Below are 139621 nucleotides of genomic sequence, written 5' to 3' on the forward strand. Positions count from 1 at the left end.
GAGAGAGCAATAATTAATAATGTTGGTACGGAGGAGGAACTGGTCAATAATATATATGCTACAAAGTTCTTAGGTTATGGCCCAATTGTAAACCCTATAGACAAACCCTAATGTTTAGGGTTGCATGGAATCAGAAATCAAACTTGTGATCAGAGACACCATTCTTGGCAAACGAAACAGGAAACAGTTCAAGCGCTTTAATGCAACATTGCCTTGCCTATGTGTGAGTGTTGACATTGACATGGTCTTGACTCAGGCTGGAGTTCATGCAGCAAAGCTCTGTCATGGCACTCAAGGGTGCATGTCGATGGAGACATTGTTAGTACAATAATGAATCTCCCTCCCTCCCTCCCTCCCTCTCGCTTTGTAAAACTTAGGAACAACACATCAAATTTAAAGACAGTAAATACCACTCCACACAGTTTCATTTAATGTCAGTCACACAAAGCCGTTTTATTTATACACAAACAAAGCAATTAAAAGGGATCGAAACTGCTTGTCCAAGGAAGTTCCAGTAATCAATCATCCCTGAGGACATGTTCCCAGTCCGAGTATCCAGATGGTTCAGCACCGACGTGCATCTCGTTCTGCGACTCTCTACCTACTTTCATCATCGAGTCTGGCCAGAGGTGATCACAAATTTGCGTCTTGTTTCTTGGCTGATCGTCTTCTGAATCTGAATCTGTGTCCAAGCTCTTCTGAACTTGCTCAGCTTCTCGGCGTTTTAGTATCTGAAATCTATCCATCACATCAGTCACGTGGCTGCGTCTGCCAATTTTAGCCATCTCCGAAGGTTGATGATCTGGATTATCCTCTCTCGTCTCTGTGAAGTTCTGAGAATTGAGTTTGCAATCTGTTTCCTGCGGCCTCAGAATCTGAAGCCTGTTTACAACACCAATATCTGAATCCGGGCAGTTCTGAGATTTGAGTTTGCGCTTTGTTTCCAGAAGCTTCAGAATCTGAAACCGGTCTATAACATCATCACACTTTTCCCCTGCTGTGGGCTTGACGTTCCCATGATTTTCCTGTTCTAAACCACCGGTAAAGCTTCTGGACATAAGTGAAAATACTGCATCCACGGGATTAGAGTTGAATTTAAAGCTTTGTGGTGCGTCATGACTCGTTGTCACTACATTGTTCCCACCATAGCTCCCGTGTTTGATGAGTGATTCAGTCGTCTCCTGTTCTGCAGTATTCATGATGGAAACCGATTTCGTCGGGTTAAGAAAAGGTTCCTGCATAAAGGTTGATGCATCTGCAGAGACCTCTGAGAAATGTAAAAGATGAACTGTTAAAAGTAAAAGATGACTGTAACTTGTATGTATATATAGGTCTGTCTCAGTTTGGTGTTCTGAAAAAAGTAAAAGTAAAACAAATACTTTTGAATAATATTTGCAAGATAATGTCCAGAGTAAGTTATAAAGTTACCAACCTTTATTCTGCAATTTGAGATTATCAATCTCGTTCTTGATACGATGGTAGCGAGCCATGCAAGTCGAGGAACATAAGGCAGCTTCAGTTTCGAGCCAGAGATTCTTGTACAAGAGTGTTTGTGGGTGCTTTTCTTCACCATCAGGAAATTTGGAAGTAAGTATGTTCTTAATACTCTGCAAAGTTAAGATTCCGTATAAAAGAAAGAGTTTACAAATATGGCACAGATATTATGTAAGTAAATACCTGGGTCATCTCAGTCGTATCCTTATCCACCGGTTCTTTGAGTCCAAAGCTGTCTAGTGGCTTGACATTACAGTCTTTAGCAACTACATTTGGGGCCTGAAAAGTGTATTCTTAAGCAACTAATAGCAAACAAGAACAATCAATGTATTTCATCTATCCAAAAAAAAAACGAAAACAAATAGGTCCGGAACATAGCACACAGATCAAGAATTGACCTATTCTCATGTGAAAACTCAAGTGCTGCTCATAAGAAATAAATGATGCGCTCATAGAGCATGCAAATAAGTATCTGCTTAACTTCGACCTACGATATAATTCACAAATGTCAGGGTCGAGCTGCATCACATACCTCATTAAGATCAACCACGTTTGGACATGATACATTCATAGCTGGAGTTGGAACTGATGCTTCCCCTGCTATTGTCTTGTTACTGGTGATTTTCTTTAAGCACTTGGTGAGATTCTCTACTACTTTATCAAGGTTCTCAAGTTGTTCCGGCATCAGCCAGCTCCCATTGTTGAGGCATTCATATACAAGCACTTCTGACAGATTATGCATGGCATTAATCACGGAAGAAACTCTTGGAGAAGAAGGCGGGGATGGGAAATCTCCTTCATCACTTAAATGCTTTTCAGGTGATCGGCCAGTTGAGACATCATCTCCATCAGATCTACTACTCCCTTTGATACAAAGATCTGTCAACAAACTGGTCTTCTTAGCTCTATTCATCGTATCGAACAGTTGTTCCTGGGGCTTACATGTCTCCACACCGGCTTGAACATCTTCATTAGGTTGAATAGCACTACCTTCGGAAGGGGTTTTATAGTTGACAGCTGAATAAGCAGCATAGCCATTATCCGCTTTCATTGCACCACATGGCTCACTTCCCATAGAAAACACAGTAGGAGCTGAAGGCCCCTCAGAAGATACCATGAAGTGGTTCCAGGATCTATGCTCATTGGAATTCAAATCTTCGATCGCATTCTTCAAGGAGCTCTCAGAAATACCATTCTCAATGTCAGCGACCAACGTATTCGGCATCTGATAAAGGGAGGAGACACCACTACCTTCTCGTTTTTCCTTAAACAGAGAACCCGAGGACTCGACATTGAATTGTGGCGGGAGGGAAGAACGGAGACTCCTTGAACTAGGCGAGCCAACAGTCTTCTCGGACAAAGGCTTGACATGACCAGTGGCTTCACCATATCCAAGCAACACGTCGAAATTCACCGGTTCAACAGAAGAACCGTGCAAGCTAGATTGAATATTCTCAGGTGCATCACCAAAGAATGATCTCCCATCTCCTAAACGAAGCCCAGTCTGACTTCCATCAAAGAGAGCTTCAGTTTTCATGCTAGACATTGGTAAAGACGGAACAGGTACGCAAGGCTCCACGGAAAGACCAGGGGGAGCATTCATACTCTCAGGTTTATCATAGCCATGATGATGGTAATATCCTGGACGTTTATCATCAAAAGCATTAACACCAGAAGGCGGCATAGGCTTATAGAACGGTTCCTGAGAGTTTCTGATAAGCATATCTGCTAAAGAAGCTGAGGTGTAAGGCACCCACTCATAGCGTTGCCTCTCTAAGAAATTCTCAGTGGGAAATGGCACAGCATCAGATGATGATCCCCTTGAAGGGTTAAATCCACTCGGTGAGAACAAGTCTTTATGAGAATCTTCAGCCCTGGGACCACGGTTTCCTGCAAGAACACAAATCCGTACAAAGAACTAAAACATTAGAGAGAGAAAAAAAAGATCAATGTGTTTTCACGGAGAAACAATGATCCAATAAACAGTAAACTCATTATCATACATTATTATTAACAGAGCAGGTCATGAGACGAAAAATTAGCATGTACTGAATCAAAACAAACATGGCGGGTGAAAATTCTAAAGCCGATAACATCAAATTAAATCTCTCCCCTCAAAACCCACAGTTCGAACCTATCACAGTACTATTTAAACACTAAACAGTTAAACCCCCAAATATGATTTCAAAAGGGGATTAAGATATATATATATACCAAACGATGAAGAAGGCGTCTGAGAGCGAGAATTATCACCATACGATGGATGATTGGACCAATCAGCCGGCGATCGGTGATAAGAGCCATGAGAAATCATCGGATCAAACCCTCCTTGGGTTGGATCATAGGAGGACTCAAAAGGTTGGATCGGCGGCGCAGAAGTTGGAGGATGAGGAGACGGAGAGGTAAGAAAGATCGGGTACGGTACTCCAGAGAAACCGCCGTAGCCGTAGCCGTAGCCGTAGCCATCTGCCATCGTTTCTCTCTCCCACCCCCAAAAAGTAGAAGCGACTGGTGTGATAGAAGAAAAAAAGGTGTCTCTGCAGCTAAGTTATCACTTATAATAGTTGATAATCATTGGAAGTCTCTTAATGGGCCGTTTAATGGCCCACAGAAACCATGTAATTATCTTTGACTAATTTAATGAAAAATGTTTTTTTAAGTAACAAATTAGTTATCACCACAAATCTGTAACTAAAATTAATAGTAATAAGAATTATGCAAAATTTAGAAAATCTATTTTAAAATAAAATTAATTTTATATATATATTTTGTTGTTATTTGAAAATATCTTTTAATAAAAAGTTTAAAATAAAAAAAAAACAGAAAACACATAGCTAAATATTAATCAAATAAAATTCTTAATTTTATATAATTTAAAGATGAATGATTTCTAAGATTTATTTTTAATAATAAGTTTAGTTTACAAAAAAAAAATATTCAAAAAATAATAATACGTAAAAAAATTTAAATGAAAACATAAATAATAATTTATTATTGTAATTTTTAAATTAGTAAGCATATATTAATAATAAGATGTTTATATTCACATGTGCGGGCGTACAACTAGTTGTTTAAAATATGTAAATAACAAAAAGATACAAGGAGAAATTACATGTTTACCACTTCTATGGTATCACTTTTCATTTTTACCACCACTAAAGAGACATTTTCAAAAATATCATCTTCATTAAGTGACAAAAGACTCTTATGCTCTTGTTATTATATATATAATAAATCTTTATTTAAATAAAAATATTAAAAAAAATAAAAAAAAAAATAAAAAAAATAAAAAAAAATTGTTTTCGAATTATACTTTTTCAAATTCGAAATTTTTTATAAAATTTTTTTTTCGAATTTTTTTATTTTTTCAAATTTATTTTTGAAAACGAAAATTATGTTTGAAACTATTTTTTATATATTTTTTAATTATTTATTTATATATTTATTAGAATCCTAAATTTCACATTCCAAAAACCCTATCCCACCCTTCAACTCTAAACCCTAAGTCTAGATTAGTTAACCCTAAGGGTATAATTGTCTTTTACCCTTCATTAAAGGTGAGGGTAAAAGTGGTTAGTGTAAACATGAAAACTGGTACTATGAATGTGCTATTTGTGGCAATTTCCCAAGATACAAACTAACAATTCAGACAAAAAAAAATATAACATTTAATCTCTTTTAACTTTTTATATATTTCCTGGTTGACAAAATAGATTTCCATTTGAAATTTTTTTATTGATCAACCCAAAACACTAAATGTACAAATAAATGAAAAAAACATACTGTTTAACTAAGGGGGCGACTGATTTTCCCACTACCATCCGCAAACGCATCTTTTGCGGTTGGTAGCGGTTGTCGGCAGTTTGCAACAATCACTCAAATCGCTCTAAATCGCTTCAAAATGCCCCGAATCTCATAAATTCAAAAGCTGGCTCCAGCTATCGTTTGCAGTTGCGGACGGTTGCGGGAGGGTAAAATTTTTTCTTTTTTAAAAACAATATATATACAAAAATAAAAATATTTAATAAAAATTTTAAAATTGAAATTATGAAAATATTAAAATATATCTATTCACATAAATAATAATTTATTATTGTAATTATTAAATTAGTAAGCATGTATTAATAATAAGATGCTTATATTCACATGTGCGGACGTACACCTAGTTGTTTAATAAAAAGATACAAACTAACAATTCAGACAAAAAAATATAATATTTAATCTCTTTTAACTTTTTATATATTTCCTGGTTGACAAAATAGATTTCCATTTGAATATTTTTTATTGATCAACCCAAAACACTAAATGTACAAATAAATGAAAAAAGCATACTGTTTAACTAAGTGCCTCCTTGTGAACAATCACGTCTTCATTTCTTTCGTCTCACATGTAAACCTAGGGGTGGGCATTTCGGTTTAATTATGGGTTCAGTTTGGTTTGGTTTGATTTATTTGGATCTAAAAAATCTTGAACCAAAATTAACCCAAATTAGTATGATTTGGTTTTTGTTCGGTTTGATTTGGTTCTACTTTGGTTTGTGTTTGGTTCGGTTTAATTTGGTTTTAATTGTATTTTTTAGTTCAACCGAATTAACTTTTTAGTTTTGTTCTAGTTCAACTACAAAAATATAAACATAAAAAAAAAAAAACAAATCATCATTTGATGCTAAATTATTATTTCCTTCGTATTTTTTTTTTTTTTTGACATCATTTCCTTCGTATTTAAACGTAAACCAAACATCACAATAAAATATAGAAAATGTAATTCAATAATTTTATATTATTATTTTTAAGCCTAATATAAAAATTATAAAATAACTTTCTGTTTTGATGTTAATGTATGAGATTCATATTCTTTTATTTTATTTTTAGTTGTGCTTATTTATTTATTTAAAAGTAAATGTATAAAATTATGTTTAGTTGTTTAGGCTAAATGGTTAAATATATTAAATTTAATATTATTAGTATATTTAATTAAAAAATACTTCGGGTTTTCCGGTTTGGTTTTGGGTTGATAAAATACCAAATGAAATTAACATATACTTTGGTTCGGTTTGGGTTCTGCGGGTATTCTGCCCACTCCTGGTAAACCAAACGCCAAGCCAATTTCGTATAGAATATCAAAATACAATGAAAGCAAAGCCAAGTAGATAGTAAACGGCAAGAAGTTTGTTTCCCCATCAAAATTTTCAGAAGAACACAAAGCAATTTCCAAACTAGTTATATAATAAATTTTGGAGTATCTGTGAAATTCCACAGATACATGTCAGAATGAAAAAAGAAGAGAACTTATCTATTTAAAAACATTACTGATGCAAAGTCAAGAAGTAGCCACATTATACAGTATACGCAAGTTACCCTCATAAACTGGTCCCGGATAAGGTGAAAACTGAAACCAACAACAACCACATGCAACAACAACAAAAAAGAACCACTATAAAGTATATACAACAACAAGGTTTTACGGTTTTCAGATCATCAGTGAAGCTCTGAAGTCTGCGGTTAGACTGCACACTGATATCAAGAACAGGACCGCAACAACGGCCGCCCTAAGAAGTCCTCCGTATGAACATCTCACGGATATAATCTTCTTAAACAAGAATCCGGTTCTGTTCTTTGATCTCATTAGCTTCCCCTTCTTTATAGCTTTCCCGTCCGTATCCTCAACCTGTGTAGTTACCATTTATTTGTTACCATACTAATCTCACAGAGAGTAATAATTCATGTGAAAATGGTTGTTACTCTCACCTCTCTCTTGATAGTTTGCAGACGCAACCTTCTTGAGGCGTTTCCATGGATTATATAGTCAGTGGAACAACCCTCAGGTTGTTCCCGCCGAGGCTGTAACTTGATACCAGTTCTTGAAACATCATCGCTCATGTCACCTGCCGAGCGCTGTTGCTGATACGCTGGTGCAGTCTGCAACGAATTATATATATATATATATATTAATAAGAGTTAGTTAGAGAAAACAACTGTTTTCTTAATGAAACACACACAAAATGAAGTTATGAGTTTCGAACCTGATCTGGCACAGCACCGTCGAACTCAGACGGGAAAACAAAGTCTTGATCCTCTAAATCGTCTTGGAAATCAAGAACCGAATTGAGAAAGCGGGATACATCTGTATCTTCTTCGTTTGTACCGTACTGAGTCTGAATCTGGAAGGTGTTGTCATGGTCACTAGAGCTAGGCTGAAGAAATGCGTTGAAAGAGGAGGAGGAGGATCCAAGCTCGTGTAATGGAGAGAACACTGTCAGGGACTCCAGCTCTGGAAAAGACAGCCAATCAAGATCTCCAAGCTGTGACACATCAAAATAAAAATGTCGTTTAGTTTACAAAACCACGAAGCAATGAGAATTGAGATAAGAAGAAAACTCACCTTGGAGGTTGTAGCCTCATTCCAAACACCATTACGAGAATCACCAGAGATTACAAGAGAAGACTCAGGCTTCACCCCTTGTGCTTCAACGACCACTTTAGTCTCATCTGGGGAAGATGTGGGAGACGAGACAGCTTCATCCACTAAACTCGGGTCTTGTTTCTTAAACAATTTGCATATAACAAACGGATTCTGCATTTATCAAAACAAACACATCATTAAATAACACTTACATAGTTTATTACTTATTACACCTCTAGATTTTTTAATACCTGGCCAGGGTTGGTGCCACTCAGGTCGTGCTCGGTGGCGCGATACTCGTGCATAACCCAGTTCGTTCGCGTTCCCTTAGGAGCACGACCAGAGTGAAAAACCAGGGTTCTCTTCAATCCGATAACGTTGTTCTTGCCGGATTTGATCTTCCGGTCTTTTCCTGTGGCCTTCCAATGGCCTGCGATCGTTGACCGGTTCTGTCTACTTCCGGTAGGGTACTTCCGGTCCAATGGGGAGAAGAAGAGCCACTCTGAATCTTTTGTTTTGATCGCTGAAAAATCTACAACAACCAAAAAGCTTTGATTTAGTCCACACACTACTAAAGAAGAAGAAGAAGAAGAAGAAGAAAGTTAGGTGTACCAGGTAGATCCCAAGGTTCGCATTTGCAGATATCGATCTCTCGAATGGCTTTGACGTCGTCATCGTGACCGTTTATTTTCCTGCGGAGATAGTAACGGACTAGCTCCTCGTCCGTTGGACGGAATCTTAATCCCACTGGTAAGGAATCTAGCGATAGTTCTTTAATATTCTGATTCATTGTTGCGATTTCTTTTTATTTATCAGAGATGCTATTTCAAATTTTACAGATGTTTTAAAACCTAAGATCGGGTTCTATTTGGTAAAGTGAAGAAGAAGATGTGAAGTTTGATTTTCTTTTTTTCTTTTTCTTTGGGTTTATACTTTATAGAGGTGATGCGAGCAACGCGTGAAGTGCACGCGCTTAACCGAGTACATTACGCGTATGGAAGGAAATAAAAGTACGACTTTACCCTTTACGATAGGTAAATAAGAAGTTTGATGACTCAGTAACAATTACAAGAATTAGGGGTAAAATAGGGAATTAGTATGGGGAATTCGGCCAAAAAAATCACGAACTTTGTACGAATTACCAAAATAAACCTGAACTTTTGGACTGACCAAAAAAATACCAAACTTTTCATTGATTTTAAAATTTATTAACAATGTCTTTATTGACTTGCCAATTTAGCACGCCGTTAGCAAACTTAACAAAACAAAAATTGACGTCGTTTATTGTTTCGTTAACTGAAACGACGTCGTTTTTGTTTTACATGATCTGAAAATAAAAACAAGTAAAACCCTGGATTCGAACTCGGGTTGCTTGGGTGAAATGATAATGTATTTAACCACTGGGCTAAAGGCGTTTTCAATATAGTTCCAAACACATTTAACTTTATTTGGTACTCACTAAATATAAAAAGTTCTCTAAAAACATAAAAGATCTTTAAAATTACAAAATATTGAAAAATAAAGATTTTGTAAAAAACAAATTGAACTTAGAAATATTTTTTTTCTTTAAATAATCAAAACATTTCCAAAAAAATTCATTTTTTAAAATTAAATTAAAAATTGAAAAATAAAGAATTTTTTTATAAAATTAATTTTGAAATTAAAATAATTATTTTTCTTTAAAAAACAAAAATCTTCCAAAATTTTCAATTTTTTAAAATTAAATTAAAAATTGAAAAAATAAACAATTTTTTATAAAATTAATTTTGAAACTAAAATAATTATTTTTCTATTAAAAAAAAATCTTCCAAAATTTTCAACTTTTTTAAAAATTTAATTTTTAGCTGATAATTGTAACTTAATTTTTTGCATTTTCTTTGATTTTTTAAAAATTTTGGATTTTTTTTTAAAGAAAATTTTGGAAGATTTTTGATTTTTTAAAGAAAGAAAAAGTTTATTTTTAATTTCAAAATTAAATTTACAAAAAATAATTATTTTTCAATTTTTTGGAAATTTAAAAAATTTTCAAAAGTTTTTAGAGAATTTTTTGAGTTTATGAGAAATTAGGGTTATGTTTTGTTTTATTTCAATCATCCACGTCTTTTGATCAATAAAAAGAAATTTGTATCTAATCTTTCAAAAAGTCTCACTAGCCCAGTGGCAAAACTCTCCTCTGTTAAGTCTAAGAGTGTGTGGGTTCGAGTCTGACCAGCAACAATTTTAATATTTTGTCTTAAACAAAAGAACTGAATGAAACGACGTCGTTTCACTAAACAGTACTCCCTCCGTTCCTAAAAAATGTATTTTCTAGAAAAAAATTTTGTTTTAAAAAGATACATTTTTTACTTTTTCAATGTATGATTTTATGAAAAATTGTAAGTTTCAAAAAAATTAATGGTGTTTATTGAATTTCTATTGGCTTAAAGTTGTGGAAAATTGTTATTCACAAAAAACAATACATATTTAATGAGTTTTCTTAATATATGTGAAAATTCTAGAATATGCATCTTTTAAAAACAGAGGGAGTAGTATTTAACGGTGGGTTAACACAGTTTTAACTGTCGGTTAACGGTTTGTTATTTTGGTCAGTCAATCGTAAGTTTTTTAATAAACTAAAAAAATCAACGAAAGTTTAGGATTTTATTGGCCAGGCTCGAGTACATGTTTATTTTGGCAATTCGTGTAAAGTTCGTGCTTTTTTTGGCCGAATGACATGTTGGTAAGTGTTATGTCAGATAACAAATGGCATGATGACAGGTGGAAGAGGGATTGAAGTTTCGCTGTCGGTCTCTCAGATGTTGAGTTTCTCGGAAGGTTCGATTTCTTGATCTTGACTTTTTGAGGGAAGTTGTCTTTTTTTTTATTCTCTGAATATTCGAAACTTTCCACGATCTTTATTATGAAGCACGCAGCAGCAACCATTTGAGTATGTTAGGGAGCACTTTCGTCTGGCCTACTGTAGCGAAAACGTTAATTAGTTTTTTATAAACGTTAATTAGTTGTAATAACGTTCTAATTTCCCCAGATTAGAAGAAACTGAAGTTAGTGATATTACCGTTTCTTATATACTACCAAAAAAGGACCTTGACGACAATGAAAGAACAAAAAAATTGTTGCAGACGTGGTCACGTGTCTTGGCTTCACAAACTTTTAAATATGGACTACAACTTGCATGATGAGGAGCAATAAGGTATGAGTTTCCTTATTGCAGGGTGCGAGCAGCTACGCAGATTCAAGTTGCCTGGAGATACAGAAAGAGACGGCTCGGGGAGTTAACTCCTTTTTTTTTTGTCTGCAAGCTCAGGGAGAACTCATTACTCAAAAGAAACAATACTAGTTATTCAAAAGACATTGACAAAGCTTTACACATAAAGAAAAGTAATTACTTTATTTGACTAAACCCGTATTTTATTCTGCCTCTAAAGTTGAACTTGAACCAAACTTGGAAGATAATCAGTATTTTAATTTAGTTAGATACAGTAAACTATAGGAACGACTAAAAACAGGGCGAAAATCTCGTGGTCCACAAAACTTCTTCCATAAGTCTGAGTTTGACCATATCAATTTCAAATACAGAAACCCTAAATTTGCTCATGAGTCTATCTGTTAATCTCTAATATAAGTCTCTAACCTTCTGTAGATAACTAATCTTAGCAATCTCCAAATTAAATTTCTCAGCACAGAAGACTAGATCGAAGGCTTTCCATAAAGTTCGGACCCGTCTTCATCTATTTAACCCGAACCATGTCCTCTTCATCTGTTCAGTCCTCGGGTCAACAATAAAATATTGTGTAATTTTTTCACTTTGCACAGCCTAAACCCAACCAAAACAACAACCAAAAAGAAAACTAAATAATGGGTGGCTGTGCAAGTAGACCCAAGGAATCAGACATGAACAACGAAGAAAGCTCTGTTCCTAACAAGCCTGTTTCTGAAACCGTTGTACAAGAAAACAACACAGAAGAAAGCAGTGAGAAACAGAACCAGACAGAGACTGAAACAACTTCTGTCGAACCTAAAGAAGCATCTGAGGTCGAGCCGACTAAGGAAACATCTCCTGCTGCTGAGCCAGAGGTTGCAGCGGCCGTGGAAGAGTCATCTTCTGCTGGTGAGGCTGCAGCACCGGAGAATGTGGCTGCAACAGAAAACGCTGAAGCAGCGGTGGAGGCGGTTGTCGTTGCCACACCGGAAAAGGTTGAGGTTGACGTGGAAGCCACGAAAACGGCCGAGGCTGAACCGGTTAAAGAAGAGAAAGAAGCGGTTGTCGCTGTTTGATTGATTAAATCTGTGAGAATATTTTGAATGTTGTTGTATACCACTTTGATTCGATTTGCTACTAATTGATTTAATCGGCTTCGTTTGTTCTTTGTATTTCACAATGATTATTCTTTGATTCAGTTAATTATTAATCAGTTTTGCTTTGTGAAAAATTATAATCAGCATTTCTTTAGCCGATTTGGTATTTTAGTGTTTGAATTAAGATGTGGGCTTCTATTCTCGGTAAGTCTTTTTGTAAAACTAATCTACACAGTCACAGACTTCTTGCGAAATTGAGAAGACTTCATCTAACAGTAAATAAGACTTATCGGGAAGTCTTACAAAAAGTTAAATTTCTAACAAATTTCGGTTAATTTCAAAACTAATATGTTTATCCGAGAAGACTTTTCGTTTTTTTTTTAACAAAGAAAAGTTAGAAAAGTTTTCTAGGCAATTCATCTAGAGAAGTCTTATTCGCAAATAAATCTGAAAAAAAAATTTGATTCATGCATTGAACTTGTGAGATAACTTGCTTACCATCATCTCAAAACACACAACTTCACAACGAAAGTGACCCACTCGTGAATGATCAAGAATCATGAAATTCAATGTTTATATGATCCCTTACAAAGTTTAGAATCAAAATCGTGGTTTTTTTGATGAATGTAAAAAGAAAATGAAAGATATGTGAATTATGTGCATAAGAAATGAGATAGTAAGAGTAAAAATCAAATTTTTGGTGCATTAATAGCTTCATATTGGTTGTTCTTGATGAATATGAGGATGATAGAGTAAAACACTCATTTTCAGAAAAACAATGGTGTTTCGTGAATATCTAACTTCTAAGGTGAATAGGGCAAATGAAATTTTCAAAAAAACGTGAATACTTTTGGGGTTGACTCCAAATTTTGAGTAATATTTGAAAAAACCCCAAAATTGTTTTTACATTATTAGTTAATTAATTAATTTATTTACCATTATTGTTAGAAATAAAACCATTTCTTAATTTAAAATAAAAGAGACCAAAATTTTATATCATTTACTAACTCTCTTGGTTGGTATAGCTTATGATAAAGCAGTAACCAGTATGCTATAGAAGAATTATGATATCACTAATATATTTAGTAAAGTTCTTGGTCAAGCAGTAAATTATTCATATATAAGATTATAATAAAAAGTAATATATGATATATAATTTCTTTATTTATAGATAATATAAATATATTTATATCTAATATTATATTTATTAGTTTTATATTTTTGTTATTAAAGTAATGAAAATTATATTTTAAAAGTGAAATATTATTGTTTTAAAAATTTAATATTTTAATATTATAAAAATTAAAATTAATTTTGGATATAAAATAATTTTTTAATGTTTTGATATAAAATAAAATAAAGTACATATAATTATTTTAAAGATATATAAATTCAAAATGCAAATACTCTTCGAAAGATCAATATGAGAATTGAGTAAAAACATTTAGTGAACATTAACATCTTGTAAATACTTTGTAAATGTTTTTGTAAATACTTTTTTAACAAATATTGATGGTATAATAAGAAACATACTAATAAAAAACAACTTTCTATCCAAGCTTCCCTTTGCGATAAAATAAACATAAATGCCACTGAACCTTTGTTTGCTTGCTGGAGTTTCCCTTGAAATGGTCTCAATCCCTACCATAGAATATGGGTTCGTCTTCACAAAGATGGGTTCGTTTTCACAACCTCTGTCTTATAATCGTATATGCGAGAGGTGTATTTTATGGCCTATTTTTCTTTCTCAGTATAGTTTTGATCTAGCTTTTGCACATTGCTCCTCGATGACAATTAAATTGAATTCTCTCTTTATTTCATCAGCCTTTTTTTTTTGTGAACTTCAGGTTTACCTTTAATCTCTTTTCAAATATTGAAGCAATTAATGACATTATAACATCTTTGAGTGGCCCGATCTCAAATATATATGCTCATTGATGTATAGTTTGATCTACATTTTGTGCTTCCTTCTCTCATTAGAGAAATACACTCTCCATAGACACTATGTCTCTTTGTCTGAACATTTAACCAAACTGTTTCGATGAAGACTTGTAAAGCTTAATGTCGTATCTAGTATCTAGTCCGTAAAGAGTACCTTAGCAAAGCAACCTTAAAGGCAGCATCACTGTCAAACGTCTTCTCCAAAACAGTAGCGGAGCTACTCCTGACATGAGAAAGACCACAAGCATTTTTCTAAAACTTGGCCTATTTTGTATATTTTTTTACTAAAATACCATATATATCAATAATTTGTTTTAAAAAGGCTGGGTTTTCCAAGTTTTTTGGATGGGCTGTAAGCTGGTGCTTGGCGTACTTCCCATCAGGGCTGGCATTGCTCCAGAAACAAGAACTCTTCTGTAACGACCCGATCCCGGTTTTGGAGTTTGTTAGCCAGCTAAGTCATATGCATTTACCTGTAAGACAATTATTTGCCTATAAATACCTACCTCTACATTGATTTCTCCTTTTGCAACAAGGAAATAAAACTCAGAAGTTAGAGAGAAGAAGAAATGAGAGAGAGAGAGAGAGAGAGAGAGTGAGAGAAAGAAAGATAAAAACCAATGCATGTTGCCACCAGAGATCGCCGGAACCACCACACGCCAGCACATCGCCAAGCTCGTCATCACCATCAACCGCAGCTTAGAATCGCCGGAAACCGCCGCCTCTTAAGCTTTGTTTTCGTCCGTTCAGTAAATCAGCTATATCTCCATAACCGTTGAGAATCTCTCGCATGCAAGACCATCATCGTGTTCCTCTCGTCGAGACGAAGCCGTAGACACCGACCACGCCGCAATCGGAGTTCAGACGAAGCCGTACGCGCCTCCAAAAGTTACGCCGACTGCGCGCGTTTCTTCCACGCGCCGCCGCCGGATATCGCCTCCGCCGTCTTCCGCCACCGTCCTCCGCCGCATCTCCGCCGCTGCCAGAAGTCGCCTCCGCCGCAGCTCCGCCGCCGCCGGGAATCGCCTCCGCCGTCGCCGCCGACAAACTTTCCGGTAAGACGCCGCCGCCCTCCGCCGTCGCGGCCGGTGACCGACACCGGTGACTCGCCGGTGACTCGGTCAACTCGGCCGAGTCAGCTCAGCGAGTCAAGTCGGTTGACTCGGTAAACCGGTTGGTTGACTGGTTTGACCGGTTTAAATTAATTTCGTTCGGTTAAAGTAAACCGGCCGGTTATGTCAAATCGATTTCTGGTCAAGAGTTGACCGGATTGACCTTTGACCAGCGAGTTGACTTTTTCGCAAACCTTGACCAGTCCCGTTTTTAACCGTTCGAAAGGCGTCTGACTCAGAATTTCGATCTGATTTCAGATATGGAGTCTATTTGAGCAGCTGGAGTTCATAAACACTATTTTTCTATTGCTAAGGTGAGGGTCTATTCCCGAACTCCTCTTACACGGCTTAGGACCTCGAATAAATATAACTTATTTCTAATGTGTTCCGTCTGCTTGAAATCGAGTCTGTCATTGCTTGTTTAGTTATTAGGTTCTTTGCATAAACCGGAACTAGGGGGCTAGAGATTCAACATTGATTGCTTCACTTAATGTAAATCTTAGCTAGGATTGTTTTTGTGTGGAGACGGATACAGAGACGGACTTCTGTATGCCGGATTGTATGAGGTTATGGCCAACTTTAGTCGACCGGTTGAGCTGTAGCCTGGAAGTGTCGATAAATCGTCCACGGGCGGTGTCCGAGCACTATCTCGAGTTGTGTTGTTTGGCCTGTTAGTGGGCGGCGAGTGTGCACCTCGCTAGGACCATTGTTTGTTGCTTGGGTACTTTAGGTACCGTGTTTGACATGCATTAGAATTAATTTATATTTATTCGGAGTGCTATGTCCGGGTCCATGGACTTCGGGGTAGCATCCCCCATACCTCATTGGGCGATTCACCTATCGCTCACCCCCTCACTCTTCCCTTTTTCAGGTGAGACAAATAAGTATGTGATATTTGGACGGACTTGGTGCTACTGGACTTTTCTTTCGGATTTTATTTGGGCTTGGGTGAGCGTTATTGGGTTTATGGGCTTTTATATTATGGGATATTGTTGGTGGCCCGTCGTCCTTAGTGAGAAGGAGACGGATGTCACATTGTTGTATGATGACGCGTCGGTGGTGACACGCTGTCCTCCAGATAGGAGGTGACGGGTGTCGCAATTTTGGTATCAGAGCGGGGTTCCATCCCGGTTCCGTCCGGGATGGCGGTCAGGGGATTCGGTTTTCATCGGTTTTCAACGTTCTTTTTGTTTTTTTTAAAAAAATATTTATTAATATATTTCGAAATTCTTTTAGCACCATTCTGTCCATTAATTACTAACTCAAATGTCTCTTTCTATGACGATGAGTAAAATCATCGTCATTCGTCCTTCGACTAACAGGGTTCTCGCCAGATGTTCAGCAGTTGGGCGATGTTTAAGTTCTTCAGTTTTCTCAAGAGTTATCAGTTTCTTCGGTCATGATTTCGAGGTTATCCAGGAGTGGATATGTGACGTTTCTGCCACCAGCCCACTTCAAGCAATCGTTCCACGAGTTTTGTTACTGGAGATTATGTGATGTGAGGTATGAGCCATTGGTTGGCATGTGTACGAGTATATTATCTATTTTGGAGGTATATTTGTCTTGTGAACTCGTGGAGATCGCTTTTGAATTGGGATGTGCCGGTTCGGATAGCTGACATATGACATTGGGAGCTATTTATATTCATGGTGTCGCACCAGTTATGCTTGGTGGAGTCGAGTTATCTGGAGCCCCTCAGAGAGATGGAGCAGAGTTTTATGATGTTATTGTTTTTTTTTTTTTGGGATGGATTGGTTGTCACGACATCGAGTAGTGTTGGATTGCCTGAAGGCACGAGTTTATATTGCTGGAGCAGATGAAATTTTTATTGCATGCATGCTACATACTGAGGAGTTATGGAATATAAGAACAAAGAAATTTTCGGCAACCATTTCGATGGTTAAGGATGATGGACAGCATGAGCTGCAGGATCTTCCGGTTATTGCAGAGTATGAGGATATATTTGTGACCTTTGGAACGGTCACTACAAGACACATGAGACGCTCTTGCGAATTGTTTGGAGCAAACATCAATGGTTTCACGAGTTTCTTATCATCTATCACGAGCAGGGATGACCGAGTTGAGAAAGCAATTGGAGGAACTCTTTGATAAGGGATTTATCAGATTGCTTACATCACCATGGAGAGCATCATTGTTGTTGTAAAGAAGAAAGGTGGGAGTTTCAGATTTTTGTATCGACTACATAGACTTGAACATGGTAACCATCGTATTGATGAGTAGTTATATGAGATTAATGGAGGTTCATCGTTCTCGAAGTTTGTCTTGGCATCAGGATACCATCAGTTTGCTATAGCTGAGGAGTATGTACGGAATGCAGATTTCTGTTATGGATATTATGAGTTCATAGTGATACCATTTGGGTCGACAAAGGCACCGTTGCATTCATGAAGATATGAATGACGTTTTCGTGAACATTTGGATAGGTGTGCGATTGTATTCATCAACGACATCCTGGTTATTTTGGAGTAGAAAGGAGATTTATAAGCATTTCGCGGATTGCGTTGGATAAGCTTGGAGAGCATCAGTTGTTCGCTACGTTGAGGAATTGTAGCTTCTGGCAGAGGAATGTTGAATTTTTGGGTAACATGGTTTTGGAAGCAAAATTTTGATTGATCCAAAGAAGATTAATACCGTTCCGGGAAGGTCGAAACTTAAGAACACTACAGAGATCTACCGTTCTTTTTGGGTTAACAGTGTACTACTAGAAGTTCATCAAGGGTTTCACCGTTATAGTAATGTTGAAGATACAGTCTACATGTAAAGACGTTAAGTGTGGTTGGATAGATTTTTGTTTGAGGAGTTCACTGAATAGAAGCACAACTAATGAAGACACTAATTTTGGTTCTGCAGAGGCTGAGGCTTACTCTGATGTGTCAGATACTGGCTTGGATTTAAATTGAGGTAAGAAGATTAAGTCATTCATATGCATCACGCCAGAGAGGTTGTAGTGGTAATTACGTTATAGTTTTGGAGATCGTAATTGTACGAGAAGGAAGTCCAGATTCTATGGGATCATTAGAGTCTGACATTTATCTACACATTAAAAATTACAATTTGGCAGTGCAGTCGGAATGAGTTTGTAGCAGGCTGCAGTTTGGATATCGCATGCCATCTGGTAAGGACAACCAGGTGACAAATGTCTTGGGTAGGCATATGAGCGACGTATTTGGAACAAAGGAAGGTCAGGAGTTTACTGGGACAGTTGCTAGTCTCAAATTGTGTGTCGTATTGTCAAGGGAAAGACATATTGCCTTGAGGATTGGAGCATGCAGTTTTGCTATGGAAGATACACCATGCGCAGGTTAGCGTTATGGTTTTCGTTGAATAGATCGAGATTGAGAATATTGGAGATCATACAGCTTTGAGCAGGACGTACCTATATCGAAACCGAGTTTGTGTGTTGGACGATAAGCTGTTAAGAAAAGGGATCTTACAGCAAACACATCACTTATGTTACTCTACCCATCGGAAATAATAAGGAGTTCAAAGATATTAAGCGTTACTATCATTGACCTATTATGAAAAGATTGTAGCCACATTGCGTCGCAAGGATATGTAAGTCAGCTGGTTTTCCATGAGGATTATATACGGTTCAGGTTATTGTTGAGCATGCTTTTGACAAAGTGGAATGAGACATGGTGATTATGAATATCGTTACTGGATTTTTAAATCACCGTATGTGGAAAGGATGCCATATGGGTAGTCATGGATAGACTTACCGAGTGAATCCATCTCCTAAATAATTTAGAAGGCAGAGAGAGCTGATCAGTTGGTGCAGATTTTCATCAACATGATTTTGAGGTTGCATGAAGCTCTTGTCAACATTGTATCGGATTGGGATTCAAAGTTCACCTCTACATTTTGGATTCATTCAGAAGGCGTTTGGGACAAGCGTTCACAAGAATACAACTTATTATCAACATACAAATGGTCAGAGGACTACTCAGAACTTAAAGGATATATTCAGGGATTGCGTCTTCCAATGGGATGGAAGTTCAGAAAGCATCGACCTCTAATAGAGTTTACCTATATCGACAATTATCATTCAAGCATTGAGATGGACAGTACGAGGCTGTTTATGGTAGGCTTTATCGTATACCACTTTGTTGGACCAAAGTGGGGGAGCGACATGAGTTAAAATTACTAATGGTTCAAGAGACGGTAGAGCAAATAGATATGCTCAAAAATTGGCTTTGGGAAGCACATAACGTCAGATAATTTATGCAGCTAAGCGCCATAAAGATTTGGAGTTACATATAGGTTATTTAGTATACCTGAAAATAAGGACATTTCAGGAGGGATCTAAGACTCAGAAGCTAAAGGAACCAAGGTACATGGGATTGTATCCTTCGAAGGAGCGGATTAGAGCAGTTGCTTGCAGCTGTTTTATTAGCAGTGTATCAGATTTTTACAACGTGGTTCATGTGTCAGCATTGAGAAAAGTTGAAAGAAGACCAGAATTATTTTGCAGCAGACGCCAAATCACCGCAAGAAGATTGTACTCGCCTTGTCAGCTAGTGTAGAATTCAGATCATCAAGCGAAAGCAGTTTAGAGAAAATCGACTGTGTTTGTCAGAGTATGTTGAGAGTGAGATGAGACCTGAGAAAGCGAGCATATTGATTATTCAAGTTCGTTTCAATGATGTTGGGGAATTAACGGACGACTCGAATTCGGGGACGAATTCTTTGTAGTGGGGGAGAATTGTAACGACCCGATCCCGGTTTTGGAGTTTGTTAGCCAGCTAAGTCATATGCATTTACCTGTAAGACAATTATTTGCCTATAAATACCTACCTCTACATTGATTTCTCCTTTTGCAACAAGAAAATAAAACTCAGAAGTTAGAGAGAAGAAGAAATGAGAGAGAGAGAGAGAGAGAGAGTGAGAGAAAGAAAGATAAAAACCAATGCATGTTGCCACCAGAGATCGCCGGAACCACCACACGCCAGCACATCGCCAAGCTCGTCATCACCATCAACCGCAGCTTAGAATCGCCGGAAACCGCCGCCTCTTAAGCTTTGTTTTCGTCCGTTCAGTAAATCAGCTATATCTCCATAACCGTTGAGAATCTCTCGCATGCAAGACCATCATCGTGTTCCTCTCGTCGAGACGAAGCCGTAGACACCGACCACGCCGCAATCGGAGTTCAGACGAAGCCGTACGCGCCTCCAAAAGTTACGCCGACTGCGCGCGTTTCTTCCACGCGCCGCCGCCGGATATCGCCTCCGCCGTCTTCCGCCACCGTCCTCCGCCGCATCTCCGCCGCTGCCAGAAGTCGCCTCCGCCGCAGCTCCGCCGCCGCCGGGAATCGCCTCCGCCGTCGCCGCCGACAAACTTTCCGGTAAGACGCCGCCGCCCTCCGCCGTCGCGGCCGGTGACCGACACCGGTGACTCGCCGGTGACTCGGTCAACTCGGCCGAGTCAGCTCAGCGAGTCAAGTCGGTTGACTCGGTAAACCGGTTGGTTGACTGGTTTGACCGGTTTAAATTAATTTCGTTCGGTTAAAGTAAACCGGCCGGTTATGTCAAATCGATTTCTGGTCAAGAGTTGACCGGATTGACCTTTGACCAGCGAGTTGACTTTTTCGCAAACCTTGACCAGTCCCGTTTTTAACCGTTCGAAAGGCGTCTGACTCAGAATTTCGATCTGATTTCAGATATGGAGTCTATTTGAGCAGCTGGAGTTCATAAACACTATTTTTCTATTGCTAAGGTGAGGGTCTATTCCCGAACTCCTCTTACACGGCTTAGGACCTCGAATAAGTATAACTTATTTCTAATGTGTTCCGTCTGCTTGAAATCGAGTCTGTCATTGCTTGTTTAGTTATTAGGTTCTTTGCATAAACCGGAACTAGGGGGCTAGATGATTCAATATTGATTGTTCACTTAATGTAAAATCTTAGCTAGGATTGTTTTTGTGTGGAGACGGATACAGAGACGGACTTCTGTATGCCGGATTGTATGAGGTTATGGCCAACTTAGTCGACCGGTTGAGCTGTAGCCTGGAAGTGTCGATAAATCGTCCACGGGCGGTGTCCGAGCACTATCTCGAGTTGTGTTATGTTTTTGGCCTGTTAGTGGGCGGCGAGTGTGCACCTCGCTAGGACCATTGTTTGTTGCTTGGGTACTTTAGGTACCGTGTTTGACATGCATTAGAATTAATTTATATTTATTCGGAGTGCTATGTCCGGGTCCATGGACTTCGGGGTAGCATCCCCCATACCTCATTGGGCGATTCACCTATCGCTCACCCCCTCACTCTTCCCCTTTTTCAGGTGAGACAAATAAGTATGTGATATTTGGACGGACTTGGTGCTACTGGACTTTTCTTTCGGATTTTATTTGGGCTTGGGTGAGCGTTATTGGGTTTATGGGCTTTTATATTATGGGATATTGTTGGTGGCCCGTCGTCCTTAGTGAGAAGGAGACGGATGTCACATTGTTGTATGATGACGCGTCGGTGGTGACACGCTGTCCTCCAGATAGGAGGTGACGGGTGTCGCATCTTCATTGTCGACTGTGTTGGCACAAATCTCTTTACGCACCACAGCTTCTTCATCGTCATAAGATGATAACGAGTCGTGAATAATATCTTCATCCCATATGTCGTCGCCACTATTCACATCACTTGCTTCTTCTGCTTCTCTAGCAACATCCCCAAAATAAACTTTTAAATATGAACAATCTTTTTCATCAACTCTGATTCCACTGGTCTCGTCTTCCTCTTTTAACTAATCATTATCATCATCCACAATAGCTTCACAATCATCTTCTCCAGTTGCTTCTCCTTCTTCATCTCCTCCCTCTTTTCTTTTTACAGTTGTTTCAACTATAGTCTTTTTGGTTCGAATATCTTCACCTCTGATATTTTTGGTTTGAACTTTTTTGACTCTACTCGACCATTCCTCCTTATCGATAAGGAAGTTATCTCTCTCCTTCAGACCCATCTTTTTCTATAGAGTTTTCAGTTTTGTGAAGAGAGAAAAAGATGTTTGAGATTGTGAAGAAGTGAGAGAATTTGAGATTTGAGGGAGATGAATTGGAGATTTGAAGGTTTAGATTATGGTTATTTTGTTTTGTCAAAACAATGTCGTCTGCTAAATAATAATCTACGGCTGGTTAATAAAAATGTTAAAAGAGCTTAGTTAAGAATAGTCATGGTTTTTCGTGTTTAATTAGGAGTTCATGATTTTTTTTTTTAACAAAAATTTCATGGCTTAAATAGTATGTTTTGGAATCATATATCATCCCTTCATTTACAACAGAAAAAATACCCTCGAATCGGAATCATATATCATTAATATTCAAACTTTTTGCTCGTTGATCGTATCTTTCAAGTTCTTTGGCTTGTTTTTTTTTTTAATTCTGGATTAAGAGTCAAATTTTTCCTATTAAAAGATAAACAAGTAGATCTAAAAATCTAACTAATTAACTATCTGACACGTGAGTCCCATCTTTTCACCGCCAAGGAAATACAAAAATAAACGGAGAAAAGTTAATGAATGAGCGACAAACATGGCGCAGTAGTGCTGGGAATATGAATCATTATCTGCGGGCCCCGCTCCGTTTGATCCGCTGCGGGACGGATACGGATCGAGTGATTTAAAAAATTCGGTTCGCGGATGCGGATTGAGTGATTTTTATGCGGGGCGGGTACGGGTCGGCCAAAATTCAACTGTGGGTATCCGCCAACCCGCAAAAAAAAGATTTTTCTAAAAATATTATTTTTAAACAAAAAAATTTAAAAATGTATTTAATTTTAATTATAAATAGATTAATATTATTATTTTTAATAAAAATATTAAAATATTAAATTTTATTATTATTTTTAATAAAAATATTTAAATTAATATTTTTATTATTAATATTATCCGCGGGTCTAGCGGATCACCCGCGGGTTTAAGCGGGGCGGATGCGGATTTCATATATTTTTTTTACGGGTCAAGCGGATCAAATTTTTTGAATCAAAAAAATCAGTTAATCCGCGGGTTGGCGGGTCAAGCGGGGCGGATCTGACCCGCAATCCAGCTCTATGGCACAGGACTTTAAAATAAAAATAGTAATAAAAAATAAATAATATGAAGTGGAAAAAAGTAGATGAGGTAGGCCCAGTAAGTGGAACCGTTTGTTTGATAACGGAGTTTATATCCGTAAGAAGGCAGTGCGTGTCTGATCTATATATACTTCTCCGTCGTCTTGTTCAATCACTCTGTTCTCCAGCTACCATATAGTTTCAAATCAAAACTAGGGTTACAAATTTTCTCTTAGCTCTGATCAGGTATGCCCCTCTCTCTCTCCCATCTTCTTGTTCAAATCTATATTTGTCTATCTTCAAAAGATATTTCAAACTTTTTATTGTTTTAATATTATTCTAACTGTTTTTGTTTCATGATTTTCATTCAGAATTCCTGCGGTCCTACATTTATTCATATAATGTTTACCTACCGCGATTAGGTCTAATTGATTCATTTTGTGCAATTAACCTCATTCCGATTAGGAATAATAATAATAATGTGTATAGTGAATCGATTTTAGTTGTAGGATATGTACTTTTTCATGGAATGTGATTGTTGAGGCAATCTATGTGTATCATTGTGGATTGAAATTGAATTGATCTGGAAACGATTGGCACTTAACTTTATTATGATACAGACTGTGAAGACGACGTTAGAAGCTTTGACCAAAAATAAATAAATAACAATGGAGATATTTGGAAAATCACCCGTGGTTGGTTCGGCCAATGTTATCTACTTGTCTGCGATACTAGGTCGCGATGGGCCCAACCCATGTCACAAATGTGACTGGAAATGCGAGAACGAAAATGTGTGTGGAAATATGTACCGTTGCAAGCTAACCGGGTTGAACCATGTCTGTGACAAGAACTGCAACCAACGGATCCTGTATGATAACCACAACTCTTTGTGCCGAGCAAGTGGCCGGATTTTCCCACTCTCACCGGCTGAGGAACAGGCGGTTAAAGGAGTCCGGAGGAAGCTCGATGATAAGAGTCAACCCTCTGAAAGCTGTGTCAAGCGTCGCCGACGTGACGCTCAGTTTCATTCTTCTCCTTTCGAGAGGTCTTTTGCTGCCGTGAGCCCAATTTGCAGCCAGGCTGGAGATGGAATGGAGTTGAATTAGAGATCTTTTCTATCTCCGAGGGAATAATAACTTACCTCTTTTCGATTTTGGACAACTATGTAATAAGAGACGTTTGTTTATGTGCTCTTCCAGGGAGACTAGGTGTATGAAGCAGCATTTTATCTTAGTATCGTTGAACTCTATGTAGTAGTTAACGTAGGAGAGCTCATTTTATGATTCTGCTGCTCTGTTGTGGACGTTTCTTGTTTTGATATAACTTGGTGGAAGTGAAGAATAACACACATGTTTCAGCTGTTGCTAGTACTATTTTTGGCTTTTGGACAAAGTGGTTGAGGCAGCCTTTGTTTTGCCGCGTATCTTGGTAGGCCTCAACTGTTACAAGATAGTACCATTTGGTATGTTTATTACTATAGTCTTCAAGGTAATCAATAAGTTTGGTTTGTCAGTCGACCTGTAGAATAATTCTCAGTCTTTCGATGGATTTATATAATTGCAATTTATTAGTGGGAAGAGAAAATGTTGATTTGTGCTTGAGGAAAATGTGAAAAAGTGACGTGTGATTGTTGATGAAGATTCAATAGTTGACATCGTCCTTGTCAAGCTTTTGTTTTTCTTATCCAGCATATAAGTCGGTCTAGGTGCCTTTCAGTTTGTTTATGCCTTCAGTTGTTTTCTTCAACTTGGGGGAAATAGTGCATGTTCTGATTGATCTTTGATCCTTTTTTTTTTCAAATTAAATGTTGTTTCTTCTGTAACAAACCCAGGCTAAAGTAATCTGAGCAGAGCCAAATCTCAGATCCATTTAGTCCAAATCATCATAATCATAATCAAAAACGGCAAGGAGTGGTTGTGGCTAAACAAAATCAGCATCTAAATCCAATCTAGTAGCTCAGAATCTTTATGGTGGTTCACCAATAGTAATCAATCTATGGGAGTTCACTTCACATTTCATGAACGTCTATAAACATAATTCATTTCTTAATCTTTTCAGTAAACCACTAAGCAACATCTAGAAAATGTCAGAAACAATGTATAGCTCGTATCTTATATTTTTGTTATATCCATGCAAATATGTACTTGGCACTTCTCTGAAAATTGTCAAATGAATTTGCGTACTCTTTTGTGAGCCAAGGCTTGCAAGGACAGCCTCTCAATGCAGTCACCACTGCTGCTGGTTTTGCTGTCTTCCAAGGAATACTTTTTCAAGGCGAGTTATCATTCTTTACATGTATATATATTATTATGAATCAGGTGCACAAGCATTTCTTCTTACCTCCATTTTTAACGAAGTTGGGAGAAAGATTCTCTAAGCCGAGCCCCGAAGACCCGTTTTACACACGATCAAGAACTATGCTGTTGAAGCTAGCTAGGTCTAGACAAGTACGAGAAGAACTTCAAGAAAAGAATTTTAACAGATCATACGTTGCCTTTGCTCACTGATAGGTACATTTATATCGTCTCAAAGTTTTGGTTTGTGTAGCAACTAAGACTGATGTGTTGTCGTTTTTCGGAATGTGAATGAAGCGCGCTAAGAGATGTGAGCATTTTAACAGATCATATCATACGTCATCCATTGTGTTATCACTGAAATGTCTTTTTGTTTTCTTTTTCTTTTTTGCTGCTCTTGCTAGTAAGAAGTTCCTGTTAGATTCTTCTGTGCCTCTATATACTAGTAGTGTTTGATTCTCTTTATTTTTTGTTTGAATGAATGTTTGATTCTCTTTAACATCATTCTATATCCCCTATATATTATTTGAGAAGCATTACAACATTTTTTTGTACTCATGTATCATCACTAGAATGATTCTTAGAATGCTTAGAGAAATAGGTTGGTCCATCTAAATGTATAATAAATTTTTTATTAAATCACAATAAATACATTATTAATGTGCTTCATTATTTCCTTAAATAAGATTATGGAAATGCCTAATGTGGCTAAAGTATATATGACAATTAATGATTTTGAATAATAAAGATTTGATAAAAATAAGTGAGTATTATAATTATGTTTGTTTAATTTTAAGCTATTAATATAAATTAAACAATTATAGTAACCATATAATAAAAATTAAAAAAAATTACTTATATATTATATTTTAAATTTTTTAAAAACGAGTATAAATTACTAAAACTGTTAAAAGTTTCACAATCAAATTTTGTGATCAATGATTTAAAACTTTTGTTATGACATGATACAAATAATTAAAAAATAATATAAGTTGAAAGTCTCATTTAATAAGTATCAAAAATAAAAGATATATAAATATATGTATCATTTTAAATTAAACTATATGCCATATAAAAGTACATAAATATCTTAATTTTGAAATTTAATTTGAACATTTTTTTTGAAAAATTTGAAAAAATATTGACAACTTAATTTTTTAAAATATTATAAATTACTTAAACCATTAATCCCACAGTGAAAATTTTGTTATCACTAATTTAGACTTTTTGCTATAACAGATACAAATGATAAAAACAAATATGAGAAAAAACATCATCTAATAAATATTAATATTAAAATATACCATATATATATTACTATCATTTAAATTTAATTATATATCATATCAAATAGAAAAAATATTTTTTCGATTTATAAAATTTATTTATATGTTCGCACCAATTTAATTATATAAGTAGTAGATAATGAATTTTTAATTATTCAATATATATTTATTATTTCATAATATGTTATAAACATATAATATATAAAATAATTTTTATATATAATGTTCATTCTGCGCAAGGCGCGGATCTTAACCTAGTTGAATGTATTTCGTCACAAAGCTAATTAACTAGTAGATTATAAGTTATGAATTAAAAAAAAAAAAGGAATGTGCCACTATACATATATGGACATGGTGGCCTTAATTGTCGATTAACATGTTGGTAAGAGCTTTGCGTGTGATAACACAATGGATGAAATACTAATACGATTAAGTAATTAATTAATGTGTCAATATAATAGCTAGTGAAGAATCTTAATGCCGTGGGTTTACACAAACTCAATATACTATTGTTGTGTGTAAATCTGGTGACTGGTGATTCCTGAGTAATAGTCGTGGGGATAGAAGAAGAAAAACGTGACGTCAGAATCCAGTCGTTAAGCATGTCATCCAATTTGAATCGATATTAACAATGTTCCTAATCCTTCTTATCCCATGTAAATTGCAATTAAGCATTGACTGTCACAGCGCGTAGAATTCACAACCTCTACTAAAAAAAGCGCGTGGAGCCTTCTGTATGTAATTAAAAGGGGAAAAGAAGGATAAAACCGTAAGGAAAGGAAACAAAGCAAGACGTGGCTCTCTATCATTGGTTCGTTGCTTCTGTACTCATCTCGCTATTAATTAAATAAATTTAATTTCCGTAAACCAGTAAATAAATGGTAGTTTGCGAGTAGTGTATGTATATCGATCGTGTTTTCGTCAAGCTCCGAAACTCTTTGGGTCTTCTTCTTCTTCATCGTCTCTCCACGAAATACCTTTACGCTATCGTTGACGTCTCAGATGATCCAATAACCGCCTCTCCCTTCCTTCCTCACAGGTAGCTATCGAACTTACTTTCCTCGATCTGTTTGATCCATCCTCTAGATTGTAGATCTGAGTCGTTTTGAGCCATGGATTTTCCGGAGAATCTACCATCATCATCATCAGACATGGGAAGATTAGAGCAGATCGTATCTCACTTCTTCCCAAAGGCACTGCACATCGTCCTCGACTCCAGAATCCCTTCCTTGCAATCCCGTGGCCGTACTCGCGACCGCAACCTCAAAAAGAGCGACAAATGGTTCAATCTCATAATGGGAGACCGGCCCGCCGCGTTAGACAAGTTACATTCATGGCATAGGAACATCTTGGATTCCATGATCATCGACATCATCCTCATCCATCCCAGTCACCATGATCATGCCGAGACTGTGATGGAGCGTTGGGTTGTTCAATACGAGAATCCGTTGATCATGTCCCCTCAAAGCTCCGATCCTTGCACTCGTTACCAGAAGGTTTACAAGAAAGCTATCATTCTCCTGCGTTCTCTCTACGCTCAGACGCGCCTTCTGCCTGCCTACCGTGTCTCCAGGCAGCTGAGTTCCTCTCTTGCCTCTTCCGGGTTTGAAATGGTCTACAAGGTTTCCTCTTTCTCTCCTCCCGTCACTGAGACCATGACAGAGTTTCGCTTTTCGCCTGTTGAAGTCCCTCCTGGTCGTCTCTGCGCTTCTGTTACTTACCGTTCTGACTTGTCTGGCTTCAATCTCGGTGCCCACATCACATTGCCTCCCAGGATCATTACCGATTACGTTGGGAGTCCCGCCACCGATCCTATGAGGTTCTTCCCTTCTCCAGGGCAGAGCTTTGAAGCTACTTCTTCTTTTCATGGTAGAGCTGGACGGGGGCCTCCTCCCTCACCTTCTGAACGTCCTCATAGCTGGACCAGTGGCTTTCACAGACCTCCTACCCCAAACCAATCTTTCTCCCCTCAGTTTTCACCTGATTTCCACTGCTCACGTACCGAGCACCAGCTTTCCCCTCCTTTTTCGCCATCAGGTTCTCCAAGAGGGAGTAACAGTCCGAGGATTAATCTGAGGCCTGGCACTGCTCCAGTGACCATTCCTTCTTCTGCTACGTTCAATAGATACGTGTCATCTAACTTCTCTGAGCCAACTAGGAATCCACTTCCTCCCTTTTCCCCTAAAAGCACCAGACGCTCCCCTTCATCCCAGGACTCTCTCCCTGGGATTGCTTTGTACAAGAGTTCCAGAAGCGGAGAATCTCCTTCTGGACTAATTAACCACTACCCTGCCCACAAGGTTTTATTTTCTTATGCTTCTTAAATCTTTTTTATTTTCTATCTCCTCCTCACCTGACTCTGAATCAAATCTTTCAGCTGACAAAGGAAAGCAAATACGATTCAGGCCGGTTCTCTGGACTGCTGTCTTCAAGTGGCTCACCAAGATTCGGCTTTTCTAGGAGCCCGAGTAGATTATCTTCGGATTTGGAGGACCCTGATTGTTCATGCCCTTTTGATTTCGATGATGTTGACGAGTCGTCTGCTGGACTCCAGTACAGGTAATAAACCCATTACTTACTTTAAGGGTGTCTCTGTATTAGCTTTCCACGATCTCATCAAGAAAACAATTGTTGACATCTTTAGACCTTTTGCCTTTTTTTTTTTATCTCACTGTCTATCGTTTCTGGCTCTATCAATTTCACCTTTTTTTCGGTGCAGCCAAAGTCTTGACCGGAGGAAAACTTCAAGCTCTATATCACAGTCGCTACCTATAGGGCGGAAGTCACAGGACGCAGCGGTTGGAGTCCTGGTTCAGATGCTAAAGACAGCACCGCCATTACGACAAGACTCGAGCACTTACATGGCGTCATCAATGTCTGGTGTTCAGAGACAAGGTAGTTCAGTGTCAGGTACAGAATCTGAATTTTCGATGGCTCGAACTACATCTGATGCACTAGAGGAGCTCAGAAACTACAAGCAGCTCAAAGACTTGCTTCTCTCCAAATCCAAGAGTGTTGGAGGAGCAACTCGTGTCCACTGACCCAAAACCAAAAGAGCAATCAAGTTATGAGTTAATTCTCTGATGATTGTTTGTAAATATGGATTTGATGACTATTACTTCAGCTCACGTTTTAGTTTCTGTAAACGAAGAGTGTGTAAAATAACTTACCTTTGAAGTTTCAATATGTACATAAGTACTAATAAAGTTTGAAATCTTTTCGTTTCAATATTGCTAAATCTATACAAGGTTGAAGAACATCGATCGATCTTTGTGCACGTTACCAATGAAGAAGTTTGATGTAACAAATGCATACTGATTCTTGTTCACTTTTATGCATATGCTTACAAAAACTATAGTAGCAATTTTAGCTTGTAGTTATTCTGATGATTTGATCTGATCATCGACATTGAAGAGTTTTGCAACACAAATTGGATGATTAAGCACATTTAGATAAACGATACACTAAAACACAAAAAAAACGCCGAGTAGCTTCAAATATCCATCCGCAATATGCCTTAAAACGTCTACGAATTTGCAGCTTTCACCAAATCTTTGCCACAAAGTAAAACTTCAAAAAAAACTGCCATCCATACACCTGCTGCACAACTAACTTAAGAGCTACTAACGGGCTTCAGAAGTGATATCTCCCGTCAAAAGCGTCCCGCGAAACCCTGCTTCGATATCTTGATGCCCCATCTTCTTATCGCATATCTCATCTATTGAGAACATCAGGATGGTTATTTTCTAAATACACAAATCTCACTTAAGCTAAGTAATTTAGCTACACTTAAAAATAATTGAAAGGTCTTTTTTACCAGCAATGTCGCGGTGTTCGTGAATCTCGGTATCTCTCACCCAAAGCTTGTCGCCAGGGAATATATTCATGTCTGCAAGAGTTGCAGATTCCTGATCAATCACTTGTGTGCCTTTGTGAAGTTCTTGGTTCTCTTTCATCACCTGCATATTATTTATTATTAACGCCCACATGTCACTGCGTCCCCCAAGTAATCTTCTGAAACTTACCCCAAGTAATTGCCATATCATCATCTTTAAGTTGTACACAGTCGTTGTTGCAGAAACTTTTAAGCTGGTCTGCTTCCCATAGTTTGTTCTCCGTGACCGCTTTGAGGTACGCCGGTCCACCTCCAAGCCGGAGTCAGATGCCTCTAACATTGACTTTGGAGCTTCCTTTCCGCGCACCAAGCTGACAGATACTTCTCCTTCAGAGTAACTGAGCTTCTGCATCAACTCATAGCTCTCTCTGTCTCCTATGCATTCCTCACAAACCTAGCAAGGGTAAAAGATATTGTTAAAAGCAGCTCATGGACCTCACACGATTAGTCTACATGTGTGGGAACACTATATAATTCAAATACCTCCGGGGATGTCCTAAGAATAAGCTGCTGACTATCAATGTCCATATCCTTCTCAAGGTCAATAACGTCCTGAGATGCACTTCCGTGCCTGTTATTACCAGTCTCAGTAAAAGCAGAGACTCCATTCTCCATGATACCTCCCCACTCCTCACAGAAACATTTCCAATCATCCTCAGGGATGATTGTCAGCTTGTCCGTCTAAAAATGTCCAAGAGAATCAAAGTAAGAATTCCCCATCTCATCGCTAAAAACAGCCAGTACAGATGACTGAGGATGTGAACTAACCGACAACCACAACACCAATTTGTCAAATCAGAAAATGAGAAATGATCCCCTTTATTTCTCTCACTAAAACGGCAATTACACCACGTAATCGCAAAACCAAAGTAACAGAACCAGTGACTAGGGTTTATTCTAGAGATTCTAATCCTTCCAAGCGCTAAAACCACTCCCAATACAGCCAGCCATCTCTCCGCACTTGATTAATCTCTTATAGAGGAACAAGTTAGCCTCTCTTGCGTTTTTTATGAACACTTATCAGTTTGAACACTTGTCAGTTTCCCATTCTGATACTAGCTTCACTATTTCAAACGGTTTCAAAACAGATTAATAAGAATCATACTTACAGATGGATTTTTCTGAAAAAATGAGCCACGTTTGCAGACAAGTTCAGGGAGCCTTTCTAGGAGTCGTTTGTGCTGAAAAAAATATAAGACAAACCATTAGTTTTATACTCAAACTTGGTACTAGGAAGATAAAGTAAGTCCTGCTGATATACGACAGGTTATATTCACCCGCGAGAAAGCAGTGTCGCAAACAGATTTAGAGTTACATATAGCAACCAACTCACTGGAAAGCAAGGATCTTACCTTCTCGCACTTGAGAGTATCAATGACTCCACTAAGAAGTTCAGGGTCTGGTACTGAGGAACTGTTTTTTCCAGTCATGCTAATATAGCTTCTCCACTGCACTAGCCACGGAGAAGGTAACAAGAAATATCGGCTTTGTGGCGTTAATGCTATGCTCTTTCCCGTGGCTAACTTCTCGTGGTTTTGGCGCTGCTTGGCCTTTATTGTTCTGTTGCATCAGACCGAACGTAAGAAAATATTTAATGAGTATCACGAATTCACAACCAACAGAAACACCAACTAAACATGGTTAACCTTAGTGCATCCTCGACGTCAGCAACCTCAGAGAGTTCCGATGTGCAGTGAGAACATTGGCTGGAGTCCAGAGGGAAACAAGGACAGTCCGAAGTATCTTCTGGCGTCACTTTTAAAGCATCTTCAACAAGGAATGACCAGAAGTTCTCTGGAACTAGAATCCTTTTGGCCCCTGGCGCTTGCTCAGGCATCAGCCCCCCATGACTGCACGTGATTGCATTTGTTGGGCCTGCATCTGCTTCACTGGGAGCATCAAGGTTTTTCCTTTTTACCCATTGCTGCAACCTGGAAACATGTTATTACGCTTTAGAAGGAGCTTGATTTTTCTGAAACATGTTAGGTGCGAGTCCCAATGGCGTCCATCATAGAGGCCATCAGCATATGCATCAAGCTATCGAACACGCAAAAATAAGCAAAAAAAAAAGAAGGTATTATTATAAACCTATCAGTTACAGGACAGTTGAATACATACCATGCTTTAGAGACGTAATACTCTCCGTCCTCAAACTTTCCCGAAAGAACATCGGTTGCTATGCTTTTCATGAATGTTCTTCGATCCCTATAGCTGTCAGAAGAGACAACCATGCGAGCACTATCCATAAGGCATTCCCTGCAGTAGTCCCCTTTCCCTAACTTTGGTCCACCATTGAACTAAAAGTAAGAGAATATGACCACATCAGAAAGAAGGTTGAAACAAGAGCGTGGAAAAACCCACAAAGAATTCTACCACGGAAGATACGTGTTCATAGGAATATAGAAACCACGAATTTGTCGGAAAATAATTATGGCAGCTGATGCAAAAATTACAGACAAGAAAACTTTGCCTTGAAGAAAGAAACACAAAGTATATTGCATACCTTTGATTCTAACTTGGTCCATGCAAGTTCAGATATACGCTTCATGCAAGTAATTTTTGAGGCAAGAACTTTCCCGTGGGAACACAGTAAAGGGGTGTTGTCCAAAGCTCTGCCTCGTACAAAAAGAACAAATATAATCAAGAACACTTGAAAGCGTGGATATGATCTAATTTGCTACACAGAAATCGTATTCACCACTAACGGAAAACATAAATCAAATACAAACTTATGAGCAAAAACAATAGCAGGAAAGTTTGGTATGAGGTATAAAATAGCCATCATATAATCATATACTTTGTTGCAGATTTAAATGCATCAAATGTTGAAACCAGTGGGCAGTTAGCATGGGTATATATATATTTAAAGGCATATGTATGAGGAGATTTACTTACGGTGGTGAGATGGTATCAGCCCATAGACGAAGCCAATCTGTGGAGATCCAAAAATATTGATCTTCAAGTGACTGAACAGCAGCTTCTGAAAGTATTGTTCTTACTTCTTGCCTCCTTTCAGTCAAAGTATTCAATTCTCTTTCCTTTCTTAAATCAAATTGCTTGCAACCCTCAAGGAATGTTGCGTTCAGGTCACTGATCCATTCATCGAGATGTGGCGGAAGATAACCACCTTCAGGCTGTTGAACACCATCAACATCTCCTTTAGTTATGTCAATAGGATCCTCTCTTTGTCCTTCCCAACTTTCTAGTTTACTGGACCGAAGACTATAAATCAGCATATAAGCATCACTGGATGAGAAAACCTCTGACTCTGTGGTGTTTTTCCCACTATTAGAGGCAACATTAGTCTCGGACTTTGGAGTTGAAGAAGAGGATTCATTGAATGGATGTGTACCCAGTTCTGACACTTGCTCATCGTCAAATTTCCACCACAAGCCAGTCTTTTCATCTTTGATGTGAGCAACGTAATGTCCACTGTTCACAGCGCTTCCTTTGTGGATTAAGACAGCAGAGAGTTCGTATGTCAACTCACTCTCAGAAGACTCTGCCAATCTCGATCTCATATCCAGCACTTGAGGAAAGGAAAACGAGGATGTAATTTTCTTCTTAGCAGTAGTCTGTTGACATGATCCAGAAGGAAAAAGTTTAATCAACAAGTTTAACAAAGTGTTATCTAAGATTCAGTTATTATGCAAATCACAAGAAATGAGTCGTAAAGAACACCTTTGGGAGGAAAACACATCGCTTGAGCTGAAAAGTGATAACAGGAGGTAGTGTGCGCAGCTTAATGCAGCGTGTGGCGTCAACTCTAGCATCGCAGCTCGCACAAAAATACTGATTGTCCCCATTGAGATGCTCCAAGCTGAGGTAATCACTCAAACTATCATCCAAACTTTTAAGACCCTTGACATTCAGCTCAAGGGCATAGAAATCCTCCACCTTTGAGGAAGCTTCTGAATCCCTCCCACACTTTGAGCACCTAGAAACAAAGAAATGAATTAAAAACACCAGATACGTTCGTTCTTGCTTTGAAAATTAAAAAAAAAAAAAAGAGCTCAAAATCTTACGAGGTGACATGAGAGACACGACCGCGGAAGAGATGTTGCACAATGGTTTGGGCCTTGGAAACAGCAGAATGGCTTAAGCAACGCTCAAGCAAGGACAAAAGCAAAGTCAAGAACTCATGCGTATCCTGCTGAATCTCATTATCCAACTCGAGCGTCTTCACAAAAGCATCAGAGTCAACAAAAGACCTGTTGCTAGCACGCAGCTGCGCAAAGAGCCTCGCAATCTGATCCAAGACAGGATGCTGCTGCAAGACCTCAGCTTCAAGAGAGAAAACACCATCCCGAAAAGCAGAGTTCATGTAGAGGCACTGGAGGATGCTGTTAGCATAGCAAGTAGCTCCCAAGTTGGTCAAACCAGAGGGGGAAGAGAGAGAGGCACGACGGTGGGAGGAGAGATCAGGACCAAGAGCTTGGATGAGCTCGGAAGTCTTCTGCCAGAGACCAGACTTGCGGGTTCCGTTAGGAGGTGGAACGAGGGCGCAGAAGCAGTTGGGGTTGTCGCGGGTGTTGACGCGGCAGCCTTGACAGAGTGGCTTCTTGTGTATCATGAAGAGATGGTTTACTTCTTCCTCTGTTACATCATTAGCTTCGTACATTTTTCTGCAAATGTTTTCTTTTGATTCAAAGTGAAGGAAAAAAAAAAAAAAAAAGAACTAATTTTTTATTGAATACCTGAGAATTTGAGAAGAGGAATCAACAGTTTCGGAAGGTCTTTGCCTTTTGTTCTTGTTTCGAGTGTTAGGTCTCATTGTGTTGTCTGCACCTCCACCTAAACCCTAAGATGATTAAACGAAAGACATTATCACCTCCGGGGAGATGAAATCGCATCGAAACCCAGATCGATCGGAGATAATAGACCCAACCAGAAAGTACCTGAGTTGATGATAGATAGAAAGCAAGTAGAGATACAGACAGAGACAGAGCAAACAGCTTCTTCGTCTTCCCCCGGCGATTTTTTCTCTATCTCTTTTTCTTCTTTTTTTTTTTTTTTTTTTTTTTTCCCTCGTCGTCGTCCCGCGCTCTCTAAAACATCTAAGCAACGTAGATCAATTTTGTTTTTACCCTCACTCAGAGACACATACAATTTCATTCAGAGACCTTTTGTATCCACAACACACTTTGTCATGCTACATTACTAAGATAACCCTTAACTAAAAGACATCTTGAGTTAACTACAAAACCAGTGTTTTGAAACCCAACCCAAACCCGCAGTTGAACCGGTAAACCCGGTGACCCAGAAAAAATCCGGTTTGGGTTTTGTGAAAAACTCAACATTTAAAAACCCGCAAAAACCTGCAAAACCCCACTAAAACCCAGAACCCGATACCGGTTGAACCACCGGTTGAACCAATAAATAATTTTTTTTTAGTTTTTAAATTATGTTTTATATTCTAAGTTTCCAATTAAGAAGTTAGGTGCTGTAAAAAAAGTTAAGTTTTCTTTTTCAGTTTTATATTGTGATTTTTAGATTTTGATGAAGATTTCACCATGCCACTTGAAGAAAATTAAGTGAACGATGATAGAGAGAACACAAATTAGTTTATGTAATTTGGTGTAAGTTTATTTCCGTTATTGATAATTTATTACAATGATCTTTAACTTTTAGTTTATTTTGAATTTGAAGTTTAGTTTATTATTTACATTAGACATTTAAATATTTATAATTTTATATCTTGATTTTTTTCAGATATCATAACTCTTACTTTGTTACATAAATTTTTAAATAGTCTAAACAATTTTTTGATATTTTATATTTCAAATGTAAATAAAAATATAAAAACTAAAGTTAAGTGTTTTCTAAATACTTTCTAAACATAAAATATATACATATCCAAACTATAATTTTATGTTTTAAAAATCATTTAAAAAATATTAAACTTTAGTTTTTATGTATTTATTTTCATAGATAATATATTACTATATAAAAAATTAATTCATTTTTTAATCCGCGGTTCATCCGTGGTCGACCCAGTGACCCAGTGACCCGGTAAGTCGTTCGGTTCAGTGTCCGGATCGGATTTAAAAACATTGTACAAAACTCATCCAACTAACCAATTTCGGTAACCAATCCTTTTAAACAAACCGGTTCCGTATTTTTATCCTTTTACAAAAGCACCTATATTACCTTATTTCTTCCCTTTTTTTTTACTTTTTTCAAAACTAATGAACCCTAATTTCTCTCTCCGGCGACATCTTCTAGATCCAGAAAGCAAAATTTAAACTGGACCCAAATTTAAACTTTCCAAACTCACGTCTCTTAGATTTCTCTCTCCGGCGAACTATGTCTCTCGCCCTCGAACTTTGTCTCTCGCCCTCGAAGTTCTGGACTGTTGCGGCTCTAGTGATTCACAGATAAACACCAAATGGAAGATTAGATACTGCTTCTTTAACTTCTTGATCCCATATTCTCACAGATAAACATCTTGATTCCGTCTTCCTGCTACGAACCCTCATTTTTTGCATTTTGATACTCTTCGGGCTCATTTGCTATCACAAGACTCATGGCTTTCGAGGAACTCGATTCTTGGGGGTCATTTTGTTATGTTTTCACCCCCATTTTGTCCTGCTTTCGCCTCATTCATACTCTCACTCTGCAATTTCGATGTACAAAATGTGTTTATAAAATATTAACCAAATATCCAATTCAAAAGATGAAACAAAATCCATACATAAGCAAATGATCCAAGCACACTAGAAACAAACACACATGTTCCGACATACAAGAAACAAAACACATCATCCCTTATTCCTAGCACTTTTTCTAGTCAATCTCTTCTCTGTGATTTTGGGAGAGGTTTTGGTACTAACCCCAAGTTCGTGCCCACGCTTTTCCAGATTTGAAGTTATCATTTGAAGTTCATTAGATGCAGTCCCTTTTTGGTGTTTCTCACCTTCTTCTCCATAGCTTATATCATATCCCCCAACAACTTGATCTCCCTAAGGCACATCCCAAACTCATCCCTCATGACATCAGCTATGTCCTTGAAGCTTTTTTTAATTTGCTCTTTGGTCATCCCACCAACAGACGTAGAAGCCTCTGAACGAGCCTCTGCATGTGCCTCAGTATAAGGCACTTTACTAGCCTCAACAGAAGCCGCTTTACGAGATTTCTTCAAGGTACTGCACTTTCCTCCTTCACACCACTCTCTGTCTCCGCTGCACTCTCTTCCTTCTTCACTCTCGGTTTAGTACCAGTGACTTCCCAGCAATTCATGGTCCAGTTCCAATTAGCTTTCGCATTAAACATGACTTTGATTATGTTCTTTGCGGCTGGGTCTTATACATCAAAGTCCCATCGTGGAAACATCTCAACAAAGTCCTTCTGGACGAAGTTGATCATGCTAGTCTGCAAAAATAAAAGATATAGTTATCAACTCAGATAACAAAGACTGAAATCATCCAGAAAAGACTTCACATAAAATTTTAAAGTAAGTCGTCTGGTAAGTCATCCAGAGAAGACTTAAAGTTAAGTCGCCTAGACGACATAACTTTAAGTCTTCTATGAGGTCTTCTCTGGATGACTTACTTTAAAGTCTTCTGTGAAATCTTAGGGAGTGAAGTTTAAATACATGTCTGCTACTGGCCTTTTTAAAAAATCTGCATCCTTTGCCACCATTGTAAGCCAGCATCAGCGGATACGGTCTGTTTGGTAGGGGATGCCCATAATTAGCACCAAATTCTGGCAGAGAAAAGTACGCTCACACCTGAAGAACTTGAACAAACCAATCAACAGTGTATGAATTTGATTCCAAATTTACACCCTTCACAGACTCCATCAGCACCTTAAACGCCACTCTCCCCCCAAGAATAATTCTCAAATCTTTCTAAAACCATCACTAGCCTTACAAGACTAGCCCGTGTAGCGGTTGGGTACTTTCTCCCTTCAATGAATCCAGTGAAGATGGCAAGGTATCCGAGCCGCATGCGATCTTTCCGAGACCACTCCTCGCATCTCCCAAATGCTGCTTTTGTATGTTCAGTAGTTCGCCCAACATCGACATCAACACCCATCATCTCCCAGACAGCAGCCATCTCCTTCGTAACCTCAACCCTTGGATTTTCCAGGTCCTCGATGTAATCGCAGTTCAGACCAGTGAGGTGTTCAAACTCGAACAGTGAAAACCTCACCGGTTGTGGACCAACAAGACTCCAGAGCTCATATTTCTTCTTGATGTTAAGCTGGAAACAGAGCATATAATGAACCAGCCTTGAAGCCCAACCAAAATTCATCTCTTTGAACTTGAAGAATACTCCCAACTTCGACTCCTTCAGCTCCTCATATTCGTCATCGTTTAGAGCTCGCCTTAGAGCATTAAATAAATTTGTGTCATCAGTGTGATACGAAATGCTCCTATGTGCAGGGGGCTCTTCCCCTAATGTATATATCCTCTGCGGGAGTGCTGGTAAATCCATTTTCTGGCCTGCAAAACAATCGATGACAAGCATCTCAAACACATAAGACTACTGAAAAGACTTGCATGTAAATTTTAGTGAGAAGACTATTGAGACGACTTACAGGAAGTCTTCTACAAAGTCTTACACTCTGGAAGACTTCCAACGAAGACTTAGGTCGTCAGAAAGACTTCCAAGTAGTCTTCTACGAAGTCTTTGCCTTTCGGAAGGTCTTTGCCTTTTGTTCTTGTTTCGAGTGTTAGGTCTCATTGTGTTGTCTGCACCTCCACCTAAACCCTAAGATGATTAAACGAAAGACATTATCATCTCCGGGGAGGTGAAATCGCATCGAAACCCAGATCGATCGGAGATAATAGACCCAACCAGAAAGTACCTGAGTTGATGATAGACAGAAAGCAAGTAGAGATAGAGACAGAGCAAACAGCTTCTTCGTCTTCCCCCGGCGATTTTTTCTCTATCTCTTTTTTTTTTTTTTTTTTTTTTCCCTAGCCGTCGTCCCGCGTAGGGCTGCTGCTCAATATGGTAAAACCGAACCGTACCGAACCGAACGGAACCGAAATAGACAATATGGTTTGGTTTTGGTATATACCATATAAACCGAATGGATATAATTTTATAAAAACCGTAGGATTTGGATATGGTTTGGTATATAACCGATTAAACCGAATAAACCGAACAAAACCGATTAAAAGTAGAAACATGTAAATATATATCTATTTTATAACAATACATGAAAATATATTTGTTACATAAGTTAAATTTGTGTTAATAACTATTACCATAATTTTATAGTAATAGAAAAACCTTAATTTGTAAAACACTTGAACTATAACTAAATAACAATACATCGCAATTCAGACATCTTATTTTCTAAGTCTTTTTTGATCTTTTTGATTAATTTTAGTCTTCACTAAATTAATATGAAGATTATAAATTTGATGGACAATAATTAATGGAAAATTTTCAATTGAAAAAGCATGACTTTAATGAACACTAAATATGGAAGAGTGGAAAAACTTTTCTTTCATGTTTTTGTTTTGTTTCATATTTTTATTTTCAAAATTTCAAGCTTTGATTTTAGTTATAGATTTGATTATTTTATTTGATGGTAGAAGCATTTTAACTTTTTTGTTCATTTATTTAAACATGTAATGTATTTTTAATAAATGACTGTGTTGACAATATGACTCTAAAATTTATATAATATGATCTCAAGCAAAATAATTATGTTTTTTGGTATAAAACCGAATAAACCAAAAACCGACGGTATATAAACCGAACCGAACCGAAGTAAATATGGATTTAGAATGGTAGTTATATTTTACTAACCGAAATACCGAAAACCGAAAAAAACCGAACCGAAACCGAACCGATATCCGGATTGAACACCCGTATCCGCGAATTAAAGAACATCTATACTATTAAAGCACGATCTTATTGTCATAATTACCTTAGTCTGTCATTTCCTTCACTAACATTACATGTTTCATTAAGGACAATTAAGTAATATTAATAACAAATCTATATTGGGTCATTATTTTTGGATACAGCCCACATCAAATCTCTCTTGGGCCTGTTGGACCTATTAAAAAATCAGATTCAATTCTCACTTTTTTTTCCTTTGGGCCATTGAGTCCAAGTTCAAATAACTTTTTTTCAACTATTCTTAATTATTATTTTTTTCTTTTCTTAATATAATTTAAGCATTCATAAAAATAATTGAATTTTTTTATTGAAAATATAAATCTTTATTAAAAGTATATAATTTTTTAATTAAAATATTAACCCCATGATAAAATTAATTTATCAGAGTTATACCAACTTAATTCATTAAAAAAATAAAGTTTAATTTTTTAAACATAAATAGTCATTTAAAATTAAATACGATAAATAAAGATAAAATTTTTAAGTCTTTTATAAAATAAAACACAAATATATGAAAATGTGACATCCCCTTTCTATTAATTGGGAAGCATTTTTTAAGTTGTAACTTAAAGTACAAAGCTGACGTGTCAGCTTGACAGCCTTCCTCAGAGTACACATTAAATGCTTTTTTTTTACTAGAGATTACATTTTTTGGTCGTATGGACCAACTTATATTTAAACTACCGACAAGTTATTCTATATTAATATACGTATAATGAATGATTACGAAAGTTACGCCCCCATCAATGATTCTGGTTCTTCTTCAAACCAGTTACACTAATAATCAGGTTCTTCATTAAACCAGTTACACTAATAACTCTTATTTCTTTTTAAAATGTTTGACAGGTGGTGTTCGTTACAACTATACGAAAAACTGAATGAACATATGAATTGGGGCAATATCAGTGAACATTATAATTTAGCATCCTTAACTTAAACATGAGCCTGTCATTGAACATTCGAAATTCAATAAAATGTTTATACGAAAAACTGAATGAACATATGAAATGGGGCAAGATCAGTGTAACTGGTAATTTAACATCCTTAACTTAAACATGAGCCTGTCATTGAACATACGAAATTCAAAAACTGTTTATATATGTTTATCAGAAAGTGCAACACATGGATCAAAACTTGATCTTAGTTCAAGTGATGTACGATCAATAAAACCATCGATGCTCAACTAATTTTTGTAGCAAATATTTATTTGTTCATGTATAATTAATAATAAACATCACAAATTTTTTTTTTGTTTTTCTCAAGTTCTACTAAACTTAGGTTATAACGGTCATGTATGATAGTTTAAAGGTCATGTATGATAGTTTTTAATTTTTTAAACTCTCAAAAATCGTTAACCACTGGATAGCTTAACCGAAAAACATTGTTAATATACCTCGAAGAAAAACCACAATTGGATGTGGTTTTGATTTGCTTTGTCGACACGTTTTCCTGTAAAAGTCAGAGGAAATATTTGTTAGGAGCTTATTTCTATAATGTTCCTCTTCAGAGCATTTAATTCAATATATTCACGTTTGTACATTAACTTGATATGCACTCAAAGAACTATACTTCCAATATATCAAATCTTTCTTATACAAGGTAATATTGTCAAACAAATATTACAGTAAATATCGATTTGATTGAACAAAGGAAATTGTGTGGTTGCCAAGCGAAACATTTAATTGTGCTCATAAATTTATAATATATTGAAATAACATATGAACGACCCTAACATTCTCTTATATATAAAGGGGATTCACACTAGGTATTCCATCATCAGTTAACACCATCGACAGTAAACCCTTTCACAAATTTGTTCGGCATCTCGAGATGGCTTTTTTAAACACAGTGTCTGAACTGAAACCGTTTAAGAGTATGTGGAAAATCAAGGTCAAAATCATAAGGCTTTGGAGGCAGTATTCCACGCAAGGAGGTGCCACCATTGAAATGGTTTTAAGTGACTCCAACGTGAGTTTATTTGCTTTATATTAGTGTATTACTTTAAAGTTTCTCAATCCGGAATTTTTTTTAATGATTTTGACCTGTTCTTTAACTCTTTTCAGGGTGATAACATTCACGCTACTGTGAAGAAAGAATTGGTGGATCAATTTGCACCTGTTCTAGGAGAAGGGATGACAAGAATTTTGATTAACTTCACGCTAAATCATTCTTGTGGATCCTACCGGACGACTTCCCATCCATACAAGATTGGTTTCATTGAAACCACACGTGTCAAACGTTGTGATGATTTGCCATATGCTTTAAGTGGGTTCAAATCTGCTAATTTTGAAGATATCCTCAATGGTTCTCTAAACCCGGATTACTTGGTTGGTTAGTATCTACAGATGTCTTACTTATTGCGGTTTATCAAGCTTCCCCTGCTAAAAGAGCCCCCACCTTTTCTTATAGATCTTCTTACAAAAGATGATGCTATTAGTAAGCATTTCAGAGACAATATCAGACCCCTCAATATGATGTTTTCTTTTACATCCCTTGGAGGAAAGATCGATAATTCAATCAATAGAGGTAATGGACCAAAAATTTTCCGCCTTCATGGCGAAAACTATCATTTGATTGGGAGCATGAAGCCAGAGGCAAACGAAACTGCTAAGTTCTCTCAGTTGTATATTCATGACACTGAAAATGAGGTGGAAAATCGGTTATCTGCTTTGAGGTAAATCAATTATCTTTGCACCATCGTTTTCCTAAATGAAGTACAACATTTACTGAATTTTATAGACCAAATCTAATTTCCCTTATTTGTTTATATGTAATGTAACAGTGGAAACGGTGAAAGAACCAAAATAAGAGCTGATTTAGTACAGTCTATAATGGAAATGCTAAGGGAATGTAACGTCCATGTGAAGACTTTCCGTAATGCTATGGATAGATTCAACAGTGAGGACGAATGTGAGGATCTATCCTTGGTTTTAATCAACAGCCGAGAAAAAGACGGGAGAATCTATAACCTGCCCACATCTTCTGAAGTTGCTGCTTTGGTTGTCGGTGATTTTCAAAATAACATGGATAAAAGGGATATAATTTTGGAGAAGAAATCTGGAAAACTTAAAAGGATCAACGAGCTACATCCTTGCTATCTACCACTTCAGTATCCACTGATTTTCCCTTATGGTGAAGATGGATTTCGGTTAGGTATTCAAAACGGTTATACGGGGAGCAAAAAAACTAAGAAACCAAATATTACTATGAGGGAGTTCTTCTCATTTCGTATTCAAGTTCGTAATGTTGGTTCTCCAGTGCTTCTTCTTTCAAGGCGTTTGCTACAACAGTTTCTGGTTGACGCATATACGATGATTGAAACTCATCGCCTTCGTTACATAAGGAAGAATCAGTCCAATCTTAGGTCTTTGAGCTTGAGTAAGTTTGTAGCGGCTGCGAATGATGGGAATTCTAACCTCCCTATTGAAGGTAACCGTATTATTATACCCTCTTCCTTCACTGGTGGGCCTCGGTATATGCATCAGATGTATTTGGATGCAATGTCTATTTGCAAATACTATGGGTTTCCAGATCTGTTTATTACATTCACATGTAACCCGAAATGGCCAGAGCTAAGCAGATATTTTCGAAAATATAATCTTAGATCAGAGGACAGACCTGAATTGTGTTGTAGATTATTCAAAATTAAGCTTGATAGCTTGATGGAAAATCTAACGAAGAAGCATGTGCTTGGAAAAACTGTATCAGGTATGTAGGCATTTATTTGTGCTCGCTATGTTTTGTTTATAGTTACAGTTAAACCCCAATATTCTAAAATACTCTCATACAGCTATATATACTATAGAGTTTCAAAAGAGAGGACTTCCACATGCTCATATTCTGTTATTTATGGATTCAAAAGATAAACTTCCCACTGCTGAAGATATTGATCGGATCATATCTGCTGAAATTCCAAACAGAAAGGAGGAGCCTAGATTGTATGAAGTTGTTAAGGATACAATGATTCATGGGCCGTGTGGTGTAGTTAACAAGGCATCTCCATGTATGGAAGAGGGGCGATGTACGAAGTTCTTTCCAAGAAAGAATGTTGAGAAAACTACAGTTGATTCTCAAGGTTATCCAGTTTACCGGAGAAGAGAAGATGGGAATTTTGTGGAAAAGAAAGGTATTCAATTGGATAATACGTTTGTTGTTCCCTACAACAAGCAACTTCTATTGGAGTATAATGCACATATTAATGTAGAGTGGTGTAATCAGTTTCGTTCTATTAAGTACTTATTTAAGTACATTAACAAAGGACAAGACTGTGTTACAGCAACTGTTACTCAGAAAAAGAGGGGACATGCAAATGAGGCAGGTACAACATCTAATAGACCTCCCATTTCTGAAGAGTTTGGAAATACTGCACCGGTAGTTTCTGAAAGCAATGCAGCAGAAGGTTGCAATCTCTCATCAGAAGATTTGGAGCCTGAGATTGACGAGATTAAAAAATTTTTTGAAGCTAGGTAAGATTAACATATTTATCTTTTATTTTTTTTACATTGACCACTGAAACTTCTGTGTTAACACCAATTTTGTTTGTAGATATATCTCTGCGTGTGAGTCTACATGGAGGATACTCGCTTTCCCAACACATTACCGATCTACACCTGTAGAGAAACTAACATTTCATCTGGAAGGAGATCAACCAGTTATTTACAGGAAAGGTGACACGGTTAAAAGTGTGATGGATCGGGTGAAATACGCAAAGACGATGTTCTTAGCTTGGTTTGATTGTTGTCGAGTATATCCTGAAGCCAGATTACTAACATATCCCGAACTTCCTACTCGGTTCATCTATGATGCCAAAGACACCGAGTGGAAAAAAAGGAAAAAAGGCTTTGCAATTGGAAGGTTGGCCCATGTTTCACCAAGTTCTGGAGAGAAGTATTATCTTAGGATATTGATTAATATCGTAAGAGGGCCGCGATCATATGACGATATCAAGACTGTCAATGGGGTTGTTCAACCGAGTAATGAAGATGCATGTTATAAGCTTGGATTGTTGGAAAATGACGAAGAGTACATTCAAAGAATTAAAGAATGTAGTTTATGGGCGTCAGGTGGTTACGTTCGGAAGTTATTTGCGCAGATGTTGTTATCATTAAGTTTATCTTCGCCAAGGGTAGTATGGGAGTCTACTAAAGACTTATTATCTGAAGATATTCTATTCCTTGAGAGGAAAAAGCGAAGAAATCCAGGTTAGTTATATTGTCTAGAATAATACAAAGCCGTATATCCGCCTCATATGTTCTGAATGCTAAATGTTTACGTTTCATGATATTTATTTATAGGTCTTATTATGAGTGAAGAACAGATTCTGAACGCAACACTGATACTGATTGAAAACATCATGCGCAGTAAAAATAGTACTTTGGAGAAATGGAAGACAATGCCAAAGCCCATTGATAATTCTGATTCTTTGCTAGACAATCAGCTATTACAAGATGAGCTTAACTACTCTCATGATGATTTGCGTGAAAGACATGACGAATGGTTTGGGCAGATGACAGACGAGCAGAGGTCTGTGTATGACGATATAATTGGATGTGTTACGAGCAAAAGAGGACGAGTTTTTTTTGTTTATGGTTTCGGAGGAACAGGAAAAACGTTTTTGTGGAACATCCTTTCAGCTGCTGTTCGATCAAGGGGTGAGGTGGTGCTTAATGTTGCTTCTAGCGGCATAGCTGCATTATTACTGCCTGGTGGAAGAACTGCTCATTCTAGGTTTAGCCTTCCAATAAATCCAGATGAATTTTCTACATGCAAGATTCACCCAGGCAGTGATCAAGCTGAGTTAATCTACAAATCTTCTCTCATTATTTGGGACGAAGCTCCAATGATGAGCAAGCATTGCTTCGAAGCCTTAGATCGAACCATATGCGATATTATGAAGACTACAGATGACACTCCTTTTGGTGGCAAAGTGGTGGTATTTGGTGGTGATTTCAGACAGATTCTACCAGTTATTCCGCGGGGTAACCGGGCTGATATTGTTATGGCTGCTCTAAATTCGTCCTATTTGTGGAAGTATTGCAAGGTTCTGCAGCTAACCAAAAATATGCGACTGCTATCAGAACTTGACGAGAGTGTAGCTGACGATATTAAGACATTCTCGAAGTGGATACTGGATGTAGGAGATGGGAAGATTAATGAACCAAATAATGGAGAAACTATCATTAACATTCCTAAAGATCTTCTTATTACGGAGTGTGGTGATCCAATTGAGGCCATTGTTTCAGAAACCTATGGGAACACTTTCAAAGACTCAAAAGACCCCATTTTTTTCCAAGAACGAGCTATTTTGTGTCCTACCAACGAAGAGGTTGATGTTGTTAACAACTACATGTTAGATCGGCTGACAGGTACGTGATATATTAACAATTTTTAAGATCAAAGCTTTTAATTTAACTACCAACTAAAATTCTAACTGGGATGAATGTAATTTTAATTTTCAGGCGAAGAAAGAACTTATCTTAGTGCTGATAGTACTGATCCAGCTGATACAAACTCTAAGGATGACTCGGTTTTCTGTCCAGAATTTCTAAATAGTATAAAGACCTCTGGTTTACCTAATCATTCTATAAGGCTTAGAATTGGTACGCCAGTTATGCTACTCAGAAATCTAGATCCTACAGAAGGGTTGCGTAATGGAACAAGACTTCAGATAACACAAATGGCTGATCATCTTATTGGAGCAAAATTTATAACAGGTGCTCGAGTTGGAGAGAAGGTCTTTCTTCACCGTATGCTGATAACACCATCAGATACAAAGATTCCTTTCAAAATGAGACGCCGGCAATTCCCTTTAAAAGTTGCATTTGCAATGACCATCAATAAAAGTCAGGGTCAAAGTCTAGCGAAAGTGGGTTTGTTTCTACGTAGACCTGTTTTTTCACATGGACAGTTGTATGTTGCTGTGTCTAGGGTTAAATCAAGGAAATGATTAAAGATTCTTATTACCGACAAGGAGGGAAAGCCACAAGAGTCAACAATGAATGTAGTTTACAAGGAAGTTTTCCAAAACTTACTACAAAATGGCAATGACATGTAGCTTTTCATACGGGCAAAGGTGATTGCAGGTTTTGTTTTGTTTTTATTGTCTAACTACATTTGCATGTCTTCAGTTTTTAATTGAAAATCAATTGTTTTGTGTTACAGCTTTGCGGTTTTCAGTTACCTGATCGAAACAATTAGCTGGAAAAGGTAATACCTTTACATGAAAGCGTGAACTTAAAAGTATAGTAATATTTTAAGTCATGGATTGTTTGCAATTATTTTCTACCTGTTATTATATTTTATACTAATTGCAATACAATGTTTCAGGATATTTGAGGATCGCAACCTTTGTAAGCAACATGGCAAGCAAGAACCTACACATAATATTTATTCAAGCAAGAAACATAGCTCCAACTTTCCAGATGATACATTTCAATTTTTTTCTTCAATAAAGTCATACGATTCTCCTAAACATTTTTCTATGGCCACCAATATTTAAACTATGTTTCTAAACTGATATTATTCCTCTATTTCTTCCTATTCCAGTCAAAGGATGGAGTTTTTGTGTTTACCTTTGGCATTTGGCTATTGTGATGTTCTATTTTATTCATCCTCTTCTTTGTTAGCAAGCAAATGTTTCCAAAATTCTGCATCCACTATGAAGATGATAGAAAAACAATTAAAAAAAAAGTAAGTAACTGAAATGTCTATATCGAGTGCAGTAAATAACTCACCAGATTATAAAGGGATAAAATGTTGATTCGAGAAAGTGCAATGTGAGGCAATGTGGTATGTAAAGTAAGATGGTTTGGTAGTACCTTTTTCTGTTATTGTGATCTTCTGTACAACGGAGAAGCTCTTCATTCAATACGTATTTGGAGAGAACATACCTGAAATGAATGCCAGTTATATACACTTGTGAAGTCCAGAGTGTATATATCTATTTCGATTAATCAAATAGATCAAAATGATATGTATACTAAAGGAAATAACGTATATATATATTTTCTATTTAATAGTTGGTTTTGTAAGCCCTCATATTGATCCTGATTAGGCTTAATATTTTTTTCCCCGGCCTGCTAAGCCCAAAAGAGTTAATTGCATAGGCCTTAACTAAACTTAGCTTGTAGGTTAGTTATTGATGATGTCAAATACGTGGATATGATTTGAGATCCGTCATATTACATTTAATTTGGTTTCCTTGCACCACAATCAATTCCTTTTAAGGTTGATATGTGACATGTATGATTCTTTGGAAATGAAAAATGGAATAATGTTATTGCCTTCCCTTACATCATTTGTTATATATTTACATATGATTTCGAGTTTGTCTAACTTAGTGATTAAAAGAAAGCAATATATCGTTTAACCATAGACGACTTTTTCATATCCAAAATTCATATGTGATAATAATGGATAGTATCAGCCGGTTTTACAAAATATTGTATTTAAAAAAGTTAACTTTTTCTCATTTAATTTGGTCACCTTGCACCACAATTCATTCCTTATAATGCTGATATGTGACATGTATTATTTCCTGAAATGAAAATTATATACTATTATTGCCTTCACTTAAATCATTTGTAGTATATTTGCAGATGATATCGAGTTAGTCTATTAAATTTGATTAAAAGAAAGCAATATATAGTTTTACAATCTACGAATTTTTCATATCATATATTCTTCAATCATTATAAGTTATAGTATTAATTGCTTAGACTTATATATATACTGGAGCACTTTTAGGGTAAGCTCACACCAATAGATCACGCCAATTTCACACAAATTCTAATATTCTAATATGGCGTATATCACTTTTTTTGTCTGAGTTGATTCCATTTGATACAAAAAAGAGTATTCGTGTTAAGGTACTGACCAATTGGAATACGGTCAACGGATCTTTGTGCAATAACAGAGGAATGCTTTTAGCAGATGCGAAAGTAAGTCGTACAATATGTTAAACTATATTCATCTACACATATGAAATTCTTAAACTTATATTTAATTATTATGTTGATACAGGGATTCAAAATAGAAGCAAGTTTTGAAAATCAGATTGATCCAGAAAATCGAGTCAATCTAGAAGTAGGTGCTTGGTTTGAGATATATAATTTCAAACTAATACCTGCTTTTGGACTGATAAGAACAACCAGGAGTTGATACCAAATCAAGCTAACTCCATTCTCTGCTATTTCAAAGATTGAACCAATCAGTGAATCTTACTTCATTTGCCTAGCAAGCTTCCTCAAAATAAAAAAGGGTCTTTCTCATACTAAGTTCTGTGTTGGTATGTTTAGCTGTATGCTTCATGTTTTATTTTCAGGGCGTATAACTAAATCCAAAACAATTTTATTGTTCTGATATATTTTAAAGTTGGCTATATAGTTTTGAATGTGTTTGTATATGTAACGTAGATCTATGTGGAGCATTGGTTTGTGTCGGTGAAATTGAGGATATTGAAGATGATGAAGCTGGAGGTGCACCAATCAGACGAATGCAGTTCTCCTTAATTAACATTGGGTTTGTATTATTTTTTTGTATTTCTTCATATTCTTGAGATTGTGCAATACATGTGTGACATATAATGTCTCTGTTCTTATTACTCAATAACAGATTCACTCATCTTAAGTGTGTGGCTTATGGAAGGCTAGCGGATGAGTTAAATGATTTCTGGTCTTCTACCATTGCCAATACAGTACTTTGTGTACTAAGGTTTTGGAGAATTGAGTGGGGTCCAAGTATGTTACAACTTAGAGTAAAATAAACCGAAGGTTTCATACAATATGTTATAATAGCTTTTATGTTGTGTATATTGTAGGTGGTTTCAAATTCATCACAAACACAGAAGTTTCTCAGATTTTGTTTGATGAAGACATACCAGAAATTCAAGAATTTAAGAAGAGGTAAGCCAAAATCATTCAAACTAAATTATTATTTGTCTAAAAGTTTTACATAGTCTCTAAAGAATAGTTTTAATTTTGGCTTTGTTTTATTATACATAATTGCAGGATTCCCAAGTCCTGTTTTTGAATGGATACTCAATACGCAAGAAGAATCAGCGGAGCTTTTTTTCACATGTTTTTTTGCTTATTATTTGTTTTGAACACTCGAGCTATTTTTTTTGGTTTTTGCTTATTGTTTTTTTTTCCTCAATTGATTTCTATGTGTAAGGTACTGATGTTCTTTTTTAATTACTATTAAGATTAAGATTAAGATTTAAGAAAAATATTTATTTATCTAAACGATCTGTTGCTGTTTTTCCTACAATGATTACTGAATCAATCAACACAACAATTATATTCGGAACTAACCTTCTGCAAATATGAAGTCATCTTCTTGCTATATGAATGCTATTGGTGGGACTGAATTGACTAAGGTGAAGCGGTTGGTTTGCGAGATAAACGAACCCTCGCTGAAGAAAGCGAACCAGTTTAAGCCATCGAATCTGAAAACAAAAAAAACGACAATATTAGATTCGACAAATATTCTGCAATCTTACAACTAGATTTAGGTTACAATTTGATTAAGTTCAACGGAACATCACCTTTTTCGCTGGTTGGGTCCACTCCGAATTGAGGAACCCTTATCCCCTTTCTATTGCGACCATCGAAACACCGTAGAGATTTTTTTTTTCTGTCGTTTCTCTTGAGTAAACAGAGAACAAAACAAAAACATAGCCCATTTGATATTGTAAGCCCAATAAGTTAGATACAATACAGTATGGTGTACAATCTTTTGTGGCCTTATATCTTAATTTTATAATACGGGTCCAATCCGTTTGCGCTATATTTTGAATTGTAATTATTATGCGTAGAGACAAAAATATATTTTTTCATTATTTTAGATGTTCAATAACCATTAATCAACGTAATATAAACTCTATACATTATTCAAATCAAATTTTATTTATAGATTTTACACCCCGCGCACGGCGCGGGTTATCACCTAGTTTACTAAATATTTGTCAATTGAAAAAAAAAACAAAAATAAACCCGCGCTTTGAAAGCGCGGGTCAAAATCTAGTAAGAGTTTACAACTAAAACAGAAGATTCTGGAATCATGCTCGACAGTACAACAAAAGTAGAAAGCATTATGAAACATAGAAAGATAAAGCCTATAAGAAGCGAGTCAAGTTCAGCAAGATGAAGAACCCCATGGAGAAGTTTCACCCTAATCCCTAAGGCGATTGTTCGCGAGAACAATTGATAGTCGAAATCGACGTTGATACACCAATGAGAAGCGACTGGATTGTTACCTGCCAAGAACTTTTGGTGAGAAGCTCTAGGACCTTGGGCAACACCGAGAGGAAGAAGTCCTATATGACTGGATTCGGTACTGAAGTTGACACGATCAATTTTAAACTCAACAAAGCTTCTCAACGAGACTAGGTGAATCTCAAAAGGTAACTTAGCCTTCATAGTGACGCATAGGACAGTGGAGGTGGATGACGGAGTGAACGGTTCAATCGGGTGAAAACCTTGGACCTCAACATTACCGTGTCGAAGCCAATAGTTTATAACCGGAATAGACCTGAGCATATTGTCATCGCACTCGTTCTGGTTGAGCGTGTTTGAGCAAACGTCGGGTAAGAGGCTAAACTTTTCGGGACGGTCGAGTCTCCTTACACAATACTTCAGAGTTTTCCTTCGACTTGTTGGAGTGAGAGCACATGGCAGTGGAGGAGTGAACTGATATTTTTCGGTTTCACTTCCTAGGTGAGGAAGGAGGTTGAGACGGGGTGGACAGGTTCTTGCAGTTGACGGAGATGACAGTAGGTCTACTCGGAATAGCTTATCTCCATAGAGTCCTTGGCGTTGACGCAGTGTTGGCTCGATGACTGCTACATTTACTAAGATAACCCTCAACTAAAAGACATCTTGAGTTAACTACAAAACTCATCCAACTAACTAATTTTGGTAACCAATCCTTTTAAACAAACCGGTTCCTTATTTTTATCCTTTTACAAAAGCACTTATATTACCTTATTTCTTCCCTTTTTTTTTACTTTTTTCAAAACAAATGAACCCTAATTTCTCTCTCTGGCGACATCTTCTAGATCCAGAAAGCAAAATCTAAAATTAGATCCAAATCTAACCTTTCCAAATCCACATCTCTTAGATTTCTCTCTCCGGCGAACTCTGTCTCTCGCCCTCGAACTTTATCTCTCGCCCTCGAAGTTCTGGACTGTTGCGGCTCTAGCGATTCACAGATAAACTCCAAATGGAAGATTAGATGCCGCTTCTTAGGGGGTGTTAGTGGGAATTGGATTTATAATGAGTCTTAGAATAGTGTTATTGGTTTATAGATTTTCATATTCTCTTTAAAATCTAGTGTTATTGGTTTGATGATTCTATAATTCTATACAAAATCATTTGTTATTCTTAAAATTTAGATTTTAATGATTCTACAAATCTATTAAAAGTAAGTGTTATTGGCAATTGAATTATTAACATTTTAACTCACAAAACAAGATTTTGAGAATACTACATGTTTCACTTGAATTCTTAGAATCATTACATTACTTTATTTTCATAGATTTTCGCAATATACAAAATTCTCTACAACTCTCTCCAAATTTAACAAATCTCTCAAATTTTAAAATCAACAAACTCTATAGAAATCTAAGTCCCACTAACATCCCCTTAAACTTCTTGATTCTATATTCTCACTGATAAACATCTTGATTCTATATTCTCACAGATAAACAGCTTGATTCCGTCTTCCTGCTACGAACCCTCATTTTTTGCATTTTGTTTAATACTTTAAAACACCTATGGACAAAAAAACCACGTAAATGTCCAAGTCAGTGAGCACCTTCGACATCTTCTTGCCATAGAGTGCAAAAGGATCATAGCCTTGGCCAACCCTTTTGTTTGGAATGATCACTTTGGCAGTGTTGTTTCCCTGGAAAGGAGTTTGCTGTGAGACAGCAAGTTTCCTTGCTCGCTCACTATTTCCACGGACATGTGCCATAGCAGTATTCCTCTTTCTTTGCCTTCTAGTTTCCCCATTCTGTAAATTTGAATCAGTGGGTACATCTTTGTCCAATACAAGAACACTAAGTTCACCACTCTGTTCTGGAGGTTTCTCCTCGGGCTCATTTGCTATCACAAGACTCATGGCTTTCGAGGAACTCGTTTCTTGGGGGTCATTATGTTATGCTTTCGCCCCATTCTGTCCTGTTTTCGCTCCATTTTGTCCTGCTTTCGCCTCATTCACACTCTCACTCTGCAATTTCGATGTACAAAATGTGTTTATAAAATATTAACCAAATATCCAATTCAAAGGATGAAACAAAATCCATACATAAGCAAATGATCCAAGCACACTAGAAACAAACACACATGTCCCGACATACAAGAAACAAAACATACAAGAAACAAAACACATCATTCCTTATTCCTAGCACTTTTTCGAGTCAATCTCTTCTCTGTGATTTTGGGAGAAGTTTTGGTACTAACCCCAGGTTCGTGCCCACGCTTTTCCGGATTTGAAGTTGTCATTTGAAGTTCATTAGATATAGTCCCTTTTTGGTGATTCCCACCTTCTTCTCCATAGCTTATATCCTATCCCCCAGCAACTTGATCTCCCTAAGGCACATCCCAAACTCATCCCTCATGACATCAGCTATGTCCTTGAAGCTTTTTTCAATTTTCTCTTTGGTCATCCCACCAACAGACGTAGAAGCCTCTGAACGAGCCTCAGCACGTGCCTCAATAGAAGGCACTTTACTAGCCTCAACAGAAGCCGTTTTACGAGATTTCTTCCGAGATACTGCACTTTCCTCCTTCACACCACTCCCTGTCTCCGCTGCACTATTTTCCTTCCTCACTCTCGGTTTAGTATCGGTGACTTTCCAGCAATTCATGGTCCAGTTCCAAATAGCTTTCGCATTAAACATGACTTTAATTATGTTCTCTGCGGCTGGGTCTTATACATCAAAGTCCCATCGTGGAAACATCTCAACAAAGTCCTTCTGGACGAAGTTGATCACGCTAGTCTGCAAAAATAAAAGATAGAATTATCAACTCAGATAACAAAGACTGAAATCATCCAGAAAAGACTTCACAGAAAACTTTAAAGTAAGTCGTCTGGTAAGTCATCCAGACAAGACTTAAAGTTAAGTCGCCTAGACGACATAACTTTAACTCTTCTACGAGGTCTTCTCTGGATGACTTACTTTAAAGTCTTCTTTGAAGTCTTAGGGAGTGAAGTTTAAATACATGTCTGCTACTGGCCTTTTTAAAAAATCTGTGTCCTTTGCCACCATTGTAGGCCAGCATCAGCGGAGACGGTCTGTTTGGTAAGGGGATGCCCATAATTAGCACCAAATCCTGGCAGAGCAAAGTATGCCCACACCTGAAGAACTTGAACAAACCCATCAATAGTGTATGAATTTGATTCCAAATTTACACCCTTCACAGACTCCATCAGCACCTTAAACGCCACTCTCCCCCAAGGATAATTCTCAAATCTTTCTAAATTCATCACTAGTCTTGCAAGACTAGCCCGTGTAGCGGTTGAGTACTTTCTCCCTTCAATGAATCCAGTGAAGATGGCAAGGTATCCGAGCCGCATGCGATCTTCCCGAGACCACTCCTCGCATCTCACAAATGTTGCTTTTATATGTTCAGTAGTTGGCCCAACATCGACATCAACACCCATCATCTCCCAGAAAGCAGCCATCTCCTTCGTAACCTCAACCCTTGGATTTTCCAGGTCCTCGATGTAATCGCAGTTCAGACGAATGAGGTGTTCAAATTCAAACAGTGAAAACCTCGCCGATTGTGGACCAACAAGACTCCAGAGCTCATACTTCTTCTTGATGTTAAGCTGGAAACTGAGCATATAATGAACCAGCCTTGAAGCCCAACCAAAATTCATCTCCTTGAACTTGATGAACAAACTTCGACTCCTTCAGCTCCTCATATTCGTCATCGTTTAGAGCTTGCCTTAGAACATTAAATGAATTTGTGTCATCAGTGTGATACAAAATGCTCTTATGTGCAGGGGGCTCTTCCCCTAATGTATATATCCTCTGCGGGAGTGCTGGTAAATCCAATTTCTGGCCTGCAAAACAATCGAAAACAAGCATCTCAAACACATAAGACTACTGAGAAGGCTTGCATGTAAATTGCATGTAAATTTTAGTGTGAAGACTACTGAGACAACTTCCAGGAAGTCTTCAACAAAGTCTTACACTCTGGAAGACTTCCAACAAAGACTTAAGTCGTCAGAAAGACTTCCAAGTAGTCTTCTACGAAGTCTTACACTCTGGAAGATTTTCAGGAAGTCTTCTACGAAGTCTTAGACTATGGAAGACTTCCAGGAAGTCGTCTGAGCAGTCTTTCTGAATAAATACAAAAACTGTTTCTTTAAAAGATGGATGACTTACAGTCGGAGAAGATATGGTCTCTAACGATTACAGATCTGCAAAAATCGACGGGAAAAGAAGAATTAAGACTACAATTTTTAGGGTTTTACGGCGGCTAAACGCCTTAAGACAAGAGAAATAACTTACCGGCGGTGGTGTTCAAAGAGACGCGGTTTCAAATCTGAAACAAAGGAAGCGGATGGTCAGTTTAAACTAACCTATGACGACTTAATTGTAAGTCGTTTAGTTTTAATAAAATATTGATATTTCAATTTTCACCAGACGACTGAAATGTCAGTCGTCCAGGAAAGTCTTCTGAAATAATCCAGTCAAATGCAAAATTAACTTATGACGACTGAAATGTAGGTCGTCTAGGTTCTTTGGAGATTTTTTTGTAACCAAACAAAATCAGACGACTTAACTTTCAATCGTCTCAGAAAACAAATTTCAAAGTCAATTGCAAAAATAACATATGCGTTGACCAGACGACTTACCTGACGAACAGATCTGGAAAAAAAACTCGATTTTATACCTTAAATTGGTGAGATAACTTCCTTAGCACACATAAGGCTTTTCCAAGAACACAAAATCTCAAACGAAAGCGACCTACCTAGAATCGTTAGCTTCTTTGACTCTATGAACCATAAAAAATATAGAATCAAAATCTTGGGGTTTTTTAGCTTAATGTAGAGAAAAAGTGAGAGAGATGTTATGTTTAGTTCATAAGAATGGAGAAAGAAGAAGGGTAAATCGATTTTGGGAGCTTCAAATTGGTTGTTCATGGTGGTTAGGGTATTGATGACAATGACAATCTTGTAATTACTTGAAGATGATGAGGGTGAGAGAGTAAAAATATCATTTTCGAGAAGAAAAAATGAGTTCTTCACTAATATGTTTAGTAAAATCACTAGCAACCTAATCATATTAGTTTAAGCAATTCAACCATGTGAACAAAGCTTGTATTAGCTTTCTTTTCAATAAATGGGAAACAAAGTAACAAACTAATCGAACAAAACTGATTGAATAAGTGACAGACTGATTGAATAAGTGTGTATTAGTAGATACATTTCCATGCTCTGTTCATAATCTCGTCTTCTACAAACGGACGCAATGACCACATCAGAGTGTAAGTATCTAGTTCATCAAATGAGGTCTTCAAACTAAGCGATCTCACAATCTTTTCCTGCAAAAAAACAGTATCATAATCATCCATTGTTTTTCAGTAAAAATAAAATATGAATTTCAAAGATCCAACATGCAGAATATCTAAAGGTTCAAGATCTCACAAACCTGCATAACATAGTTCTGCTTCACCATACTGTAAACCACTGCAATAATTGTAGCGTACTCTGTAACTTCAGGTTCTTGAGCAAAATGTACAGTTTCGTTCTCCTGAAACCAAACAACATTACTCTCTAAAATCATTCTTTAAAGATATAAATGTGTATTGAAACCTTACTTCACTCGTCACTTGTCGCAAATCATCACTTGATTCTTCATCCAGTTGTGTGGAGAGCTTTGTTGCAGTCTCAATTGCAAGGGCGGCATCATCAGTGAGACGCTCGAGGTCAGATAACAAGCTTTGAGCTGCATTTACAACATCTTAAAGATTAAAAGGGCGTACTTACTTAAGTATGTCGAAGTGAGTTGATGACATGAAACATTACACAAAGAAATATGGCGATGAACAGTAGATTCATTATTACCTTTGATTAGGTGGTCAGAAAGTCCTGATAGAGATGTATGCACTTCTTGTTCCGGTAGTTTTTGCAAACAAAAAAAATGAGAGACGTGTAAGCAGAAACGAATAATTGCTGAAGAGTGTTTTCTAAAACATGAAAGTTTTCGCATAAACTGACAAACGACGAGAGTTAAATCAAAAGAGTTGATGAGGTAAACTTACAAGCCCGTGTGCTTCGTGCAGCATCATCGATGTTAATACAGCCTGCTTCTACGTATGATTTAAGCCGTCTTGTTTCATTGTTCTTGAGAATGTTCTCGATCAACTTGGAGGAAGTGAGTATTGGAGAGCGTTTGAGCAAGCCTGGGGGATAAGAAATTATGTCAGAGAAGGTTGACAGTGAAAACAATAAATACAAAGCAAAACGTACAGAGTCCTTGCTGAAAGCGTAGAAGAAAGATGTTTGTAGCATTATCTAGTTCCTCAAGCTTTGTGATCCTATAAGCATTGCAATAATCCAAGAATCAAGAATTAGAGGGTGTTTTAAAATAGAACATACTAAAGTGAGCACATATATATGGTAAAGAACAAAACATACCCCGTCATAAAGTCTTTGAAAATCTCGTAAATATTCTGCTTTAGCTCGCTTCTCACTTCCATCTCTCTTGTCTTGAATTCTAAAAGACACATGTAAACACATCTGTTCAAGCTAAAGCCAGAAGAAAGTTGAGAGGCAGAAGTTCTATTTAGCTTGTATAGGGTTATTTAGCTTAAGCTCAACCCTAAGTGAACCCTAACCCTTTTAGAACCCATTAAACTATGTAAAATAGCGCTGAACCCTTTTTAACCCTTTTTTTATGTAAACACATTTTCATAACACAGGCTAAATGCGACTGCCCATTATCAATAATAAGACAAAAGATGAAAAGCAATGTAAAGAGTAAGAGATCCAACAGTTTCAAAGCAAAGAGTGAGCATTCTTAACGAAATTGGTTCTTTAACTTTTAACCCACTGAACACAAAAGAAAGACAAAGGACAAGAAGAGTGACACAACACAGCCTTGTACAGTACAGTGACACAAAACAAGCTTGTAAAGTACACAAACTCAAGAACATCTCTCATGAACTAACAACGCATGCTCAAGTCATAACTTTTGCTAGAAAGTTTTTACCTTCATGTGCTAGTACAAAAACAAGACAAGATTAGTTCACAAGCTGAAAGTATTACTGAAGACAAAGACAAGAACCGCATAACAAAAAAACTTAAGCTATCTGAGAATAATAAAAAAATTATTTCCCACAATCACAAGTCAGATTCTAGAGTGAAACTGAAACAGAGAAAAGGCTTGAACACTATGAAACATCCTCTCACACGATGTATATACCAGTGAACACTATAAGAAGCAATCTATGAATTTCAAACACAAACAAGCAATTCTTGAAAAACCCAGAACATAACTTTCCTCTAGTTCGAAATCTAAACTAATCCCAGATTGATTCTAAGGCATAACCTGGGTTTGCTCTAGTTCGAGAGAGAGAAGAAGAGATCGTCGTCAAGTTTGAGGAACTGAATTGGGGGAAGAAGAGATCACACAAAACAACGTCGTTTCAACATAAAACATGGATTTTTTTTTTTAAATAAATCTAATAGGGCTGGGCCAACCCTTAATACCTCATCCTTACACAGAGTTCGGTTTCTGCAGGAAGGAGACTACATGACGTGTGTAATGGTGGCAGACAAAGCTCGGAGGAAGTCAGGGAGAAGGCTGAATCCGGCGGTGGAGAGAAGAGGCTATCCAGATTCGCTTCGTGAATAAAGAACTGGGGATAGTGTTTGGACATTGACCCAAGCAAAGATTTGATTCGTTAAAAATGAGAAAGACTTTCTTGCCCAAAAATGGAAAGTTAATTTCCGTTTTTGTTTTTACTTGTTTCCATATATATATACACACATGATCAATCAATCAAAAATCAGAATTATCCCAATACCGTGCAAATAGCTGTACAAACCAAACCCAAAACGAAAACACAAAACAAGTCATGTTGAGAGTGGAAAGACTGAGTGTGAGGCGTTTCTCTAAAACTGTGCCTCCGAACTAACTTGAAAACTTAAACCACCCAACGTGTCATGTTGTCAATGGTGTTGGCGTTGAGTTTTGTTTCCTTTATTATGAACTTTACTGCCTCCTCCTCCTCTATACAGCTTTGTGTGGCTGTTCTGTCCGTAAGACGCGTTCTTCACACTTTTGGTTCCCGAAAGCGGGCTCGTCCCGTAAACTCTCTGTTGGTTTCTTGCACCATTGGATGCTGACACTGCAGTGGCCACGCGGGGGCTGTTGCATGAACCGTTTCTCACGGCGGCAATGCCTCGAGGGCTTCCATAGAAAGGCTGCCCGGCCGGGGTGGTGGCCCTGTCAGCTCGTGGGCTACCATAAGGACTCGGGGTGTTGACCAGCATTTCCTGGTTAAGAATAATATTTTGCAATCAGAACATAATGAAACGGTTGTTACCTTAATAACTAAGATTCAGATCAAGTAATGTGTTTTTTTACCCTTTGTGGAGTCTGGTAAAAACTGGGACCCATGTGGGAAGAATTGTTTACTGTTTGTGGATAAGAGACTCGGCGATGATTGGCTCCTCCTGTGTCGATCCATGGAGCTGGTCTGCCACCACCACCATGGCTTTTCCTAAGACTGGCAAATGCAGGTGGCTCGTGTCCCATGAAGTAGTAAGAGCTGTGATGTTCCTCTCTGCACAAAGTAGGAGTTGGAGCCCATTGTTGTCCTTTGGAAGCAGCATCTTGATTGTAGCTCTGGAAAGTGCATGAGGATTGAGAATATGAATGGCCCATATAAGGAATGTTTGCTGGTATGATGCTCGGTGCCTGTTTCCTGTAAGGAAGTCCGGGATACGATGCCATACTCCAGTCTTCGATGGTTATTCCTTGTTTTGCAGCGAGGTCGAACACTTGTTTCTCTTCGACTCCTAAACCCATGAGCAGATTCCATAGGTTTCTCTGGGCTTCCCTCTGGTTGTAAATGATTTGGTCCCTCATTGCCATTTCGAACTGTAGTTCGGTATTACCCATCCCCTATATTTATGTGAAAACAGCAGCAGTAAATGTTAGTCAGTAGTGTAGGAATCTCAAGACATTACTTAGTTTACTCTACTCACCAGAAGCTTGTACTGGTTGAGAATGTGCAGATAAGTTTTGTTTCCATTGTTATTTATTGCTTCATTGAGCATATCCTGTAGTTTGCAACGATGCTTTTCATTTTCTTCTATTTCCTGTAAGAACAGAGGCATGAGCATGACTGCAAAGATATATTGCAGAGTTGAATGTAATATATGATTAAAAAGAAGGTTTACTCTCTGGTAGTTAACACCGGCTTCATCATTGTCTCTGATATTATCAAGTATTACTTGACGTCTGCTACTTAGAGCCTCGACAATATCCTTCTCTGTCGCCTATAAAATAAATAAGAAGTTACAGTAATGCAATATAATGACCTCTGGATTAAGAGAAGCTTTAAACGCAACTTGTTTCGCAATGGCATCATCGAGATGCTGAAGTTCAGTACGGTTCCTGAGGTTAGTTTCTTCCAGCTCGAATAATGCCTTCTGTAAGTTTATACGTTCCTGAACATTTTCACTGATCTGGTGACTTAAACCATCCAACCACGAAAGTTCACGTTCAACACCTCTTTCAAAAGGTATGATGCTAAGCTGCGACTCCTTTTCTGCTAGTTGCTTCTTCAGCTGAGAAACCTCACTCTATGAAACCAAAGTTCTGAGTTATGTACTGCTACTACATTCAATCTGTAACAAAAGTAATGAACTTACTTGAAGATTGTCGATCATTCGTTGGTAGTCTGACATATGAGTGTCGATGGTACCAATATTTTTCTACAATGCATTGAAAAGCAGTAAGTACTTTTTGACCAATTAGCAATATTGTGGACTAAGAGGAAACTAACTGTCACCTGAATGTGGGTCTTGATCTCTTTGGCTCGGTCAGCATATTTCAGTGTGTTCACAGTATGATGATACTGAGTATCAGCAGGTGATACAGTTGCAACCATCACCGTCTGGGAGTTCCCACTCAAACCATCTTTAAGAATACGCGTAAGTTTGCTGAAATTACACACGTCTGTCAGCCAAAAAAAAAGATGGCCATTTTAAAATCAGAAAGATCACATATCGACACCATACCTGTTTCTGTATGGGACGTAAGCAAGACCCTTTTTGTGTTGCTTCCCCAAGGCGTTTATGCAATTTGCTAGAGCAAGGAGTGAGCGATTAATATTAGCTCCATCCCTCAGTTTCTGACCTCCATTGTTCGTCTCAGCTGCTCTTTCACTGCCGGCAAGATCTACAAGAGCGAGTTTCCCTCTCACAACTTGATTTTGATTATTTTGCCTTCTTTTTACTGCAATCTCCAGAACTGCATGGGACCTGGTAATTGACAGGCACATTCATATAGGTAATGTTTCCATTACAGTGTGAGATCTAGGGATTCGGAAGAGACAAGCTTCCAACATTAACAGCTTATTCAGGAGATAGCATTGCTCACCTCGATGATGTACTGTTCATCTCAGTGCTCTCAGTTTTTCGTCTACTGTTCCCTAAGTTCAGCAGTTCAAGAATTCGATCGGCAGAATAAACCTATAAAAGAAACACTTTGACTAAGGTCTCATGATCAAGTTTAAAGTGATCTCCCCAAATCTGGTTTTACAGGAAGAATGGTCTTATCGGATATAGAAAGAAAAAAAAGTATAGAGACCTTGATTGATCGCAGGCCAGCAACTACTATTCCCTGCTCCGGATCCTCTCTGAGCTCCAAATGACCGGATGATTTTTCAAGCAGATCGTATATAACCTGAGTTGCAATTGAAACATATTATTATGTGAGAAAGAGTAACTCTCATCACTGAAAGATCACCACATACACACATACACAAAAAAAAGGACGAAGGAGAAGAAGAAAATTTATCAAAGGGAGGCTTACTTCATTGTAGACTTCAAGATAGGAGCAAGTCACTTCGAAGTCATCAGAGCTCTTGTCGCACTTAATCATGTCAAATATGGTATTCAGGCTGAGAACCATCAGTCCAGGGTCACTTCGTGTTCCAACCATTGTGTATGTTTTGCCGCTAAGAGCAAACAAAAAAAACGATGCATCATTGAGTCAGATAGCAAAAAAAAAGTGGAGAGGCCCCATACTGCATTAGTTTTCCTGAGATAGAAGGCCTAATCAAACAAAAATCCAGTTTAAGGTTTAGATTACTTTAGCCAGAATATTTATGGTAAGCTAAAGAGGCACATTCACTTGTAGTCTTTGCTATGCTACATCACTGCATACCTTCCAGTTGAACCATAGGCAAACACTGTAGCGTTGAGTCCATGAACAACCCCAGAGATCACAGAAGAAATACTCCTATACACATTCTGTAAAGAAAAACAAATACATGTTTAAGATTCATAGCTCATGTAATGAAACCACAAGTTTCCAGAGAGAGAGAGAGAGTGGGACCTTGTTGGTGCTCTCAGGGCCAAAGGCATGATCAAAACAATACTTCTTCTCTTTAGTCCGATTCTGAATCCGGTCAAGGTAGTCCTTCGATAAGTCAGGGTCCAACACTATCACCTCCTGAAATTTCAAAACACAAATTACGGAGAGAACAATAATCAATTCGAATCAGAGAGACTGTGGGAGTAATTGAAACAGACCTTAGAGTTATTCACTCGAACGATGTCTCTTCCACGTTCTTTCTCCATTAACGGTCTACATTTCACAGCGACCTAACGAGAATTTCAAACTCAGACTAGGAGCAACGGACAACAAAAAATTAAACGAGGGAGCTAACCGTTAGTGTCGTCGTCTTCTTAGCAACGGGAGCTCTGATGCTCGGCATTTCGTCACTTTGATAACGAAGACCAATCACAATGATGCCAAAGTGAAAATTTCCTCGGAAAACCAACGATCAGAGACGCAAGGAAACTGACCGCTGAGTGAAGAGAATGAACAATTCAGCTGAGGCAAAAAAGGATATTCATTCAAAAGTTTTTGAAGGTTTCAAGATTTTCTCTCTGTATAAATTCACCGTTTCAAAATTTATTAATACAAATAAGAAATCAATAAATGCATCACACAGAGAAAATATTTTTATTTCTTTTTTGTAAATCAGAAGGAGGAGAAAAATAAAGATCGTGCGAGAGGGATACTGTGTTTGGATCACGTGTATGACGGTGCATCTTGTATTAGAGGTGTTAATGTGATCAGAGCCGTTGATTTATGTTTCTGAACGGCGGATATCGACCTGTACATAAAAGTAGAGTATGTGTGGGTCCCCTCCCGGTTTATTGTAAAGATTTATTTACAATCGCATTGGCATTATAATATTTAATCCACAAGATTTTGATTTGGATCTTTGTTGCAAATTGATTTCTTAACTAATTTAATTTGACGAAGTTGCAAAATCTGTACACGACGACGTGCCTTCTAATACCATAGGATATATATACATGATTTTCTGACGTGACATTTGAAAAGAATTCGTATTAATAATGATCAAACTCATAAAATATATATTTCTTTGTTTTGACAAAAGAAATTGTCTTTACTTTTGTAAATAGAACATAATTAAAATTCTTTAAAAGTTGTCACAATGAAAAATTGGCTGACTACAGTTGTGTATATTAGAATAGGGAATCATATATTCATTTCATATACTTTATGTAACCCGTGTAACTGGATTTGTTACCTTCACCTCATGATGAGTTCGATTAAGGCAGAAGAGAAGAAGAGAGATTAATGTGGGGAAAACTATTATATCCAAAAGATATATTTTTTACTTTTTCAATATATGATTTTATGAAAAATTGTAAGTTTCAAAAAAATTAATTGTGTTTATTGAATTTCTATTAGCTAAAAATTATGGAAAATTGTTATTCACAAAAAACAATGCATATTTAATGAATTTTCTTAATATATATGAAAAGTCTAAAATATGCATCTTTTAAAAACAGAGGGAGTACATGAATATTAATTTCCCCCCAGCTAACGAATTAGAATCCTCCAATATTGTAAATAAATATGGTAAAAACCTTGCAGAATCATATAACTCGTGTGTTACTTCCCCATCTTGCACATTATCAACAAATTCAATTTTTATATGAATGCATGACTGCTACCCACATAGAAGTATGGGTACTCACACCTAAGTTTATTTCTAATTTTAATATGTGCATGTGCTATAAACTCAACTTGAAGTTTATATCTCACCGAATGATCGTTCGGTTCATCAATTACAAATATTACAAAACCCCTCCATATTAATTTTTTTCTGTTCTAGAACTGTTAAGATTCATCGGTGGCTACGTCAGATAATCTGTCATAGACTGTGTCAGGATTTGGTGATGAAAATTAAACAAGATTGAGTAACTTAAACTAAGACAATAACGTCGAAAAAGAAATGCCACTTTTATGGATATATAGAAGTCGGCAAGATCCTGGAAATATTACTTTCATGGAGTTATGAAAGTTACAAGTATTTTAGAATATTTCCTAATATGTTTATGGAAAGGGGTGAATGCCATAATCTGACTAAGTTAACTTAATAGACTCCTACTATATAAGAGGAGCTCGTGTGTACTCTTTTTCCTTTGTCCAAGAAAAGACCTAGCTTGGTTTGTGAGCTTTGGTTGTGAGAGAAATAAATGTTCTATATTCTTTGTACTTGAGATTATAGTAGATTGCCTCTTGCCAGGCCACAGTGGACGTAAACCATTCTAGGTGAACCACTGGGTAAACAATTTCTTGTGTCCATCTTCTATCTTTTCCGCATTCTTCTTCCTATCTCGATTATTCTACAAACTCAACTTTCTTAACAGAGAGTGTATCAGCGAGTTTGTGTGTTTGATTCTGGTTACTGAGTCAAACAGTTTTGTCGTTATGGTTCAACAAGAACGTATAACAAACCGTACAATAGTTGGATGAATGTCTGGTATATCAGTTAAGCTACTTTCAACTCTGTTGATTCATTGAGGAAAATCTATGGGTTATCCTGATCTCTTTTTGCATGATTGACTTCTGCCTATTTGAATTTTATGCAAGATTTAGAAATCACGTACGTAACTATCTCCTCTTTTTACCTTCATAAAATGTTAGTGGAGCATAATCGGATACTGTCTGCCCAACGGTTGCACACAATCTATATTTAGGGTATGATTGGTTTCTGCTCTACCACCCGCAAACGCAGCTTTTGCGGTTGGTAGCGGTTGTTGGCGTTTTGCAACAATCACACAAACCGTTCTAAACCGATTCAAATCGTTTTAAACTTCATAAATTCAAAAGCTCGTTTCAGCTAACGTTTGTGGCTGCGAGAGAATAATTTAATATATATATATATATACAAAAACAAAAATTTCACTAAAAAATTTAAATTATAATTATAAAAATACTAAAATATATTTATTATATTTTTATTAATATTACAAAATTTAAAAATAAAAATATTTCAATAATTTTAAAAAATTTAAAACTATAACTTTCTAAATATAATTTTTATATTTATTATAATATAATGGTTTTTGATATTTTTATAATTATATAAAATGTAAATATTGTTAATTTATTATTTAACGCTAATGCATTTGGTAGTTAACCAGTCTTAACTAACCGCAAACGCATCAATTTCTAACTGTTGAACCAGTCGTACAAATCTTTTAAACCCGCTAGAAACCGCAACCATCCGCATCCGCCAATTCCCGCGACCGCAACTGCGACCTCTGCATTTGAACCATCTTTGGATCAACATGAGAATCGTTTTATTCAATCTCTAAGTAAACGTGTTCCGGTTTGGACTAGGCCTCCAGATGGTTTCGCAAAGTGTAACGCACGTCGATGCATCCTTTGATCCTCAAGGAGTTGCTAAAGAGACTCTCAAGGAGTTGCTAAATACTATTGGGATTCTGCACATGGCCGATTAACATTGGGAGACAAACGGTGCGACCGTTTCAAATCCAAATTCGTGTCCCGCTGTATTTTAATAGTTAAAGATTTTAATTTTTTTTATATGTATATATATATACATATTTTTATTTATTAAATTTAGTTAAAAAAGGCCCCAAAAATATTTTTACATTACATAATTTGTTTTCCTCACAAATTTTATAAATATATTGATGATAATTTTTGATATAATTAAATTTTAAATAAACATAAATGCTAAGAGCTTAAACTCTTTTTTGAGCTGGCCCCTTCAATTATTTTCTATTGTTTGCACTGATTTTGTTTTAACAAAATGATGTTTCTGTGTTACATGATGTTTTTATTTACATTTTTAATAAAAACTAGGTGGTAATCCGCACCTTGCGCGGAGTGATTAACTTAAAAATATTTTAACTTTTAAACAATATAAATTTATTTATTAGTGTGATTTTAGTATATTGCATGGAATTAAATCTATAAAAATAAGAAAGACTTACATAAATTTATTATTGATTTAAGATAAAAAAACATAAGAAATAGAAATATTATTTTCATAATATAAATTATGAATATAAAATAAAATTAAGCATAGGCAACATGATAATAAAATGCTAGATGAAATAAGTTATAAAGAAACAAAAAAAAAAACTGATAAAACTTTCTCCTGGTTTTCTTTGAATAAAAAGTCAGAGATGAAATTCATAGCTCTCAAATTTTATATGCTTGTTTTGTAGCAAGTTGATTGTGATTTGTGATACAGTGTGTCAAATTTATGTATGATATATATATATCTTATATATTAAAACAGAAGTCACATCCTTGATTCATATGTGATTTTTTTAAAAATGGACCTAATGGACCTATTCATAGAAATTCATACTATATTTTAATTCAGACTTATAATAAATATAATTTTTAAAATATTGTAATCATAGTATCTTTTGATATCTTTTCATTTTAAATATAAATATATTTATTTTAAAATTTTAAACAAATCTGTTTAAAAAGATTTTTACAAGATCTTCAATTTTGAAATTATATTTAAATATTTTCACTAATTTCGAAATTAGTTTAAAATATTATTATACATTAATATATTCAGTTATATAAAATGAAAAATAAAAAAAATCTATAATATTTTAGTTATTATATAATCATAATCAATCATATTAAATTAAAATTATTATATTGAGCTAAATATAATAAAATTGTATTAAATTTATATATTTATATATTTATATATTTTATTTTCGTAATTATAAAATATTTATGTTCAAAAATAAAATCTAATATGTTGGTAAGATGGGTTAACATTATCAAACTATATATTACATGTATAAAAATTAACATGTATTTCTTTAAAGTTAATAATATAAAATCTTTGTAACTACTTTAATCATAATATATTTTCATTTTAAATATAATATATATTTATATATTATATTTTAAAAATTCTAATAAATCTGTGTAATATTTAAAGTATTTTAAGTTATCGTTTAGAAATAAAAATAAATAAATTATATCCTATTTTATCTACTTTTATAGTCATGATCATGTTAAAATATAATTATTATACTAAAATAAATATGATAAAATTATATTCAATTAATAAATTTATAAATTTTATTTTCATAAATATAAACTATTTATTTAAAATATAATATGATGATAGAACGAGTTAAAATTAACAAACTATATAATACATGTCTAAAAATTAACATATCTTACACTTTTATATATACAATAATAAATTATCTAAAATGAATAAGCATAAAAATATTGATAAAAAAACTCCAGTTTTGAAATACGGATCAGAATTTAGCATAAATTAAATACAAAATATTTTTTAAATATATTTTCTCATGAATATATTAATTTACTTAATAACTAAATGCAAATACAATAAGATAAATATATAATAAGAAGTAGCAAATACATAAGGTTTAAACAATTAATTAATTATAACATGTAAATTATAAAATTATTGTATTTGAAATAGTTATATAAATATTTAAGTATATGATTAGCATTAAAAATATATACCACTTATATTTTAAAACAATAACTTATGTATAGAAAAGTGAAAACAAATCGCACGGGTCAAAATCTAGTATATAGTTATAATTGGTAGGATTAAGTGCATAAGGATTACATCAAGAAATTTATTCCGTGAGTTAATAAAAATTCAAAAATATTAAAAAGATTATTTGTATATTTATTGACTAACCATAATATAAACCGCACCGGACTGCGTCATTACGATTGTGTAAATACGTTATCCATATTTAGTCTATTTTTTCAATTACTTGTTGATACAACAATTACTCTTGCGGAGAATAATCAATCTCCATAAATGTATTAATACTTATTGACTTAATTGACGAAATTAAAATACATGATCAACTCTGAAAATAATTATTCAACAAATCGTTGGTCTGAATTGGTGTTAGACTCTTGAGAATATCTACACTAAACTTATGGGCCTATCTTTTTTCTCTCGAAGTGTCCCCAGCCGCCAAGACCTTCATTCTTAGATCCATAGCTTCCCCGGTGGTTTGGCTTTCTCACCGCTGGGGAGGCTCTTCCTCCTTTTTATATTTTCTCTCATGTGGTTTATTTTCTCCATTCCAATTTCGTCATCTTCTTATATTTTTTGTCCGGCTGTGTTGTTTGACGGTCTCAAATACAACTTTTTGGTGTTCTTGGTTGAGGCTAGAGAAAGGAAGGTGTTTTAGTTCTCTTCACCGGTCCAGTCTCAAGTTGGTGGTTTCATATCCATAGCTCTCGTTCTCACGGAGGTTTTGATAAATGGTTCGTCGGTGGTGGCGTTTGTCCGGCCATATATGTGGCTGGTGTTTCCAGATACGTTTTTGCTATCCCAGTTAGGGATTAGTCCTTGTTACCTGATAGAAGCAATGTAGCGGCTGAAGAGATTGCCAAAAGTGTTACTCGTGACAATAGGCGTACGGGGTCCATCTTGGTTATCTGACCTCATCCTTGCTGAGGTGATTTCAACTATCAACCAGCATCCTACATGAAGCTTGGGTCAAGACAGTCTCCCGGGAGGTCTTCCCTAATCAAGCTTCCTTGGTTAGCTTCATCTGCAGAAGTTTCTGTTTTGTTTACTTTTAAAAAGCACCTACTGGTGTTTGTCTTTTTCATTTTGTTTGCTGTTTGTATTCGTGGCACTTTTTCCGTTAGGTTGAATCAATGACAAAAAAAAAAAAAAAGAATTGGTGTTAGACACTTACAAATTGTTCCAATTTCCATATATATATATATACTGGTCTGAGTCAAACGTTTCCTATAATGCTTCTCTGACTTCTAATTTGTGAATATATAACAGGAAATAATGCCATATATAGTTAAATACATTCATTAATTTTAAATATTCTTCAAGAATTATGATTACTAGGGCCGGCGTCCGCGCTGCGCGCGGATTACATGTTTAATAAAAATCAGGTGAATTAAAATTGTGTGTTTTTTGGTTTCTAAAAGGATAAGTTAAGTTTTGTTTTTTTATACAGGGGAGAAGTTCGAAACGGTGATCATTTTTTTTTAAAAAACAACTGTAAGTATGAATAATAAATAGTTTTGAGGAATTCGATATTTGAATGAGAAAATAATCTTTGTGTGTGACAATTTAATTGATGTAGGAAGTGGTAACGTAAATGTTTTAAAAGTTGACTGGTGGTGTTTGCTATGAGGCTTAAGATAGCAGTTTATTCCTCTTTTGGAAGCGTTGAATGATATCAATTTCGTTGTTAAAGTAGAAGCGCGTTCCAGGTGTTGCTGTAAGTGATAGTTTTTCTGAAAAAGGCAAATATTTGTTAGCATTTAGTTTTTTGTAAAGTTTATGTTTAGTTTATTACCTTCATGTATCCGTGGAATGATACTTGTGATGATTACGACTTGTTTTTTCCTTGTTGATATGCGATTTAACTCCCTGAAATTAGATGCATCCTTGTCCCATAAAGTTAGACGTACCAATTTCGATCTACAAATAATTATTGTATTAGATTTTGTTTAGTTGTAAACCAATTATTACTTAATAAAAAGTTTGTACCTGTCTAAACGTAATCCAATGATGATTTTTGAATCTGTGTAGTGGTTATATAAATCACTTCCTTGGATGAGGCAAATGCGGCCAACAACATCTGTAGGAATAATTTGGTTGTTTGGAAAAAAATTAGGATTTATTTTTGTGTGAGAGAGCTTTTGTTTTTTTTTTACCTGGTAGGAAGTTGGTTTCACTTGCTAAGCTGATCAACTGGGTGTAGCGTTGTGGCCGGAATATGTATGAAGGAATCGGTGCAATGTTTTCTTGAATCAGTGTAATAGTTGTTGTTTCTTTGATATTGATTATGTATGGTTGATCGGTAAGCCTGTAACGTTGGTTATTGGGGAGGAGATTAAAATATCTAATGTGATAAATTTTCCCTTCTTCGAAGCGTTGGTACATTGTGTCAGACGTAGAAATAGGTACCTTCCCTTCCATTTTTTGTTCCTGTTTAGTGGTTAGAAGCAATCATTTGAAATATAGTTGGAATAATTAAAAATATGAATTTTAGACAAACCTGGATGTCAAGACATATGAAAGTTGTCCCTAGGAAAGCATCTTTATTTTTGTGATTTGTGATGGGCCAGACCCTAAGGATCCTAACGATTATTGGATGAGGTTCGAGGGTGTTGTCCTAATTGCTTTGATCTTGTGGTGCATGTGCTACATAGATAAGAATGAGAATTAGTATTTTTTTGGCAATTTTGTTTAAATTTTTTTTTTGAAGTGAACATAGTTAGAGTGTGTTTTTTTTAAGTATTGTCATGGTTTTTTTTAAAGTTTAAGTAGGCCGGGCCATAATTATAGGTGGTAGTAGTAAATTTGTTGGGTGGGTTTGATAGTAGAATTTAGTTTTTTATAGAAATTTACAGGGACTGTGTGTGAAATGAGGGGGTTTTGTTATCTTGGGCGTACTATTTTAAGATCAAAGGGAACTTAGGCGGTTTGCACATTGTTATAGAAAACAGTTGAAATAAAAAATTGTCTGAAATAATAGAAAATGCAAAAGAAAATAGTTTGACAGTTGAAATAAGTAATGGGATGGGCTGGAAAATTTTTTAATCTGGCCCAACAGCAAAGAGACGGAGACAGCAATTTTGTGAGCGAAACCGGTTAACGGACTGGGCTGCAATTACGATTTGTTGGTCTGGGTTACCAGTGACGTGGCAGAATGAATGGCTGAGAATATTTTGCCTATGTGGCATCCTTTATAACATCCAAAATTAGTAGCTTTTATATAGTGGGATGATTCATTGATTAATTTTTATACAAATACTGGCCCCTTAAATAGATTTTTATATTTACGATTTTTATATTTACCGGAATATATGACATTTAAAAAAAAAGATAGATCTTTGCATTGCGGATAACCGGACCGGAAATAAGCTTATAGTCTACGTTATATATATTTAGCAAAATCCATGTTATATATATAGCTTATAGTCCACATTATATAACCGGACCGAAAATTTATGATTATGATTATGATTCTAACATAATAATAAACTACTTCAATATATGGTCCCATTTCATGTGTGATTAAGTAAAATGACCAATGCAATTTTATTGAAGTAGGGTGAGTGAGGAAGATCACGTATTCGTACATGATCACCGTGATCTTCACATATTCGTACATAATATTTTATAATCGATGCATGGATTTTATTTCCCTGAAAAATCAAAACAAACTATAGCATCAGCTGAAACAAATAATAGTTCAGAAAAAAAATATACAGATTAACAACAACTAACTTTTGCATCTAAAGAAAACCATTTCGATGATCTCTCCACCCGTAGCTGAGCATGACTTCCAAAATCTATCGACTTTCGCCTTAATCTTTCACGTTGATTTTTTTAGTTTCAGTTCAGAAATGAAATTCATGACACTCATTTTATTTTGCTAGTTTTAATCCTTATAGGTCGTGAAACCGTAGAGTATAGTTCACGTGATTTATATATAGTACCCCATAGTCACGGTTAATTTCACCCAAATTCGAAACAAACGAATACTCTCTTACATTTAGTAATAATAATCCCTAACTTTTAGGATTTGAATGGTAACTAAGGGAATGAAGAGGAACACTACATTCTTTAACGTTCCTCAAAAATGTTACCATTCATGAGAAATATTTTTTCCTATTCATTTTTTCTCATTCCCTTTTTTGTAGAAAATTATAATGTAAATTTGTTCCTTGTTAATTTTGATAAGGAACCCTCATTCCTTGTGATTCCCAAAATTTTATTCCTATTCATTCTTTTTCTATTCATTCCTAATATTCCTCGATGGTTACCAGTCACACCCTTAGTCTAAAGTTTTTAAAATTGGAAAGTTTTACAATTAAGGAAGAAACAAATATAAAGGAATCTTGACTATAAGATTTGACAATACTAGATCGACAAACTTTTGTTGACTCATAATTGTCAACATTTATGTTGATTGCTTAGTCAAAAAATCATGGTGCTTAAGTTAAGGGATTTAAGAGATCTCGTGAAATATCCCCTATATATTATTTGAGAAGCATTGCAACATTTTTTTGTAGGCACATGTCATCACTAGAATGATTCTTAGAATCCTTAGAGAAATAGGTTGGTCCATCTAAATATAAAATAAGATTTTTATTAAACCACAATAAATACATTATTAATGTGCTTCATTATTTCTTTAAATAACATTACAGAATTACCTAATGTGACTAAAGTATATATGACAATTAATGATTTTGAATAATAAAGATTTGATAAAAATAAGTGTGTATTATAATTATATTTGTTTAATTTTAAGCTATTAAAATAAATTAAACAATCATAGTAACCATATAATAAAAATTAAAAAAATTATTTATATATTATATTTTGAATTTTTTAAAACGAGTATAAATTACTAAAATTGTTAAAAGTTTCACATTCAAATTTTGTGATCTATGATTTAAAAATTTTGTTATGACATGATACAAATAATTAAAAATAATATAAGTTGAAAGTCTCATTTAATAAGTATCAAAAATAAAAGATATATAAATATATGTATCATTTTAAATTAAACTATATGCCATATAAAAATACATAAATATCTTAATTTTGAAATTTACTTTGAACATTTTTTTGATAAAAAATTTGAAATATTTTTGACAACTTAATTTTTTTTAATATTATAAATTATTTAAACCATTAATTTCACAGTGCAAATTATGTTATCACTAATTTAGACTTTTTGCTATAACAGATACAAATGATAAAAAATAAATATGAGCAAAAAGCATCATCTGATAAATATTAATATTAAAATATACCATATATGTTACTATCATTTAAATTTAATTATATATCATATCAAATAGAAAAAATATTTTTTCGATTTATAAAATTTATTTATATGTTCGCACCAATTTAATTATATAAGTAGTAAATAATGACTTTTTTTATTCAATATATATTTATTATTTCATAATATGTTATAAACATATAATATATAAAATAATTTATATATATAATATTTATTCCGCGTAAGGCGCAGATCTTAACCTAGTATTTTCTAATTGAGGTTCTAATATAAAACGTACGAAAAACTTAGTAAGGCATATATATAGTGATTTTTGCTATGTAGCATTTTTTTATTAAAGATATATAAAAAAGTGGATCTATATAACACATTTGTCGGTACTTATGACACTATAAGTTATGAATCAGATTGCCCAAAAAAAAAAGTTATGAATCAGATAAAAGTCATATGCAACTTAATGAAATATAATATATAGTGTTTACTACATATAATTTTTTCTTTGACTTCTGTCATGGACAAAACCAAATGTATTAATCGATTGTTTACAAAAAAACATAACACTGAACAATATATTATGGTTTTCACCAATGAGACTTATGCACAATAAGAAACCAAAAATTAAATATTAAGCTAAATAAATTATCCAATTACTATTGGACCAAAGAGAGAAACCATATGAATAACTAAACATATGCAGTGTTTGGTGCTGAAAAAAATTCTGATAAAAAGATGATTTGATTTAGTATATAACAAAATCAGTCAGAATAAAAGTTGGTTCGAGTAAGGTTTTTCAATCAAAACGAAGTTACAATATGCGATAGCAAAAAGGATTATTAAAAGGTCCGGTTTATATTTAAATTTCATGTTTTCCGCAAACGATAACCAATTATATTTTTTAGTCTACGTGTAACAGTCCATGATGTAACAAATATGTTTAATGACATTCCATTGTAAATATTCTAGTAAATCATGCCTTTTTTAATAAATGGATTGAGAAGGATTATGAAGCTGCCAAATCAGCAATGACAATCTTATCAATCATACATTAAATAAAAGTTAATTAGTAAAAGTGCTTCTCGAATAATAAGAAGGGGATGATTGGATATGTAACATTATTTGCACGATGATAAATGAATCAGTGGATGTGACTAAGAAATAAGAAGCCAAGAACATAGACTATTCATAGAGCATGTTAATAATTAGAAGAAGGTACCGAAGGAAGATCAAGAGAAAAGTAAATCAAGAAAACTTGAACTATTTTTTTAGCGTTCGTTATATATGAGGCTCGCGTATAGTTTTAAATTATGAGAATGGATCGGCCCAAGTTTTTATTGGACATTTGCTTACCTATAGGAGAGATAAATAATGTATGACGTTTTTAGCCTTTCGACTCAATAACTTATACTTTGCAATCCAGATAACTTAACCCAAAGCCGACATCTCCCCGCGACCCAAAGACTTTCCCGCAGGTGCGAAGCTCGGCGGTCCGACTCAGTGGTTTTAATTTTTTTTTTCATCCTGTCGACGAAGGTGAAATGATTTTTTACCTAGGTAAATCCGGGTATTTTTACCACTATTTTTTCGCGCCATTTAACTAGCCGTACAATCCTTGGTGATAAAATTAATAAAATAATTAGTGGATAAGGTTAATTGATAATAGTGAGACATAATATGGTCTGGTGGATAATACAAAGAAACCATAGTAGAAGAGCTGAGATGTATTCTATCTGAGTTCCGTTCGGCGAAATGCATCCATCAGATCTGGAAATGTTGGAAACTAATAGCGGTGTGCGTGGCTTCGGTGGAAGTTTTCGTGGTAAATCTCAGGCGAGCAGTAGCAACACCACCGAAGGTACACTATCTCCCTTCGACATTGCCGAAGCTTTGCGTTTTTGTTCCTATAATTTTATTTGTAATTTTTCGTTGGGGTGTAGAAAACTCACGGTCACACGTTGTTGTTTTGGCTGGTCGGTGGATAATGTATGATAATGGTGGTTGGGATTTCAAGATAGATAATGAGAGAATAGGTAGAGTAGTCGACTTCTCGCAAATCAAGGGCGTTAACGGTTTGAAAGATAGTATTCTTGCCTCTTATGGTTTGTTGGGAAGAGACTTAGAGGTCGAAATGTGTTATTGGCTAATTGATGGAGAGAGTGAAATGGTTGGTAAAGGGGTGGCACCAGTGGAGATAGAAACCGACACTGATTATAAAATATTCAAGGCTCTTCATAGGACAGATAAGTCTTTTAATGTTTTCGTGACATTTAGAGAGATTGTTGGAGAAAAGTTGATATTTTTAAGGTCCGAACGAGATATCTTGTCGCAAATGGATGCATCACTCGGAATGGATGATGATGAGTTTTTAATTAGGCAAGTAGAAGCAGTTGAAGCATCTTTTGGATTGAACTCACAGACGGCTGAAGGGGTGCAAGGTTCGAAGGATAAAGATAGTGGAGCGGCTGTAGATGGGGTTAATCCGGCTTCGGGTAATAAGGTACAAAAAGAGAAGCAAAAGAGCTGTGCACTAGGAACAGTAGTGGAGAATGGAAGTAAAAAGAGATCTCACTTTGAAGCAGCTGAAGATGCCGTTTGTGGGTTAATCCAGATAATATGCATCAACAAAACTGTACGCTACAAGAGAAGGAACAGTTGTGGAGAATGGAAGTAAAAAGCGGGCTAACGTTGAAGCAGTGTTGGAATAAAACAAAAGAGATCACGTTACAAAAGAAGATGAAGATGAAGATGAATATGAAGATGATGATGATGCTGAAGATGAAGATGAAAATGAAAGTGACGGTGGAAATGAAGATAAAGATGACGTTGGAAACGAAGATGAAGATGAAGATGACGAGGACTATGATTATAATGGCTGGGATGAGTTTGTTAGAAATGATTGTGAGAGAGACGAAGATGATGATTTTGATGGATGTCCACCAAAAGGAGGGCGTGGTGGACGGTCTGGTCGTAACGGTTATGAGCGTTCTGTGGTCACCAAAGTTAGAGGTTAAGGGTCTGGAAGAGGCCAACGGTCAAGGGCTACAGGTGGATCTTCGTCAGGCAAACAGTGTTGCAATATGAGAAATTACGAAGACAACACAGACAACCTAAGGGATTTCGTATGTACCTCACGAATCGCTGATGTTGGCAATGTTGTTTTGGTTACACCACCACAACGAAACAAAAAACGCAGCCACGTGATCGAAGATGATGATGAGTATTTTGATCCTACTCTTAACGACGCTACACAAGTTCATGGTGGAGGAGCAACGAAGACAGGAACCCTTTCATGTGCTCACAATGATGAAACACCTTCCGGCGACAGTGATCATATTGTTCTTGTTACACCATAGAAACAATACAACAAACACAACCGAGTAATCGAAGCTGATGATGAATTTGTTAGTCCTCCTTTCACCCAAACTACAGACTTTGAGGATGGCGAAGCATGCATCCCAAGAAAACATTTTCCATCCACCTCTGTAACCGTTAGTTGTACACAGGCGGATGAAACATATACAGGTGCAAGTGTTGATTTTGGTCAGGTTAATCCACCAGAAAAACACAACACACATAGCCGTGTGATCGAAGATGAGGACCTGTTTGTGGATCCTCCTGTAAGAATAAGTTCACAAGTTCAGGGTGGAGATGCTTTCATGAAAGGGATATAAGTTTCGGAAATGTATGGATATAATGATTTAGTTCCTGTGTTTAATGAAATGGAAGGAAACAAGTTTCAGCCGCAGAAAATCGACTTCAGCAAGGAGGAATCTGATATATTTGTTGGAAGGAAGTTTAAGGACAAAGCGCAGTTTAAGTTGACGATGTCGATCTATGCACTCGCGAAAGTGTGCAGGTTCAAGTTTAGGCATTGCAAACGCTACATCACGGCTAAATGCGTTGATAAACAATGTACTTGGAGGGTATGTGCTAAGCAATTGGGTGATACTCCTACGTATTTTGTGAAGAAGGCAAGTTTGGGACATCAATGCACATCTGATGTGCGAGGGCAGTACAAAAATATGGAACATCTAGAGTTCTTGCTGCTCTTCTGCGCTCGAAATATGAAAGACTTCACTGTGGACCTCGTGCTATGGAACTGCCAGAAGTACTGAGAACGGAATTCAACTATACATGCACGTACTGGAAAGCTTGGAAAGCTAAGGAACTAGCAATTGTGTCTGCCCAAGGAATAGAGGAAATGTCTTACAAGATGTTACCACAGTACTTGCACGTACTGAAATTAGCAAATCCTGGAACAATCACGGATATTAAAACCGAACTTGATAGAAAAGGAAAATTGAGGTTCCTGTATGCATTCATGCTACTGAAGGCTTGTATCGATGGGTGGCAGCATTTGCGTAAGGTTCTTGTGGTGGACGGCACCCACATGTTTGAGAAATACAAAGGAGTATTGCTTAGTGCTAGCGGGCAAGACGCAGACTACCGCGTATTCCCTATTTCTTTCGCAGTAGTGGATAGCGAGAACTCAGATTCCTGGAAGTGGTTCTTCGAAAGGTTGTCAACAATTGGAGAAGATAGTTGTGAATTAACAATAATTTCCGATAGATGCGCTGCTATATTTGTAGCTAAAGATAAATGATATCCATCTGCACACCATGGTAATTGTCTTGAACACCTTAAGCGTAACGTGGGCGATAAGTACAAAGGACTGGATCAGAAGCAAATGGTGGCCAGGGCAGCAGAAGCTTTCAAAGTTTCTGAATTTCAAAAGATCTATGACCTTATAAAGCTCACGGATTGGAGAAGTTGGGATTACTTGGAGAAAATCGACAAAAAGTTATGGACACGTTCACATTTCGAAGGAACTAGGTTTAACTTGATGACTTCAAATATAGCGAAATCGTTGAATAAGGCGCTGCTGCCAGCGCGTGATAGCCCTATAATGGCACTGCTAGAGTTTATAAGATGGATGTTGACTTGATGGTTCGAGTGAAGGCGCTATGATATTAGTAAAGTGTGGGGAAATATTCCAAAGATAATTGATGAAATACTGGTCGAACAGTTAGTGTTGTCAAACATGCCTTCTTGTTTTGCCCTGTTCTACTTGGCAGTTTGAAGTTACACACAAGCCAACCAATTACGGCTTTGTTTTTGATTTAGAGAAACGAACTTGCTCCTGCCTTGAATTCCAGATGCTTGGATTGCCATGCCGACACGCTATTGCCGCTGCTTCTTTTCGGAAGATGGAGTACGCCTTGTTTGTTTCACAATACCATGTCAAAGATACTTGGTCTGAAACAGTTAAGGGTATCATACTACCGGTTCCAAATCCAGAGGAAATCAATATTCCCGCAGATATACTAAAGGTCGACCTTTATCCACCAAAGACGAAAAGAACGAAGGGAAGGCCAGGCATTAAAAGAAAACTTAGAGCCTCCGATTATGCGGTAAAACCTTTGTTTATACCTTGCCGTAATACTTATTGAAATCCATTGAACGCTTTCATATCTAACTACTTTTTTCGTTTATAGGAGGGCCCGAGGAAAAAGAAGAAGCCGAACAAGTTTTCCAGGTATTTTAAGGAAGGTCACAAGAAGACTACATGCAAGGAACCAGTGCCTTGATCAATCTAATGAGGAACACGATTCCATGGAACTCGGAGGAACCCTTTTTTGAAATTATGATGCCATTAACTTTCAAGTATAATTGTACACTATATTTGATATTAAGTTCAAACAGTTAAAATTCTCTGATCACTGATACTTGCTGGTCAACCGACAAGATACAGTTGAAATGTACGACCATAAACAGTGTACACCTTATACTTGTACATATATAATCAAGACGACAAAATTGTAGCTTAAATAATATTAAACAACAGTTCAACAAAACACAGATGCATATAATTACCAGTAAATAAAAAATGATCAGTTATTGCCGAGGTAGTACTTCAAACATAATAATCCAGATTTTGTGATAAACATGTTTCATGTAAACTGTCTGTCCTACTCCGTCCGCCATACTATGTTGTGAGGCAGGAGTAAAGGTGCTTGCCAGTAAGGTTGATAATTGAAACCGTGTGATTTTAATTATGAAGTAAATGTTCCACTAATACTTTTAACCTTAACAACCATGTACAGATTTTTTAAATCTCGCGCTGTGAAAAAGGTATCAAAGGTTGGTGGAACATTAACTTTAACATTTAACTCATTGCCTTCTTAGTGGATTTCCTCTATTTAATAGTATCAGTCTTATATCAACTCAATACACCAAAAAAACTTCTCATTCTCTATAATAGTATGGCAGGTGAATTACTCCCAAATCTTCCCGACGAGATTATCATCAAAATCCTACAGTCGATTGGAGAGCAATTATTTTACTACCTGGATTATTTATTGTAGGCTGGGAAACGGGGTTACGCACTTGTTCATGAACCCTCCGTCCTAAAGATTTGCGATGTTACAGAAATGTTCAGCTTTTGTAGCAGTCAAATCAGCAATAGTGGTAGGTTTCGAGTTTTCTTCCGCAAGTGCGTCAATGCGGGCAACATAAGGGCTATTTGCTATGATGGTCTACAAGCAGCAACAATCTTGGGACTTGAGGAGAGTATTAAAATTGTGGAATCAAATGTGCCTAAGCATCCATTATCTACCTTCGCTCAAGCCATTTTCAAAGTATGTCTTGGCAGAGACAAGGAAGCCAGCCAAGTATTTCAGTTGTTCGCAGCCCATCACGCTGACCTTCGGTCGGAAGAGGTTTTAGATTTGGGACGCTCAATGCAGTACCTAATGCCCCACATCTATGCGCCGTGGCTTAACACTTCCGGTGAAATTTTCTTATTTCTGGATGATGATGTAATCATGAAAACATAATGCCTTGATGGTGACAACTGCAGGATCTATTATGTCGGGTTGGACCGTTGCTGCCAAAACTGCAAGCTGTATTGGATTTGTTTAACCGTTTGTAGTATGCTGTAATTGATGCCTTTGTTGTTCATTTACTCTGTAATGGTGAACGTTTAACGTAATTGGGTTCTATCCTTAAATTAACTTTCATTTATTTTCTAAAAGCTGAATACCTCGTATTGCTTTGTTTTAAAACCCTCAAAAAGCTGAATTTAATATTGTTTTAGTAATGGCCCATTTTTAGAAATGAACTTTTTAAATATACTGGCCCAATCTCTTATCTTTAATGAATATTAAGCGGTTGTTTGCGAAAATTGATTGCATCTACTGGAGGAAGATGTGACGGTTGAGACGTGACGGTTGGAAAACAAGAGTTCTATATCACATTTTATTAATTAAAAGAGTGAAAATGACAAGATATGAGTGGGTGTATAACCGAGAGATCATCATCCTCTGGAGTATAAATGTACACTATATCTTAAAGTAAGTTCAACCAGTTCTATATCCCATATGAATAATTAGTAGAGGGCACACGATAAGATACAAAAGCGGTGTACGATCTTAGTTAGAAAACGATAACAGACCCCTTACTGCAAATAAGATTCCCAAAAACCTACATTCACATCATACTTGTAAATAAGATCTTAGTTGTAAATATTAAAGTAATCTTATATTTAGAAATCTTAATTAAAAAAACATAATATCATAACATCCAAAAATATTCTATAGCAATAAAATTTACTAAAATAATATGATAGATGCTACTATGTATAAAATTTACTAAAAAATAATAGGGCTATAATATTTAAACAAGATAGTGTTTTTTACTTATAAATCCCTTAAAATACTAAAATGATATATGTTAAAGTATATTTTTAAAACACAACATGTAAATATAAATAAATAAAATTTTAAAATGTATTATATGCAAATATATAAATTAAAAAATATATATTTTAAAGGAGGTTCTCTATTTGATTATTTCATATTGTTATTTTATTGTTTCTAATTTGAAAATATATTCGAAAGTAATATAAGTTAATAAGTAAAATGAATTAAACAAATCAATATGTATTAATAATGCATAATAAGAAATATAAACAATAATATTATAAAATTACACAATATATAACACTAAGTGAAATATATATTTTTAAAATATTTGTAATAATATCTAATAAAATTTATAAAATGAAAAAAAAGTAACCGCAAGTGCATGTCAAAATCTAGTTACTTGATTAATTTTGCACTTTATTATTATTATTTTCTCAATGTTCTATAGATGATACTTTATTATTTATATAATAATGAGTACAATCATGTATATATAAATTAGATAGACAACGATCCATGCAATTATATTATTTTATACGATCAAAATATATATAAGTTTAAATCTTCAAACCGACTTCAATGCTCGTCACTTTTGTCTTGTATTATATTGGTTCTGTCATGACGCTCGGCCCATATCCATATTCCTTTTTCGTTGCTCTTGAAAACATGTGTTCGGTTCAAGTAGATGATTGTCTTTGATAATGGTCTAAAGTTTTGTGAAAAAAAAACCCTGATATTCAAAAACATGTTATTATTCGTTAATTTATCATGCACAAAAGCGTTGAAGAACAAATTTAAAGTGTGAATTGTTGCATCAGTTTCTTAAGTAGTCATCATCATTGGCGGCTCTGGTTTGTGTTCTGAAGAAGTAGCCTACTAATGTGGAACTGCGGAAAATAAGTGTAAAAAGAATAAATTATGACAATATATTCAATTACACGATATCAAAAGAGTGCAATCCTACAATATAAAATGAACTAAATTCAAGATTTTTGGGACTATCCACCTCAGCCAAAATATTTTCATCCAAAACGAATTAGAAATAAATGTCATTTAGAAGATAATTAACTAATATACGACTTTTGATATTTTTAGAAATTTCAAATTTGTAACTGCTAATTTATTAATAGAATCATATATCTATATTGAATTATGTTCTATTTTTAATCGTTAGACTTCAAGGATAAATAAATTATTAATTTATAAAATATATAGTTTATAACTTTATATTGTAGTTATAAATAAAGAGAAAATAACCAGTGAGGGTGAAGAAGCTCATGTAAAATCTATACTATTAAAGAAGAAACATTCTGAAAAAATCTACTTATAAAAGGTTGTTGGACCCTTTCATTAGATTAACATTTTTTTGGTATTCACTTATTTATCTCTAACAATAAGTAACTCAATATTCAATAATATTGTATACCATATCATTCACCTATTTTTACTCCTTCTATGAGTTAATAATATAATTTACAATATTTTTAAACGAGAATATGCTTGCGAATTCACACTATCATTAAAATTATTGAAAATTTTGTCATTCATAATTGGTAAGCCCCATTCTCATCTACACAAATCTTACGTGTAGGTGACAAATCAAATAGTTTTTTAAGTTTTGCATATTATTATAAAATATATGAGAATTATAATCAATTTTAAAAAAAATATTATCAAAATTTTCTAAGTTTTTATCGGGTCAACCTGTGTCGGTTCACGGGTTAATAGCATGATTTTCGGTTTTATCGGATTTTTAATTAAAAGGTTTTCCTTAAATCTGAATTTTGTGGAAACATATCAGTTGGTATAATCATGATAGAATTTACATGAAGAATATAAGCCAGTCCATATTATATACGGCCACCGGTTTACTGGTCCAATTGCAGGTCCGAATCAAATATGAAAACAATGCTTATATCTTAATTCGTCAATAAACTACAAATGTATTCCTACTAAAAGGAGTTAAATCATTTTCAAAAATAAAATGTTTTTTCGTACCATTTCAATGTTTCACGATTGGTTTCAGTTTTTTTGGTTCTAAAGATATAGGATTTGCTCGATTATTTATGAAAGTTAGTTTAATGTAGGTTTCGTTTTTCTTCTTCAGTTTGCTACAGTTTAGTTCACGGTTTCGGATAAATATACACAAACCTATACACTATATATATTATGTAAAAATTTATTTAAATATATATTTAATTTTGAAAAAAACCCGCGCTTTTAAGCGCGGGTCAAAATCTAGTTATGTAATTAAAATGGTAAAATAGTAAGCATGATGAGGTGAATCTAAGAAAATTTGTTGTACAAATTCTGGTGCTTTCTTTGTCCACTATAATGATTTAAAATAAAAATTTATATTCACATAAATAAATCAATATTTGTTGTTTTTTTTTGGTAAGATGTTAAGATTATCATTTTCTGAAAGGTTACACTGTTGTTTTTAAACAACTTATTACAACAAGGAAACAAAAACAACCAACAACAACTCAAGGTAAAAAAAAGCCTTAAGGAGGTCTTATACAAGAAAGATAAAAAGAAGTAGAGAAGAGGAGAAAGAAGAACTTGCCGGGTAAGAGAGGAGACGGTCACGCATCATACGGTCGAGAGAGGCAAGGATGACTGATGAAGGTGAGGAGACAGCTGTGAACACACGAGCATTACTCTCTTTCCACAACAGGTAGATGGCTGACTGAAAGTAGAGTTGATGACTGGAGTAGCATGCGCATCTGCGTTGACGCGAGGTTGATTGATCCAGGCTGCAACAGAGTGTAGATCAGCCGGAAGAGAAATCCAAACTTCAGCAACAAAAGGCTCCCATATCAAGCGAGAGAAAGAGCACTCAAAGAAGTGATGATGGTGAGTCTCTATTTCCAGATTACAAAGGACGCACGTTCCGGAGACATTTAACCCCCAATGCCTCAAGCGATCCTTGGTTGGCAGTCTTCTCCGCAAAGCCATCAATGATATAAACGCATTACGTGGAATATGTTCCTTGAACCAAATAGTCTTGTGCCAATATTTATTGTTGATAGTGTTTATATTCTTTTCTGACATTAGTATCCACATTTTTTAGTAAACTGATTCAAAGAGATTAGTTTGTGGAGCTAACCAAACGAAGATTATAGTGTTTACTTTGAAAAATGTAATAGGTTGAATGATAGATAGCATGCATGCTTTTTCACATGGAAATCTGCACATATATTAAAATTGTAAGATTTGAATCATAGAGAAAATATAGTGTATATGACTGAAGTTGGTCCATTCCGAAACTAAAGATGGCTAAAATTCTTCTTTGTCAAAATGCATAGATGTGAATCTTATATGAATAGAGTTTTCCATTGCTTATAGCAGTGTAATAAACTCCGTGTGTAAAGGAAAAAAAATGTTATATAAGTGAAAACAAAAATTATGATTTTTTTCTTATGCCTATAGGCTCTTCGCAATTTGAATAAGAAAGAACATATTGTGTGAAAATCTTTCGATCAGTCAAATTTTATCCAGTTGTTTATAAAACTGTTGTTATCTGATTCATGTAATTTTTCAGTGTTGATTTAAAAGCCCAAAAAACTAATCTTTACTGACTTTTTGATATTTTTTTCTGTGATTTGAATTTAAAAAGAGATAAAACTTTCGATAAGTTATGTAAACTCAGAACAAGTATTTAGCTTTAGAAAGCATTTACATTTTTCAAACTTATAATATATACATATATAATGTTTAAAATTATGCATATAAAACATGTGTAAAATGTGCCTGAATATGTTTCTCTTCTTTAATGTGTTAATCGTACTATATATAACATTATTTTAAAATTTTAAAAAGTTTATGTCACATACAACAAAACCATCAATAAAAATTATAATTCTCCATCTACAACAAGAAAATGAAAATTATAAACATATAAATTTAAATTAAGAAAAACTAACATTGGAAAAACAAGAAGTTAATGTAAAAGAAAAAAACCGACAAATAATATTATAAATAAAATAAATTTATAAGACACAATCTGCACGAAGCGCGGAAAAAATCTCTAGTATATATATTTCCTCTCATTTTTTTCTTTATGATGTCACTCCAAAAAAAAAAATACCAGCAACACAGACAATGATTCTTTGCAAATACTACCTTGCACTAGGCAAATCCTTAGTGTCACAGCTCATACTTACTTCAGGGGAACTTTGAGAGTCCATGTCTTGATCTTTACTTTTCATCGAGATTTCAGAAGTAAGACACTCTTTTAACTCGAAAGCAACTTGGGACATGTTTGGTCGTTTTTCTGAAGAAGGGTTTGCACACAACATAGCCAACTCAAGAGCTCTCCAGGCAGAATGAGAGCTGTAATCACCATGAAGGTTAAGATCCATGATTCCAGTAATATCTCCTCTATTAAGCATAAATGCTGTCCATTCTCCTATGTGTGACTTTTCACGAGTGTGGTCAAGCACGCGTTGGTTTGTGATTATCTCCAATAATAAAATTCCAAAACTATAAACATCACTCATTTCCGCTAATCGACCCGTTCTGTAATATCTAGCAAGGCAAAAAAGACAGAGTAAGATACACATGTACATTTATTTAAAGATGAAGATGAACATTCTCACAAAGTTTACATTGGTGTGCATTATTATCTTAAACTTTGTTTTGACACATCAGGGTTATACATATATAAAAAGTTGCACTTTAGGTAGATTAAAAATACTTACTCGGGATCAAGATATCCAGGGGTACCAGCAACAGCAGTCGAAACATGATACTCATCTCCGAGTTGGAAAGATCTGGAAAGTCCAAAATCCGCAAGTTTGGCAGAGAATCTCTCATCCAACAATATATTTGTACTTTTGACATCTCTATGCACCATCGATGGCCGACATCCATTATGTAAGTACTCTAGTCCTACAAACATTGTACATTCTCTTTTATACTTGTGTATGATCTCTAAAAACCATTATTAAGATATATGAATAATTTAGTAAAATATTCAAATATTCGAGATTGAAAGATGTTACCTTCGTCATTGTAACATACTGGGATAGAGTATTTCAATGTAAAAAAAAAAGAGAAATGGTTCATTATATTTAAGTAAAATTAGAACTCTATACTATTTGTATTTGAATATTTATGTCCATTGTCCATTGATGACATGAAATGTTATGTAATTAAAACGACAAGTGAATGACATTATTATGAGGTAGTTCGAACCTAGTGCAGCATCGATGGCTATTTGTAGTCGAGTACTCCACTTCAGAACAGAGCTGCCGTGTTTTCCTATAACAGATTGTGAAATCAGCCATATTGTTATTTTCCCCATAATTTGGCTAAGAAAATGCTTAAGCTATTTATATATTATAATTTTTACCTGACAAATGATGTTTTAGGTCTCCGTTGGACATGTATTCATATATGAGAGCCAAATGATCTCGTTCGTCGCAACATCCGACAAGGCTTACTAAGTTGATGTGGTGAACTCTCAACAAAAGTTCGACCTGTCAACAATGAAAGAATGCATGAAACGCGTTGGTTTAACATTAGAAAATTACGACAGTTTCTTACCTCTGCCTTGAACTCTTTATAGCCTTGTCTTGATGTTTGGGAAAGTAGTTTGACGGCTACCTGTTGTGAGCCATTTATGACACCATGATAAACAATGCCAAACCCTCCTTCACCAAGTGGTCTTTCCAAGTTGTTTGTCATTTCCATCAACTCTGAGTAAGTAAATTTTTTTCTTTTCATATCGATTGATATTTCGGGTATATTAGTAGATGTAACGTTCGCACTCGGCTTAACTGATGATGGTGGTAGAGCTGTAGAAACCAACATTTAGTACAAGAATATTATATAATAACATGAAATGAGTTTTAGCAAATACCTTCTGAATTTGGTGATTTTTTCTTCTTAAGCACAAAAATGAGAACAAGAATCACCATAATAACCAAGGCAGTAGCCAAAGAAACAAATGCAGCAGTTTTTACTGGAAATTTCTTCTCTGTGACACATGAGCCAGATAAACAACGATTCTCTCCATCAACACTACCCAAAAAATGATTTAACCGTTGGAATTCTGAATTCATTTGTTGAAGGATTCAAAAAGAAAGGTGTGTGGGAATTCTTACAATAACGTTAGCCCTTCACTTTCTCTTTCAAGAAGGGCTTGTGGGATGAAACCAATCAGATTGTTCTTGCTCAAGTTTCTGTTAAACCAGAGAATAGTTATACATGTAGGTTACATGATCCCAAGAAACTTACATGAGCACTAAAAAATAACTTACATGAGCATTAAAGACTTCATATCAGCCAGAAATCCAGGAATTTCTCCAGTGAGATTGTTATTTGACAAGTCCCTGAAGTTTGTAAGAATCAAGTTACTGACATGTATGAATTTTATTTTCTATGAAGTACGAAGTGTCATACTTACAACTTTTCAAGATGGGTAAGATTTTGAATTGCAGCTGCTATGAATCCTTTCAACCCGCTGGAAGTCAAATTCCTGTTTACAGAAGAAAAAAGTGTAAAGTATCTAGAAAATGTTTTCTTACAATTCTAAAGATGTTGTGCTATATAAATATCTCACAAATAAGTGATTCTTGGTGGTCTAGATGTATCTGTGCTGCTGCAATTTAGATTGTCCCATAAAAACTTCTGGGGGACGCATGGATCTCCTTGCCATGTGATTCTATTCAATCCATATCTTTCTTTGATTTTTCGGATAGCAACAACTGTCAATAGTAGAACAATATATATATATATATATATATGTTGTATTTAGCAATGTATATATTTGTGGGAATGCACATATGGAACCTTTGCATGAGTAGTAAGCGTACCATCATTTTCATTTGTTTCCAGTTGGTGAAATTTGACGACGGCATAAAGTTCGATGGCATTGAGAAGAGGTGGGAGAGTAGAGTTTGTAGTTCTTATCAGCTCTAAGTTGCATATTCCTCCTTTGCAAGTGACTGGTGTTGTGGACTTAATTGTCGTGGCCTTCAAATATTCAGGGCTTATTGTTTTGTCAAACTGTTGGCCATTCCAAAAAATATCAAACTCTCTAGATTCATTCATGCATCTGTAATGATTGGACCTCAGAGAAATGGATGTACAAGTAAATTTCGTCGCCAGGGAAATCAAGCTCCTCAGTAATATTAAACCGTGCAGTAGCATTGGCAGGTACAGCCGCGGTCTTGAGTACACTCTGTGGTACAGCAAAACCATTGGAGTTGTTTGCTTCCAGAGTGGTGGAAATATGCTTCCACTCTGGAGCAAATTTTGGTTCCCATATTCTGTCGTTGACGTCATTTGGGTACCTAAGATTCATAAAATATTATGTTATTACTTAATAACTAAATAAACTCAAATGAGGAAAACGGTTAAGATCATCTAAAAGCGACTTACGACAGAATGGTATCTGAACTGGTAAGATAGTATCGCTTGAAACCCTTCAGTGCGCCAGATTCAGTGATATAAAGATTATTTGCTAGCGGCCTTAGTTCCAAGGATGAAATTATTGGCGTGGTCGGGCCTGTCTTAACAAGACACAAATCCAAGGAGTTTGATCTTGGGATGTAAATGATCTCCTCGGTTTGACCGCTTATCCTTTTCTCTAGGTCTATCGTTACCCAAAAGTTAGGACCAACGTATAAGTCAAACTTAGGAGTAATATTAAGACCGTCATAATTTCCATATAGAGCTGTAACTCTCATCAGATAATTGGTCCCTTGCTTCACACTAAGATTATAACAGTTGCGTATCCCTTCTGGAAAGTACCTAAGGGTCACGTATGACTTTAGAGTCTTGGGTAGACTTACATCGATCCTCCCAATCTTTCCACTTTGGATGAAGTCCGAGTCCGATGAGAACCATAGTCCAGTATCTGGCTCTATATATGGTGACGCTTCACTCGGGGGTAAACCGCAATCCAAACTGATGAACCCTATTACGATATCCAATAGTGTCTTCAGTTAATGGTCACTTTAATTATTCGAGTGTTTTTTTCTTCTAAATTTTGTTCACCTTAAGAGTTACAATAATCCAAGATAACGATTGCTGTGTTAAAAGTGACAATTCTGTACTCTTTTTTTTTTAAACCACATGCTTTTTGCAGATTTTAGGTCAGGTAACAGTACATTTTCTACAATGAGAATTCCCAAATTATTCTATTAACATATCTCAAAAAAATATAGATACATACCTTCTTGATCTTCAGCTTGAGAAAAGTGAATAACAGCGAAAGTTGCAATAAGTGCGACCAACAAAATCCCACGAGGACTCTCCATATGCTCTTGCTTTCCCAGCAAAATCAAGAATTTCAAGAAAAGTTTAGACCTGTCGATATTTTAAGCAAAAGACGTTACCAAGACAATCCCCTGAAATCGTGCATACATGTCACAGTTTACTCTTTCCACAAAAGGAGGACGGTGTTATATACTCCGTTCTGTAGAGGGCCGGGGGAACCCATGTAAGTTATTGTATTTTCTCGGTCAGAAAATGCTCAACTTGTCTTTATTTTGATTAAGGTCTTCTTTAATAACGAACATGATTAGTGGCGAAATGCACAGATCGATATGGCTTCAAGTCGTCGTTGACTTAAAATTTTCCGATGTTTCAATCTGTTTATAGGGCATCAAAGGTTTCAAGTAGAGGGTGTCCACTCCGGTTTTATTTTGGCTTAAGTTTGACATTTTTTTGTTTAATATTTGAGTTTTTCGTGAATGTTAGGCTTAATGATGAAGTTTGCTGGGGTCAAAATCGATCACGACGGAATCAATGTCCGAAAGTCCGTAAAAATCGGAATGATCGTTTTTACGAAAAGTAATCTTCGTAAAGAAATCTTTACGAAGAATCTCGCGGTAAAATCGTGTTCAAATCTCGATTGAATCAAATACCGGCAGTCCCAAGGCAACGGACACATATCTAAAAATTAGCCACAGACGAGCTCGAGTATGGCAATCGGACCACGGACAAGCCAAGCACGATCGCTACGCAGCGACCAAGCATGCACACTGCTCGGTCGCTACGTAGCGACCGAGCGTCTGTCCCGCCCGGTCGCTACGTAGCGACCGAACTCTTCCGAAATATCGATTCGACACCAGTCCATGCATTCTCGTCTATCCTTCGATGCTATCTCCCGAAGACCGTAGCGAACTCAGTTCATAATTTCCGCTATTCTAAGTCATCAATCAAACTTTGCGGTAAAAACCGCGGAAAGTTCGTTCTTTATCGAAAGAAATCGTAATAAACGTTTCAAGTCGGAAGACGGCCCAAAGGGACCTAAGACACGACTCGAGGCCCAACTTACGATTTCTTAACCAAAAGCCCGTAAACCATGGGACGGTTTACGCTTGGTGCACAAGGAAAAATAAATGTCAAGTTTCCGCGGATAAATACAGAATTTTGAAGATAATTACGAAGATCGGAAAAAAATGGAATATCTCCATTTTATGCTATGACGGCTTAAGGGCAGAAGAGTAAAAGCGTAAACCGACCTAGGAGCGAGTATATAAGGAGCCTAAGCGAGAGGCATGAGGAGAGGGACTTTTTCAGAGCGAACTTAGCACTTAGAGCGATTTAGGCATATTTCCGTTTTTGTTATTTCGAGCTGCGACTCAATTAGGTTTAGCCATCTTAGGGTTGCTAGAACTAGGAATCTCGCCGACAGCTCTCGAGCCCAGGCTTATACCTTGTTGTAACGCTCAAACACAGATTCAGAATAAGTTCTATTTTGCTTTCTTCTTACGATTTTTATACTTTGTCGTTGATATATCGTGTTCTGATTGCTTAGCATGTGGTATTAACAGATCTCCGGGACCTCTGGGGAATTAGAGTTTTCCTAGTTTTCTAATTTAGACGGAAATCGACAGTGCGAATTTTGGTTCCCACAGTTTGACGCTAGAAGGAGGGGGGTGGGGGGGGGAGTACGGATCAATCTAACTCTCAGCCACAAAACGCTTGATCAGAACAATGTCTGGAAATACAAAAGACAAAATCGCAGTTTGCAATAACGCTGGTAAGACAACTCCAGCCGCCACTGCACCTATGGCCAACGCCTACGCAAACGCCACAGTTCTTGAGAAAATCGAAAACTTTGTTGCGACTTTTCGCCACTGGAAGTGCAATGAAAGGAGCTCGCGATTTTCTTTCTGAACATAAAAGGAAACAATAAATCATATCAAACCCCGTAAGTTTGGCTCATTACCGAACAAAAGAAATCTCGATGCGTAAGGGTTTTACCAAAACACGTTTTCCGAAAACATTTCGGAAGGGTAAAACTTGTTCTTCCAAAAACCGCTGAAAAACCCCTAGGTTAATCGCGGAAAAAGGAAACACAACAAAACGATCGCACAGCTCGGTCGCTACGTAGCGACCGAGCACGCACACTGTTCGGTCGCTACGTAGCGACCGAGTACGCACACTACTCGGTCGCTACGTAGCGACCAAGCACGCACACGGCTCGGTTGCTACGTAGCGACCGAGCACGCACACGGCTCGGTTTCTACGTAGCGACCAAGCACGCACACTGCTCGGTCGCTACGTAGCGACACAACACGCACACTGCTCGGTCGCTATGTAGCGACCGAGCACACACACTGCTCGGTCGCTCGTAGCGACCGAGCACACACACTTTTCGGTCGCTACGCAGCGACCGAGCACGCACACTGCTCGATCGCTACGTAGCGACCGAGCTCAAGCCAATTCTCCACTCGCTACATAGCGACCTGTAAGGCCTCAGAAAGGTCCTCCTTTGGGTTCTCTTTTGAATCCTCATCGAAACGCTTTTCGTTTCGTCTCAGTCGGAGTTTCCGTTGAGATTTTACGACGAAAACAAGTAGGACTCTTCTTGGCTCGCTTTCACTCGCTACGTAGCGACCTGTCAGACCTTCACACGCTACGTAGCGACCGGTAAGGGCTCAGAAAGGTCCTCCTTTGGGTTCTCTTTTGAATCCTCATCGAAACGCTTTTCGTTTCGTCTCAATCGGAGTTTCCGTTGAGATTTTACGACGAAAACAAGTAGGACTCTTCTTGGCTCCCTTCCACTCGCTACGTAGCGACCTGCCAGTCCTTCACTCGCTACATAGCGACCTGTCAGTACTCAGAAAGGTCTTCCTTTGGGTTATCTTTTGAATCCTCATAGAAATGCTTTTTGTTTCATCTCAATCGGAGTTTCCGTTGAGATTTTACGACGAAAACAAGTAGGACTCTTTTTGGCTTGCTTCCACTCGCTACGTAGCGAACTGTCAGACCTTCACTCGCTACGTAGCAACCTGTAAGACCTCAGAAAGGTCCTCCTTTGGGTTCTCGTTTGAATCCTCATCGAAACGCTTTTCGTTTCGTCTCAATCGGAGTTTCCGTTGAGATTTTACGACGAAAACAAGTAGGACTCTTCTGGCTTGCTTCCACTCGCTACGTAGCGACCTGTCAGACCTTCACTCGCTACGTAGCGACCTGTAAGGCCTCTGAAAGGTCCTCCTTTGTGTTCTCTTTTGAATCCTCATCGAAACACATTTTGTTTCGTCTCAATCGAAATTTCCGTTGAGATTTTACGACGAAAACAAGTAGGACTCTTCTTGGCTTGCTTCTACTCGGTACGTAGCGACCTGTCAGACCCCCAGCTCGCTACATTGCGTCCTGTCATGCCTCAAAAAGATCCTCCTTTGTGTTCTCTTTTGAATCCCGATCGAAACGCTTTTCGTTTTGTCTCAATCGGAGTTTCCGTCGAGATTTTACGATAAAAACAAGTAAGACTCGTCTAAACTCCTTCGCTTGCTCCTACTCGCCCTTACCTCCAGCATTGTGTTCTCCTTCAAATCTCGATCGAAACGTCTCTTGTTTCGATTACCATTGAAACTTTACAAAAAAAAAAAAAAAAAAAAACTGTAAAGACTTGTTTTCTCGCATGGATTCAGATTAATCGTATAAAACAGCAACGGTTAACATAACACCTTAGCCGCCTTAACTATATGATTACGTTGAATCTTTTTACAAAAATTGACGTCGTATCTAAGGAGAAGATAACAGTCAAGTTCTGAAGATAAATGTCAAGTTTCAAAGGATAAACACCAATATCGGAAATGGCGAACATACACGAGAAGAGGAAAGGAAAATGAGCAAGCAAAACTGAGAAGAGACAAAACTGTATCTTCGAGAGAACTAAGGTATTTCCGACTTGAAATTTTTAAAATCATACTTAGACTTTTCTTAAGAAATTACTAAGAAATAAAAACGTTTTTGAGACTGCCATAGAACTTTATGGAACGTAAAACCTAGGTGGATAGTCTAGCGAACTAAGTCTTAGGCGATTTTTCCTGTCTCGATATATCGTTCCGAAACTGTTCATCTAGATCTTGCAAACCGATCTAAACTCTCCGAAAATCGAGAAACGATCGCCACGCATATCAAGCTCGCTTCCTAAGGAGAGAAAAAAACTAGAGACATCAACGTCGTCTTAAAGCGATTCGTTTATGGCGATTTTCTCGGAACCGACATATTCCAAGTCATCAAAATGGAAACAAACAAATCACAGTCCAAGCATCGTCTTTAAATCGTCCCGGATTATCGATCATTCCAAACCACAGAAGAAGAAACGTACACAACCCTTCAAAGTATCGGTTCAACCGTTTTCTTCCGTTTTTAAAAAAAAAAAGGGAAAGTAGGTACGTATACCCCCAAACTTCAAAAAAACTTTTGAAAATCGTCAAGAAAACGATTTTGTCGAAGCAAATCATCCCAAATAGGCAAACGACAATCTAAAATTCGTCTAAACGCTAGCAACATATCCAGACAATCACAAACATAATCTCAAAGATTATACATCATTTCTTGTCACAATCATGTGTACAGAAAACCCGTATCAATATCAAACTGAAACTCGACAACTAGCCAAAGTATTGAACCCTTGTCCGGCTTTAGAAAGCCATTTTCGTTTAAAATTTTCTACGAGAAATCTTCAATCACCAAAGCATTTCTTTCAGTTTCCGTTGTACCAAGTGAGTCACGGAAAAGCATCGAAAACATTTGCGACGAAGAAAACTCGGGAATAGATGTAGCATCGTGCGCATTAAAAGGAACACTTTCCTCCCGACGGTTAGCTAGATCCCCCTCTGGTTGACCAATTCGTTCCAGAAACGAATGTGTCATGAGAATCCGCTCAAAAAATCTATGAAAAACGTTTTGCGATAGATCGTAATGAAATAAACTTCGGTAACACTCCCTGAGTAACTCCAAGCAACTTTCACCTAGATCGAAATCACAGCAGAAACGTTTCTTGTAAAACCCGCAGAAAGAACGCTACTTGAGTGAACAAATCCTTCTCGCCAAGCCAAACTATTTGAGAAACCATCGCTACATCACTTAACAACTTAACGACAATCTACGATTTGTCTAAAAACGTCGTGTGACTATTAAGAGAACAATTATCGTATAGCCCACTGTCGGAAATCATAAGATAAATTCTTCGTAACGAAACTAAGTCCTAACAACCAAACGGTTAACAGAAAATCTAAACTTTTCGAAAATTGACCAAGTTCAATACGCTCCACAATTCACTTTAAGCCCGCAACGTTTTAACCATAATATGCGGCATGTAAGGAAAAATTCGTAATAAAGCTTCTAGAGCTATACGAAACATCCTAAAAAATGCAGGAAATAGATCTCGGATGGCCAACACTTCACAAAGCACTATGAAGGAAAACGATTGTTCCCATGGACAAATTTACACGACACCTCAGTCATAATTCCTCGATCGCAAATAAAACTATTAGCATCCAAACAGGAACAACAATTTTGGCTGCGAACATTCGTAGTTAAACCAGAATGTTTCTCAAACGCAGGGCTAAGACTAAACCCTTGCAACATTGCGAAATATCTTCAAACCCGCGAACATTTCAAGCACGAAACGTGGCATACGAAAGAATAACAAATCTTCAGCATCACGAGACGTCGCAGACGCCTAAAGATTAGTTCTTCGACGAAATTTCCTTCATCAATAAAAACACCTTCATGGAAGACTAGACAGTCATACGCACTATCATCTTCTCAAAAACTATTCTTCACGAAGACTCAAAATGGTAATTTTTACCATTAAGTTTGTTGCTGATCACAACAAACTCTTAACGTCCTAAACAGACTTAGCCATCTCGTAGAGATGACTCTCGTACATTCGTCACAAGGATAATAGCGCCATAAAAGAAACCCAAAAATTTTGGTCAGCACTTCCAGGAGGCTTAAAAATTATCCTTGGAGAGATGCTCGGTTCCAACCATACAAGTCTTATAAGCCGAGAACCTGTCGCGGACTTTAAATCGGTATGGAATCAGGATGAAACTGAAACAGGATACGTAAGTTGAATTAGTCATCGCACCCTCTAAAACCAGGAGTAAACCTAGGTCTTGCCCTAAACCCAGCGCACTGGTCTTTAACATCTCTAGTCATAGTATCAAACACCCTGATACGAGATCCCAAAATTTGTCTCTTTGCCAATATTTGAGAATCTTCAGAAATCCCGCAAGTTTACACACTGCGCAAAACTCTCGAAACAGATTACGGATAAAGCAGTTCACACAGAGTTAGATTACGAGATGACAACTCGTAGTTTTCCTTCTACACCCATACAAATTGCCATCGGCAGCAACACGCCTTATAACCGCTACATAAAAACTTGACCATAAAATTCTCACTGGAAAACTAGTCATAAGAACCTTAACTCCAAGACGAACTACGAAAGGCTTGATCCCTTCAACAAGGGTACGTAGGCAGCCGTCATAAGGCGCAGCCCCAATCTTATCGCATTCTACTTTTAGAAGAGCAAGAAGACCACTTACCACAGACCTTTTCAACCATTTATTCCGCCTAACTCACCTAACTTGCCTAACTTGCCAAACCACTCGCTAGAACCTCACGCTAGAAGCTCATGGTTCTAACGAACTGGGGGGCTAACTGTTGGGGTCAAAATCGGTCACGACGGAATCAATGTCTGAAAGTCCGTAAAAATCGGAATGAACGGTTTTACGAAAAGTAATCTTCGTAAAGAAATCTTTACGAAGAATCTCGCGGTAAAATCGTATTCAATCACGATTGAATCAAATACCGGTTGCCCCAAGGCAATGGACACGTATCTAAAAACTAGCCACGGACGAGCTCGAGTATGGCAATCGGACCACGGACAAGCCAAGCACGATTGCTACGCAGCGACCAAGCATGCACACTGCTCGGTCGCTACATAGCGACCGAGAGTACGTCACGCCCAGTCGCTACGTAGCAACCGAGCGTCTGTTCCGCTCGGTCGCTACGTAGCGACCGAACTCTTCCGAAACGCCGATTCGACACCAGTCCATGCATTCTCGTCTATCCTTCGATGCTATCTCCCGAAGACCGTAGCGAACTCAGTTCATGTTTTCCGCTATTCTAAGTCATCAATCAAACTTTACGGTAAAAACTGCGGAAATTTCATTCTTTATCGAAAGAAATCGTAATAAACGTTTCGAGTCGGAAGACGGCCGAAAGAGACCTAAGACAATAATCGAGGCCCAACTTACGATTTCTTAACCGAAAGCTCGTAAACCATGGGACGGTTTACGCTTGGTGCACAATAAAAAATAAATGTCAAGTTTCCGCGGATAAATACGGAATTTTGAAGATAATTACGAAGATCGGAAAAAATGGAATGAGACTTTTTCAGAGCGAACTTAGCACCTAGAGCGATTTAGGCATATTTCTGTTTTTGTTATTTCGAGCTGCGACTCAATTAGGTTTAGCCGTCTTAGGGTTGCTAGAACTAGGAATCTCGCCGACAGCTCTCGAGCCCAGGCTTATACCTTGTTGTAACGCTCAAACACAGATTCGGAATAAGATCTATTTTGCTTTCTTCTTACGATTTTTATACTTTGTCGTTGATATATCGTGTTCTGATTGCTTAGCATGTGGTATTAACAGATCTCCGGGACCTCTGGGAAATAAGAGTTTTCCTAGTTTTCTAATTTAGACGGAAATCGACAGTGCGAATTTTGGTTCCCACAGTTTGACGCTAGAAGGAGGGGGGTGGGGGGGGGGGAGTACGGATCAATCTAACTCTCAGCCACAAAACGCTTGATCAGAACAATGTCTGGAAATACAAAAGACAAAATCGCAGTTTGCAATAACGCTGGTAAGACAACTCCAGCCGCCACTGCACCTATGGCCAACGCCTACGCAAACGCCACAGTTCTTGAGAAAATCGAAAACTTTGTTGCGACTTTTCGCCACTGGAAGTGCAATGAAAGGAGCTCGCGATTTTCTTTCTGAACATAAAAGGAAACAATAAATCATATCAAACCCCGTAAGTTTGGCTCATTACCGAACAAAAGAAATCTCGATGCGTAAGGGTTTTACCAAAACACGTTTTCCGAAAACATTTCGGAAGGGTAAAACTTGTTCTTCCAAAAACCGCTGAAAAACCCCTAGGTTAATCGCGGAAAAAGGAAACACAACAAAACGATCGCACAGCTCGGTCGCTACGTAGCGACCGAGCACGCACACTGTTCGGTCGCTACGCACGCACACTGCTCGGTCGCTACGTAGCGACCAAGCACGCACACGGCTCGGTTGCTACGTAGCGACCGAGCACGCACACGGCTCGGTTTCTACGTAGCGACCAAGCACGCACACTGCTCGGTCGCTACGTAGCGACACAACACGCACACTGCTCGGTCGCTATGTAGCGACCGAGCACACACACTGCTCGGTCGCTACGTAGCGACCGAGCACACACACTTTTCGGTCGCTACGCAGCGACCGAGCACGCACACTGCTTGATCGCTACGTAGCGACCGAGCTCAAGCCAATTCTCCACTCGCTACATAGCGACCTGTAAGGCCTCAGAAAGGTCCTCCTTTGCGTTCTCTTTTGAATCCTCATCGAAACGCTTTTCGTTTCGTCTCAGTCGGAGTTTCCGTTGAGATTTTACGACGAAAACAAGTAGTACTCTTCTTGGCTCGCTTTCACTCGCTATGTAGCGACCTGTCAGACCTTCACACGCTACGTAGCGACCGGTAAGGGCTCAGAAAGGTCCTCCTTTGGGTTCTCTTTTGAATCCTCATCGAAACACTTTTCGTTTCGTCTCAATCGGAGTTTCCGTTGAGATTTTACGACGAAAACAAGTAGGACTCTTCTTGGCTCCCTTCCACTCGCTACGTAGCGACCTGTCAGTCCTTCACTCGCTACATAGCGACCTGTCAGTACTCAGAAAGGTCTTCCTTTGGGTTATCTTTTGAATCCTCATAGAAACGCTTTTCGTTTCATCTCAATCGGAGTTTCCGTTGAGATTTTACGACGAAAACAAGTAGGACTCTTTTTGGCTTGCTTCCACTCGCTACGTAGCGAACTGTCAGACCTTCACTCGCTACGTAGCAACCTGTAAGACCTCAGAAAGGTCCTCCTTTGGGTTCTCGCTTGAATCCTCATCGAAACGCTTTTCGTTTCGTCTCAATCGGAGTTTCCGTTGAGATTTTACGACGAAAACAAGTAGGACTCTTCTGGCTTGCTTCCACTCGCTACGTAGCGACCTGTCAGACCTTCACTCGCTACGTAGCGACCTGTAAGGCCTCTGAAAGGTCCTCCTTTGTGTTCTCTTTTGAATCCTCATCGAAACACATTTCGTTTCGTCTCAATCGAAATTTCCGTTGAGATTTTACGACGAAAACAAGTAGGACTCTTCTTGGCTTGCTTCTACTCGGTACGTAGCGACCTGTCAGACCCCCAGCTCGCTACATTGCGTCCTGTCAGGCCTCAAAAAGATCCTCCTTTGTGTTCTCTTTTGAATCCCGATCGAAACGCTTTTCGTTTTGTCTCAATCGGAGTTTCCGTCGAGATTTTACGATAAAAACAAGTAAGACTCGTCTAAACTCCTTCGCTTGCTCCTACTCGCCCTTACCTCCAGCTTTGTGTTCTCCTTCAAATCTCGATCGAAACGTCTCTTGTTTCGATTACCATTGAAACTTTACAAAAAAAAAAAAAAAAAAAAAACTGTAAAGACTTGTTTTCTCGCATGGATTCAGATTAATCGTATAAAACAGCAACGGTTAACATAACACCTTAGCCGCCTTAATTATATGATTACGTTGAATCTTTTTACAAAAATTGACGTCGTATCTAAGGAGAAGATAACAGTCAAGTTCTGAAGATAAATGTCAAGTTTCAAAGGATAAACACCAATATCGGAAATGGCGAACATACACGAGAAGAGGAAAGGAAAATGAGCAAGCAAAACTGAGAAGAGACAAAACTGTATCTTCGAGAGAACTAAGGTATTTCCGACTTGAAATTTTTAAAATCATACTTAGACTTTTCGTAAGAAATTACTAAGAAATAAAAACGTCTTTGAGACTGCCATAGAACTTTATGGAACGTAAAACCTAGGTGGATAGTCTAGCGAACTAAGTCTTAGGCGATTTTTCCTGTCTCGATATATCGTTCCAAAACTGTTCATCCAGATCTTGCAAACCGATCTAAACTCTCCGAAAATCGAGAAACGATTGCCACGCATATCAAGCTCGCTTCCTAAGGAGAGAAAAAAACTAGAGACATCAACGTCGTCTTAAAGCGATTCGTTTATGGCGATTTTCTCGGAACCGACATATTCCAAGTCATCAAAATGGAAACAAACAAATCACAGTCCAAGCATCGTCTTTAAATCGTCCCGGATTATCGATCATTCCAAACCACAGAAGAAGAAACGTACACAACCTTTCAAAGTATCGGTTCAACCGTTTTCTTCCGTTTAAAAAAAAAAAAGGGAAAGTAGGTACGTATACCCCCAAACTTCAAAAAAACTTTTGAAAATCGTCAAGAAAACGATTTTGTCGAAGCAAATCATCCCAAATAGGCAAACGACAATCTAAAATTCGTCTAAACGCTAGCAACATATCCAGACAATCACAAACATAATCTCAAAGATTATACATCATTTCTTGTCACAATCATGTGTACAGAAAACCCGTATCAATATCAAACTGAAACTCGACAACTAGCCAAAGTATTGAACCCTTGTCCGGCTTTAGAAAGCCATTTTCGTTTAAAATTTTCTACGAGAAATCTTCAATCACCAAAGCATTTCTTTCAGTTTCCGTTGTACCAAGTGAGTCACGGAAAAGCATCGAAAACATTTACGACGAAGAAAACTCGGGAATAGATGTAGCATCGTGCGCATTAAAAGGAACACTTTCCTCCCGACGGTTAGCTAGATCCCCCTCTGGTTGACCAATTCGTTCCAGAAACGAATGTGTCATGAGAATCCGCTCAAAAAACCTATGAAAAACGTTCTGCGATAGATCGTAATGAAATAAACTTCGGTAACACTCCCTGAGTAACTCCAAGCAACTTTCACCTAAGATCGAAATCACAGCAGAAACGTTTCTTGTAAAACCCGCAGAAAGAACGCTACTTGAGTGAACAAATCCTTCTCGCCAAGCCAAACTATTTGAGAAACCATCGCTACATCACTTAACAACTTAACGACAATCTACGATTTGTCTAAAAACTTCGTGTGATTATTAAGAGAACAATTATCGTATAGCCCACTGTCGGAAATCATAAGATAAATTCTTCGTAACGAAACTAAGTCCTAACAACCAAACGGTTAACAGAAAATCTAAACTTTTCGAAAATTGACCAAGTTCAATACGCTCCACAATTCACTTTAAGCCCGCAACGTTTTAACCATAATATGCGGCATGTAAGGAAAAATTCGTAATAAAGCTTCTAGAGCTATACGAAACATCCTAAAAAATGCAGGAAATAGATCTCGGATGGCCAACACTTCACAAAGCACTATGAAGGAAAACGATTGTTCCCATGGACAAATTTACACGACACCTCAGTCATAATTCCTCGATCGCAAATAAAACTATTAGCATCCAAACAGGAACAACAATTTTGGCTGCGAACATTCGTAGTTAAACCAGAATGTTTCTCAAACGCAGGGCTAAGACTAAACCCTTGCAACATTGCGAAATATCTTCAAACCCGCGAACATTTCAAGCACGAAACGTGGCATACGAAAGAATAACAAATCTTCAGCATCACGAGACGTCGCAGACGCCTAAAGATTAGTTCTTCGACGAAATTTCCTTCATCAATAAAAACACCTTCATGGAAGACTAGACAGTCATACGCACTATCATCTTCTCAAAAACTATTCTTCACGAAGACTCAAAATGGTAATTTTTACCATTAAGTTTGTTGCTGATCACAACAAACTCTTAACGTCCTAAACAGACTTAGCCATCTCGTAGAGATGACTCTCGTACATTCGTCACAAGGATAATAGCGCCATAAAAGAAACCCAAAATTTTTGGTCAGCACTTCCAGGAGGCTTAAAAATTATCCTTGGAGAGATGCTCGGTTCCAACCATACAAGTCTTATAAGCCGAGAACCTGTCGCGGACTTTAAATCGGTATGGAATCAGGATGAAACTGAAACAGGATACGTAAGTTGAATTAGTCATCGCACCCTCTAAAACCAGGAGTAAACCTAGGTCTTGCCCTAAACCCAGCGCACTGGTCTTTAACATCTCTAGTCATAGTATCAAACACCCTGATACGAGATCCCAAAATTTGTCTCTTTGCCAATATTTGAGAATCTTCAGAAATCCCGCAAGTTTACACACTGCGCAAAACTCTCGAAACAGATTACGGATAAAGCAGTTCACACAGAGTTAGATTACGAGATGACAACTCGTAGTTTTCCTTCTACACCCATACAAATTGCCATCGGCAGCAACACGCCTTATAACCGCTACATAAAAACTTGACCATAAAATTCTCACTGGAAAACTAGTCATAAGAACCTTAACTCCAAGACGAACTACGAAAGGCTTGATCCCTTCAACAAGGGTACGTAGGCAGCCGTCATAAGGCGCAGCCCCAATCTTATCGCATTCTACTTTTAGAAGAGCAAGAAGACCACTTACCACAGACCTTTTCAACCATTTATTCCGCCTAACTCACCTAACTTGCCTAACTTGCCAAACCACTCGCTAGAACCTCACGCTAGAAGCTCATGGTTCTAACGAGCTGGGGGGCTAACTGTTGGGGTCAAAATCGGTCACGACGGAATCAATGTCTGAAAGTCCGTAAAAATCGGAATGAACGGTTTTACGAAAAGTAATCTTCGTAAAGAAATCTTTACGAAGAATCTCGCGGTAAAATCGTATTCAATCACGATTGAATCAAATACCGGTTGTCCCAAGGCAATGGACACGTATCTAAAAACCAGCCACGGACGAGCTCGAGTATGGCAATCGGACCACGGACAAGCCAAGCACGATTGCTACGCAGCGACCAAGCATGCACACTGCTCGGTCGCTACATAGCGACCGAGAGTACGTCACGCCCAGTCGCTACGTAGCAACCGAGCGTCTGTTCCGCTCGGTCGCTACGTAGCGACCGAACTCTTCCGAAACGCCGATTCGACACCAGTCCATGCATTCTCGTCTATCCTTCGATGCTATCTCCCGAAGACCGTAGCGAACTCAGTTCATGTTTTCCGCTATTCTAAGTCATCAATCAAACTTTACGGTAAAAACTGCGGAAATTTCATTCTTTATCGAAAGAAATCGTAATAAACGTTTCGAGTCGGAAGACGGCCCAAAGAGACCTAAGACAATAATCGAGGCCCAACTTACGATTTCTTAACCGAAAGCTCGTAAACCATGGGACGGTTTACGCTTGGTGCACAATAAAAAATAAATGTCAAGTTTCCGCGGATAAATACGGAATTTTGAAGATAATTACGAAGATCGGAAAAAATGGAATGAGACTTTTTCAGAGCGAACTTAGCACCTAGAGCGATTTAGGCATATTTCTGTTTTTGTTATTTCGAGCTGCGACTCAATTAGGTTTAGCCGTCTTAGGGTTGCTAGAACTAGGAATCTCGCCGACAGCTCTCGAGCCTAGGCTTATACCTTGTTGTAACGCTCAAACACATATTCAGAATAAGATCTATTTTGCTCTCTTCTTACGATTTTTATACTTTGTCGTTAATATATCGTGTTCTGATTGCTTAGTATGTGGTATTAACAGATCTCCGGGACCTCTGGGAAATTAGGGTTTTCCTAGTTTCCTAATTTAGACGAAAATTGACAGTACGAATTTCGGTTCCCACAAAGTTCCCTTAAGATAGTTTTGTATCCACTTTACTGTTTTCCAATGCAGTCTTTCGGAGCTTCTTATAAATCTACTAACTATACCTACTGGGTGTGCCAAATCAGGTTTTGAAGCTACCAAGGTGTAAATGAGTGATCCTACTGCACTTGCATTAGAAACTCCACTTATCAAACTCATATTTGTTCTCTATTCTTTATTACTTAAGATCCTAAGTTGAAACTGAGAACCCAAAGGCATACTCCTTGCGTTTGTTTCACTCATGTTGTATGCCTTAGGTACTTGCTCAATGTATTTTCTTGTGATAGTTTAAGATTTTTTCCCCTTTCCCTGGTGATATTCATTACAAGAATCCTATTTTAACCTCCTAAATCTTTCATCTCGAATTCAGCCGTCAAGTCTTGCTATTCTTGATCTCCTTTGAATTCTTTGACGCTACTGACATTTCATCCACATATATCGACTCATGTATATTCAAGCATGAAACACACATATAAAGAACTTATACTCCTTAAGTATCCATGTTCTACCAACGTTGAGTTGGCCTAGTGGTAAAGAGGTTGCGGCTGTAACTTCCGTCATTTGGGTTCAACTCACGGTGAGAGAGACTATTTAGAATGCTTGGATTCCCGGCAAAGAGGTGAAAACACTTTTTTTTATCAAATAAAATTAAAAAAAACATGTGGATCCGTCATTATGAAATCCCTTTTATCAACTAAGATCAACTATCGGAATCCCTTTTCCACTGCTTGGTATCTGCATACTAAGGATCCGTCATTATGAAATCCACCTCAAAATATAGTATCAATGTAATCCCTTTCCCACTAAACATCTCAGTTCAATCTTCTTATATAGAGAAATTTTCCCATAACGGCTCTTTTTTACCCTTGACGGCTATTTTTTTTCCAAGAAACTACATTTATTTTGAATTAAACTTCAAAATATGTGGTTTCTCTACAAACGGCTATATTTCTTTGAATCAAAACAAACGGTCCAACTTTAGTTTAAAATCTGTAAGAACACAAAATATTTAAATAATATTTTCGCAACAGACTCTAAGATTTAAAAAGGTTTGGTGGTGAAATAAATGAAGGTTGTTTGGTTGGTGATGAATCAATGTTTGTGGGTTGGAATGTCAGATTAAACGTTAAAACTTAGACCATCTCCAATGTATTTTGCTATTTTCACCTCTAAAATAAGAGAACTCTATAATAGAAGTGAGATATGTTCCAATGTATTCTCCTAAAATAGCAATCTCTAAAATATAGAGTAAAAAATAGAGGAATGCTATTTCTTCCTCTATAAATAGAGGAAAAAATAGAGATCTCTATTATAGAGGAATAAATAGAGGTGGGTTGGAGCAATTTCACCTCTAAATGCTATTATAGAGGTGAAAATAACAATGGGTTGGAGATGCTCTTACACACACACTAGTTTCCTATTTAAAATCGCTCCTTCATTGTAAATCTTCATCACAAATTTTTACAATGACAGATCCCAGCTACGAAGACGATAAAGAACATAAGAGGTATAATGACATGCTGTTCTTCATTGCCGACTCTGACAATGGAATTCCGCTATGTTGTCCATGCGGTGGCCAGATTGTCATACATGTCTGTAAGGCAGGAAAAAACATTGGAAAAAGTACTTCGTTTGTAAACATTTTGAGGTAACAAACTTATAACATATTCCTTTTCATTCTTTGAATTTTTAATATCAACATGTGGTTTCCAGAATGATGGCTTGCACAGAAAGAAATAATGGGATGAGGCTATTGAAGAGGAAACGAAGAAGCTAACGAGGAAGGTTGATGACCACGAACTCAAAATTCGAAGCTTATATTCCATTGAAGATCGTCTTAGTCGTTTAGAAGAAGACGAGAAGAAAAACGCTGAAGAGATCGAAGAACTGAAGTACTTTCTTAAGAACCGTTACCCCAACGAGTTCTACTAGCTTTTAAAGTATGGTGTACGGTTTAATTGTTTAAGTGTACGGTGTTAAGGATTTTCTTGTTTAACTGTATGCTTATCTATTAAATTAACATTTGAACCGATATAACACTGTATATTTAGCACTGAAAATGTTCTGTTTTGGTTGCGAATAAAAGGTTCAAATAATTTATATGGTATGCAGGATATTTATTTAAGTGTACACATAATGGTATGCAGTATATTAATTTCAATTCGGATAAGTACGAGATAGTTAATATTTTTTTGTGTTCGAATAAGTAAAATAGATTCACAATGATAAAATCTTGCACACTTTTAACAAAAACGTAGATAGGAAGTTCATACAAATATATAGAAAGACAAGTTTCATTGAAAACGGATAGTTAAGATAAAGTGGATGCTACTTCATTCCTGCCTCGTTTGCAACCTGAAAATCGCCAACAAATTCCTCGTAGCAATCCATTGCATACTGCTCACGAAATTTATCCACAGATTTGTCAGTTATTCTACTCATCTCTTCCTTCCCATCACCATTAGAATGCATCTCCTTGAACTTAGCAGCGCACGGCCCACAGTCCCCACCCCTATTGTTGTGATAGATGCCTTGAAACCGATTCCACGAGTAATTTCGCTCTCCTTCTTTGATTAGATAGTCTGTGAACCCGACATACTGTTCAAGTATATATGGTAAGGACTTCAGAATAGGAGTCATGTGTGCGTCGACATGTGTTTCAGTCGGATTCGCAGTGATGAAAGAATCGAAGATGGTGACTATAAAAGCCTGCAAGTTAAAAGAAAGACCAACCCAATGCTTATCCTGCCAGAACATTGGAGCGTACACCGCGTCGATATCGCGACCAAGTTGCAACTTAAGGTTTTTGCCCCTACACATTCCGGTGACATAAGATGCTATGTTTCTGCCCCAATCAAAATGTAACTTATCCTTGGCTTCACTGAAAGCAGACCACTTTGAGGTAATGATCTTTGTAAAGTACGGATCAAACATTACCCTCAGGTCTTTCTGCAGAACACTTCCACGACGCCTCCACAACATTTGCATTATGACATGCATGTGCTGTTTTAAGATTTTACAAAAATAAATAAAAGTTGACAATCTTTTAATTATGGGAGGTGAAAAAAGATATAGTGCCTCGTCAGACAACCAGTTCCCGGGTGTAGCGATGTCAAGGAAGAAAGAATTCGTGACAATGTGATTGGTTTTGATTGCGAACTGCCTGCAAATTTAAACAAGGAGAATGACATTTTCAATCAGCGGAAACAAGATGTCTATATGTATATAACAGTAAATAACATCCCACATTTACTGCTCGACGTTTTCACTGAGAATATCGTTGAATTTCTTAAAAATAGCACGGTTTGTCTTCGATAGGGGCCTATACTCAGCTTTCTTCTCGCTCATGAACAACCCTTTCAGCCTTGCATCTGGGGAATACACTCCGCGAATCTTCTGGGATTTTTTGGGCACACGTTTACCACCACTCTCCACATAATTGTCGTCCTCATCCGTCTCAGAACCAGGCATATCTTCTACAGCTCGAGGGCGTTTCCCTTGCAACTGGGAATCAAATGAGATGTTTTCTTTGCAGCTTTCATAATTCTCGTCCTTCTCAACCGGGGATGTCGGATTTTGAACGGCCATCGAATCAGGTACACCGCCCTCTATAACGGGGGCTTGCGTTTTTTGACCACTCAGGTTTGTGGAAACATGTCCAACATTATCTTCACTTCCGGTGGATGCAAAATATGAACCAGATTCCGGATTCGGAGCTGATGATGGACGCTCACCCGCAGTTACTTCTTTCACTGAGTTGTATGCATGAGGATTTGCTTCATCCCACTTGACATCCACAGCTTTTTCACCAATGTAGGTGTCATCTTTCTGCAAGCAGTGTGAACAACCCAATATAAAAATCTACGACGCTATGTTACCAAAGAAAAGACTAATTCACAGCAGGTTGACTCACCTTGGCTGGTGACACATAGGACTGTGGCCGAGCAAAAAAAAGACCCCTATAAATAGTCAGCGTTGTCACGGGGTTTGGAGTCTGCGATTCATCTGGTACAGGGTTTGGTGTACGTGGCTCCTGTATGAAAACCGTAAACCTTCTTTAAAAATGGTACACTAAGTTTAAAACAAGGTTCTGAAAAATAAATTATAAATCACTTAACCTGATAGGTTGCGTTCTGATCGAAGTGTCCCTATTTGAAAACGTACACCTCCATTAACATTGATACAATAAATTTAAAACCACGTTGTGACAAACATAAACCTATAAAACCTGATCGGTTGCGTTCTGATCGAACTGTGGAGTAAGAAGAGTTGAATTCTCGTTGTTCTCGCGAGTCTCCCTGCTGAAGCCAGGTTGTGTGTTTCCTATGGTTCCCTGAATTTTGGGTAACACACAAATATTGTTATTTCCTAGCTGAGATACAAATAATATAATCTACCCTAATGTCAAATTGTCAATGGGACATGAAAGTATATAATGTATAAACACAAAGTCTTAAATTCCATGTTATTATAACTCAAGATAAGAAAAATATAACTAACTTACAAAACTGGCTTCTAAATTACATATACATTATCTGAAAACATCAGAATATGTTAAATTTCAAACTTGTTTAATTGGGTGTACCTCTAAGCCATCTGCAGAGCGAAGTGGATACGAATGTATTTCCTGTCAAGGCTTAGGAACCGTTGAATTTATGTTTCTTGACTTCCGATTTGGCCGGTGCTTTTTATACTGGTTCTTCTCGGAGAGCCTGAGTATCCATGATCATCTTCTCCCACCTTCCTCTTGCCTTTGTTGTGGATGTTAGGTAGGGGCACACCAAAGTGATTGCATAATGTTTTCTCAAACTGGTCTAAGCGCTCGTATATCCCATTCTTAAAGTTTTGAAACTGCAATTGAATCCACGATTTCAAATCTTCGTTTGGAGACCTTCCTGATTCAGGCGGAACGTCGGGTTCGTCGTGTTCGGGAGTCGTTAGGTCTTCAATAACAACAGCAGGACGTTTACGTGGTCGTAGAGTACGCTGTCTAAGGGGTACACCTTCAGGTTTGCCTTCCGGAGTTGCATTGTCTTTACCAAATGACCTGTCTCCACCTTCGAAATCTTCAGTTCTAAATGTATGACCTGGATGTGGTCGACTACACGAGTGACATTCGTGTCCTCAACCTCGTCCAACAAGAAGTGTCGGTCAGCTTCGGCGACGAGGCTGAACTCTACAATAACCTACAAAGGCAGATAACAGGGATCAATTAAAGAATGCTACAAAAATAAGCTCTTATAAATAATATAGAAGAGAAGGAACTTACATCTGACTCTCCTTCGACAGCGACAATGTCGTTTGTGCTGAGGATAACCACGGTGTTTCCACAACACGAAGGGTTGTCCAAAAAATCGTCTGTGTTATCCGCATCGGGAATTCTGGCCAACAGCTGAGGAACCGCTTCAAAAGCGAGCAACTGGAGAGCTAGTGGAAAGCCATAGCATGCGGTTGTCTTTTGAGATAACCGGATCCGTAGTGCGTGCAGCGGGTCAGGAGATTGGGCAGTAGCCGCCGGAGGCAAAAAACGTGATATGGTGTATAAAAACAAGGTCCTCCCCCATGGATAATTCATGAAAGACTCCAGGTTGCTGAGCATTTCACATACTTAGGGGTGAGCTTGAGTGTTTTATTAATACAACACAAAACTCCGTCAACCAACGCTATCAGAGCCAAAAGAACTCGTTTCCAATCCGCAAGATATGGGTTCTCTAGCATCTTAAGCACCTGAACCACAATTATTTCACCTACCATTGTATCAAAGAGTCGCTTCCACATACTACCTGGTTCATTAACCTCAGTTTCTGAGTCTTCAACATCGAATACGCCGCAGTTCAAGCCAGTTATTTCCCTAAATTCATCTAGGGAGAAACGAAGAGGATGAACACCAAAAGTGAACCAAACATATTTTCGAATCGTAATAAGCTGCCGGCAGAGAAGGCTGCCAATGAGCTTGGTTGAGTTCGGGCATCGAGCAGCAGGTAGCCGAAAGAGTTTGCCAAACTGAGAGCAGAGTAATCGGTCCATGGCCGAAGAACCTTTTAGAGCAGACGCTACAGAGGCAATGACATTGGCTTTGGAGTAAATGTTCAACCGCAATTTCATGGGGTAAAATCCCGGAGCAAACAGTCTTTTAGGGAATTTTGTGGATGAGCCGCCATCAACGGCATCAACCGGTGGAGATGTCGGTGCCGTGGAATCCATGGAGGAGTTCGTTTTATCATCGTCGGAGTCGGAAACTACAAAACGAGATGATTTCATATTTGGTAAAAGGGAACCCAATATCAAGGACAGTTTAACGGAGTCGCAAACTAATGTTCAGATAAAGCAACTGCATTCCGGTGATGACATGCAGAATTTAAGGCAAGGACAGAGTGAGTCGCAAACTAACGTCTGAATAGCATTTTAAAAGTAAAATGTAAAGTAAGAACATCAAAACGAACCTGGGTACCGCTTCGTCTTCTTAGATCGGGAGACGGGTTTTGGTTTCGGTGTGTTTGCTCGACGGCGACGACCGGAAATTCCGGCGGCGTTCAATTGTGATACCATCGGAGCTGAAAGCTGCTCTCACTCGTCATGAGAGCTAAAAACAGGGCCTGCTACACACAAATCGGAGCTGAAAGCCGTTCTCACTCGTCACGAGAGCTAAGAACAAAAAAACTTTTCGTTTCTACTTTTAGGTGAAACGAATAATTTGATGGAGAGAGAAAGCGTGAGAGGAGAAGAAAGCTGTTTAATTACCGCGGTAGTTTGCGGATGAGAATTAACTGGTGAGTCTCTCTTGGGGTTCGCGCTGGTCTCTTCTCACGTGTAAAGAATAGAGTGGCAATGTCGTGATTTATCAGGTAAAGGAGGGGTCTTTGGGTCTTTCCAGTATAACTTGTATAGTGTCGCAAAGTGTCGCAACCCAAATGCCCAATAAAAACTATGAAGGACCCAAACCCAAATTAATTACTTCTATGCGACCCACTTCTCTAATAAATCCTTTTTTTTTGTTCACGTATAGAACTTGAAACAAAGATCTCCCAAATTTTAGCAAAAAAAAAACTTCAAACTAAAATCTGTATTCAACGAACTTTTTTTTTTTGAACACCTTACTTTTGACGAACTAATTTATAATACGGAAATTTATTTGATTTGTAAATAAACATAACTAGGTTAAGATCCCCGCCATGCACAGAATAAATATTATATATATATACATTATTATTTTTATGCGAACATATAAATAAATTGGTGTAAACATATACATAAATTTTATTAATCCAAACAGTTTTTTTTTCTTCTATTTGATAAGATATATAATAAAATTTAAATGATATTAACATATACAATATATTTTGAACATATATAGTCTATTTTTAATACTAATGTCTATTAAATGATGCTTTTTACTTATATGATTTTTTGACCATTTGTATTTTTATAGCAAAATTTTTAATTTACTAATAACAAAATTTTCATTGTGAGATTAATAGTTCTAGTAAATTTTAATTTTGAAAAAATTAGGTTGTTAATGTTTGTTCAAAGCTTTTATCATAAGAAATTGTTCATAGTAAATTTTGAAATTAAAATATTTATGTATTATATATGGTATATAGTTTAATTTATAACAATATATATGTGTGTGTGTATATATATATATCTTTTAATCTTAATAATTAATTAAATTAGACTTTTTACTTATATGATTTTGGAATCATTTGTATCTTGTCATAATAAAAGTTTTAAACCTTGGATCATAAAATTTGAATATGAAACTTTAACAGTTTTAATAATTTATAGTCATTTTTAAAAATTCAAAATATAATATATACAAAAAACTTAAATTTTTATTATATAGTTAATGTAGTTGTTTAATTTATTTTAATAGTTTAAAATTTAACAAATATGATAGAAATACATCAACTTTTATCAAATATTTATTATTCAAAATCATTAATTGTCATATATACTTTAGCAATATTAGGTAATTTCGTAATTTTTGTTTAAAGAAATAAAAAAAAAATATTAATTAGAAATTTATAGCTATTTTAATAAAAAAATTATAATATAATTAGATAGACTAATATATTTTTCTAAGGGATTATAAGAATAAACCAAGTGATGACAGGTAGTTAAAAAAAATTTATAATGTTTTTCAATTATACACGACTATTACTACTCAAATTTATGAGAACTCAAAAGATCCCCAATAGTATAACTACTTTAAAATTATACCCCTATAGTATATTACTTTGAAAACACAGACCCCATCTTTTATTTGAATTGGTCGTCTCTTTCCTTTCTTCGGGAGCCCCTTTTCCAAAACCCTAACAGAGATTTCGATTTCGATTTCCAATAGCCATGGCAGAAGAAGTTCCAGCAGCAGCAGCATCTTACATCCCATACGTTCACTCCCAAACCCTAACTTCCCACGCCCACGCCCTATCCTCCCTTAAATTCTCCTCCGATGGCCGCCTCCTCGCCTCGGCCTCCGGGGACCAGACGATCCGCACTTACGCCATCAACCTCAAGGGAGATCCCATCGCCGAGGCCGCACAAGTCTTCACCGGCCACGAGTCCGGGATCTCCGACGTGGCCTTCTCCACAGACGCGAGGTTCATCGCCTCAGCTTCGGATGACAAAACCGTAAAGCTGTGGGACGTGGAGAGTGGTTCACTGATCAAGACGCTGCAGGGGCACACTAACTACGTCTTCTGCGTCAACTTCAATCCACAGTCCAACATGATTGCGTCCGGCTCCTTCGACGAAACTGTTCGGATCTGGGATGTAACGACCGGAAAGTGCCTGAAAGTTCTTCCGGCGCATTCCGATCCAGTCACCGCCGTGGATTTCAATCGCGACGGGTCTCTAATCGTTTCGAGTAGCTACGATGGGTTGTGCCGGATCTGGGACTCAGGGACGGGGCATTGTGTGAAAACGCTCATGGACGATGAGAATCCTCCTGTTTCCTTCGTTAGGTTCTCTCCCAACGGCAAGTTCATCCTCGTTGGCACTCTCGATAACACCCTGGTGAGTGCTTTGTGTTTCATCCAATACTAAGTTTGTTTTCGTTGGTAAGCTTTTCTCTTTGCTAGCTTTAAACAGTCTAAGTTTGGGAGATACATCTTTTGGTATTTTATTTTTGTTTGCATCAATAGAAGATGTAAATCCTCATGATTCGTTATCAACCATGTTCTCAAATTTTGCAGAGGTTGTGGAACATTTCTTCTGCTAAATACATCAAAACATACACTGGCCACGCCAACTCTCAGTACTCCGTCTCCTCTGCCTTCTCCGTCACAAATGGAAAGCGGATAGTCAGTGGATCCGAGGACAACTGTGTATACATGTGGGAGCTGAACTCCAGGAAATTGCTTCAGAAACTTGAGGGTCATACTGAGCCTGTCATGAGCGTGGCTTGCCACCCCACAGAAAACTTGATCGCATCAGGCTCGCTCGACAAGTCTATAAGAATTTGGGCGCAGGAGGAATAATGATTCATGTAAATGCACCTTCCCTTCATGTTGTAATCATGTACTCCTCACTTTCTTAGTTGAGCCTTGTTAGAGTGATTCTACTCTCGACTATTTAGGTTTGTCTTACGGCAAAAGGAAATTTATTTGGAAAGTGAGCACTGATCGTCTTAGTTTCAGGGTTTCCCTTTTCAATTCATTTTATTTATCAATCTGTTTGTCTAATTTCTTTGTGCTCCCACGAATATTATTAGTTTCTAAAATTATTTCAAGGTTAATAACTGTTCATACGAGCTTATGGTCAGAATACTATACGTAGATAATGTATGGTAGTTGTTTTGGTTAGGCTGAGAATATATTACCCGTTAAATTTGATTTGTTCTTCATCGATTCAAATATTATGTGCTAAATTTGATTTGTTATTCGTTTTGATTCGATTCGAAAATATTGGATAGCTGTAAAGTTTTGAGGTAAAACAAACTATTCGTAAAATAACAAATTGAATTATAAATATTATTTTTTTAAATGTCAAACATCCATTTTGAGATCCGTAGTAGAACTCTGGTTCATCAACAATACTTTCTGATAATGAAATATGTAGATTCTTTCAAACACTTTGCTCGAACACCCCAATTGCATGCATTATCTGTGCATATAATATACTAGAATTCTCTATCCAATTTGATAACATAGTAGTCAAAGTTATGCTTCATTGCACATATCTCGAAAGTCACCTTCAGCAAAGTTTTGTTCTGAAAAAGTTGTTTCTTCTTAACAACTTCGACCAAATAAAACTTTGACATATTAGTTGTGTTCTCTTTTTCACAGATCATGGTATCAACATCATAGGTGTCACTATCAAATATCAACTTCAACTTGTTTCATCTTTTCTTTCTTATTCTCGCTCTGCATCTCAGCATGTTACATTAGTTGATTAGTTACCTCTGTAAAGCAAGTTTCCATCCTCTTCATCAGTATTTGAATATGTTGGCGACTTCTTAAGATCAAAGTCTGCTTTGTTTGGATTCTCAGCTTTGGTTTTATAGGTTACACACACTTGAATCAAGACATTTATTTTTAACAAAACCAACAAAATTCTTAAGTTGTCGATCATTTGCAATGATTACAGGTGGACGTGTTGATGTATTGGTCAACTCAGTAGGTAGATCACTCCACTCCAAATTGGCTAAGTTATCTTCTTCCATACCAAACTCCTCCAAAACCATTATCTTTAAATCATCTAAGGTAAAACTCGATTCCAATAACAGTAACCTACCTCCTTTGTCATCAGCCGAAAAAAACCATCCCGTAGTTGCACCTAACTCCCATACACCACATGTCGTATAGATATGCATCATAGAAGAATAGTTTGTGAAAATTACAAAAAAAACTATGGAGACATCATGGTTTTATGAAGAGGAAAATATTAAATCGATTTTTCTTTACAAGGAAAATCGCCTCTATAGTTTTTAGGAAAGTTATAAAATTACAAATACTTTTAAAATATTTTCATAACTGAACTTTCAAAATTTTCGGAAATCAAGTTTTTCTTATCCATAGAATGTACCTTCTATACTACGTAGAAATCATGGTTGGGCACCCACAACCACCAACGTGGCTTCACCCCTGTTCAGGGACCTTGAGCATATTTGTTGAACAAAAGACATGATACATGATGATAAATCTGAAGGATAAAGAATCATATTTCACCACCAAAAAGAACACATTAGATCGACACATTGAAAAATCACTGATATAGAATCAATAGCAACTTCAAATCACGTTGAAATCTAAGTAGAATATTAGATCCGAGGAACATACTAGACATGACTGTAAGTTTCATCCTTTAACTTGAAATCTTTATAAGAATACCAAAAGTCAACACTAGTGGAGGAGCTAGGAAAATTTGTCAAAAGGATCACTCCATAATTAACATATATCATAGAGTCAGTTAACCAAAATTTACACTGTTTTTTTTTCAGTTTTTCAAAAATTTGGAGATATACAAAAAAGTATTCATAAACTCACATGGGTCAGTTGACATGCAATCAATGTGGCTCCACCAGTGGTCAACACTCTTTTGATCATTAAACACTGAAAAGAATTTTGAGAAACACAAGGTCTCTGCTAATTTAATTGGAAAAAGAAGATTAATCAAAGAAAATAATCAACACTGAGGAAGAAAATTATAACGCCTCAACCGTCCACGGTTAATGGAACACCCACACCTGCTCATTTGGCCCGTGGCTCCATTTCGTCCGACAGACGGTGCGTTAATTTTTCTAAGACTCGAAATCATTGTTTACTGACTTTGTAATAACCAAATGACATTTTCTCATGTTTTGGCTTAATTCGCACGGTATTGCTACAATTATCGATAAGTCACCCATCATTCTATTATTTCAGGTCAAACATTATTAACTTTGAAGTTCTAAACAGAAAATATTCTCTAATCCTTTTCACATGTATCAGAAATCGAGATGTTACAAAAATATTACCAAAAAAAGCTACACTGATGCGCAGACAATGACCAAAGATCAAAACAAATGTGTAGCTGTTGTTTTTTTTTTTTTTTTTTTGAACCAACGTGTAGCTGTTGTTATGTAGTAAAATACAGTTAAGCTATCTTATCGTAAAGACGAATAAATTAAAATACTAGTGAAAATGGTTTGAAACATGTCAAAAAATAAATAAAATAACAAATCGGTTTAGAAAACCAGTTTGGAAAACCGGTTTAGAAAACCAGTTTGGAAAACCGGTTTAGAAAACCCAGCTTTACTTTTTTTATTCGGCAACCGGTTTGATATATAGGGCTTCATCATCTATAGAAGAGACTTACAAATCAGCCGCCATCTCGTACCCCAGGGTTCTACTACTCCGGCCGGCAAAACTAGGGTTTTGGTAATGATTATAATTTGACTATCTTTTATGTTTGGTCATCCATGGTTTGCTTAATATGTACATAAATGTTTGTTCTTTGAACCTGATTTTTCTCTTTTACCAGAATCTGTGAAGCTTTGCTGATAAGAAGAACTTAATGGGTCGTTTCAAAAACAATAAGAAGGGTAGGGTTAATGTGAAGCCTATCGCGAAGAACAACCAAGCGAATGTTGATCATGTCACCGGAGATAAGATCCCTAAAAGTTTCGTCTTTTCAAGAACGAAACTTCCTGGCTCTGTCAAACAACTTCAGATGGATTTGAGGAAGCTCATGCTTCCCTACACTGCTCTCAGTCTGAAGGTACCGTTTTTTTTTTAATATGTTTTTGGAGGGTTGTGTTTTTGACCCATTACTGATTGCAAAAGTTTGTGACCTGCAGGAGAAGAAGAGGAACACTTTAAGGGACTTTTTGAATGTGTCAGGTCCAATGGGTGTTACTCATTTCCTTATGCTAAAGAAAACAGCCTCTGCATTGTCTCTAAGAGTAGCAAGAACCCCGCAGGGCCCCACTCTCACTTTCAAAATTCATCAGTATTCGTTAGCATCTGATATAGCTCAGTCTCAGACACGGCCTCGATGTCCTCCAGATCTTTTCAAGAATCCCCCTTTGGTAATCGACCTCTTACTATTTCCTTTTTTTTTTTTTTCTGTTTGTAATTCGTGTGGGTTTTTGCTAATAGTTGAGAGTGTCTGTGTATAGATTGTTCTTTCGGGGTTCGGTACTCAGGAGCTGCATCTGAAGCTAGCAACCATCATGTTTCAGAACATATTCCCAGCTATTGATATCAACACTGTAAGTTATATATATATCCTTTATGTTGCTGATTGCGTTTTCAGCAATTTGATTTTGGTTATGTTGCTGATTGTGGAATAATAATATGTGGCAGGTCAAGCTCTCCACATGCCAGAGATTAGTACTCTTGAACTACAACAAGGACACGAAACTCATTGATTTCAGGCATTATTCGATAAGGCTGCAGCCTGTAGGAGTGTCTCGTAAGCTCAGAAATTTTGTGCAGACTCATAAGGCTCCTGATCTTAGGAATTTGCAGGATGTTAGTGATTTTATCACCAAGTAAGGGATCTCAATCTACGTCGGTGCATTTGATTCCTCTCTCTATATCAATCGTGAAATTTATTGTTGGTGGAATTTTATATATTTTCAGGGCTGGATATGGATCAGAGAGCGAAGGAGATGAAGAAGCGGCGACAGTGACACTATCATCTGATCTAGGCAGAGTCAACAAGGGTTCGACAAAGAGTGCTGTGAAACTGCAAGAAATTGGACCGAGAATGACTATGCAGCTGGTTAGAGTGGAGGAAGGATTGTGTTCAGGAGGAATCATATTTAGTGAAGATGGTAAATTCATTATATTCTACTTATTATTTAATCTATCACATGATGAATCATCTTATCTATATATCGGTATGTTTCAGGAAATGTGGATGGTAAGAATAAGCAAGATGGTGATGAAGAAGATGATGCTGCCGGCGAAGAAGAAAGTGAAGAAGGGGAAGAGGGTAGTGAAGAAGACATGGATGAAGATGCTGAAGACTGAAAAGAGTTTGTTCTGAGTAACTCTGTGTGTATCTTCACATCAAAGTTTTGTTTCTTTGGATGCATCTATTGTCTGATTGAAACTATTATGAGCACAATCGATTACCTTTCTTATATATGAACTTGTAGTTGGTCAAAAAACCGTGTAGCAGATTCTCTATAAAGTTTTCTAAAACTTCAGCCTGTTGATTCCCCCCATGTTTAAGAAAATTGATATCAGTTTTCGTTTTGTAAATTGTTTAGTACTCATTTTTAATGGATTAGGTTGACGATTGGTAAAAGACAATATCCACTTTCAGTGGTGTTTTATGATGCGTGTAATGAAGATAAAAAACAAAAAAAAAAAGTACATAAAGGCGAAAGTACAGTATGTTTCTACGTCATTGGGTGATGAAGAATCTAACGGCTTTCCGTTTCGATTCATGCGTATATCTTAATTCTACACCCGAGATATTTTGGATTATGTCCCCTTGTTTTACTTTTGTTTCAAAAACCACCCATTGGTTTGTAACAGGGAAAAATTCGTTAAGAAATTTGATTGAATTAGAATGATAAAGGTTTGTTTTCTCACAAGTTAGAATTTTGCGTTAATAAATAAATTAAAAATATATGAAATTAGTGTTTCTTATTCTATAATATAAATATAAGAAGAGATTTTATCTTAGAATTTGAAGAGTATATAATAGACATCAAATAAATAATTAGGGGTAGTGTAATGAATCTGTAATTTGAAGTGATTTGACTTTTAATGAGTTTGTAGATAATTACAGGGGAATTGGAAAATTTGGTTGTGATTTTTGTTAAAACAAGAATCTCATCAAACACTGTAGAACAGTTAATTTCAGAGTGTTTTATAAGATGATAATAAGTTCAATAATATTGAATTTTAAAATATTTTTTAAATCCACGTTTGAATAACAGTAGATTTGTTATTTTAACAAAAAAAATTGATTCGTTTTATCAAAAGAAACCCCTGTTCTAAAACTCGCCCGCCTGGGCGAGTAAGCGGCCGAGAACGCGTTGTGCGGTGAGCTTCCGTGGCGAGTTGGACATGATCGGTGTCATTATCCGGCAACCCGAGTTTTGACCGCAGACACCGTAGTTTAATAGTAATCGATTAATTATCTAAATCCGCGTAGTATAAATCGTTAAAACCACCAAAACCAAGTTGTGATTTTGATTTGTCAACTCCAATAAAGATCAAATCGAGACTAAATGATGCTGAATCGAGTCTAATCATTCGTAGAAGTGCAAGATATGGTGACAAGATAAAAGAATTGCAGGAATAGAAAATGTAAGGATATGAAGAAGATAATGATAATTACGTAAATGTCATTCTCTTAAAGAATAAAAAAATAACAAAATGAGCTGTCGAACTTGAGACATATTGACTAAAAGCAATATTAATACCACCAGACCACATACAAAACTGAACCTTGTTACTCACAATTCATCTAATATATAAATTATATTTTTGTGATCAATTTGGTATTTATTCACAAATCTATAATTTTAGTACAAGGATATTTTATACATACACATGTATTACTCATTAATATATTGTATTATACATATAAATTAGGTATTATACGTATAAAAGTACAAAAAATTCCTCCCCGCGTACTCTCCGAGTTTTTTCCGCTTTTTCAATAAATCGCTAGGCCCATGTGTGCCGCACGCATAGCGTCTAGCGAGTTTCCGAACAGGGAAAGAAACTAGTTTCTGCAAAAAGTAAAAAAAAATCTAAGTATAAATGGGCATTGATTGGTAATACAGTGAAAGTATGAGGGCAACAAAACATTCTACTCAGCTCTTTTATTTTATTTTTAATCATCATGATGTCCTCGTGGGTGTATGTGTATATGTCTTCCTTCCATCCACCTCCTTCTGCATAATCTTCTTTTGAGCTCTCTCATTCGTTGGATCCCTTCGCTCTCACAACTTGTCATTCTCCTCAGCTCTTTTTTTTCATAGAGAATTAAGATTTATATTTTCGTTACTACTGTCTCTCCTTCTTCAGATCTAGTTTTCCCCCATCACACGGATCAGTCCAGGTTCGTTGTTCATCGGAATCACCGTTATAATCATCGTTAGATCTAATTTGTTTGTTGAATCAAATTGATGTTTTTGGGATTCAGACCTGATCTGTTGCCTTTTTGGAGTATTGCGATCGCGCGTTTTTTTTTTGAAATTCCGATTAGGAAGAAATCGTTTTTTCTTTTGGGTGGATTAACTAACTGGATCGAGATGAATGTAGAGAGAGCATCGTGATTCGTTTTATGCTGCTTCTTAAACCGATGATGCATGTTATTGAGTTTTCTTGCGGTGCAGTATCTTTTGTATAATTCAATTGTATACCCATCTGAGAGAGAGAGGATTCGTGTTTTGTTGATTTAAAAGAGGTGAATTGATGAACGTTTTTTTTTTAATTTATTTTTAAGAGTTGCTCTCGTTTCTGAGTGTTGTAGTGCTGCTGCTAGCTACTCTTTTTGATTGTCGTAAGCGTGTAACATGGGACTTTTTTCTTGTTTTGTCCGCTGTCTCTCGTGCAGGTCTTAGCCAAAAAAGAAAAGAAAAAAAGCATGGCGTCCGTGGCAGCAAGTGAGAACCAGTGGTTCAAAGGGAGAGTGAAAGCTGTTACCTCCGGAGACTGCTTGGTTATCACGGCTTTGACCCATAACAGGGCTGGCCCACCTCCTGAAAAGACCATCACTTTATCTTCTCTCTTGGCTCCTAAATTGGTGAGCCCTCACCCCACCCCACCACTTTTACTTACAAAAAGCTAGAAGATTACTTTGAGAAAGATAACTAATTTCTTACAAATCAATAGGCTTATCATTATAACCTTACCTTACATGAGAAACTAGAAGATAACTTTTTAGATATCAGAGAAAGATAATCAGATAACCTTAGCTTACATGAATTTTGTTACCATAGGCTCCCTCTCATTGTTTGGTTTTGTCCTTGCTTTTCAGGCTCGCAGGGGAGGTATAGATGAGCCTTTTGCCTGGGAAAGCAGGGAATTTCTGAGAAAGCTTTGCATTGGGAAGGTAGGTGCTGCTAAGTTTAAACTCCTAATCATTTATGTTATATGTTTGGTAATTCACAATCTTCTTTTGAGCAGGAGGTTACTTTCAAAGTGGATTACAAAGTGGAAGCTATTGCTGGAAGAGAATTTGGCTCCGTTTACCTTGCCAACGAAAATCTTGCTAAGCTTGTTGTTCAGAATGGCTGGGCTAAGGTAATATCCATTTTTTTTTTAAATTTCAATAGGCGGCCTTGTCTCAGCTTTCTGATATGGTGGAGAAATGCCTGTACTATGGACAGGTCAGGGAGCCAGGTCAGCAGAATAAGGATAAGGTTAGTCCTTGCATTTCGGAGCTGTTACAGCTTGAAGAGCTGGCTAAGCAGGAAGGGCTTGGTCGTTGGAGCAAGGTTGGTGTCTCTTTTACTATTTCTCTTAATTTGGTGTGTCGAAGCGCCTTCATTACAGAGGACAGACTTGTTGGACAACGGTCTAACTCTCTTAACCATTAGGGATTATTCTATCTAATATAAACTCAAAGTTAAGGGAACCAACTGGCAAGTTATTTGGGTTTATATCTATGTGAGCCGAGGTTCCCTTGAAATTTGAATAATCATATATCTTGACTTACGTTGACTCCCGTTATATTTGTTGGTTTATTGATGGAATTTACTTGATACAGGTTCCTGGTGCTGCCGAGGCATCTGTCAGGAATCTTCCTCCTTCTACCGTTGGGGATTCTGGGAATTTTGATGCCATGGGTCTTTTAGCTGCAAGTAAAGGTAAGCCCATGGAAGCTATTGTTGAGCAAGTCCGTGATGGCAGTACCATCCGAGTTTACCTTCTTCCTGAGTATCAGTTTGTGCAAGTTTTTGTTGCTGGACTTCAGGTGTGTAGTCCTGTTTTTGTGTGAGGAGTTTACATTCGAACTTCATGGTATAAAGAGTGCTGGATATATTCCATGCAGGCTCCATCGATGGGAAGGAGATCTACACAAGAAACTGTTGTTGAGACAGATGCTGCATCAGCTCCAAATGGAGATGCTTCTGCTGAGCCTCGTGGTCCTCTAACATCAGCTCAAAGACTCGCTGCCTCAGCAGTATCGTCAGTCGAGGTTTCCTCTGATCCGTTTGCAATGGAAGCCAAGTATTTTACTGAGCTTCGTGTTCTTAATAGAGATGTAAGGAGGAACTGCAACAAATTAACTCATCTGCATTTGAAATTTAAATGATTTAACTGTGAGCTGGATTTTGCAGGTTCGCATTGTTCTTGAAGGTGTTGACAAATTCAACAATCTCATTGGATCGGTTTACTATTCTGTTGGGGAAGAAGTTAAAGACTTGGGTCTGGAGCTGGTTGAAAATGTACGTCGTCTTAATTAAACAGTTATTTGTTTCGACATGATTATATATTGAAACTAACTGGCCAATAAATGTTTTTGACTTGTCACAACGTTGGTGGTATAACTAAAGATCCTGAAACTAGTACTAAAAATTTTCTTCCCCTATTGAACTTGTACCTACTACTTAAGGTTAAGGTCGTTGGCCAATTGTATTAGTTTTTTATTTTCTTGGTAGACTTAGCAGATCATTTCTGTTATATGAAACCGCTGGAAATTATGATATTGGATGGTGTTGAATAAAAGTTATGACACTGGTTGCTGTTCCTTTTGCTCAGGGTCTTGCGAAGTATGTTGAGTGGAGTGCCAACATGATGGAGGAAGAAGCCAAAAAGAAGCTAAAAGCTGCAGAACTTCAATGCAAGAAAAACCGGGTGAAAATGTGGGCAAACTATGTCCCTCCAGCTAGTAACTCGAAGGCAATTCATGACCAGAATTTTACTGGAAAGGTAAATAATTGCTTGCGTGAATGTCATGGTATATATATATTGCCTTTCCCCCTCATTTCATCAGTTCTTAGTTCTTACTAGTTTGTACTATCTTCAGGTAGTGGAAGTTGTGAGTGGGGACTGCTTAGTAGTTGCTGATGATTCTATTCCATTTGGGAGCCCAATGGCAGAGCGCCGAGTCTGTCTTTCGAGCATTAGGTCTCCTAAAATGGGTAACCCACGCAGAGAGGAGAAACCAGCCCCTTATGCTCGGGAAGCCAGGGAGTTTCTAAGACAAAGGCTTATTGGAAAACAGGTATATATTCTTTGTGTCTTCTTAGTTAATTTATCGCATCGTGCGCACAAGAGCAAGATCTCTGACTTATTTTTTTCCTGGTGTAGGTTATCGTTCAAATGGAATACTCAAGGAAGATTAGCCCAGCAGATGGTGTTACTACTTCTGGAGCTGGTGATACTAGGGTCATGGATTTTGGCTCAGTGTTCCTTCCTACTCCTACCAAGGGTGATACAGCTGAAGCAGCTGCAGCAACTCCCGGAGCTAATATTGCGGAACTCATTATCGCCCGTGGCTTTGGGACTGTGGTTAGACATCGCGACTTTGAAGAGAGGTCAAACCATTACGAAGCTCTACTGGCTGCTGAAGCTCGTGCTGTCGCGGGGAAGAAAGGAATTCAATCTGCAAAGGACTCTCCAGTCATGCACGTCACAGACCTGACTGTGGCATCGGCCAAGAAGGCTAAAGATTTCTTGCCATCCCTGCACAGAAGTAGGAGAATATCTGCGGTTGTGGAATATGTCCTGAGCGGACATCGGTTCAAGCTATACATTCCAAAAGAAACATGCAGTATTGCCTTTGCATTCTCTGGTGTCAGATGTCCTGGCCGTGGCGAACCCTATTCAGAAGATGCTATTGCTTTCATGAGGCGTAAGATCATGCAGAGAGATGTTGAGGTAAATGGACATATTACATGGTCATGAGATCTAAGATTACACTCTTTTGTATATGACTCTTACATGGTGTTTTATAATAACAGATTGAAGTTGAAACTGTGGATAGAACCGGCACGTTCTTGGGATCAATGTGGGAGTCAAGGACCAACGCAGCAACGTTTCTTCTTGAAGCTGGCCTGGCGAAAATGCAGACTGGCTTTGGTGCAGACAGGATTCCCGAAGCTCATCTTCTTGAATTGGCAGAACGATCTGCTAAGAATCAGAAACTGAAGGTAACACCAATAGATATCTTTTTTAACTAAAGAAAAATATCTTTAGTCCAAAACAAAACTGAACATGCTAAACCGTATGATTTCACAGATTTGGGAAAACTATGTTGAAGGAGAGGAAGTTGTAAATGGTGGCTCTAAAGTAGAAACAAGGCATAAAGAAACATTAAAGGTTGTTGTCACGGAAGTGCTTGAAGGCGGACGATTCTATGTTCAGACGATTGGAGATCAGAAAGTAGCTTCGATTCAAAACCAGCTTGCATCTCTGAGTCTTAAAGACGCTCCCATTGTTGGATCGTTTAACCCTAAGAAGGGTGACATCGTCCTTGCACAGTTTAGCCTCGATAACTCCTGGAACCGTGCAATGGTAAATCATCAAACCCTTAAACATCTCTTCGTTTTTAGTATCACCTTTGGTTATTTATAGTATACCGACTTTGTATTCAGATTGTTAATGCACCCCGAGGAGCAGTTCAGTCTCCAGATGACAAATTCGAAGTGTTCTACATCGATTATGGAAACCAAGAAACAGTTCCGTACAGCGCAGTTCGCCCTATCGAGCCATCAGTATCCTCAGCACCAGGACTCGCGCAGCTCTGCAGACTTGCCTACATAAAAGTACCAAGTCTGGAAGACGACTTTGGTCCTGAAGCGGGAGAGTATTTACATACCGTAACACTGGGAAGTGGTAAAGAGTTCAAGGCAGTGGTAGAGGAGAGAGATACTTCAGGAGGCAAAGTGAAAGGCCAAGGAACTGGAACCGAGCTTGCTGTTACTCTCATCGCTGTTGATGATGAGATCTCTGTCAATGCAGCAATGCTTCAGGTTCGGTGCCTCATCTTCTCTTCTCAATCCTTCAAATTATTTATTGATTCGTTATATGAACCTGAGAGTGAAATGTGTGTTGTTATGATTACAGGAAGGAATAGCGAGGATGGAGAAACGCAAGAAGTGGGAGCATAAAGACAAGCAAGCAGCTCTTGATGCGCTTGAGAAGTTCCAAGATGAAGCTCGCAAATCTAGGACAGGAATCTGGCAGTACGGAGACATCCAATCTGATGATGAGGACAGTGCTCCGGTCAGGAAACCTGGTCGCGGGTAATTGTTTGTCCACCGGTGATCAATGGTGGTTCCAAAGAGGGAACAGAGAAGCGTCGGTTTCTATTAAAGAAGAGAGATGTTGCTTGCAAAGCATCAAACTTTTTGTAACATTTAGAAATTCTCTTTTATTTATTTATAGACTTGAGGATTTTCTATATTTAGGAGTATGGACGATGTTCTTGTTCTTTAATTTTGTTTGACAGAAGGATCTCATAATAAGGTTAAGTCGACAACGTAAGAGGGGGCTTTTATATATGTACTTGGTCGTCGTCATTCACGAAACCAACCGAAACCAAACCGAAATCTCCTGAATATCTATTGGGTGTAAGAAAGATATATCCATAATATTCAGAACCGAATATACTTTACCTGGAACTGAATAAAATACCTGAATGGCCATACCTATACTTAGTTAATATTTAATTGTTCTTTTTACAATTTTCTCTAATATTCATTTTCTCGAGGTAGTTAAAAACTTATAGATCCTTATATATGTTGTTGGACGTATCCCACTATATAAAAGCTACTAATTTTGGATGTTATAAAGGATGCCACATAGGCAAAATATTCTCAGCCATTCATTCTGCCACGTCACTGGTAACCCAGACCAACAAATCGTAATTGCAGCCCAGCCCGTTAACCGGTTTCGCTCACGAAATTGCTGTCTCCGTCTCTTTGCTGTTGGGCCAGATTAAAAAATTTTCCAGCCCATCCCATTACTTATTTCAACTGTCAAACTATTTTCTTTTGCATTTTCTATTATTTCAGACAATTTTTTATTTCAACTGTTTTCTATAACAATGTGCAAACCGCCTAAGTTCCCTTTGATCTTAAAATAGTACGCCCAAAATAACAAAACCCCCTCATTTCACACACAGTCCCTGTAAATTTCTATAAAAAACTAAATTCTACTATCAAACCCACCCAACAAATTTACTACTACCACCTATAATTATGGCCCGGCCTACTTAAACTTTAAAAAAAACCATGACAATACTTAAAAAAAACACACCCTAACTATGTTCACTTCAAAAAAAAAATTTAAACAAAATTGCCAAAAAAATACTAATTCTCATTCTTATCTATGTAGCACATGCACCACAAGATCAAAGCAATTAGGACAACACCCTCGAACCTCATCTAATAATCGTTAGGATCCTTAGGGTCTGGCCCATCACAAATCACAAAAATAAAGATGCTTTCCTAGGGACAACTTTCATATGTCTTGACATCCAGGTTTGTCTAAAATTCATATTTTTAATTATTCCAACTATATTTCAAATGATTGCTTCTAACCACTAAACAGGAACAAAAAAATGGAGGGGAAGGTACCTATTTCTACGTCTGACACAATGTACCAACGCTTCGAAGAAGGGAAAATTTATCACATTAGATATTTTAATCTCCTCCCCAATAACCAACGTTACAGGCTTACCGATCAACCATACATAATCAATATCAAAGAAACAACAACTATTACACTGATTCAAGAAAACATTGCACCGATTCCTTCATACATATTCCGGCCACAACGCTACACCCAGTTGATCAGCTTAGCAAGTGAAACCAACTTCCTACCAGGTAAAAAAAAAACAAAAACTCTCTCACACAAAAATAAATCCTAATTTTTTTCCAAACAACCAAATTATTCCTACAGATGTTGTTGGCCGCATTTGCCTCATTCAAGGAAGTGATTTATATAACCACTACACAGATTCAAAAATCATCATTGGATTACGTTTAGACAGGTACAAACTTTTTATTAAGTAATAATTGGTTTACAACTAAACAAAATCTAATACAATAATTATTTGTAGATCGAAATTGGTACGTCTAACTTTATGGGACAAGGAGGCATCTAATTTCAGGGAGTTAAATCGCATATCAACAAGGAAAAAACAAGTCGTAATCATCACAAGTATCATTCCACGGATACATGAAGGTAATAAACTAAACATAAACTTTACAAAAAACTAAATGCTAACAAATATTTGCCTTTTTCAGAAAAACTATCACTCACAGCAACACCTGGAACGCGCTTCTACTTTAACAACGAAATTGATATCATTCAACGCTTCCAAAAGAGGAATAAACTGCTATCTTAAGCCTCATAGCAAACACCACCAGTCAACTTTTAAAACATTTACGTTACCACTTCCTACATCAATTAAATTGTCACACACAAAGATTATTTTCTCATTCAAATATCGAATTCCTCAAAACTATTTATTATTCATACTTACAGTTGTTTTTTAAAAAAAAAATGATCACCGTTTCGAACTTCTCCCCTGTATAAAAAAACAAAACTTAACTTATCCTTTCAGAAACCAAAAAACACACAATTTTAATTCACCTGATTTTTATTAAACATGTAATCCGCGCGCAGCGCGGACGCCGGCCCTAGTTCATTCATAATTAGCCCTGGGCCAAAATACCTTGAACCGAAATATCCAACTGAAATACTCAAAATATCTGAAACTAAAAAATGGATCAAAACACTCAAATACTTCCGCATGGTTTCTATATTTCTATATTGGAAATAACCGAACCAGAACCAAACGGGTATCCGAATATCCGAAAATAACAAATTTTATATTTTCATATAAGATAAAATATCATCAACCACACTCGAATCCAGGTTGAATAAAAAGAGTGAAAACATTGTTACCACCATACCATACTATCTTTTATGTACTCTTTTATATTATAGTTATATATGATGTTTCTAAATTAAAATATAGTAAATGCTTATAAAATAAACACCTTAGTGACTCAAACTCTTGTGGATTAATGAATATGCAAGTGTGTAACCAGCAGACCACTTAGATTAGCATATTAACTATTATATTTTGTATATATATGTTTGATTCACATATTACACGGATATCCGGAACCGAATCAAAACCGAACCAAAATCTCCTAAGTACATATTATGTATAAGAATGATATCGGAAACCGAACCGAATACCCCAATGTCTAGGCATATTCACGAGTAAATATGTCATCAGTTTCATAGCAATCTGAGGAATAGCCTGAAGACTTTGAGTCCAATCTGATAGATTTTGGGACAGCCACAAAATTGGATCAGTGAAATCTATATACTATATAAAAGTTGAGTCTATATGAGAACGTCAAATTTCAAACAACCAATTAAAATGTGACTAATCATAATATTCCAAATTATTATTTACAAAACATGAAAAAAATTTCCGATATAATACTCCTACAAAATATGGTAAATTAACAAAAACAATATTAAAAGATATAAAGTCAATATATAACTATTTTGAAATTAACAAATATTATTTTTGAAATGGACTTGAGTTTAGAAAATATAACCGTTACAAAAACGCGTGTTTATATTTTATTTTTTGAACTAACAAAAGCGCGTGTTATCAAACATAACAGCAAAACGTATAGTTTTTCCTCCAACTTAATTTTCAGTTTCCACAGTTTAAACATTCTATATTTCTCTCTCTCTCTCTCTCTCTCTCTCTCTGGATCGACTCTTCGAGGATTTGCAAAAACGGAAGATTCGAAGAGTTTTTTGGATTAGAAAGTCAGTAAGTGTTTGATCTTATGTAATTTGTGTAAGGATTTCTAATTTTCCTGCCTGAAATCGATACGATGGGTTTAGGATTTGCTAGTTCCTCACTGGTCTATGTTAATTAGGGTATTGTGTAAATCGTTCTAATGTTGCAGTGATCTTTTGGTGTAGGGTTTCCTTTTGAAGTGAAGCTTCTTGACTCACCATCGTCCAAGGTAATCAAAAAAAAAAAAGAAGCTTTTTGTTCTGTTTATATGCATTTCGTTGATAAAGCTGTCTGGTTATTGAAGTGATTTTTGAATGTGATCTTATTAACATATAGTTGTATCAAGAATCTGAATCTTTTTTTTTTTTTGGGATCATCTCCAGCCTAATTTAGGAACATTCATGGAACCAGTGAGATCAAGTGTTAGAGAGAGATGAACGTGATGGATATACAACTTGGTAAGTTAAAAGAGTGAGAATCAAATCTGTTTAAAGGCATTTTGCCTCTTGATATGTACTCATTCTCTTTATACTTGTTCATTCTAAGTGTAATCTCTCAGTTTCAGTCTCTTGTTTGTATAAAGTATCACGCAAGTCCCATGGTTAGTGTTTGAACATGGTTTTGTGTTTTAACAGATGGTAATATCGCTTGCAAATCATGAGATGCATTTGTTAGAGGACAAAAGTCACTGGCCTTCCTTTTGGCTGTCTACTGCTGCTAACTTTCGAGGTAAATTCCCTGTCTATTAAATTAGCTTCACGTTTGTTGATTTTTTGTCTTCAGAGGATGGAATCGAATGAGAACAAAGTCGAACGTATATGATCAGTTCTCTTCGATGATGATGTCTTAGGATTTTGAAACCCAAAACAGGTCATAGGCAACCACTAATCTTATAGTGTGTTTGTATCAGAGATTCTTGTTTTGGTACATTGTTGCCTCGGAAACTAGACCCCTAAGGAATCTTGGTTGGTAGTGCGTGTCTAAAGAGGGACATTATGGGATGGATAATAAGAGTCTTACGAAAAAGACTATATGGGATCTGTTTTTGATTAGGTGGTGGATAACGAGGGTTAAGAAGTCTTTGTAATAAAGATTATGAATCTCAAACAGATCCCGTATAATCTTGTTTCAGTACATTGTTGCCTCAGAAACTAGACCCATAAGGAATCTTGGTTGGTAGTGCATGTCTAAAGAGGGATATTATGGGATGAATAATAAGAGTCTTAAGAAAAAGACTATATGGGATCTGTTTTTGATTAGATGGAGGATAACGAGGGTTAAGAAGTCTTTGTAATAAAGATTATGAATCTCAAACAGATCCCGTATAATCATGCTTACAAGTCTTTAGGCAAAAAAGACTCTATGGGAATGGAAAAAGATATGACCAACGGCTTAGAAACAAAGTCCTTAGATGGTAAAAGCGACTAAGGGCTTAATAAGACTTGTTGGATGGGGAAAAAAAGACCAACTTTTCAAATAAGTCTTAAGACAAAGACTGAAATAAAAAGCCAGAATCCTTGTTTTCGCTACCCATGGCTTACAAAAAGATGTCTAGACAAAGATCACATGTGTCTGTTCTTAGACACCTAAGGACTAATGGCTGAAACAATACATGTTGGATGGAAAAAAAGTACAAACGGCTTAAAGAAGTCTAGAAGGCTTACAAATCTCTAGAAAAAGACCAGATTGGTCGATGCTGGATGGAAACAATATTAACCAGCAGCTTATTTTTGTTACCCACGGCTTACAAAAAGGTGTCTAGACAAAGACCATATGTGCTGTTTTTAGACCCGTAAGGACTGATGGCTAAAACAATACATGTTGGATGGGGAAAAAGTAAAAAACGGCTTAAAGAAGTCTAGAAGGCTTACAAATCTCTACACAAATACCAGATTGGTCAATGCTGGATGGAAACAATTACCAGCAGCTTAAAAGAAAGTCCTTAGATGGAAAGACGGCTAATGACATAATTTTAATTCTTGGTGGATGGGGAAAAAACCAACAACATCTCAAATAAATCTTGAGACAAAGACTGAAACGAAAAGCTACATTCCTCATTTTTGCTGCCCACGGCTTACAAAAGGTGACTAGACAAATGTGTGTCTGTTTATAGACATGCTAGATGGGAAAGCCACCAGTCGCTTAGTAAAAAGCCCTTACTTCTTAGATGAAAAACGACTAATGGCTGAAACAACACTTGTCGGATGGAAAAAACGTACAAAAGGCTAAAGAAGTGTAGATGGCTTAAAAATCTCTAGGCAAAGACAAAGCTTAGACAAAGACCAGATTGGTGGTAGACATGCTGGATGGAAACAATGACCAACAGCTTAGAAGAAAGTCTGTAGAGGCTAATGACATAATTATAACACTTTTTGGATGGGGAAAATACCAGCATCTCAAATAAGTCTTAAGACAAAGACTGAAATGAAAAGCCACATTCCTAACTTTTGCTACCCACGACTTATACAAGGGGCTTAGACAAAGACATAAGTCCTCTAGAAAAGACCAGATGAATCAGGTTTTACACATTAGAAGAAAGTCCTTGCGTGACTAATGACTTAATTTTAACACTTGATGGATGGGAACAAAAATAACAACAAATGGCTTGAAGAAGTCTAAACGAAAGACAATGAACCAAAAGGCATAAAGAACACCAACGACTGACAAAGTCTTAAATAAGGAGTCTTAAGACAGGACTATATAGGATCTGTTATTGATTATTTGGATGGAGTGGAGGATAACAAGGATTAATAAAGCCTTTAAGTAAAGACTATGAATCTGAAACAGATCCCGTATAGTCATGCTTACAAGTTCGTAGATGGAAAAAACGACTAAGGGATAGAAGCAGACTTGTTGGATGGGAAAAAACGAACAACATGTCAATTAAGTCTTTAAGACAAAGACTGAAATGAAAAGCCAGATTCCTTACTTTTTGCTACCCACGGCTTACAGAAGAAGTCTCTAGACAAAGAACATATGTCTGAGATCGAAAAACGATTGATGTCTGAGACAATACTTGTTGAACGGTTCAAAGAAGTCTAAAATGACATACAAAAGTCTCTAGGCCTTTAGACATGATGGAAGGAAAATAGGAGGGATGGCTGAAACAATACTTGTTGGATAAAGAAAAGTACAGACAGCTTACAAACGTATCTAGGCAAAAGACAAAACGGGCCTAGACAGACATATATCTCTAGACAAAGATCAAATGTGTCTGTTTTAGATATGCTGGATGGTAAATATGACCAGCAGCTTAAGCAAAAGACATACAATGAGTTTTACAGCTTGTTGGATGGGGTAAAAAAACAACAGCTTAAGAAAAAGTCTTTAAAAACTCTTTAAGATACGGACTATGAGTTGGTTTGTAATTTGGTGGATGGAAAGAGTGACCACCACTGTCTGAAAGCAGTCTTAAAATGAAAACAACTACAAGTCTTAAGACTGCGCTGATATTAGAAGTCTTTTGATAAAACACTATCAAAGGCTTAAAGAATCATAACACAATGATTCGTTAACAAGGATTATGATTCCAAAAGAGATTCTTACAGCTAGTTGGATGGAAAAATACGACTAAAGGCTTAAATAAGACATGTTGGCTGGTAAAGAAGAATGACCAACACAAAGATGTTTTAAGACAGACTTTTCACTGAGAACTATATGTCTTTGCGATAACCACAAGGCTCAGATAAACTATAAAATGACAATAGTTTTGTACTCCCGGCTGAAATCCTTAATAAAAATAAAGTACAAACGTCTCTAGACAAAGACAATAGGAGTCGGTTTTTGGACATGTTGGATGGAAAGAGTGAGCAGAGGCTAAGAAAAGAAAAGTCTTTAGATGGAAAGAAGGACTAATGGTTGAGTTGAGTGAACAAAAAACGATCAACAACTTAAAAAAGTCTTAAAGACAAATATTATGAACCACAAGGCTTAAACTAGATTATACAGTCGTCAAAGACTAAAATGAAAAAAGACATATGGGTCGGGTATTGGACTTGCTGGATAAGGAAACAACCCACGGCTAAGAAAATTCTTTCAACAATGACAATGGCTTCTTGGTTTACAATTTGTTGGTTCGCAAAAAAAAGACCAACAACTGAAATTAGTCAAACTTTGACTGAAATGAACAATCAGATTCTTTCTCAAACCAATCACGTCTTAGACAAGCAGTGTTTGTTGGTTTCTCATTTTCGTGCATGGAAAATGGCCAACAGTCTAAATAAGTCACAAGACAATGATTACAAATCGAGAAAACAGATTCTTAAGTAACCATAAGGATCAGAAGCCTTTTGAGAAATACTCGGAGTCGGTTAAGTTTATGAGTTGGATGGATGGAAAGACCAACCGTGTCTAATCAATTAAATAAGACTTGTTGGATGAGAAGTGACCAGCAGTTTATAAAAAAGGTCCTTAGATGGGGAAAAAGACTTGTTGGATGGAAAAGAAAGAAACGACCACCGCTTAAAGAAGTCTTAAGACAAAAACTATGAACCACAAGGCTTAAAGAAATATTTTTTGCTCGATAACCACAAGACTTGAAAGGTATACTATGATTTGGATGGATATAACGACGACCAATGGGGCTAATAAAGTCGATAATGTCTGCAAAACTCTGAAGATAAAGACTAAAGAAGAATGACCAATTATCTAAAATCAGTCTTAACAAAGAGACTCTAATAAATTAAAGACGACGGTTCAGTATTGGACTTGCTGGATAGAGAAACAATCCACAACCTAGAAAACTCTTTAGACAAAGACAATGTCATGGTTTACGATTTGTTGGATGGAAAAACGACCAACAGCTGATATAAGTATTTAGTCAAAGACTGAAACGATTTTAAGAAGTCATGAGACAAAAAATATTGACAAACATCATGAATCGGGAAAACAAATACTTTGCACAAAGAATACTATGGATCACTTTAGATTTGTTGGACGGGAAAAGCGACCAACACATGTCTTTTGATTAAATAAGACTTGTTGGATGGGAAAAGCGACTAAAACAGCTTAAAGATGTCTTTTTGACAAAATAATATATTGTGATAACCACAAGGCTTAAAGATTTCTTAAACCAATGGTTGAGAAACTCACTGATAGCTGCACAAATTCTTGGAAGTTTCTAGACAAAGACTTTTTTTTTGAGCAACTTCTAGACAAAGACTATGGGTCGGTATTTGACTTGAAGAATGAATGTCACAAAGTGGCTGAAAAAGTCACCAATAACTTCAAAAAGTCTTGGAAGTGTCTAGACAAACACTATGGGTCTGGTATTCAACTTGAAGGATGATGAATAAGTCAATGATGGCTTGAAGAAGTCTTAAAACTCTCTGAACAAGGACTATGGGTAATTTGACTTGCTGGATAGAACAACAACCCATAGTTTAGAAATGTCCCACAACTTAGAAAATATTTAGACAAAGACAACGTGTTGGTTTACGATTTGTTGGATGGAAAAAAACGACCAACAACTAAAATAAGCTTTAAGAAAAAGTTTGAAACGAAAAAGAAAAAACTGATTCCTTACATTACGTATGATCCACGGCTTACAAAAGTCTCGACACAAAGACAATATGGGTTTAGAAAAAGGTCCTTGATGAAATAGAAAAAGTTCAAACGGCTTCTTAGACATGCTAAAAGGAAAAAAAATACCAGCTTCTTAGACAAAAGTCCTTCGACGGAAAAGAAAAAAACTTGTTGGATGGAAAAGAAAAAACGACCAATGACGTAACTTGATGTATGGAAAAAGACCAACTGCTTCACGAGGTAAAGATTCTTGACAAAAAGATTGTGAATCAAGAAATCAGATTCTTAGACTTGTTGGATGATAAAACAACTAACGCTTTGTTGTATGGAACATGACTGGCGGCTAATTAAGTCACACGACTAAGATTCTTGAACAAAATTTATGAACCCGAGGCAGATTCTTACTTAACCACACGCCTTGGATAAATTCCTACTTAACCACCACTGCATAAAGGGCTAAAGACAAAAACTACATTCTGATTCGTTAGAATGGAAAAATACGACCACAGCTTCAAACACTACAAATAATTGTTTACAAATCTATGTTGAATTAAATACTAATTAATTATAATTATTTCTTTTCAGGTATGTGCTTCAGAAGGTGTTCAAATTGTCAGACTAATCACGATTCTGTTTTGTAGAATAAAAGACCAGTCACTAGAATTTTTTTCAGTCATCTCTGTTTTGATCCTTCTAGTTCCAAGTCTGCTTTTGGTGTTGCTTACTCAGTTATGTCGATTTTGTAAGAACTCCTGAGTGAATTTCTTCTCCCAATCATTAGAACGGTCTTCTCTTTGACTTTTTCAGGTATGTCCTCACTTTTTTTTTTTGAACGGCACAGGTATGTCCCTCTCTTATTCTTTTGCTTCTAGCGTTTTGATGTTTGTGTCTATTTTCTTCTCCACCAGTCGATTTTTAATCCTAATCTAACGTATCTCGAAATCATTGACGTCTCTATAGGTTCTGTGCAATCACTAAAAGAATGCAACACATACATATAAACACAGACATATATATCATATATACATGCATTTATACATAGTCATACACATGCATATATTCATACATATTTGTATACTTACTGGTAGAAACTCATATTTGCTTCCATATTTAAATGTTTAGTTACTTTCGTGATTCTTTGTTTGTTTACTTGCTTTTTCGCTTCCTTGTTGATTAATTGCTTTCTTAATTTCACTGCTTTTCGTTAACTTCCTTGATTACTTGCATGATTGTATGTTTAGTTGTGTGCTTCTTAATTCATGTTCAAATTTCGCTCCTCCTTAATTTCTTACTTTCCTTGTATAGTTATATTCTTCTCTGATTCCTTATTAACTTTTTGTTTGTTTGCTTATATTAATAAACTTGATATATAATATTTTTAGAAAACTGATTGAAAATTAAAATATATTTATTTAGAAAGAATAAGATTTATAAAAATAAATAAATATAATTCTAAAAGAAAATTAATAATATAAGCCACTGAAGGTGTCAGCATCAGATTTTAAACCACTAATCATAATATGTCAATTAATTATGTATATAATTATAAAACTTCCTAAAATATTTTTTCTCGAAAATAAAATACAAATTCATACAAAATAAGGTAAGCTATCAAAAAATTATTAAAAAGAAATGAACTTAATATAGTTTTTTTTTGGTACAGCCGAGCTTAGTATAGCTACTATTTTGAAAATTAACATAAAACTAACAAATATTGTTTTTATTTAAAAAACAAATATCTTTTTTTTAATTTTATGTCAAATAAACTAAGAAAAAAATATCATTTTAATCAATAAAGTTAATATATTCTATTTTTAGAACATTGACATAAGAATAACCAATTTTACTTAGGAAAGAAAAAGATGTTTAAAATATATATATATAATGTTAGCGTATAATATAAACCAAACTATCAAAACAAAAAATATTTAAAATTAACCAATTTGACATATACTATCTTTATAAAATTGACATAAATTTCACAAAACATTTTTAAGAAGAATACAAAATTTTGAATTTCAAAGCTATAAGAATTTAAATCACATATGATTAAAAATGTGAAGCTAAATAAATAGTGTTTCACATAAAAGTTAAAATATCAATAAAATATATAAAATCACTATTTGAATTTAATATTTTAAAATGTTAAGATTTTTAAAAATAGTTCCTATAAATAAAATAAATTAATGTTATGTAGCTCGTTAATAACTTTTATAATTTAACAGTTAAAGATTAATAAAAAACTTATGTCCTGAAGTATGTTAAGAATATGAATATCATATGTATCAAACAATATATTATTAATATCAAATGTGCTAAACTTATAAAAGTTTAAAATAAATCAATATGTATTTTTATATGCAAAATATATTGAATGCTATAAGACATTAAGGGTTCTCACTTAGGATTTTGAACTATTAATCATATAAGGGAAATTTTCATGTTTATCACATTGTTGGTATCATTATTTATGTTTATCTTCATTGAAGGGACAATTTCACAAATACTTTATTTATTAAGAGGCAAAAAACTTTTATACCATTGCTTTATATATATAATAAATAATTATTTAAATAAATGAAAAATAAAAATAAAAATTATTTTTCATTAGTGTTCGAACCATATGTTTTCAAATTCAAAATTTTTATAAAATGTTTTTATATATTTTTCAAATTTTCTTTTTAAAATTCGAAATTTCTTTTGAAAATATTTTTTATTAAACTTTTTTTTTAAGATTAATTATTTTTTATTTTTTTTATTTTTTTGTCATTGACTTTCACAAATTTATACTGACTCTATAAACCAAACTGGGTGATCTGCATCCATGTGAACGACAAAAGACGGTTGCTTCTTAACACTGCGTGCTAGTCTATCTATCTTTGTATTTTCATTCGTGGTACATAGATAATCTATGATCGGGTAAAACTCTCTTTTAGGGTCTTGATATCTTCCAAATAATTTCCAAAAACATGTCATTCCTCTGGTGTGAAAATCATCTTCACCAATTGAGAATAATCCGTTACAAACATAACCCAAAATTAACGTAAATCGATCCGTGGCTGCTAAAGTGTACCAGCAGGACTTTGAATCATACTGGACTTTAAATAGTAACCAGATGCTTTTTGGACAAGGAAAGGAACAGAAAATACAATTTGGCTAAATCAAGAACCGTCTCACTTACATACTGTCCCTCCTGTCCAAACTTGGTCTTACACGTTAAAAGGCTACAGCAGCAATTAACATTCGAACAAAAGCACAAATCAAAACCAACACGAGAAAAAAAAATCTGATCTTCCTTTCAGCGCATCCGAAAACTTTCCTTTCCTTCTCATTCTAAAACATTTATCTAATTATCACGTCTCGGTTGCCTTTTGCGTGGAGCAGCGGTTTCTTCCTTCTTCTCTGTCTCATCTTCACTTTTTGAGCTCTCTCCTACTTCTGGTTTCTTCTTTTCCACAGTTGCTGCCGCCTGTAAACAACCCCATTTTTTTTATTTCTTTAGCTCCTCTTTCACTTGTCCCCCATATATTACAAAATCCCAAAACAACAAAAATGACAGTAAAATTTGTACCTTCTTCCCACCGAAGATAAGCTTGATGAAGAGCGAGAAAAATACTATGACAATGGAGACGAGGACACCAATGGTTAAGTTTGGTTGTTCCTCAGCTTTCTCAATCACTTCCTACAAAACGAAACCATTTTCAAAATCGCTTTAGGTCCCCTCCTCAAGGTCGAGTCATCATGATAACAATGTAACATGGTTTGAATGAGGGAGAACTAACCGTGATCTTAGACTTGTACGCACTTAGGAAAGAAATGTCTGCAACCTTGTTCAAGAGGTCGAACACAACCTTCTGCAAACAATCATGAACAGAGATGAATAAATGTATGTCTTTTACGAGAAGCCATATATTTTTGCTTCTGTTGGAAAATCAAACTTGCCTGGTAGCTCTTGAGACCATCTGCAGAGCCAGCAGCTTCCTCTTCTGCCTTTTGTTTCTCTTTCTCAACATCAAACTTAGGCTTCCAAGTGGTCTGTCTGTAAGTCTCGGCGACTTTCTCGTCTTTCGCTATCAACATGTTGTCAAACAAGATACCGTCTTGCATTGTCCAGATCTCTATACCTATGGCTGCAATGGGTTCATAATCGGGTCTGTCTAGCTCAAAGTAGTCAGGGTTAGGGATGTCTCTGGGTTTCCAGATTCCCTTGTAAGCAGGGTTATCTATGAGAGGTGCACTCCACTTTCCCTTGTAAGCAGGGTTCTTCTTCATCGGTCTCTTCCATTCACCACAACCTGGTGCTGTTTCACACTTGGGGTTGTCAATCTTTGGAGCCTCCCACATACCATCTTCCTCATCATCCCAATCTTCAGGTTTGGTCGCCTCTGGGTCGTCAACCTCCTCAGGCTCATCATCTAACCATCCTTCTGGTTTCTCAGCTTCCTCATCTTCGATCTCCATGGGTGCATCCTCGTCCCAGTCGTCAGGCTTCACGGCACTAGGATCAGGAATCTTGGCTCTTTCATCCCAGTCTTCTGGTTTCTTGTCCTCAGGGTCAGGGATGGTCTTGTCAGGGATCAAAGCAGGCTCAAAGTCTTCTCCAGAGAGTAAATTAGCCTTTTTCTTCTCCTCTCCATCAACCAAAATGCTAACCTCGTTGTCGGGCTTCAAGATGGCGGTGTAGACATGAGAAAGCTTGTCATGAGGAACAGAGGGAGGGAACTTGAGGTGGTGCTCGACGTACTCGCCACTCTTGGGATTCTTGTGCTTCAAGATGAAGTGCACTTTGTTTGTGGCTCCACACTTGTCAGGCCCAAACATGATGGAGTAAGGAGATTCACTATTGAACCCCTCAGCAGTCCATCCAGCATCTTGAGGACGGAGGTATTTCAAGTAAGCACCACCACACTCAAGCCCCTCCTGGAAACGAACCTCGTACTGAAGAACAACTGTTCCATCCTTGAGGTTTAGAGGCTCCTCAAGCTCTTTCACTATACCATACTTACGGGCCTTCTCGCTTACGAGAAGTCCATAATCATCATGTCCCTCACTCTTTGCATGCTTCCACACACCTGATACAGATAAAAAAGCTCTTAAAAAAGAAGCTTCTACGCAAAAGTGGGATAATGATCAACAGCTCAGGTTCGACAACTAGAGAAAGATTCAACTTCTGCAGCAGAAAAAAAAAACATGCATTCTTAAATGCCTTCCCAAATCCGTTTATAAAGAGTTTACAGATTATCACTAAGAAAACATTTTGCATGAGGTCACGAATCACATTACCACTAAGTCAGATTTTTAACATTCTCGATTTGATTCCTCTATATGATGAATGTTAAACAATTCAAACTCTCTGAATCATTAAATTTCCTAAAAGTGACGAAGATCACAAAACATATACTTAACTACAATGCACTGTGAGTTTACAGGTATACAATTACCTTCGTAATCACCATTCTTCGAAACGATCCAGCTACCTTCGAATGGCTCATCGAACGATTCATACAACACCTGAACAGAAAACGAGTATCCAGTTAAGTCAATCA

The 139621-nt window shown here is 36.7% G+C and overlaps 15 protein-coding genes, 1 long non-coding RNA gene and 1 pseudogene across 26 annotated transcripts in view; 10 read left to right on the plus strand and 7 right to left on the minus strand.

Annotated features, from left to right (window-relative positions):
• Window positions 1–372: 372 nt before the first annotated feature.
• Window positions 373–4030, minus strand: LOC103873486. Its single transcript, XM_009151893.3, has 5 exons — window positions 3709–4030; window positions 2027–3384; window positions 1678–1773; window positions 1433–1607; window positions 373–1267 (listed from the first exon to the last, which is right to left on the minus strand). Exons 1-5 carry the CDS (start codon window positions 3965–3967, stop codon window positions 519–521), a joined length of 2637 nt encoding a protein of 878 aa, XP_009150141.1. The 5' UTR covers window positions 3968–4030; the 3' UTR covers window positions 373–518.
• A 2735-nt stretch (window positions 4031–6765) lies between these two features.
• On the minus strand, window positions 6766–8813 carry LOC103873485 (NAC domain-containing protein 62). Its single transcript, XM_009151892.2, has 6 exons — window positions 8509–8813; window positions 8148–8428; window positions 7876–8067; window positions 7517–7795; window positions 7242–7412; window positions 6766–7161 (listed from the first exon to the last, which is right to left on the minus strand). Exons 1-6 carry the CDS (start codon window positions 8684–8686, stop codon window positions 6964–6966), a joined length of 1299 nt encoding a protein of 432 aa, XP_009150140.1. The 5' UTR covers window positions 8687–8813; the 3' UTR covers window positions 6766–6963.
• A 2830-nt stretch (window positions 8814–11643) lies between these two features.
• LOC103873484 (neurofilament heavy polypeptide-like) lies at window positions 11644–12351 on the plus strand. The gene has a single exon (XM_009151891.3). It carries the CDS (start codon window positions 11752–11754, stop codon window positions 12169–12171), a length of 420 nt encoding a protein of 139 aa, XP_009150139.1. The 5' UTR covers window positions 11644–11751; the 3' UTR covers window positions 12172–12351.
• An 11010-nt stretch (window positions 12352–23361) lies between these two features.
• LOC103873482 lies at window positions 23362–24666 on the plus strand. Its single transcript, XM_009151890.3, has 2 exons — window positions 23362–23543; window positions 23918–24666. The coding sequence occupies exon 2, from the start codon at window positions 23966–23968 to the stop codon at window positions 24401–24403; it is 438 nt and encodes a 145-aa protein (XP_009150138.1). The 5' UTR covers window positions 23362–23543; window positions 23918–23965; the 3' UTR covers window positions 24404–24666.
• A 3083-nt stretch (window positions 24667–27749) lies between these two features.
• On the plus strand, window positions 27750–30107 carry LOC103873481 (autophagy-related protein 13a). The gene is made up of 4 exons (XM_033272196.1): window positions 27750–27916; window positions 27971–29177; window positions 29255–29436; window positions 29597–30107. The coding sequence occupies exons 2-4, from the start codon at window positions 27990–27992 to the stop codon at window positions 29916–29918; spliced, it is 1692 nt and encodes a 563-aa protein (XP_033128087.1). The 5' UTR covers window positions 27750–27916; window positions 27971–27989; the 3' UTR covers window positions 29919–30107.
• Window positions 30108–30195: 88 nt separating this feature from the next.
• Window positions 30196–39712, minus strand: LOC103873478 (ubiquitin carboxyl-terminal hydrolase 26). 3 transcript variants are annotated; one of them, XM_033272194.1, is made up of 14 exons: window positions 39584–39712; window positions 35470–35573; window positions 34798–35397; window positions 34454–34709; window positions 33668–34347; window positions 33276–33384; window positions 32891–33069; window positions 32419–32703; window positions 32125–32332; window positions 31882–31953; window positions 31256–31453; window positions 30903–31166; window positions 30695–30836; window positions 30196–30595 (listed from the first exon to the last, which is right to left on the minus strand). In XM_033272194.1, the coding sequence occupies exons 2-14, from the start codon at window positions 35544–35546 to the stop codon at window positions 30501–30503; spliced, it is 3165 nt and encodes a 1054-aa protein (XP_033128085.1). In that variant the 5' UTR covers window positions 35547–35573; window positions 39584–39712; the 3' UTR covers window positions 30196–30500. The 3 variants fall into 3 exon arrangements, with proteins under 3 accessions (XP_033128085.1, XP_009150133.1, XP_009150135.1); XM_009151885.3 differs by lacking the exon at window positions 39584–39712 and adding an exon at window positions 35671–35829; XM_009151887.3 differs by lacking the exons at window positions 31256–31453; window positions 39584–39712 and adding an exon at window positions 35671–35829.
• LOC117125791 lies at window positions 35470–39939 on the plus strand. Its single transcript, XR_004448186.1, has 2 exons — window positions 35470–35506; window positions 39420–39939. It is a non-coding gene; the product is annotated as an uncharacterized LOC117125791 (long non-coding RNA).
• On the minus strand, window positions 37403–59587 carry LOC103873476. Of its 6 annotated transcripts, none has more exons than XM_033272200.1 (16): window positions 59362–59580; window positions 59201–59256; window positions 58288–58366; window positions 58120–58187; window positions 57912–58052; window positions 57715–57756; window positions 57468–57595; window positions 57299–57400; window positions 51179–57191; window positions 50946–51079; window positions 48453–48524; window positions 48207–48290; window positions 42029–42084; window positions 39314–39479; window positions 38367–39218; window positions 37403–38143 (listed from the first exon to the last, which is right to left on the minus strand). In XM_033272200.1, exons 1-9 carry the CDS (start codon window positions 59529–59531, stop codon window positions 57063–57065), a joined length of 915 nt encoding a protein of 304 aa, XP_033128091.1. In that variant the 5' UTR covers window positions 59532–59580; the 3' UTR covers window positions 37403–38143; window positions 38367–39218; window positions 39314–39479; window positions 42029–42084; window positions 48207–48290; window positions 48453–48524; window positions 50946–51079; window positions 51179–57062. The 6 variants fall into 6 exon arrangements, with proteins under 6 accessions (XP_033128091.1, XP_033128090.1, XP_033128089.1 ...); XM_033272199.1 differs by having other exon boundaries at window positions 38324–39218; XM_033272198.1 differs by having other exon boundaries at window positions 37403–39218.
• LOC117126110 lies at window positions 43218–45841 on the plus strand. The gene is made up of 4 exons (XM_033273512.1): window positions 43218–43309; window positions 43418–44343; window positions 44498–45101; window positions 45181–45841. Exons 1-4 carry the CDS (start codon window positions 43218–43220, stop codon window positions 45839–45841), a joined length of 2283 nt encoding a protein of 760 aa, XP_033129403.1.
• Window positions 45071–48199, plus strand: LOC117125790 (ATP-dependent DNA helicase PIF1-like). The gene has a single exon (XM_033272197.1). It carries the CDS (start codon window positions 45938–45940, stop codon window positions 47006–47008), a length of 1071 nt encoding a protein of 356 aa, XP_033128088.1. The 5' UTR covers window positions 45071–45937; the 3' UTR covers window positions 47009–48199.
• On the minus strand, window positions 59577–67406 carry LOC103873477 (kinesin-like protein KIN-8B). Of its 2 annotated transcripts, XM_033272195.1 has the most exons (16): window positions 66011–67406; window positions 63558–65930; window positions 63421–63492; window positions 63224–63340; window positions 63053–63138; window positions 62699–62843; window positions 62474–62569; window positions 62264–62355; window positions 61903–62145; window positions 61674–61824; window positions 61534–61596; window positions 61231–61464; window positions 61060–61158; window positions 60865–60978; window positions 60242–60781; window positions 59577–60150 (listed from the first exon to the last, which is right to left on the minus strand). In XM_033272195.1, the coding sequence occupies exons 2-16, from the start codon at window positions 63603–63605 to the stop codon at window positions 59824–59826; spliced, it is 2427 nt and encodes an 808-aa protein (XP_033128086.1). In that variant the 5' UTR covers window positions 63606–65930; window positions 66011–67406; the 3' UTR covers window positions 59577–59823. The 2 variants fall into 2 exon arrangements, with proteins under 2 accessions (XP_033128086.1, XP_009150132.1); XM_009151884.3 differs by having other exon boundaries at window positions 63558–66115.
• A 10293-nt stretch (window positions 67407–77699) lies between these two features.
• On the plus strand, window positions 77700–78622 carry LOC103873674. The gene is made up of 2 exons (XM_009152072.1): window positions 77700–77931; window positions 78033–78622. The coding sequence occupies exons 1-2, from the start codon at window positions 77700–77702 to the stop codon at window positions 78620–78622; spliced, it is 822 nt and encodes a 273-aa protein (XP_009150320.1).
• A 7075-nt stretch (window positions 78623–85697) lies between these two features.
• On the minus strand, window positions 85698–90792 carry LOC103873474 (annotated as a pseudogene).
• A 21257-nt stretch (window positions 90793–112049) lies between these two features.
• LOC103873473 (COMPASS-like H3K4 histone methylase component WDR5A) lies at window positions 112050–113609 on the plus strand. 2 transcript variants are annotated; one of them, XM_033273105.1, is made up of 3 exons: window positions 112050–112883; window positions 113063–113163; window positions 113210–113334. In XM_033273105.1, the coding sequence occupies exons 1-3, from the start codon at window positions 112215–112217 to the stop codon at window positions 113211–113213; spliced, it is 774 nt and encodes a 257-aa protein (XP_033128996.1). In that variant the 5' UTR covers window positions 112050–112214; the 3' UTR covers window positions 113214–113334. The 2 variants fall into 2 exon arrangements, with proteins under 2 accessions (XP_033128996.1, XP_009150125.1); XM_009151877.3 differs by having other exon boundaries at window positions 112073–112883; window positions 113063–113609.
• Window positions 113610–116070: 2461 nt separating this feature from the next.
• On the plus strand, window positions 116071–118044 carry LOC103873471 (peter Pan-like protein). Its single transcript, XM_009151876.2, has 7 exons — window positions 116071–116227; window positions 116331–116567; window positions 116647–116877; window positions 116968–117060; window positions 117155–117342; window positions 117434–117627; window positions 117705–118044. Exons 2-7 carry the CDS (start codon window positions 116364–116366, stop codon window positions 117824–117826), a joined length of 1032 nt encoding a protein of 343 aa, XP_009150124.1. The 5' UTR covers window positions 116071–116227; window positions 116331–116363; the 3' UTR covers window positions 117827–118044.
• A 1574-nt stretch (window positions 118045–119618) lies between these two features.
• LOC103873470 (ribonuclease TUDOR 2) lies at window positions 119619–125274 on the plus strand. Of its 2 annotated transcripts, none has more exons than XM_009151875.3 (15): window positions 119619–119879; window positions 120378–120566; window positions 120801–120875; window positions 120950–121066; window positions 121153–121260; window positions 121533–121739; window positions 121818–122030; window positions 122107–122214; window positions 122528–122698; window positions 122796–122993; window positions 123080–123649; window positions 123733–123921; window positions 124010–124285; window positions 124366–124743; window positions 124838–125274. In XM_009151875.3, the coding sequence occupies exons 2-15, from the start codon at window positions 120408–120410 to the stop codon at window positions 125018–125020; spliced, it is 2952 nt and encodes a 983-aa protein (XP_009150123.2). In that variant the 5' UTR covers window positions 119619–119879; window positions 120378–120407; the 3' UTR covers window positions 125021–125274. The 2 variants fall into 2 exon arrangements, with proteins under 2 accessions (XP_009150123.2, XP_033128988.1); XM_033273097.1 differs by lacking the exon at window positions 119619–119879 and adding an exon at window positions 120206–120227.
• An 11906-nt stretch (window positions 125275–137180) lies between these two features.
• LOC103873468 (calnexin homolog 1) overlaps window positions 137181–139621 on the minus strand; it is a 2721-nt gene continuing 280 nt past the window's right edge. The window contains exons 2-6 of the mRNA XM_009151874.3: window positions 139517–139586; window positions 138018–139147; window positions 137858–137929; window positions 137647–137757; window positions 137181–137544 (exon numbers count right to left, since the gene is read on the minus strand). Coding sequence (XP_009150122.1) covers window positions 137422–137544; window positions 137647–137757; window positions 137858–137929; window positions 138018–139147; window positions 139517–139586 — 1506 coding nt within the window. The 3' untranslated portion in view covers window positions 137181–137421. The remainder of the gene's footprint in view (window positions 137545–137646; window positions 137758–137857; window positions 137930–138017; window positions 139148–139516; window positions 139587–139621) is intronic.

This window comes from Brassica rapa, chromosome A06 (assembly GCF_000309985.2).
Source record: "Brassica rapa cultivar Chiifu-401-42 chromosome A06, CAAS_Brap_v3.01, whole genome shotgun sequence".
Taxonomy (NCBI): Eukaryota; Viridiplantae; Streptophyta; class Magnoliopsida; order Brassicales; family Brassicaceae; genus Brassica; species Brassica rapa.

Bases quoted from the DNA above. Each gene is read 5' to 3' on its own strand.
- LOC103873486 (XM_009151893.3), bottom strand. From the start codon at position 3,967: ATGGCAGATGGCTACGGCTACGGCTACGGCTACGGCGGTTTCTCTGGA. The intron at 3,385-3,708 runs GTATATATATAT...GTGTTCTTGCAG, and splicing joins GACGCCTTCTTCATCGTTTG to GAAACCGTGGTCCCAGGGCT. The intron at 1,608-1,677 runs GTATTTACTTAC...TTAACTTTGCAG, and splicing joins ATACGACTGAGATGACCCAG to AGTATTAAGAACATACTTAC.
- LOC103873485 (XM_009151892.2), bottom strand. From the start codon at position 8,686: ATGAATCAGAATATTAAAGAACTATCGCTAGATTCCTTACCAGTGGGA. The intron at 8,429-8,508 runs GTACACCTAACT...TGGTTGTTGTAG, and splicing joins CGAACCTTGGGATCTACCTG to ATTTTTCAGCGATCAAAACA. The intron at 7,162-7,241 runs GTGAGAGTAACA...GTAACTACACAG, and splicing joins TGCAAACTATCAAGAGAGAG to GTTGAGGATACGGACGGGAA.
- LOC103873484 (XM_009151891.3), top strand. From the start codon at position 11,752: ATGGGTGGCTGTGCAAGTAGACCCAAGGAATCAGACATGAACAACGAA.
- LOC103873482 (XM_009151890.3), top strand. From the start codon at position 23,966: ATGGAGATATTTGGAAAATCACCCGTGGTTGGTTCGGCCAATGTTATC.
- LOC103873481 (XM_033272196.1), top strand. From the start codon at position 27,990: ATGGATTTTCCGGAGAATCTACCATCATCATCATCAGACATGGGAAGA. The intron at 29,178-29,254 runs GTTTTATTTTCT...CAAATCTTTCAG, and splicing joins ACCACTACCCTGCCCACAAG to CTGACAAAGGAAAGCAAATA. The intron at 29,437-29,596 runs GTAATAAACCCA...TTTTCGGTGCAG, and splicing joins TCTGCTGGACTCCAGTACAG to CCAAAGTCTTGACCGGAGGA.
- LOC103873478 (XM_033272194.1), bottom strand. From the start codon at position 35,546: ATGAGACCTAACACTCGAAACAAGAACAAAAGGCAAAGACCTTCCGAA. The intron at 33,070-33,275 runs GTATGCAATATA...TCTTACTTTTAG, and splicing joins GGACCAAGTTAGAATCAAAG to TTCAATGGTGGACCAAAGTT. The intron at 30,596-30,694 runs GTAAAAAAGACC...TGTTCTCAATAG, and splicing joins CGAACACCGCGACATTGCTG to ATGAGATATGCGATAAGAAG.
- LOC117126110 (XM_033273512.1), top strand. From the start codon at position 43,218: ATGAAGCCAGAGGCAAACGAAACTGCTAAGTTCTCTCAGTTGTATATT. The intron at 44,344-44,497 runs GTATGTAGGCAT...TGGATTCAAAAG, and splicing joins GCTTGGAAAAACTGTATCAG to ATAAACTTCCCACTGCTGAA. The intron at 45,102-45,180 runs GTAAGATTAACA...TTTTGTTTGTAG, and splicing joins AAAAAATTTTTTGAAGCTAG to ATATATCTCTGCGTGTGAGT.
- LOC117125790 (XM_033272197.1), top strand. From the start codon at position 45,938: ATGAGTGAAGAACAGATTCTGAACGCAACACTGATACTGATTGAAAAC.
- LOC103873476 (XM_033272201.1), bottom strand. From the start codon at position 59,531: ATGTCCAAACACTATCCCCAGTTCTTTATTCACGAAGCGAATCTGGAT. The intron at 59,257-59,361 runs GTATTAAGGGTT...CCCCCAATTCAG, and splicing joins GAACTCTGTGTAAGGATGAG to TTCCTCAAACTTGACGACGA. The intron at 57,757-57,911 runs GTAAGTTTACCT...CGGAACAAGAAG, and splicing joins TGCACGAAGCACACGGGCTT to TGCATACATCTCTATCAGGA.
- LOC103873477 (XM_033272195.1), bottom strand. From the start codon at position 63,605: ATGCCGAGCATCAGAGCTCCCGTTGCTAAGAAGACGACGACACTAACG. The intron at 62,570-62,698 runs GTAAGCCTCCCT...ATTGCAACTCAG, and splicing joins ATCTTGAAGTCTACAATGAA to GTTATATACGATCTGCTTGA. The intron at 62,356-62,473 runs GTCTCTATACTT...TTTCTTTTATAG, and splicing joins CTGGCCTGCGATCAATCAAG to GTTTATTCTGCCGATCGAAT.
- LOC103873674 (XM_009152072.1), top strand. From the start codon at position 77,700: ATGTATGGATATAATGATTTAGTTCCTGTGTTTAATGAAATGGAAGGA. The intron at 77,932-78,032 runs GTACTTGGAGGG...GTGCGAGGGCAG, and splicing joins TAAATGCGTTGATAAACAAT to TACAAAAATATGGAACATCT.
- LOC103873473 (XM_009151877.3), top strand. From the start codon at position 112,215: ATGGCAGAAGAAGTTCCAGCAGCAGCAGCATCTTACATCCCATACGTT. The intron at 112,884-113,062 runs GTGAGTGCTTTG...CAAATTTTGCAG, and splicing joins GCACTCTCGATAACACCCTG to AGGTTGTGGAACATTTCTTC.
- LOC103873471 (XM_009151876.2), top strand. From the start codon at position 116,364: ATGGGTCGTTTCAAAAACAATAAGAAGGGTAGGGTTAATGTGAAGCCT. The intron at 116,568-116,646 runs GTACCGTTTTTT...TGTGACCTGCAG, and splicing joins ACACTGCTCTCAGTCTGAAG to GAGAAGAAGAGGAACACTTT. The intron at 117,628-117,704 runs GTAAATTCATTA...GGTATGTTTCAG, and splicing joins AATCATATTTAGTGAAGATG to GAAATGTGGATGGTAAGAAT.
- LOC103873470 (XM_009151875.3), top strand. From the start codon at position 120,408: ATGGCGTCCGTGGCAGCAAGTGAGAACCAGTGGTTCAAAGGGAGAGTG. The intron at 121,261-121,532 runs GTTGGTGTCTCT...TACTTGATACAG, and splicing joins GGCTTGGTCGTTGGAGCAAG to GTTCCTGGTGCTGCCGAGGC. The intron at 123,650-123,732 runs GTAAATGGACAT...TTATAATAACAG, and splicing joins TCATGCAGAGAGATGTTGAG to ATTGAAGTTGAAACTGTGGA.